The sequence below is a fragment of the Mustela nigripes genome, chromosome 1 (genome assembly GCF_022355385.1).
Source record: "Mustela nigripes isolate SB6536 chromosome 1, MUSNIG.SB6536, whole genome shotgun sequence".
NCBI lineage: Eukaryota > Metazoa > Chordata > Mammalia > Carnivora > Mustelidae > Mustela > Mustela nigripes.
In genome coordinates, this window is record NC_081557.1 from 118,535,905 (window position 1) to 118,680,083 (window position 144,179).

At 39.9% G+C, this 144,179-nt stretch overlaps 2 protein-coding genes and 1 pseudogene across 3 annotated transcripts; 2 read left to right on the forward strand and 1 right to left on the reverse strand.

Annotated features, from left to right (window-relative positions):
• Positions 1 to 10,967: 10,967 nt before the first annotated feature.
• LOC132023590 (myocilin-like) lies at positions 10,968 to 14,700 on the reverse strand (annotated as a pseudogene).
• Positions 14,692 to 99,850, forward strand: PINX1 (PIN2 (TERF1) interacting telomerase inhibitor 1). Of its 2 annotated transcripts, none has more exons than XM_059372236.1 (7): positions 14,692 to 14,907; positions 20,771 to 20,880; positions 22,830 to 22,922; positions 24,675 to 24,753; positions 37,956 to 38,048; positions 44,103 to 44,179; positions 99,127 to 99,850. In XM_059372236.1, exons 2-7 carry the CDS (start codon positions 20,848 to 20,850, stop codon positions 99,613 to 99,615), a joined length of 864 nt encoding a protein of 287 aa, XP_059228219.1. In that variant the 5' UTR covers positions 14,692 to 14,907; positions 20,771 to 20,847; the 3' UTR covers positions 99,616 to 99,850. The 2 variants fall into 2 exon arrangements, with proteins under 2 accessions (XP_059228219.1, XP_059228210.1); XM_059372227.1 differs by having other exon boundaries at positions 14,692 to 14,875.
• Positions 99,851 to 133,913: 34,063 nt separating this feature from the next.
• SOX7 (SRY-box transcription factor 7) lies at positions 133,914 to 140,666 on the forward strand. The gene is made up of 2 exons (XM_059372213.1): positions 133,914 to 134,362; positions 137,948 to 140,666. The coding sequence occupies exons 1-2, from the start codon at positions 134,125 to 134,127 to the stop codon at positions 138,868 to 138,870; spliced, it is 1,161 nt and encodes a 386-aa protein (XP_059228196.1). The 5' UTR covers positions 133,914 to 134,124; the 3' UTR covers positions 138,871 to 140,666.
• Positions 140,667 to 144,179: the final 3,513 nt, after the last annotated feature.

Genomic DNA, 144,179 nt, shown 5'->3' on the forward strand with positions numbered 1-144,179 from the left:
ACATGAAAACGTGTTCAACATCATTAGCCACCAAGGAAATGCAAATTAAAACCTCATGATATCACTAAACCACCCTGAATAGTGACAACAGCAAATGCTGGGGAAGATGCTGAGAAACTAGACGACTCATACATTATGGATGGGAAGTGAAATGGTGCAGCTACTCTGGAAAACATTTTGTCAGTTTCTTACAAATCTAAATGTGCAATTACATGATGACTCAGTAATTGTGCTCTTGGGCATTTATCTCAAGGATAATGGATATTTAGGTTTACACGAAAACCTGTACAGGGATGTTTGTAGTGATGATCCAAAAATGAAATAGCCCAGATATGCTTCAATAGATGAATGGTTAAAACAGTGCTACACTTATACCTTGGAATCCTGCTCAGCAATTAAAAAGGTACAGACTGTTTATACATGCAACATCTTGGATGAGCCTAAAAACCAAGGCCATAGATGGCTGGTTTGCCTGCAAATACGCAGTTGTGTATTTGTATATTTAAGGGAGCTTCAAAGCCATGTTAACTTCTTCAGAGCTCCCCCTCAGATACCTGGGAATTTCCAGAGTTGTGTCATAGGCCAATGCCAGGCAGGGCTGCCCAAACGGACCTAGAAAGGTGGTCACAGTGTCTGAACATCTGGGACAGACGAGGCAATCAAGAGACGAGGGCCAGAAAACAAACAAACAAACAAACAAAAAAAGAAAGTCAAACCAGGGTCAGGAAGTGGGAACCTAGAGGCCTATAGGAGACAAATTTGGCAGTGGGAGCTGGGACATCATGAGAAACAAAGCTGTGGGAACAGGAAGTAACATGGATTGGTGGCAGGGCAGAGCTGCCTGGAAGAGACAGAGCATGTTAGGGGCAGCGGTGTCCACGTGAGCCCCCAACACCAGTCAGCTGGATGTTATTCAATGGTTCCCATTCCCATGTTTCTGCCTCAGGAAAATGCTGAATGTGTCCAGTGGTTTCCAAAACATGTACAAACTTCTGTCACCTGTGCCTATAATGGGTTCCTAGCATGCCTTGGATGGAGGGGATAAGGTAGACTTAAGTTTCTAGGCAAAATACTTACATCTATTTCACATACTGGTAATACTTTTAAAAGGAGCATGCACATCCCTTTTCACATATTAATACATAGGACAAATATATTTAAATTATTCTGACATAATAAGGAAAAAATGTGTTATTACTATTTAAAAGTTCTGACAATATAAAAATATATATTGCAGAAAAGAAAAAGCTTCCTGTAATTCCTTTCCTGCTCCACTGAAGATGCCAATACTAACAGTTTGGAATACAGTCTCAAGTTTCTCCATGCATATGCTAACTGTATATGTATGTATACATAGACTATTATACATACTTCCTTATTTTTAAAAGTGGGATTTAAAAAATGGAGTGCCTATAATATTGCAAATAATATTACTTAATATCTCTTATAACAAAGCTTTTTTAAAAGATTTTGTTTATTTATTTGACAGAGAAAGAGAGAGAGCACATGCACAAAAGCAGGGGAAGCAGCAGAGAGAAAGAAGCAGACCTTTCCACTGAGTGGGGAGCCCAATGTGGCACTTGATCCCAGGACACTGGGATCATGACCTGAGCCAAAGGCAGATGTTTAACCAACTGAGCCACCCAGGCACCCTCATAACAAAGATTTTTAAAGGGACTAAATGTGAATTAACTTTGTGTAAGTCAAAAGGACTTCCAGAGATTTCCTTAGATTTCCAAGATCACAGCCTCCTCTTCATCTCTTCAATCAGCAGTGACCCCACCCAGTGGCTTAACAGGTCTAAGATTCTATGGGATTCTGGATCCAAAGACAGCTGCCACCCAGGAACCTCGTTCACCTGTTACCCACTGTAGATTGCTACTGGACAGATCAAGATGGCAGCTTTGGTGTGCAGTTAAAAAACAAAACTGTATTCACTCCAGTATAAACAGCCATTCCTTCAGTTTCCTCTCTACATCAGGTGTTGTCCTAAACTACATGAGGACTTCATTTTGGACATTCTGTTAAATGGCTCCATTTAACCAGCATCACAACCCTTTGAGGGAGGCATTGTTATTATCCTTAACACACAGGGCACAGAACATTTAGTAGCCATCCCAGGGTGAGTAACTGGTAAATGGCAGAAAAAGATGAAAGAGGGACACAGACATGAAGGAAAAGGAAGGGGCAGATTCAGCCCCAAGAACTTCCTATAATTCTCAGGGCAAACGGTAGCGGCCACTTGGGGTTACAGCTCACTAGACCTCCTGGTATGATTTCTACATTAATTCTCACAGTAACCTCCTGGGATAGCAGATGAGTCAGAGAGAGGACATAACTTGCAGATGTCAGAGCTAGATTTGAACTCTCTGACTTTGGAACTCACTCTGTTAATTACTGCACCAAAGAAAATCACCACACAGAGGGCACACTACACCAGCTGAGCTCCATAGACTGTGGACTGCTTACCTAGAAAGCAGCAGAAGCCAGAAAGAAGATTTTAGAAGTAGTCAGGGAGAGGCAAGAATGGGGCTTGGGAAACCTCCTCAGGAGATTCCAGAATCTCTACTTGTAACTGCCATTGTCCCTGCCTAACAGAATGCTTTCCCATTCTCAGGACAGGCCGAACATGGGGGTGAGGGAGTGAGGGCGTGTGCAGGTCTCAGCTAGCAGCTCAGTCCAGAAACCCTCTCAAGCACTGACTAAGTTGGCCACCACACATCCCTTTGCATCAACCCAACTCCCACCCTTTCTATCTATTCATTCCCTTAACAGGCATCTCCCTACACCCATCCCCATGGCCCAACTACCTGCAACTGTGAAAACATCTCAAGATATGAGAAACTAAATTGTCACCCCCTCAGGCAAAGCTAGAGAAGACTAATCAAAGACAATAAAGAAAAAATTATAAGACAGTGAGGAAATCCAGATTTTTTTTTTCTTTTAACATCACTGTGTGCATTTGATATTTGGCTGTGATTTTCCACTGTTGAGCTTCACAGATTTTGTGAAGGCTAAAGCTTGAAGTCCTAACATTTTGATAGGAAGTATAAACAGAGGCGGGGTCTCAGACCAGCACTGCTGCCAGGAAGCCAGAAGGCATTTCTGGACTGGGATCAATAGAGAGAGCCTTCCCTTCACACAGCTCTTGGCTCACTGACACATTCTCCTGACTCAGAAGCCACAGGCCACAAAAAGCAGGTTGCATTTAGAGCAGATTACAGGAGGAATAACATAGCAAAACAGGATTCCTCCAGCCCCTACCCCTATCCCCTTCCCCTGCCAGGGAATGGGTACATAATTCTCAGGAAAATGTCACATCAACCAATCATTTCTGGTGTCTTGGATCTTAGAGTGGGGAGGTGCTTCTCACCTTGTGTTTCTCATGTGGCCTGAGGCAGGCTAAGGCAGGACTGTGGGAGACACCCTCCTGGAAGGGGATGAGTCTTCCATTCTTTCGGTAAGAGCCACTGGATTGGCACACTCAGGGGAGTTTATATTAGATGCAGCTTCCCTGATAACTGACAAAAACAGACTCTCTGTGCTCTTTTGGTCCTCCTTAGGAGAAATATCCCCAAAGGCTGGTGGAGGAAGGGTGGAGGAGAGGCCCATGGTGACGATCTATGGCAGAATTAGCTTTAAATAAATGAGAAAACAGAGCTATTTCTGTCAGCCTGCTTCCAGGCTCCCCCACGTCAACTGCCACAATATACAGTTCTATGGAAATTCAGAATGCTCTTTGAAGTGTTCACAGTTTGGTTTTGGTGGCAGTTGTGGTAGTGGGTGGTTTTTGGTTTTTGTTCTTGTGATAGAAGTCATTTAGAGCACTTGATATCTCATTTTCTGCTTCATGCCATTTTAGGCTTATCGGTCTTCACTGATGAATAATTGATTTGAACGTAAAATCTGGTTTGTTGGCTTCAAACTTTCATTGTTCTAACTTGCTTGCTACTGTACAGGATAATTTTTTTTAAAGACTTGACTTTTGCAGGTACACATAGCTGGTATATAAATTGTAGAAAACTTGAAATATTTAGAAAGTTTTAGGAACCTCTGCTTCCAGCCATAATGGAGTAACAGGGACTGGATCTATCCCTCCATCTTGAACAACACAAAACTGGACAAAAGTTATGAAACACTGGTTTTCAGATATTGAGCAGTAGGCAGTGAAGACCTGTGCCCACCCCCTTCTCTTGAGAGATGGGACATAAAGAATGTGAGCTCTCTGTGATACAGTGACCCTGTTTCCTGCCTGGCAAGAGTTTCCAGGCTATATACGGGGAGGGAGCACCCCAACAGAACGCAGAGGTCTCACAGCGTTGAGGAGACACAGATCAAGGTAGCTAGAATCCACAGGGCTGTGTTTGGAGAAAAGATAACTATACTGAGGGCCTCATATGCCATCAGTGGGGACCCCTCCAGTTTTCCAGTAAGCACTGAGCAAGGGATCCATGTACAGAAACTACTGGGAAGGAATTACCCAAGAAAAACATGCAGAAAAATCCCCTGAGCTTACACAGAGCCAAGAACAACCTGTGTTTCCTGAGCAGGAAGAACTCCTCACACATGGAGGATTAATAGAATCCTCAGAAGAGTCTTACCTCAGTCATGGGACCAGATTACACCCAAACTAAAAGACTAGTAGTTGCCGCCTGAGAGAAATTAAGAGAAAGTCTTGAAAAGATCAAATTGTTCCCAGAAAACCTAATCTACCCCAGAACAAAATATTTAAAGGAATACAAATCCTCCAACACACAATAATATAGCACAGAATTCTTGTCATGGCATAAAAAGTCATCAGGTGTGTGAAGAAGCAGAACATATGAACCATAACCAAAAGAAAACCTTAAAAAGTATTTGGAAAATCAAAAAATAACAATAACCTTAACAAGAAATGACCTTAATGATGAAGGTATTATTGTCCTTTTGGCTTTTATTTTGTACATTAAGTTTTATTTATTTATTTGCGAGAGAGAGGCAGAGAGAATCTGAAGCAGACTTCACGCTGAGTGCAGAGCTACTGACCCACCCAAGTGCCCTTCGGCACATATTTTTTAAAATTACTGAAATTATGGGGCACCCGGGTAGCTTAGTCAGGTAAGTGTCTGCTTTCTGCTCAGGTCATGATCTGAGAGCCCCATATTGGGCTCTCTGCTCAGTGGGGAGCCTGCTTCTCCTTCTTCTTCTGCCTGCCACTCCCCCTGCTTGTGCTCTCTCTTCTCTCTCTCTCTATCAAATAAAGAAAATCTTACAAACAAACAAACAAACTTACGGGAATGACATGAACTATGGATGACCAGATGTGGGTACAGCTTGGTAAGCATTTCCCCATGTGTGCTATTTTTTTCTTTCCCTCTTCTTCTTCATCTTTTTAGTGATAAGAACCAACACTCATTTGGGTTACCTCAAATAATAGGAAATGTATTATGAGAAAACCACCAGGTAATCACAGGCTGCTCAGCTAACTTGATCAAGGGAGGAAAAAAAAAAAAAAAGACAAATAATTGGACCTTGCAGAAAGTGAAGGAATGAGAATTGCTCAGAACCAGAGTGGCTCCAGCACATCAAGAGAAGCTATGAATATTCCGAATGATGCCCCACCTTAACAAGCCTCACCCCTCACAATCTCCATATTCTTCCTCTTTGTGCATCATCTTGCTGCTTCTGTTGTACAGAATGGTTTCTGGCATGGATCATTCAAGTCACCTGACTTTCTACCAAACTGAGAACACTTTACATTAAGGGTTTGAGAACAGAGATGACAATGAGATCCATTCTCTTGGTTGTGATCCCATGACAGGACCCTAGCATTGTGAGGACATCCCTCTCACTACCTCTATTCATGTGGCTATGGATGAAAGCAGAGGCAATGTGGGTGAGTCTTCTTCAGTCAAAACTTGACTGTACTGGGTCACTATCCAAGAAAAAGTCAAATGTTGGGGTATATATATGTGAGCATCATCTGAACAGAAAGGATACTACAACAACTTCCTTCATGACCACAGGCCCAACTTTTAGCTCTTGGCCATCAAGATGGGGCCATGCACGTCCAGCAAGTTTGTTCTAGAAGAAGAAGGGAATTGTTTTTAATGGGTCATTTTTCCATAAAACCCTGTAAAAGGAGTGAGGGTCTATCTACTATTGGATTTGTTTCTCTATCTTATTTAGAGGTTGGTACAATATTATCTTTGAGCCCTTGTATTTATGTAAATGAAAACATCCTGATCTTACACATTGCCAGTATTGTTTTTTGTCCCCAACATTCTATTATGAGAAATTTCCAGCATGAGGTGAAGCTGCAAGAACATCCACTGCAATTTTACTACACTTGTTGTATCACACATTCACACATTTATCCTCTCTCTATCCATTAATCCCACCTATTTTGGGGGCATTTCAGAGGAAATCACAGATATCAGAATATATTCCCCTAAATAGTTCAGCATAAATGTTGTTACTTAAGTTTCAACGTTTGCTAACAGTGTTTTCCTTGTCTACACAATAAAATGTACAAATCACAAGAGAACACCTCTCAGTCCCCCCCCAAAAGGCATTGAACTGTGTAATCCAAATGGTTATCAAAATCTATGATGCCATCATCACCCTTGTTTCCCTGTGACCCTTCCCAGTCAATATGTGCTCCACTCCCCCAGAGACAACAGGTGTTCTGATTTTTTCACACCTCGATTTGTTTTGCCCTTCTAGAATTTCATAAACGATGGAATCATAGAGTGTTTACTTCTTTCATTGAGCACCATGTTTTTGAGATTAATTCAGGGAACAGCAAATTTTCTTTTAATATTTTTAGGTGGTAAATATTTTAGCCTCTGGGACCTATCTCTTGAAATTATCTAACTCTGCTGATGTAGCCAGAAAACAGCCCAACAAAAGATAAACGAGTGGGCCTGACTGTTCCAGTAAAACTTTGTTTACAAACACAAGTAGCCAGGCTGTAGGCCATGGTTTGCCAAGCCCATTAAATGTCACTGTGTGAGCTTTTCCTCCAAGATCAGGAACAGGGCAGGGAAATCCACTATCACCACTGCTATTTAACATAGTACTAGAAGTCCTAGCCTCAGCCACCAGACAACAAAAGGAAATTAAAGGTATCCAAATCAGCAAAGAAGAAGTCAAACTATCACCCTTTGCAGATGATATGTTACTTTATGTGGAAAACCCAAAAGACTCCATTCCAAATCTCTTAGAATTTGTATGAGCATTCAGTAAAAATCAATGCACAGAAATCAGCTGCATTTCTCTACACCAATTATTATTAAGGACTCAATCCCATTTACAATTGCACCCAAAACCATGAGATACCTAGGATTAAACCTAACCAAAGAGGCAAAGAATCTGTACCTAGAAAACTATAAAGTATTCATGAAAGAAATTGAGGAAGACACAAAGAAATGGAAAAATATTCTATGCTCATGGATTGGAAGAACAAATATTGTTAAAATGTCTATGCTACCTAAAGCAATCTACATGTTTAATGCAATCCTTATCAAAATACAATTCTTTTTTTTTCCAAAGAAATGGAACAAATAATCCTAAAATCTATATGGAACCAGGAAAGACCTCAAATAGCCAGAGGAATGTTGAAAAAGAAAGCCAAAGTTGGTGGCATCACAATTCCAGACTTCAAGCTCTATTACAAAGTTGTAATCATCAAGACAGTATGGTACTGGCAAAAAAGCCCAGACATATAGATCAATGGAACAGAATAGAGAACCCAGAAATATACCCTCAATTCTATGGTCACCTAATCTTCGACAAGGCAGGAAAGAATGTCCAATGGAACAAAGACAGTCTCTTCAACAAATGATGTTGGGAAAATTGGACAACCACATACAGAAAAATGAAATTGTACCATTTCTTTACACCACACACAAGAACAGACTCAAAATGGATGAAAGACCTCAATGTGCGAAAGGAATCCCTCAAAATCCTTGAGGAGAACACAGGCAGCAACCTCTTCGACCTCAACTGCAGCAACTTCTTCCTAGGAACATCGCCAAAGGCAAGGGAAGCAAGGGCAAAAATGAACTACTGGGACTTCATCAAGATCAAAAGCTTTTGCACAGCAAAGGAAACAGTTAACAAAACCAAAAGACGAATGACAGAATGGGAGAAGATATTTGCAAACCACATATTAGATAAAGGGCTAGTGTCCAAAATCTATAAAGAGCTTATCAAACTTAACACCCAAAGAACAAATAATCCAATCAAGAAATGGGCAGAGGACATGAACAGACATTTCTGCAAAGAAGACATCCAGATGGCCAACAGACACATGAAAAAGTGCTCCACATCACTGGGCATCAGGGAAATACAAATCAAAACCACAATGAGATACCACCTCACATAAGTTAGAATGGCTAAAATTAACAAGTCAGGAAATGACAGATGCTGTCGAGGATGTGGAGAAAGGGGAACCCTCCTACACTGTTGGTGGGAATGCAAGCTGGTGCAGCCACTCAGGAAAACAGCTTGGATGTTCCACAAAAATTTGAAAATAGAGTTACCCTATGACCCAACAATTTCACTACTGGGTATTTACCCTAAAGGTACAAATGTACTGATCTGAAGGGGCATGTGTACCCAAATGTTTATAGAAGCAATGTCCACAGTGACTGAACTATGGAAAGAACCTAGGTGTCCAACAACAGATGAATGGATAAAGAAGAATTGGTATATATATACAATGGAATACTATGCATCCATCAAAAGAAATGAATCTCGCCATTTGCAACGATGTGGATGGAACTAGAGGGTATTATGCTGAGTGAAATAAGTCAATCAGAGAAAGACAATTATCATATAATCTCCTTGATATGAAGAATTTGAAAGGCAATGTGGGGGGCTTGGGGGATGGGAAAAGAAAAAATGAAAAAAGATGGGATTGGGAGGGAGATAAACCATGAGACTCTTAATCTCACAAAAAAAACTGAGGGTTGCTGGGGGTAGGGGGGTAGGGAAATAGTGGTTGGGTTTATGGACATTGGGGAGGGTATGTGCTATGGTGAGTGCTGTGAAGTGTGTAAACCTGGCAATTCACAGACCTGTACCCCTGGGGCTAATAATACATTATATGTTAACAAAAAATTTAAAAGAATTTTTAAATGTCATTGTGTTTCTATGGTTTGTTTGTCCTCACTACTTAGTATTCTGTTGTAGGAATGTGCCAATTTAATTATCCATTTTCCAGGTGCTGATCACTAATAATAATAATAATTATTATTATTAATTATAATTAATAGTTAATAGATAATAATTAACTATTATGAATAAAGTCTCAATGAACATTCTTGTACAAGTGTTTTTGTGAAAATATGCTTTCATTTCTTTTCATTTCATTTCTCTTGAGTAAATACAAAGGGGTGGAAATGCTGGGTCATAGGGTAGGTTTATTTTACTTCTATTCTAAATGCTTAGAAAATAAACAATAAAAAGAACAGCTGCCAGGAGTCAGTGTGACTTTTACTTCTCTTTCACCAGGGAGAGATAATTATAAGCATGTTCTGTAGAAATTTCTTCTTTCATTGAAACATCTCTCCCTCTACTACCCTTTCTTTCCTTTCAAAGTGGAATCATCACAAACTATAAAACAAAGTTTAACAAAGTTAAAATTTAAAAAATGTACTTTATACACCTATCTCTACTACCTTGCTGCTTCTTTCTACTTCCTAGCTCAAACTGCCAAGAGGAAGACTGACCAGTTCAGCTGGTCACCATCATCCTCTAAATGCCACTATTTCAGTTATAGAAATTTTGAGATCATTCTTGACAAATTTCTCTCTCTCAACTCCAAAATATCCAGGTTATAGTCAATTCTCATCAACCTTACCTTCTAAAAAGTCTTTTGAATCCAACAACTCATCATCACTTTGACAACCCCCTTCATTTTTCACCTTAACTACAATTGCCTGATAATTGAACTCTCTATAAACAAACACCTTTCTCCCTTCAGTTTGTTCTGTCCCTACAATAGCTCTAGGGACCTTTTAGAGACTACAGTGTGTGTTACTCCCCTACTTAAAAATTCTTAAATGGTTTCCCATAGCTCTTAAGACAAAGACCCAAATCCTTATTATGACCTACAAGGTCTTCTAAGAACTGGCCTTTACTCAATTCTTGGGCCTTTCCCTTGCTCTGCATTCAGCCATATCAAGTCCTGGAAGAGGCTATGTTTTAATTTACTTCTCACTTCCTTTTTTCCAAAGAGGATGGTATATAAGATCACTTTATTTAACAGGGCAAAGTTTATGTAATAGACCCTGGACATACATGACACATTAGAAGCCAACTAGACATATGTTCATTATCAGCCAGAGAGTTGATCCTCTTCTAGAAGTGCTGTTTTTCATTGTGGGTTATGGTAACCAGGCAACATGCAGGGGATGGCCCTGGATGCCACATGGGACAAGCTGTTTTGCCCAAACTCTTATCCCCCAAACATACCCTCTTTACCAGTGAGGGCCTTTTATAAAAAGCCTTGTGGTTTTCATGAAGAGACTCCTGTGCATTATAGATTTGCCCAGCAACACCGCAAAATTTGAACTATTTTGGGTGGCTCAGTTGGTTAGGTGACTGCCTTCAGCTCGGGTCATGGTTCCAGGGTCCTGGGATCAGGCCCCATGTTGGGTTCCCTGCTCCTCGGGGGGGCCTGCTTTTCCCTCTCCCTTTGCCTGCCACTCCTCCTGCTTGTGCGCTCTCTCTCAATCTGTCAAACAAACAAACAAACAAAAAGTTGAAAGAAGAAAAGAATATCTATGGTAAAACTCTCTAAATCCCCCAAACAGCTATTTCCACACAGTCAGATATGGTGATAACAGACATCGATTGTTCTGGATTAATAATGAAAGTTTAAAAAGCAGACGAAAGCAGTATGGGCTCTGGCTGGCTGGCTCTCCCCTCAGGAGCCCTAAGCATTACCTGCTGTTGCCCTTCCAGATATGGTAGGCTTTTCACATCTTGGAATGCTTGATGTCATAGGTGACCATGTTGAAGTTGTCCCAAGCGAAGAGCTTCTTCTCCAGTGGCTTGTAGTCAATGAGGCTGCTGTATGGTTCATCAGTAAGATGGGGAGAGCCTTGCTGTGCCTCATGCCTATGCCAAAGGCAAAGCTGGCGTCAGGTGATGAGTAGCTGCTGACGGTGTACATGTGGTCACAGATGATGAAGACATTGGCCACTGACTGCTTACAGATGTTAGTCTCCAGGTTTGTTCAAGTTCCAGACTCTCTGGGTTCAGTTTGGAGAGGACAGTGGAGACTTTGGCCTCCTGTGTGCTGTACAATTCTCACTTCCATAAGGAAGCTTTCTTGAATTTTCCTAAGTTAAATCCCCTCTTATATTGTCCTAGCCTCATGTCTCTCTCTCTCTCCAGCATTTATCTCAGATCTCATTTTATATTTATGTATGTGGTTATTTGATTAATGTCTGTCTTCTGTGCAAATTCAATGAGGATAGGGGTCATGCTGTTTTGTTCCCCTTTGTAACTCCAGCAGTGGACACAATGTCTGAAACAATAAGTATCTATTGCAGTAACCATTCTAACCTCTATTTCCTTTAGAATTATAACAGCACTTTATTGAGTACTGTATTGAGTGCTTTCTATGTGCCACAAGCCATTTTAAGTACTTGACATATATCATCTCATTGTTCCTCTTCATAAAGAGGAAGGAGACAGTAAAGTAATCTGACCAAAATACACAGTAGATTACCAAAGCTAGTAAGTGACAGAGTTAAGATTTGAACCTAGGAAGTCTGGCTTCAAAATCTCAGCTCCTTAATGTTATATTTTATATTTTATTCCTATTAATGCTCATATCACTTATCTTTTTCAGATTAATTTTATGTCTTTCAGACCTGGAAATAATCTCAGTGATCATTCTTTTTTCATGATTGGACCAGTGATATCAAAAGAGGTGAATGACTTGCCCAAGATCACACTGCAAGCTGGTAGCAGAATTTAGACTCCCCCCTCCTTGCTTCCCCCCTCCCTGCACTGTACTAGCCTGGTGCCTGTTAGGAATGAGCTAAGTTTAACCAGCAAGATTCAGTTCTATATCTTTTATAGATAAAAATTTTAGTGATGGGGCACCAGGGTGGCTCAGTGGGTTAGGCCTCTGCCTTTGGCTCAGGTCATGATCTCAGGGTCCTGGGATAGAGCCCCCATTGGGCTTTTTGCTCAGCGGGAAGCCTGCTTCCCCCCTCCCCCTCTGCCTGCTTCCCTGCCTACTTGTGATCTCTCTCTCTCTCTTTCTCTGTCAAATAAATAAAATAAAATAAAAACTTTAAAAAATATTTAAAAATTTTTAGTGATATATCTGACATATAGGGTAAAGATGTAGTACAACGTATGAGAATTCTTTTTTGCATTTGTAGAGAATGTGTAATGAGCTTTTCTAATTGTGTGTGTGCAGTGGCGGGGCCAGGGGAGGAGGACTGATTGTGATTTGCCAGAGCTAAAGAAAAGAAGTAGCAATCATCTGTCTCTGATCTTGGTCTTTGCTTGACTGAAGGCAGGGAACTAAGTCAAAACCAAGTACCTCTTAGGTTCAGGTCTTTAGAGTATACTGAAAGCATTTGTCAGCCTTACCTAAAGGTGTTCTTTATAAAGGACTTTTCTTGAACAGAAGAAAAAAGTGTATTTTAACCACAGTGTACTTTACTTTTGGTTGTTTGATGGCCTGCTGCACAAAGTCAAGTCTGTGGATCATCAGCACCCACATCCTTGGAAGCTTATTAGAAATGCAGAATTACTGGTCCCATCCTAGACCTGATGAACCCGAAACTACATCTTAGTAAAATCTTAAGATGATTCACATGCACATTAAAGGTTGAGAAGCACTGCTCTGAGAGGGTCTGCCAAGAAAGAGACTGAAGAATAAAACTGAATGTCTTACATTGAATCACCTTATTTTTAAAAGAACAATATTCATTCCCAGCTGACAACTTAAAACATATAAATAGGATTCTATGTATTTTCCTAAAACCCAACACCTGACAGTAGCTTTTTTTTTTTCAATAGATAATCCTCACAGTTTTTTTTCGTAGGCACAAGAAATGCTGGAGTTGGAACAAACCTAGGACATCATTAGTCTATCCTGCACTCACCCAAATGCAGAATACCTTCTCTAGGATTATTTTGCAGCCTCTAACTGAACATTTCCAGGAAAGGGAGCTCACCAAATCATAAAGCACAACCAATCCTTGCCATTCACTGCCGCACTTGACAATCTTAGTTTAGTTTTGACCGTTTATCACCTGGAACATGGCAACAGTGTTACAAACTTGTCTCAATCTTTCTGACCATCCAAAAGACAAAATGGTCTTCCTACAATCACATACCAACAAATGTGGTGCTTGAAAATTTTTACTTTCTTTTCAATTCACTATTTTCCACACTCATGTAACTATCTTTTATTTTCTCTGGCCTCATCAAACAGATCAACTAATTATCCAAAGATCTGGATGACCCTGCCTTTCTAAGTCCAACTTAGAGTCCAACTCCCTACCTTCATCTTGTTTTCTGTGGCACAACTTATGGGCTCCCTGACTTAGGTATAAATATTCCATTAATTTTTCCTCTCCTCAATTCCCCCAGCTCCTGGGTATTCACCAATAGCAGTAACTACTGCTTTTGTTTCAACAAGCAGTAACAATTTCTTTTGTTTCTTTTTTTCTGATTTTTTATGAAACTAGAGAAGTTAACTTTGCTTGCCTGACTCCTTATTAAAGGGCAAATTCATGTAGAACAGGAATCTAGTCCTTCATACAGCTTTTTGTGGTACCTGGCTGCTCTCTTTATGTTCTACTTATGAGGGGAAAGACTTCTATCTATACTATCACCTGAAGTTTGCTGGAGAGTCACATGTACAAGAAGATGTCCTTTCTAAGATTCTCATCACCAGAATTTAATTAGAACTCCCCTGGAGACTGAGACACTTCCGTTAAAATTCACAAATGGCTATAGAGCCCCTGCCATACTCAAATTATTTTGCTAGGTGTTGGTATGGATAGAGAGATGATTACGACAAAGGCAAAGTTCCAGAATGCACGATATAAGAGAAGAAACAAAACAACTTAGTCTTGTTGAAGACATCATGTTAGAGACAAAATTTTTGCCACATTTTGTTATCTTCTTAACTTGGGATCCCACAGATAGATAGGTAGATATATAGCTACTTGACCTATTTGTCTCTCTCACAGGGCAGAGGTAGGACATTAAGAAAGGTAGGACACCACAGTGCAAGGTCTTCCCCTCCAGGAGAGTTTGTCAAACTCCTCATACACACCGTTTTAAAACGCTGACAGCCCTAAAGGCTGTTGTTTACATATCTCTTTCCCGGAGACTGTGAGCTAACAGAGGGTAGAGTTCCTGTTTTATTTCCCGAAACCATGCTTGACATTTAGTAATCAATACTGAGACTGATACAGGTAACCCCACTGAGCGCTTGCCCTGTGGCACCCACTCTCAGAAAGGGTTTAAGTATGGCCAATCATTTAGTACAGGAACTTGCTCAAGCGAATGAACCCATACCCTTCTGTCCACCGGCTTTAGATTTGGAGACCTCCGACCTCTTCCCCACGGCGTCCGCGCTCCCTCCCTTCCCAGAACTCCTTCGCCCCGCCCCTAGAACGTTCGCGTCCCGCCCACTCGCCCCCACGTGGTCCAGAGCCGGTCGCACGTCATTGACGTCACCAGCACGCGCCCTGGCCGCTCCTGTCCACCTGGTTTGCGAGTCCGGTGGTTTTAACTTTGCCGGGAGCTGGCAGCTCGGTAGCCGCTGGCAGGTCGATAGCCGCCACCGCTCAGGTCCGGACGCTCGAGGCGCCCCAGGTTCTCGACATGTCGATGCTGGCTGAGCGTGAGTGGAGGGCGCGAGGGTGAAGGTTCCAGGTGACCCGCCCGGCGGGACCGAGTGGCGCGGGGTGCGGGTCGCCGGCGCGTCGCGGAGGGGGGGCCGCGGGGGATGCCGGGGAACGGGGAAGCCGCGTTAGGCTCGCCCTGCCTGCCGCGGAGATACCCAGCCCAGCCTTTCCCGGAAGTTAGCTACCCGTTTACTAGTGAAAGAGGCTGCGAGTGTCCACGTGGGACTCTTGTCCTTACGCTCAGATCTGGGCCCGCGCGCGGTGGTTCGAGTGGGAGCCAGGACGCGGACCGGGCAAACCCTGAGCTGTCCCTTCAACTTCGTCGGGCTTTGGCCTCTTCTGGTTAAAAAGAGGCGGTTGGGCCACAGAATCTCCTCAGGCAGTGAAATTCCGTTCTCGAAGATGTATTGAACCCGGAGAAAGAAAAGCAAGGGGTTTAGAAGCATCAAACACAAGAAATTAGCCTTTGTTAGGGGATGCAGGACTAATGAGTGATTCTAAGTAAGACGGGCGGTTTGGACTTAGTTGGCATTGTTAACATTCTTGCATGACAGATGTGTTGGCTGCAGCGCCGCATCCTACTTCAGTTTGCCTTTGACTTTTATCTTCACTTTGTGAAGCTCCTTCATTCCCTCTCTTCAGAGGCAGACTTCTGAGCGGTATCTGTAGCTAAGGGTGCCTGCCACCAGATGGCAGTCGTGCTTTGGGCATGAAAAGTGTGTAGTGTGCAATGAACAGGAGCAGCTGGCTTTAACAGACCGACAGCAGCCACACGAGTATTCTGTGAAATAAATGCTGTCCGCATCCTCTTATCTAAGCAGGTGGGAGAATGGGAGCACACAACGTAAGGGAGAAGGCACCGTTCCAATTTTACAGGGCTAAAATCCAGGTTTAGAGGAAAATAATTTGCCCTGAGTGGTTGAGCTAGAAAGTGACAAATTCAATGTAGTTATCTCTGTGTCTTTACCTTTTTGTCACTGAGCCAGCAGTTTCCTATTGTTTTTGAAGAATATGTTTTAGACTGACTGGGCTCTGTTTCTTCATTTGTGGAACTTGGGCTGCTAGGATCTCTTCTGATTTATTTTCTGTGATATATGCTTAATTCAGCATGCACATTAGCCCTGGCTCTGCTATTCATTTATGTCTCTTTCCATGATCAGTTTCTGCAGAGCTATTAAAAAACTTATTTTATTATCTTCATTACTAGGTTGTCTTAAAAAAATCAATGAGATGGCAAACATGAAAACATTTCAGAGTATGAAATGCTTGTTATACAGATGTGAAATGCTGTTTGTAGACATCAGTAATTCAAATTGCAAGATTTCAAGGAATATTTCAGTTCTCTCCCCACCGTGACTCCAAATTTTCAAATCTTTGCCATAATAATATATTTTGTTATCTTTTAAAATAACATGCTAAGTTTATGCCTTTGGCATCCCTTGTGATGGATTTTTAGGACTGGTGTTCTTATTTTATTTTTTAAATAGATTTGTTTATTTATTTTAGGGAGGAGAGAGGGAGAGAACCTCAAGCATACTACCTACTGAGTGCAGAGCACTTGGGACCCTGAGATCATGACCTGAGCCAGAACCAAGAGTCAGATGCTGAACCAACTAAGCTTCCCAGGCACCCCAGAACTGGTGTTCTTATTTTAGAAGTAAGAAAATAGGGGCACCTGGGTGACTCAGTGGGTTAAATCTCTGCCTTCTGCTCAGGTCATGATCTTAGGTCCTGGGATGGAGTCCCGCATCGGGCTTTCTGCTCCGCAGGGAGCCTGCTTTTTCCTCCTCTCTCTCTCTCTCTCTCTCTGCCTGCCTCTCTGCCTACTTGTGATCTCTGTCAAATAAATAAATAAAATATTTTTTTAAAAAGAAGTAAGAAAATAGGAGTAAAGAAAAGACCTAGTCTCATATTTTCAATCCCTTGCAATTATTTTTTTCTGATAGTTTATAAAATTGGAGTGATTCTTTAGGTATAGTTTTGTTTTCTCCCTCACTTAACATTAGTGAAAATTTTCAATTCATTAGGCATGCTGTTTCCTCTGTTTTCCATTGCCATATGGACTATACTTTGTTTTCTTTTCTTTTTGCCATAGGCACTTATCCTGTTTTTAAAATCTAGAAGTTTTTTTTTGTTTCTCAGAAATATTTTTATTTAATGTTTTTGTAATTATCAAGTGTTATTTTCTTGGGTCTCCCTTATGCAAGACAAGAAATCTAGATTACATAAACCTCCCCTGTGTAAGACAAGAATTTAATTTGTTGATCTCACTTCCCAGGCGTTACATCATCTGGAGTTTCAGACCTGGATTTTTATCAAGTTATTACTTTTTTCATAGATTCTTTCTTTCTTAAGACCAATTTTTGGTACTTCCAATCATCATATTTGTAGTCAAGTCACACTATGATTAATGGATTTTAATGTTCATGTTATTAAGATTTAATATTGCAGTTTCCTTAATTTTGAATATATTCTTGAATTTTTTTAAAAAACAATATATGGTACATGGATGGTATATTTTGAGCTCTTGAATATCTTGAAGTGTCCTTTGAAAAAGAAAAAAAAGATAAAACTTCTGTCCCATTACTCTTGGAACTCAATACACCTTTCAGAGTAAGCTGAATCCTCACATAAGCCAGGTGGTATTAGGCATGGAGTGATTGGAAAGTCAAATCTGTTACAGATGTTGTATGGAGAGTTGTTTATTGGGGCTACTGCAAGAGCATCCTGATGGAACCATCTATAGTTAGATCTTTAAATAAGAGGAGTCCTTGCTAGAGGATAGTTAAACACATCATCCCAAGTAGTGATCTGCAGATTCAGGGTATTCTACTCTTACACTACTGTTCCATATAGTGTCAGGCATCCCCAAGACCATCCCAGATTTAGTGATTTGCTCAAATTCAAGATACAGGACTCAGCAGAAAGTTGTACTCAGCCATGATGAAGATTTATTACAGTTAAAGGATACAGAATGAAATCAGCAAATGGAAAAGATATCTGGAGCTAAGTCGAAGGGAAACCAGACACAAGCTTCCAGAGTTCCCTTTCAGTGTGGTTACACAGGACATGCTTAATTGCCCCAGTACAAGTTGTGGCAGCACTTGTATAGTGTTGCAAACCAAGGAAGTTAGGGACTGGTGTCATGTTTACTGGGGGCTGGTCATGTAGGCAGGCTCTGCTTGGCATGTGCCAAATTCCAGACTCCCAGAAGGAAAGCCAGGTATTTAGTATAAGCCATATTGTTTGTATAAACAGGCATAGTGAATCCTTCCTCAATTCTGAGAATGCCAGGAACCCTCCTGAAACCCAAGTTCCCAGCCAAGATGCCAACTTTGTAAGCAAGCCTTTCAAAGGATAGCAGTGAGGCCTGCTATGTTCTGTTTTGCACACAGGGTTAGCAAAGCTGACTTCTAAGCACAGAGTAACTGTGTAATAAGAATAACAAAGCACATGTAAATCTTGATCCAGTCTGAACAGACCAGTGACAGTCTTTTTTCCTTGCCAGGATTTCCCAAACCTGGAAACTTCTACAGCACTAGAGCTAGAGAGTGTTTCAGGGAAGTAAGGTTCTGATCAAATAAATTTGGGAAACATGGCATGCCTGCTTTGCCCTGGGAGGAGCTACACATCTGCATATTAAACATTCTGGGAAAGTCTATAATATGGAACACTGTTAAATTTTGTTTCACCCATTTTTGCCCTTTTTTATTTTAATGGGACCTCCCCCCTTTAACATCCTCATTGGGGAAACCCTGTCCTACTCCATTGTTTGAGGATACCTGACATTTCTGCAAGGAAAAGAAACTGACCTTGGGGATCTTTTGTATAAGGCCTCTAGTCTGCTGTATACACATATGTAACATAAACTGTTGTAGTTCTTATTGCAAAGAGTGGCCTTATTCTTTCTCAAAAATGTCCCCTTCATATAAGCCCTATTCCGAACCCCCTGGCAAGCACTGAATAGAGGCATGAGTTATGACGCACACACCAGTAAACAGCCTCACAGAACACTGGTTAATGAAGCTCATTATCTGGCATGTTGTTTATTAGTAGAGGCAATAGTTTGCAACCTCTGAACAAGCTCTCAAGGTCCGTTGTAGGAGGATGTAGGGTAATCGAGCTTCTAAGACTCCAAACTCATCTAAAGGGGGTTGCTGCACATGGCAGTCTGCCATTCTTAAAGAAAGAAGGGATGGAGTAAGGGAAAAAGGAAGGAAGGAACAAAAAGATGGACTAAGTTACAGGCTCTTGTTGATAGTGAGATTCTGTACTTTGGTTGCTGCCATAGGTGAATAATAATGACATTTGACCTGCAAATTTCTCACTTGGCCACAATATACTCTGGGGGTTCGTGTTCTTGTTTTGTGAACTTTTGAGGTTCTCTATCTCTGCAGTAATTTTCCTTACAGTGATGGGGTGATTAAGCATCTGCCTTTGGCTCAGGTCATTATCCCGGAATGCCGCCTCTGCCCTCTCTTGTGTGCGCACAGGAGTACGCTCACTTGCTCTCTCTCGCTCTCTCAAATAAATAAATAAAATCTTAAAGAAAAGACCTACAGTGATAAATTTGAGTTCCTAACACTGTTATTGATATGCATTAAAAAATTCTTAATATGAAGAGATTCAAAGCAGTTCCCTTAATTGTATTCCTTCCTTCCTTTCTTCCTTTCCTCATTTCTTTTTTCCTTTCTTTCTTCAAATTTACTCATACATTCATTCACATGTTTCCTGAACACTTGCTATGGGTGCAGTGTTTTCTACTTCTTGCAATGAAACATAAAAAAGAATCACACAAATATGAGCCATAAGGAAATGATGGTCTAATAGAAAACATCAGGAAAAAAAAAAAGAAAAAAGATAACATCAGAGATGGATGTAAATGGCTGCAATACAGAAGAATGTAAGTTAAATGCCAGAAAAGCAGATAACTTATACTGGAAGTTCAGAGAAGGGGTCATGTGGCTTTAGGGTATTTGAATGACAAAGGATCTATAGTATTATGTAGTATATATGATATACTGTATACAATATTTATATAGTATAGGATCTAAGAGTATCTATAGATCATGTGTGTGAAGGGTACAGTTGACCTCCCCAAGATCATTATGACTGTGGATTAAGAGTATAAGCTTTGGGGACACCTGGGTGGCTCAGTGGGTTAAAGCCTCTGCCTTCGGCTCAGGTCATGATCCCAGGGTTCTGGGATTGAGCCCCTCGTTGGGCTCTCTGCTCTGTGGGGGAGCCTGCTTCCTCCTCTCTCTGCCTGCCTCTCTGCCTACTTGTGATCTGCCAAATAAATAAATAAAAATCTTAAAAACAATAAAAGTATAAGCTTTGACATCAGTTGAACCTTGGTTTGTATAGAGGCTCTGAATTTTGCTTGGGGCCATTAGGCACATTTCTTTCTCTAAGCTTCAGATTTCCTCATCTGAAAAATGGAGATCAGAATACCCATCCTCACTGGGTTACTGTGCAAATGAAGTATAATGCATGGAGAGCATTTGGTCCGTGCTGTACACCAAGGAAAGCTGGAGTGGTGGCTGCTCCTGGTGTCAATGCCCATGAAGACAGGTGCTTTCAGCTGCTGCCTTTATCTGAGTCTGGGAGGCCAGGTGATGGCATATCATGTATTTCTGTTTGTCATGTATGGAGGGAATATTGTTATTCTTAGGCCAGTTTGTATATTGAGAATATACAGTTATTGGGAAAACCAGGGTAAGTGGTCTAATCTGATATTTCATCTGCTGAATCCAATATCTGTATCTAATAAAACATATCATTTGTCACATTTTTTGCAAGCATGTGTGTATGTAATAGGTTTTGTGAGTATTTGTGTTGTATTTTCCAGTTGTGAAAGGTAAACTGATGAGATACTTTGCCATTTCCAGGTCGGCGGAAGCAGAAGTGGTCTGTGGATCCAAGAAACACTGCATGGAGCAATGATGATTCTAAGTTTGGCCAGAGGATGCTAGAGAAGATGGGGTGGTCTAAAGGAAAGGTACAGTGGAAAAGAACAAAACAAACTGGAGCCATGCAAAAAGGCCAATCAGGAGGATGCATCTTTCTTTGAAGACTGGGAGAAATTTATGTTTTAGATGAATAACTGATTTTGGAGAAATAACTAAATTGTAATGATAAAGTTAGAATTGAACACAGATGTCAGTTTTCTTTATCGCTTAAACTGCCGTGTTAGCATCTTTCAGAAATTGCACCTTTTAATTAGCTGCACTTAGAATCATACTTAAATCCATCAGGATTTTATATTGCTTAGAGTAATACTTTATTTCCCTTTATAGCTTAGAATACACATTTTTTCATTTTCCTTACACTCCATTTATTCCCAACTGTAATAGGTTTCTACTGATATCTTTGTTTTTAAATGGTTCTCGCAGAGGTCTTTAATGACCTTTAATGACAAATCCAGTGGGTCCTTTTTTGTTCTCACATTATTTAGTCCCTTAGCAGCATTTGGCTGTTGACTATTGTAATTGTATAGTAATACAATTCTATATTGTATTGTATAGTAATTGACTATTCTTGAAATACTTTTGTCTTGGCTTCCACATACTACCCTCCTCTCTCTTTTTTCCTTCTCCCTCACTGGCCACTCCTAAATGTGTTGCTGCTCTTCCTCTTCCAGGCTTTGGAGCTTTGGAGCTCCTCAAGGTTCAGCCCCAGGCTTTTTCTGTACTCTGCTCAGGTGAGCTCTTTCATTCCAGAACATGCTTGGGAGTTGTCTAAATTCTGAATGCTTTTCTACGTCTGGTCCAGAAATGTCCTCTGAACTTCACATTTGTAAATTTACCAGCCTGCTTGACATTTCCACTTGAGTGTCTCAAGTTCATCTTTTTTTGATAAAATTCTTGATCCACCCCACCGCCCTGCTCGCCCTAGTCTTCTCCTTCTCAGGTCTTCTCCATTTTTGCAAATGGGCATGCTTAGTTCCTCTACCTCTTTCATTTCTCACCTCCCTAGTCATTACTCTTCTCACCCTGGGACTCTGTCCTAAGCCACAGACCGTGGTCATCTCTTTCCCTGATCACTGTGGCAGCCTCATAGCTGCTTCCCTCCCCTCCCTCTTTTCTACCTCTGGGCCATTTGCCAAACAACAACCACAATACCTTCTAAAGTACAGAAATTAGATTGTGGCATTCCCTTGCATAGAAGTTCAGTGGTTTCCCATTGTTTTAAAAATTAAATCCAAATTCCTAGCATAATTTCCAAGGTCCTGTGAGGTTTATCTTCTTCTATTATCTTACTTTCTCTTAATCCACTTACCTGGAATGGTGCTGGTTACCTTTTAGTTTCTTAGTATACCAACTTCTCTGGGACCTTAGATGAGTGTTAATTAATGCAGGGGACTTGGTATCTCCTCTTCCTACTTTCTCAGTGTTGTTTTATAAAATTATTTAATGGAGAGAACCATAGATTTGCAGTATCTCTAATGGGCTTCCTTTGGTTTGGTGGTAGTACTCTGATTTTGAGCATCATGAAAAGACCTATTCTTCGTAGTGGTGGAGTGGGTGTCAGTTTGAAGGAGTATTCATTATTGTGAATGTATTGGTATTACAGACATACTTTGTAAGAATCCATTAGACTATGTCCTTTTTGAGGGTAAGGATATTGCCTCACTCCTGGATATTTATTAATCAAATGGGTGATAAAGGAGGAAAGATGCGATTTGTCTTGATACTTGATAAGAATGCTAACATTCGGGCGCCTGGGTGGCTCAGTGGGTTAAGCCGCTGCCTTCGGCTCAGGTCATGATCTCAGGGTCCTGGGATCGAGTCCCGCATCGGGCTCTCTGCTCAGCAGGGAGCCTGCTTCCTCCTCTCTCCCTCTCTGCCTGCCTCTCTGCCTACTTGTGATCTCTCTCTGTCAAATAAATAAATAAAATCTTTAAAAAAAAAAAAAAGAATGCTAACATTCTTCTGTTGATCTCCACAGGGTTTAGGGGCTCAGGAGCAAGGAGCTACAGATCATATTAAAGTTCAAGTTAAAAATAACCACCTGGGACTTGGAGCTACAATCAATAATGAAGTGAGCAACAGTGTATCTACTGGGGGTTTTCCTTGCATGATTTGCTTTTTTTAAATAAATATAAACATTTTAATCCAATCAAATTGTTCAGTGTTCAACTATTCAAGTGTGTATCTTTCATGCTGTGGTTAACTAAAGAGCCCATAACTAAGCTGTCTCTTCATCATGTCAGTGCCTTCACCTTGGCCTTACTGTCCTTATGGGATTCTTTACTTGCTTATGTATAAGAGATCCAAATTAGCTTTATTGTTAAACTTTAAAAAAAATGTACTTTTTTTAGAATATTTATAATTCTGTACGCATTTTAGTATAGAAGAGCATTTTCAGCTTTACCTTTGTTCCGACATTTGCTTACATTATTAAAAGGCAGTGGTGTTTGGTTTCAGAAAGAAGCTAAAAGTTTTCTCGGCAAGAAAGTGGTGACCTTTTTATGTCCAGTTGTTGATTTCTGACTGCTGGTATTCAGTGGCTGAATTTATTCACATTTCCCCTTAAATACCAGTAGCTTTGGAAAAAATAACACCATAATTAAAAATTAATGGCCCATCATGTTTTTCATTTTCAGTATTACTGTTTACCTTAGAAAGTGTCTAAGCTGAAAGCTTTGTTCTTAAATTTTTACGGCTAACAGAATCTGATAGAAAATCAGGAGAACTGCTTTAGGTAAACCAAATTATTTTTATTCAATATACTGAGTAATAGACCCGAGGTAGTAATCTTGTTGAGTGATAGACTAGAGTAGCTAACATTTTCTGGACTAATAGCTAAAATTGTAAACCACTAAACAAAGAGTTTATATGAGGTTGGTTTTTGAAGGTAATTTTTGAGAGATAGATGTATGGATAGACTTAATTTTTTAGGAATTTGCCAAGTAAACTTAATTTATTATGCCTTAACCCTTAGCATTCTTAAAAAGTATGTGTGAGGCAATTCTTAAACTGATGCCTTGCTTCCCATTGGTTCAGATTGTTTTGAAGAGGCCCATTCTCTTTTAAAGTCCAGTTGTTTTTGTTAGCATGAACGTATTAGCACCACCTTACGAGGTGCTGACTGATCCAGGGAACTTGAGAGTCTTTCCTACTCCTTTCCTCAGGGTTGTTTTGTAAAATTGGGTTTGATGCGAGCAAATAGAATTGGGCAAGATATTTTAAGTGCAGATGATCCAAGAAGAGAGCCCTGAAGTCTGTCACTGCTTTTTTCCTTTGACCTATGCCCATAGTGAGAGAAAAATAAACATTTTATTTTGCTTTATTTTAATGCTTAGCACAGAGGTTGCCTGTTGATAATTTGATTATAAGTGGGCTGTTGATTAGCTATCCATATTTGAAATCAGGAGTTAAGCTTCCAAGAAGCCCATTTTTTTAAAAAGATTTTGAATTTTGAATTTTTTAAAATATTTATTTGAGAGAGAGGGAGAGAAAAAGTCTCAAGCAGACTCCCCACTGAGTGGGGAGCACTTCATGGGGCTCAGTTTCACAACCCTGAATCATACATGATCTGAGCTGAAATCAAGAGTTGGATTCTTAACCAGCTGAGCCACCCGGATGCCCCAAAGTCTGTTTTTCATATTAATATAACTAAATTACATTTCAAATTTATATTGTTTCTTCATTCAAATTTATAACATAATATTTTGATGAAACTTTTAAATTTCACATTAACAACCAGATTTCCTTGATTCCAAAATATATTTTTATCTCAACTGGTATATGTAAACTACAGTCTTGCCTTTGATTTTTCGGATATTTTCAGGATAACTGGATTGCTCATCAGGATGATTTTAACCAGCTTCTGGCTGAGCTGAACACTTGCCATGGGCAGGAAATAACAGGTAGGAAAAATCTTTGCTTTGTTATCCATTCGATCTATGGAAAACATAATGTCTTAATTTAAAACATTTTTATTAACTTTTTTTACTGTAAGCATAATATATCTGAAAATTAATTGAAGCTATTATAAATAGTTATTTCTGTATGCATTTTAATGGTGCTTTCACCATTTTTTTCCCCGTAGAAGTTTGAGAATGACAAGATAAATCCATTCAGTTTACAGTCAAGTGATCTTTCCAGGGATCCTTGTGTGTGACTAAAAACTTATTTTGTTGTTGTTGTTGTTATTGTTGTTTTTCATTTGTTTTATTTTCTTTTTATTTTCTTTATTTATCTATTTTTTCACCATAGCACATACCCTCCCCAATGTCCATTACCAGCCACCCCATCCCTCCTACCCACCTCCACTCTAGCAACCAAAAACTTGTTTTTAAAATACAAAACAAGAAAAAAAAAAATACAAAGCAATAAACACCAAGTGGGACCACAAACCAGCAGCTGGCAAAGGCTTAATAGAAAAACCTCTTTTGAATTGAGTCTACCTCGTGAAATTTATTGTATTTTGAATATATGTCAGAAATTCAAAATGCTCAGGTATATAGTAAAATTTGTTACAATGGCTCAGTACTAGAAATTGTATATCCAAGGCCTGGGAACTGGAAATGAAACAATTGAATATTGGACATTCCATATTAAATTAACAGAAAGAAAATGCTGTTGAGGGGAAGGGCATAGATGGTATAGTCCTCAAACTTATAGGCCTTTGGTCGAATTTTAGAGTTTAAGGGACTGTTTTCGTCACATGGCTCTTTGGAAGGCAAGGATGTAACTTCAGTTAATTGTGCTGGATATTCATTGAAGAAATCTAGACTGTTAGCTCTTCTGCAAGCAGATTTTTAAAAATAGTGGTAAAATATACATAACATAAAATTAACTATCTTGACCATTTTTTAAGTGCACAGATCAGTAACATTAAGTACATTACACTGTTGTGCAACCACCACACCATCCATCCATAAAACCCTTCATCTTATATGAAACTTTCCCCCATTGAATGCTAACTCCCTTTTCTTCTGTCTCAAGCCATTGAGAGACTTTTGGTCTCTTGGTTTGACTACTCTTTGTACCTCATATAAGTGGAATCACAGAGTATCTGTACTTTTATGTCTGGATTATTTTCCTTAATATAATGTTGTCAAGGTTCATCCATGTTTAAGGCTCAGTAGTGTTTCATTGTATGTATAGACTACATTTGATTATCATTCATCCTTCAGTGGACACTTAGGTTGTACTTCTTGAGCATTGTGAATAATGCTGCTATGAACATGAATGTATGAATGTCTCTTCAAGTCCCTGCTTTCAGTTCTTTTGGGTGTATATCTAGAAGTGGGACTGCTGAATCTCATGGTAGTGAGATTCTATGTTTAAGTTTTTGAGGAACTGCCATAGTATTTTCTGTAATGGCTACACCATTTTAACATTCACAGCAACAGTGCACAAGGCTTCCAGTTTTTCCATATTCTTGCCAGCACTTGTTTTTCTGGGTTTTTGATTTCGTGTGGTTTGCTTTTGTTTTGTTTTTTTGTTTTGTTTTGTTTTGTTTTTTGATAGCAGACATCCTGATGGGTGTGAGGCGATACCTCATTATGCTTTTGATTTGCATTTCCCTAGTGACTAGTTATGTTCAACATCCTTTCATATACTTGATTGCTGTTTCTATGTCTTTGGAAAGATGTCTTCAATTCCTTTGCCCCTTTTTGAATTGGGTTTTTTGTTGTTGTTGTTGTTGAGTTGTATTCTGCAAACATTTTTATAAGGAATTTCTTTCTGTTCCCTATGCATAATATTTGGCTTGTAGTAAACTGTCAAAAGATATTTGTTAATTGAAGGAGGAAGAACTTTGTGGAATAAAATTAAAAATTAGCCAAGTTCAGCAAACTTTGTTGAGCTGTGTTCTGGATCCTAAGTTAGACATGAGGATATGTAACTATGTGGGACAATCCCTGCTTAGGGGGTAGCTAGCAGGATATGCTGATAATTGGTAAAATTATAGTGTGATTCCAACTCTGCAAAGATTTATTGCAATGCTGCTTGTGTGACCTTGAGTAAACTACTGAACATCTCTGTCTCTTCATTCTTGGTGGAGGGGAAATAATACTACCATCCTCAGAAGGTGATTGTAAGAATTAAATATATTGCTATAACTAAAGTACTTTGAACACTGCCTAACGTATGGTAGGTACTTAATGAGTATTAGCTGCTATAATCTTTATTATTGTTGTTATTTGTAGAGCTAGAACTCCAAACTAGAATATTTCCTCTGATTATTTATAGTAATTAGAATATAGTGTCACCAAGAAAGAATGATACTTATAGGTGGATGGATTTGGGCTTGATACTTAGGCTATTTCTAGTTGTCATTAATGAAATCAAAGGCAATAGTGTGGTTTCTCCCTAGGTAAAAAAAATAGAACGCTCTTAAGATAATAAACATTATAAATAGCTGTACTTGTTGGCAGTAAGATAAAAATAAAACTTGAGATCCTTATACAACTGATGGATCATCTTCAGTTATTATAAAGTAAAAAAAAGGAAGATGAAAAACCATATGTGTGGCATGCCTTTGTAGAAAAATATAGAGAGGAAATGCATGTGTGTGGGTTGGGTATATATCAGTGGCTTTCATCTGGGGGTGATTTTGGCAATGTCTGGAGTCATTTTTGGTTGTCACAAAAAACAAAAAATGAGGGGCAGGGTGCTTCTGGCATCTAGTATAGATAGAGGCCAGCAACGCTGTTTAATATTCTATAGTGCACAGGGATGGCCCCCGATGACAAAGATTTATTTGGCCCCAAATATCAGTGGTGCTGAAGTTGATATGCATAGAATATCTCCCAAATATCAATTTTATATACATAAAATATCTGCAGAAAAATACCGAAGAAACTGGTAAGAGTAGTTCCCTCTAGGGAGGGAGCTGAATGACTGGGGAAGAGAAGATGTCAGGAAGGCTTCGCTTTTATTGTAGTTCTTTTGTACCTTCATGACTGTACTGCATGTGTTATGTCCTACTAAAAAATTGTTTAAAACTAATTTTAAAACGGTTTCTGGAGCCCATTTACTTCCCTTACCGCCACTTCCTGATGCTTCTGCTCTCCTTTGCCACAAAACTCTGATTTTCTATACAATTGATTTCAGTTCTCCTAGTCTCTCTTTTTAAAATCTTATAACATGCTTGAGCAAGTCTCAGATTGTCTGCTTAGTTGCTCTGCTTCTCTTTTGCCTCTTCTAGAGTTGCTGCTTCACAGGGGTGGGGGGCGGGGGGGGCCCAAACATCAGACTCACTTCTCTGGATTTCCTTGTCCTTAATTGGTACTATAATTGTCCACTTTGCTCTACTGTAATGTCTTTGAGCCATCCCCCCGCCCACCCAATATTTTGTTGTAGTTTTCTTGGTAAGAGAGATTGTTGAAATGAGCCACTTCACCATTACTAGAAGAAGCAGTCTGCCTAGAATATTAAAATAAACTTCATTGAAGTATAATTTATATATAATACAATGTACCCATTTTTGAGGGTGCAGTTCCATGAGTTTTGACCAATGTATATACCTTTGTAATTGTAATAACCTTGTAAAGAAATGTTCTTCATTACAAAGAATTATCTTGGGTCCCTTCCCAGTCAGCACCCTGCTCCTCCCCACACCCCACCCTCCCACTTCATTCTCTGGCCACAGACAATGGCTGATCTCTCCATAGAGATTAGGCTTGTTTTTCTCAGCACGATTCTGAGATTTATTCATGTTGCGTTTATCAGTAAGTAGTTCATTTCATTCCTGGATAGTATGCCATTGTATGAGTATGCTGTAATTTGTTTATGCATTCACCTAGTGATAGATACTTGGGTTTCCAGTTTTTGCTTACTGTACCAAAGGTTCCTATGAACATTTGTGTATACATCTTTGTGTGGCCATATGTTTTCATTTTAGTAAGACCCCCACGTGCTGGGTGAGCTCCCCTCCCCACCTTATGACATGTCCAGTAATTGCCTCTTGATAGAAAGCTGGGGCAGCCCTAGAGCTCACATCTTTTGTTGCCTATCTGTCAAGGATGACATTCCTGTGCTGCCTGTTGTCCAGTGTATGATGAATTGTTGCATATCTTTTGTTTTCCCATTGTTCATAGTAGAGGGGCATGACCCATAGCACTTACCCTTTCGTGGGCAGAAGACAGTGAATCTTCCTCCTGTCTCTTCTAAACCCACTTTAGTCAGACTTTGCCTTTCTGCTCCACAGAAACTGCCTTGCCAAAGTCACCAGTGATTTCCATGTTCCTAAATCCAGTGGGCATTTTTAAATCCTCATCTTACTTCATGTGTGGCACAGATGTTCACTCCTCCTTGAATCACTTGTTTCCTGTGGCTTCCCAGACTCCATCATCTCCTGGTTTTCTTCCCACTTCACTGGCCACTCCTCTTTAATCTTTATTGGGATTCTCTTATCCCAGCTTTATCATGTCTGGTGTCCTGCGGCCTCTCTCATCTTTTAGCTACACCAATTCCTTATTACATCATGGCTGGATATAACAAACGATGGCTGGGATGCTGGTTACAATTGCCAGATTTCTCACCTCTCTCCTAAACTCCAGACTTACAATGAACCCCCAACTCAGTATTTTCATTTGGGGTGTCATCAACTATCAATTTCTCAAACTTAACATACTCAAACTCAAGTTCTGACTGCTTCCCCACCTGTCAAACCATTTACCCACTGTCTTCGCCATTTCAGTTGATGTCAGTTCTTTCCTTGTAGCTGTTGAAGCCAAATACTTGTGTCCACTAGGAAATGTTGGTTCTACCTTCAGAATATATCCGGACCCTTTCTGCTTCATGTCACCTGTGCTGTGACTAGTATGGCCTCAGCAACTATTATTTCTTGTTTAGATTATTTGTAACAGCCTCTAAAGCTGGTTTTCTCAGCCATAGCACTACTGATGTTTTGGGCTAGGTAATTATTTGCTGTGAGGCATGTCTGATACATTTTAGAATGATAGCAGCATTCCTGACCTCTACCTGCTAAATGCCCCTAGAACCTTCTGTTATCCCCCCTCCCCATTTATGGCAACCAGAAGTACCTGCAGACGTTGCCAGATGTCCCCTTAGCAAAATGCCCTTGGTGGGGAGGTACTGCCCTCAATTGCTCTTTCTCCTTCAGCATAACAGACAGACTGATTCTTTCAAAGTGTAAGTCTGTGCTGCTCATGCTCAGACCACAACCACCACCAGCACCTCCTTGCCCTTCTGGCCTCCTTTTCATTCAGAATAAAAGCCAAAGTCCTTTCAGTGGTCTTGTACCCTTATGTTATGGACCTTTTTCCCTTTCTGATCTCATCTCTTGCTACTCCCCTTCTTACCCATTCATCTTAGCCACTGACTCCTGTGCTGGCTTATAAATATATCAAGCATCCTCCTGCCTTAGGATTTTGCACTAGTTTCTCCGTCTCTAGAACACTGTTCCCCCAGTTAGCATTTATGCATTTTCTCAGCCAGGTTCATATTTCCTGCCAGTTGAAAATTACATCCTGTTTCTCAGTGCCATTTTTGGAAGTCAGCAGGAAATTGGTAAGGTATAGCAGTATAAAGGTATTATTTAGAAATATGAAAGAAATAAAACCCAAAAGAACCAGCTAAGGTTCTAAGGAGGGAACTGGGGCAAGGACTTGATGTGTGTGTAAGTGTGTGTGTTTTAACAGCTTTGTTGAGATATAATTCACACGCCATATAATTTACCCATTTATCATGTACAATTCAATGACTTTTAGTATATTCACAGGATTTTCACCAGAACCAGTTTTAAAACATTTCATCACCTCTGAAAGAAACTCTACCTAGTGGCAGTCATCCCCATGAACCCTGCAACCACTGTAGACAACTGCTGATTTAATTTCTGTCTCTCAAGATTGCCTATTCTGGATATCTCATATAAATGGAATTCCACAACATATGGTCTTTTGTTCTCATTTCCTTAACTTAGCATGTTTTCAGGGTTCATCCTTGTGGTAGCACATGTCAGTACTCCATTCCTTTTTTTGCCAAATGATACTCCATTTTATAAATATACCATGATTTATCCATTCATTAGTTGAATGCCATTCATGAGCATTTGGGTTGTTTCCACTTTTTTGTCTGTTATAAATAATGCAGCTATGAACACTGTCAATGTTAGTGTGGACTGTGGCCTTTATTTTCATTTCTCTGGGGTATATTTGTAGAGTGGATTTGTTGGGTGAGTTGGTTACTGCATGTTTAACTTGGGGAGAGAGAGAAGCAGGCTCCCTGCTCAGGGAGCCTGATGTGGGGCTTGATCCTAGGACCCTGAGATCATGACCTGAGCTGAGGGCATACACTCAACCAACTGAGCAGCCACCTAGGCGCCCCTCCATGTTTTACTTTTTGAGTAACTGCCACACTGCTTTCCAAAGCAGCTACACCCTTTTACATTCCCACCAGCAGTGTATGAGGATTTTAATTTCTCTTCATCTTTGTCAACACTTGTTATTGTCTGTCTGTCTTATTTTAGCCATGCTAGCAGCTACAAAGTAATGTCTATGTGTGCTTTTGACTAGCATTTCCAGTCAGCTGAAGATGTTGGCCATTTTGTTGCATGTTTTTTGGTCATTTGTATGTCTTCTTAAGAGAAATAGCTATTCAGATCCTTCCTTTGTTCAATGTTTAATTGGGTTATGTGTTTTTAATGTTGTTAATTAAAATTTTTTTTATATATTCAAGTACCAGTTTCTTATCAGATATATGATTTGCAAATATTTTCTCCAATTGTGTGGGTTGTCTTTTCACTATCTCGATGTTGTTGTTTGAAGACTGAGGTTATAGAAATAGGTAAAAAGACATATTCCTTTCTCTGAAGAAACTTAAAATCTAGTGCAAAAGAAATGAGACAATTACCAAAATAAGTTGATCCCCCAACTTTTTCAGTTCCCAAATAATTGAGAAAGAGTAGCAAAGGCTTTGGGTGGTAAGGATTTTCTTTGAAAATTTATCTAAATCTCTTTGTTTCCTAAGCTTTTTCTTTCCTATCACATATTGCTAAGTTTGTATTATTGATGACTGTGGCTGGTTTCTAGCACACATAAGCTTGGATACTAAGTGTGCTATTGGGTCTAATAACAAAGTTAACACAGTTCAACAAAGTCTATAAAAAAGACTAGAAGACTGTAGAAGACTGTTATCCAGAATGTAGCTATGGAAGAGGAAAAGATGGGACATCAGAAACAGAAGTTTAGATGGAAGATAAACGAAGTTCGACACAAAGAAGAGAGAGAATGGGAAACAGGCAGTATCTAAGAGGATAAGGGCTGAAGACTGTCTAGAACTAGTGATAAAACAAGTCCACAGATTCAAGAAACCATAACATTGTAGCAGAACATCACATACACAGAGGCATGCACACAAAAGACAGAAGATTGTTAATGCAGCCAGAGAAAATATACTGATTATCTTCAAAGAAACAATAGTTATAAATGAAAGCAGAGTTCTTAACAGTGGAAACCAAAAGACATTAGGGTAATATATTAAGGGAAGTATAACTGTCAACCTAGAATTTTACACTCAGCAAATATGTTTTTCAAGAAAGTGGATAAGTTTTCAGACAAAGTTTTCAGAAAGTAAGTTTTCAGACAAAGCTTTACCACAAAGCTTTACCACAAGTAGACCTTCTATAAAGGAAATACTAAAGGATGCACTTCAGTCAGAAGGAAAGAATACTTACCAACTTCAGTATCCCCAACTTGAATTAACCCAAATATCTTTAAACAGTAGAATGGATAAGTGGAATGCTGTGTTTGTAAATGCAGAGAAATGAAGTATAGTTACATGCAAGAGTCCAAAGCAGGAGTTAGCAAACTTTTTCTGTAAAGAGCCAGAAAGAAATATTTTGTAGACCATAAGGGTCTCTCTCACAACTACTCAACTTGACTCTTGGAGTGTGAAGTCAACAATATATAATACATAAATAAATAGACATGGTTGTGTTCTTGTGGAATGTTATTTACAAAAACAAGTGGCAGGTCGGATTTGGCCCATAGGCTATTGGTTCTTCCGTGGTGTAGAGGGATCTCATTAATTTAATGTTGACTGAAAGAAGTGAAACATGAAGATAACATCCAGTATGATTCCACTTGCATAGAAGTTCAGAAGGCAGGCAAAAATCTTAGGTACCATACTGGGGTGGTCAAATTATTTTAAAACTCAAGGAAGTGATTACTATGAAAGTCACAATAGTGATTACCTTTGGGGAGAGGAAAGAGGTTGGGATTAAGAAGGGGCCCGTATGTAGCACACTTCTGGGGTGATATTAGGGTTCTGTTGCTGTTTTGTTTTTTTCTGGTTGGCAATTATATAAGTTATTTGTGAACATTATATTTTATGTACTTTCTGTGGCTCCCACCTCCCCAGAGTAAATGGTTAAACCAAATCAAGGGTGATTGTCACAAAAGTCAGGATCATAGTTGCCATTAGGACAATGGTTCTCATGCGGGGGCTATTTTGCCCCTCATGGGACATTTGGCAATGTCTGGAGACATTTTTGATTGTCAGAGCTGGGGAGATGTTACTTTTGTCTAGTGGAGACCAGAAATGCAGCAAACATCCTATAGTACACAGGAAAGCTATGCTCCTCCATCCCCCCAAAAATAATTATTCATCCTCAAATGTCAGTAGTTTGACATTTATCAACAGGGTTGAGAAACCCTGTTCTAGGCGGGAGGGACATAGATGCTGGATGCTTCTCGATACAGGCAGTGTTCTATTTTCTAATCCAGGAAGTGGTGGGTGGGGGCAGGGGGAGAGGTTGCTTTATAACTAACTATATAAACTTCAGATATTCCATATATATATGATATTTTTCTCAATAAAAGAAATCTAAAAATTACATGGGTCCCTCTCTGGTAGATTTAATTAAGTAATTTATAGCATATTAAACCTGTAGTGAAGGTTAACTAAAAAGTAATCTGAAGCAATTTGAATATCAGGGATCAACTTCTAACTTAATTAATATCTGGTGGTATATAAATGGCAATAATTTTTTCCTACACAGGTTCAATGACACAATTAGGGTGTCAGACAATCTTAAGCTGGCTTTGCATGATCATAGTCGTGGAGGCAGAAGCTTTTTAGTTAAGACTTTCTTTCTTAGAGGCATCCACAGTTCATTCTTAATGAGGGAAAATGAGTTGACTTCACACCTTGTTTGGTATCATAATTTTCTCTTTGATGTATTGGATTAGAGAAAACTCTGTAACTTCTTAGGTGATAGGGTCATCAAGAAATTATCAGCTTCAAGATTCCATATAGAAAGGAGCCATGAGATTCATTTGTGTAGGTACTAAAAAGAAAGCAGATTTTTGAGCAGTTTGCTTTTGAGATTTGACAGTGATAGCTAGAAAATTACTTTTTCTCTTTGACGGTATTACAATTACTCTTCTCTGAGAAATGTCAGCTGACCACAGTCGGTATAGTCAGGTCTTCATGATGTATTCCCGGAAGTACAGTCAGTGAAATGTTTAAGGTGTCCCCAGGGAACCCTGTATTATTTGTCAGGAAGGTAGTGAGTGCATAACAGCGTCCAAGTGGTAGTTCCTTGTCCTCATGATGCCCCCGCCTCAGGTTCATCCTTGCAGGCTGACTCTTGTGCATAAGACAAGTACAAGACCCCTGGAGAGTCACTGACCTGTAGATTAAGTTTACCTCGAGACCACTAGAGGGTGCTCATATCCTTGCAACAGGGATGGAGCAGCTCATCAAAACCAGACCTTGCTGTCACTCCCAATACGAAAAGCCTTTAGAATATTCCTTTAAGGGAAAACCTGACCAGGAAATGGACCTGGAGAACTAGTAGATTATTTTTCTGCCACGTCATCCTTGGTAAATACATTATGTCTTCATCCAAGTGTATTTTTGGTTGTATTACTTGTGTTAAAGCTGAAAAGCAGATGGCACAATAACCTAGTAACATATTTTTTCCAACATTATATTTTTAGCTCCTTAAGACTTTACAAATCTACACAGTATGCCTCTTAACTAAGCCGTTATTCCATACTGTCCTTTTCTTAGAATATCACAAAGATTCTAGAAATAATCCTCATTTTTTTTAATGGGATATAAAACTTAGTATATTTTTTAAAGTTTTCATTTTTAGGAATTATTTGACTAACTAGTCCTACCAGACTCAACTTTGCTTTTTGGTGGTTGTAGGAAATGTTTGTTACTTCCATCAGATATTTTGCCCTTTTTGATTTTAAAGATTTCTGAAAATAAATTGGGATGCCGATCTCCTTTTTAGGACAGGTATCTTCAAGGGTTTTTTGGTATATATTTTGAAAACCAGTATACCCTCTCACATTTTTTAGAGCGACATCTGTAAGATTTTTTAATCATAGCTTTAAGTAGTTGCAAAGGATATAATTTCTGGTGTATTGGGAATATTGTTATATTTCTAAATATGGGACAACGGATATCAAATTGCTCTGGTATTTAATAGTTAGAACTATTATATTTTGTAGTTCCCTTTCTTCTGAAACAGATACTGCATAGCATTTATACCCCATAGCATTTTATGTTAACATGTCCTTTTTTGCTTAAACTTTTTAGAATTCATCATCCTATCCTATTTCTCTGCCCCCAAACAAATACATATTAAATTTTTGGTTTATTTCTAGTAACCCCAAGGTTTTAGGTGTAAATATTTTTCCTGTGGATTGCGTTGTCATTCTATCAGTAGATTACAGTTAGTAAAACTGGGAAACGTGTTATAAATTTTGGTTACTATTATTACGCTAAAAGTTTTTTGGAAGTATACCTCTGGATGAGACATTGGTGTGGCGTGGAGCTGGTTTTGCTGCTTTGATTAAAGGGCGCTTCTTAGTACCTTGGCTTGTGCCTTATTTATCTCTGGTAAGAGAAGAGTTGTGCCTCTCTCATAAAGTGAGGGAAGGACACCTGGGAGAAATGGAGAAGGAGAGCCAGATTACTGCATCCACTCAGAACCAGAGCAGTTTTTGGAAAGAATGCATAGGGACTAGTAGATAAAGACTGATTTCCCCTTAGATTTGTTTATGCTCCACGTACTGTGGGAAGTCTGTGTCATCAGCAGATGGGAAAGCTCCCCTGGAGATGTATAACATCCTCTGAAGTGCAAGAGCAGCTCTGTTGGGGACACAGTAGTAGGTAAGAATGTGGACTATCACTCATATCCACCTGGCTTTGGATCCCTTCATAGTCACCTCCTAGATGTGCCTTATTTAATCCCTCTGTACTTCAGGGTCCATTTGTGAAGTAAGTTTAATCATCATGGCAGCTACTTTGTAGGGTGATTGTAAAATGAAATACAAGACTCCATAGAAAGCTCTTAGTTTAGTGCTTCCTGTTTAATAAGTCTTCAGTTGATAATAGCTATTATCTAAGCTATTATCTAAGCACTTTGTAAGTGATTTGTGTTTGGAACATCAAAACTGAGAATATTATGTACCTTGAGAAGTGTTTGACCTCCAAAAGATGAGAAAAATTTACTTGGGGGATATCTGAAAAAAAAAAACCAGGCACTTCTTGAGAAGTGCAGAAGAGAAGTTTTCAGGTTGATGATATAATTAACTCTCAATGTAGAGATTGTCTGAAACCTTGAAACATCTGTCTTTATATCCTTTGGAGCCTTACTTTATAATCCATACTTTATTTTTAAAATTGCTAATTTACGAAAAGGATTACAGCTAACTAACATAACATGTTTATTGGACATGTGTTCGCTTTGCTCTGGTATCAGGTGAAAATTTCCTTTCCCTTCTCTAACTTCATATCTGTAGTTTTTTATAACATAAATATAGGAAAATTCAGGCTCTTTTTCCCAATGATGTTCTGTTTCCATGATATTCTGCTGCCTGACCTCCTCACATAGATAAGATGAGAGAATATGGACAGCTAGTGACTATCCTATAATGACTCTAACCCCAGATTTACTCTGATATTTTAGGCAAGGGACTATTTTAGGCAAGGGACTACTTTAGGCAAGGCTCACATTTTTCTCTTTTATCAAAGGAATAAACAGCTTATTCCTCGATGATTTATTTTTGTTATTTTTGTCCTTGAGGTGAGTCTCCTCGGGAAATCTGCTGTTTGAGGTGATGGCTCAGTGCCAGCTCTGCTTCTTCACACTACCTGATTATCATTTCTGCTCTGTTTTTTGATTATCACTTAACCTTCCTATATTGGCTTTTTAAAAGAACTTTTTATTTTGAGACAATTATAGATGTAAAGGAAATTGAAAAAATAGTACTACAAAGAGTCCTAAGTACCATTCACCCACTTTTCCCCGGTGGTGACATCTAATATAGCTATAAAATAACATCAAAACCAGGACACTTGTGTAGACTGTTGATTCAGAACACAGACCTTATTAACGTTTCACCATTTTTTTCAGCCGCCTTGCATGTGTGTGTGTGTGTGTGTGTGTGTGTGTGTGTGTGTGTATGTTTGTAGTTCAATGGAATTTTATCACGTGTATAAAATCATGTAATTACCATCGCACTTAAGATACAGGATTGTTTCATTACTACAGAAGAGCTGCCTCTTGCTGCCTCTTCATACTCACGCTCCGCTTTCAACACTTCCCTTTCATCCCTGTCCCCTGGAAACCGTTAATGTTTTCTCTAACTGTATAGTTTTGTCACTTTTGAGGATGTTATATAATTGGAGCATATCTTGTGCAGATTGACCTTTATCACTAAGTACAATGCCCTCGAGAACCATCCAAGTTATTCTTTTTTATTGTGGAGTAGTGTTTCAGTATAAGGATATACCAGACTTTGCTTAGCCATTCACCCATTGAAGGAATTCCAGGTTATTTCCAGTATTTTACTATAATAAATAAGGCCACTATTACATTCATATGTAGGTTTTGTGTGAACACAAATTTTTGGTTCTCTTCCTCGAGGATTTTACAAATTCTGTGTGAATGGTCTTGCCTGATTCATAGTACACAGTTTAAGAAGAATATATCTAATCATTTGATTTGGGTTCAATAATAAATGATAGGGCTCCTAAAGATTTCATTTAAATCAGACCTTGTATTTGTAAGAGAATAAATGAGGATGGATTACAGAGAGAGAGTTTAATGTATGCTTTTTATTCTATTTTTAAGACTCCTCAGACAACAAAGAAAAGAAGACTTTCAGCCTTGAAGAAAAGTCTAAAATCTCCAAAAACCGTGTTCACTATATGAAATTCACAAAAGGTAAAATTAAGCATTTCTTTATTTGTTGCTGAAATCCCTATGTTCACACTAGGTTTCTTAAAGGATTTTTAGCTTTCAGCAACATTATTTCTTGTTTTATATGCAAAATGGACAAGTATGGATGGCCTGACTGGTTTGACCTAAAGCAGTGCTCAAGTTTCAACATTTATTGTGAATCACCTAGAGATCTGTTTAAAGTGCAGATTCATTAGCTCTGAGTTAGGACCTCACATTCGACTTTAGACTATGTGCAAGTCCTTTGACAAAGCTGGAAGTGGGAGTCAGTCTGCTGTGTAGAGGAGAAAAGAGACTTTATGTGGCTAGGTCAGAAAATAATTTTAATTTGTTGCTCAACATTTTTGGTTACATTTCTTGTTTTTGAGAAAAGTCTTACTTACAAGTCTTACTCCCAAACTGAGTTGCATTATTCCAAACCATTTTGGCATTGAATGGAGTGTTAACATAGGCATTCCATGGTCATTACAAAGTGGCTTTAGAAAATGTATCTGAGAACTGGGTAGTGAGTGTGTCCTAATGTCCTCCATCATCTCCTCCCCCTCCCTTCCCAGTACTGCCGCAAATTGCAAGTGCAGTTGTACAGTGTAACCACGAGGTGGCAGTCTTGTATTGGTAAGAAACAATTTAACTAGCCTTCAACTCCCCCAAGTATTTTCCCGTAGAACAATATTGTGCATTAAGTACACTTTCCAGATACAAAAGCCTATTTATTATCTACTGTACTTAAGGTATAAATGTGAATGTAATACTGTTGTGCTAGTCTAGTTACCATATGATGGCTCTTCCTATGGGAGATTGGATGTACCTTTCTACCTGCTGGGAAACACAAATCCCTTTGCTTTAGTCTAGTAGGCATGATTGGGAATTCCCTGACTCCTAGAAGTTGAATAGCAGTGGGAGCTAGAATTTCCACTACTCTAGCTATTAATGGTGGTTCTCATTTGGGGGTAGAACCCAGAAAGGTGGATCTGGCTTTGATTTAAGTGGGAGCCTGTGGCAGAGCTAAATGGAGTCAGTAGCTGAATACCTTCAGGAATGTGTACAAGGAGAGACGGATGCTTCCTGCTTCTTTCTCCCAGCTGGTGTGGTTTTTCTGTGGCTCTTCGTGTTATGCCCTCTTTTCTCAAGCTAGAACCTTCTTTGTTGTTTTCCTATATGGTCTCTAATCAGGATTTGTCTCCACTCCTGACCTGCTGCAGAACAGAAGATAGTCCCTCCTGGCTCCTCAGTCATTCTGAGGGGAGGCTAAATTGCCACTTTATAACCAGTCTTTTTTCATTAAAACCTAAAGGAACAAATTGATGACATTAAAAAATGGCTTTTAGATGGTAGGGCAGCCTTTGAAACTTTCAAGTTAGCAAATCTAGTTTTTCTTTAGTGCCTAACTACACGCATGATTTCACCTAAACCATTTCCTGCGGCCGGGATAAACCTCTGTAATCTACTTTAATCTGATGGATGGCTGGGAGTATCTGCTTTCTATTTCTAGTTAAGCCACTCCTCTGCCAGGTGATCCTATCAACCTGCTTGGTATGTTGTGCCTTCAATTTCTTGGAATGAGGTTTGCTGATTTCTTAGTATTAGCCTTGCTTGTGGAGAAGGGGGCTTTGGTATACAGGGAAGAGGGCTCAAGATATATTGTCAGGAAGGAAGCAGAGGAGATTGAGTGGGAAAATAGAGGAAATGCAGGTTGGGAATGAGTAGAAAAGGTGGGAAAAAGAGGCAGAAATCCAGGTAACGAAGAAAGTCATTATTTACTATCCATCTTAACAAGCCATGATGAACGCATATCTTAAAGTTCTTTCATTTAATAAAAGAAGTCTTTCCATGTAGAGCATTCACATCCCTGGATGTGAATGATAAACTCTGAGTCATCTCTAAGGTGGAGGATCTTAGATCACAGGGATCCTGGGTGCTGCATTACCATCTCGCACAGATCACTTTAGCACTGACCTTCTTCCAGATTCCTCTTCCACTGTTAAACATGAGGATAGATTTTTAAGTCATTATTGAGTTCTAAAGTAGGTTGCATTTTATGACTTTTCAGAAATGACCCATTTTATGGAACTTTTGATTGTTCAGCATAATGTTTGATAAGCTCTTTAGCCCTCGGTAGGCTCTTAGTGAACATAACTAATTCACTTATTCAATGAGGATGATTCATGCTTTAACTCCTGCCTGTGATCCAGAGACTAAAACATGGGAAGATGACATTTTACATAGCTTGGTGGGAAGAGTGAGGACAAAAATTTGACTTTAAAAGTGTGAGATTCCGGTAGCAAATAGCATTATATAAAAATTTGCTACTGCCTAAATGTTGGCTATATCATTTTCATTGAGATACATACTTACTCCTTTCTAGAGTCCCAAACTTGTGATTTGAATTTGAAATAACTTATTTTCTAATTCAAAAGTTTGTATCATCCATGTTTATTTAAAAGCCTAACTTCCATGCAGTTTCTTGCAATTCAAAAACTGTTTTTTGAGGCGCATCTGTGGAGAGGAAAAAATCAAACTCTACAAAAACATTTTTAAAGTTTTTCACCTACACAGTGCAGAGTTATCATAAGAGTATTGCTTTCTTCCGCCCCTCAGTTAGGCAGTGGGTGGAAGAAATAAGGGGGTACGAACTGTGGTTGTGCAGCTTCATCCTAGTGATTTTACTCAGGCTTCTTACTCCCATGACCGTTGGCTTTTTTTTTTTTTTTAATATTTATTTATTTATTTGACAGGCAGAGATCACAAGTAGGCAGAGAGGCAGGCAGAGAGAGAGAGGAGGAAGCAGGCTCCCTGCTAAGCAGAGAACCCGATGCGGGACTCCATCCCAGGACTCCGAGATCATGACCCGAGCGGAAGGCAGCGGCTTAACCCACTGAGCCACCCAGGTGCCCCGGCAGTATTTGCTTCTTAAACGAGGAAACTGCCTGGACAGCACATGTCCTGGTGGCTGGCTCCCTAGGCTGGATGCACAGACTGTATTACTTTTAGTACATTCCCCCATAAACCCTGCCCCCCCATGGCAAGAGACTCTGCTAGTGATGGGTGTCTAGTTTCCTCTTTGGATTCTTTTGCCGTTTAAATCTAAATTAGCACCAGTGCAGGCTGTGAAAAAATTCTGGCTGTCTTATTGGTTGTGAGGGTCTCACTTATTTTAAACCCCACTGTAAGTCCTGCAGCTTGCCTGGTGCTCTGACATCACCTTTCATTGCCACCACCATAATCTTCTGTTCCCAGCTTATTATTGGTCCCATGTATTTTTGTTAAAAACAAAAATCAAGATACAGTATGTGTTGTATTCTTCATGACTGGTGATCTGCAAATGAATTTTCCAAGTAAATGAGGCTAACTACATACACCTGAAGTGGGTTGTGGTGTTTTTTTTGTTTGTTTGTTTTGTTTTTTTAATTATAACAAAACCTATTTCACCTACCATGCATTTCCTGGCCCTTACCCCTTTACTCTGAGTAGAAAGCTCAGGGTTTTTTTTTTCAGGCTTTGTTTTAATATGGTGCTATAATACCGTATTTTCCCGAGAACTTGTTGGGTTCTATAAGACTTTTGCCCTTAAATTAAGAAGTTCCAGATCTCTGTGCTTCTTAAATTCTTATTTTTTGTAATTTTATTTGCTTCGCATGTGGACTTCTCGGCATCATGGTTATATCTGGCCACAGTGGTAACCTTCCTCCTTTCCTTTGCCACTCTGATGGACTGGATAATCATGACTGTTAGAAAAATAGCTAAAACGATCTTAAAGAACTCTTCTCTGAAAGTACCTACTTATCCTTTTATGGACATAGTTACATCAGCTTGGCTACTGGAAGCCATGTTATGGCCAATGGAAGACTGAAAGGTAGATGAACCAAACCCAGACAGATAACGTAAGTTCTTATTCTGTTGAGCTTTTGATTGTCATTTTCCCTAACATCTAAATTTTTAACCAGTATTTGCTGTCATTTGACCTTAATTTAGAACTGAAACCAGTAAGCTTTCAAACTCAGTTTTAGTATTTATATATTTTATTCAAAAGTGGCCATGATTTTATAAAATTCATAAACTATTCAACCAGGATCACTAACTAACAACTGTTTCAGTACCAATTCTATCTTCACATTTTGATCTATCTTTAAGCTCCTTTCTATTGGTCTCTGACTCTTAATTCTTCTCTGTGTTTTGTTTTCCAGATCAAATCCAGAGCAAGGCCTGTAACAATCCTGGTTTCTACACTTACTTAAGTGAACTTTGCTAAAGGATAAAAATTTCTGATATAAGAACCTATCACCAAAACTTTAGAAACACTTGCATCTTCTTTGGTACAGCTTACTGTCTCTACCAGCTTGGCAGTTTTTCCTGTAATGTTTAGATTTGTTTTCAATCTCTGCACGTTCATAGTTTGACATCTGTCCTAGAATTGCGATCTTGCATGTACCCTCCCTTCCTAAATCCCTCCAGCATTCCTTTTAATAGAGTTGCCGTAAAAGATCTTAATTTGCATTTCTTTGAGGGTATCTGTTCCATTCCAGAAGACAGGTTAGGGAAAGATGGCCGATACATATTTTGAACTAAGCATAACTCCTTTTTCTGAAATAGGAACTGCCATCCTGAATGTGCTCAGCAGTACAAAATGGGTTATGCTGATGACAAAGCTAAGAATAGATCTCTAGACCTCCTAAGGGTTTTCCCACTTCTCCCCACCATGGCCAATTTTATTCCCCACTTTTCAGGTTCATTTTCTGAGTTCCTATGTGAGATATGTTTCATTTTGTTCTTGAGGAAATTTCTTTTAGGATCTGTTGTCTGGGTCTGCTTAATAATCAGAAACAGGAAAGCTTTGTTTCTAGCTCAGGGAGAAAGGAGAGAGTAGCACAGAGCCACAGAAGACCATGTCCCTGATAGAAACAGATCATACTGATTGGACCATTGAATCTAGTACTGTTGCCTATGAAGCTGGTTATGGTGCCACACTTTGCATTAAATCTAAGAGTGTTTTGTTTTTTAATTTCATGGAGTCACTGAGTAATATCATATTTGAATGCCCCAGTGATAGTCAGTGAACTAGAACCTTCTGGGTCATGCCATTACTTTGCCAAGTAAGTTTGCTACAGGAAACTAAGAAGACAAGTGAGTCTGTAACATTGGAACTTAGGCTTCCTACTCAGAACACACATTCCTGTGTCTGACCCAGAGCCTCACTCCCCCAGAGCCTCAAGACTTTACATGTAGCAGTTACTTTTTAAAATGCATTTACCATGTGGTTGATAAATGGGAATAGATTTGGTTGATTGCTCACAGAGTATTATTGGTAGAAGTGGAAATTCCAAAGAAGTGAATTTTAAATTAGTTGGTTTGTGGGTTTGAAATTAAGTGAAAGAGTTCAGTGTTTTTAATAAGAATTGTAGATCCTTTGGATAGTGCTTTGCCAGCAGCCATTAAATTTCCTGCTCTTACTATATATCCTTTTACTTACAGATGGTAGAGCTGTAATAGTAAAAAACATTTTAGAGAGAAAAATCTGAAATCCTTTCATCCTAATATAGTTATTTGCATATATCTTAAATTTTCATTCATTCAGTTAATGAGTGTGCCCTCATTCATGTGTGTTTTGAAAGCTATGTAGCTAGCAGTGTTTTTGTCTGCATTTCATAATCCTAAGTAACTCACGTCTCCTTAGAATAAATGATAATTCTTTTATAAATGGGGAACCCAGAGACCCAGATATTATACCTTGAAGTCATACTAGTAGAAGAGCTTGCTTTAAAATTATTTCCCTTTCGTGTTACATGCTCTTAGTTGCTTCTACAAATAAGAGAATGTCAGGGGTTCTGCTTCTAAAACACTTGATTTATAAGGGATTTTTTTAATTAATTTTATGTTTAATTAAGGGGTTGTAGTCTGTGAAAGGGAGACAGAAAGTCAGTAGCTTACAAAATTGTTTCTTTTCCAAAACCCATTTTGCTTTCAGGATTGTCATAGTTTATATTGATGCTCCTTATTTTAGAAAGAATGGTATTACTGAAAGACATCATGTTGTTTTTCTAGGGAAGGATCTATCGTCTCGGAGCAAAACAGATCTTGACTGCATTTTTGGGAAAAGACAGAGTAAGAAGACTCCTGAGGTATTAAGCCACATACAGTTGATATATGTTCTGTTTCAACACCACTTGATTTTTTGCGATGTGTAGAACTATTTATATCTATTACTGGTAGTACTTTTTAGATAAACCTACCAAAAAAAACTTTGAGAGGCTTTATACAAAGACTAAGTATGATCCTTTTAATAATAATAGTTGGAAGATAATATGCTTTACAAGGATTCTGAGAAAGAATATGTGTTACCTGCTTTTTCCCTTGTGTGGGACTGGAATAAACTTGGGAGGAATGCCTTTGCTGGTATACTCAAAGGGAAAAATGTCTCTCCCGTGCCAGAAGAGAGGGTAGTTGCTTGCATCGGTTTTGTTTGCTCTGCTTGGACTGTATAATTGTTTGGGCTAATGGCTTGGGGAGGAACAGTATCATGTATGTAGTCCTATTCTGGTCTGTTCCCTTTAAAAAGCATTTTGAAAGTTGCGTCATCATGGAGAATCTGTAAGGCATTTGGTTTTGTATTTCCTCCATTGTACAATGTTTATTTCAAAACTAGATAGGAGTAGGGTGACTAAACTGTACCCTAAAGGGAATGAGTCCATAATTCAGAGTCTTCATTAGGTCATTGGACTGTGTAATACAGCAAAAAGTTTTTTGTGCCATTTCCAAAGTAAGAGACAGTTCTGGGCTTGGATGTCAAAACTGAAGTTTTGAAATATGGGTTTCTGGAGATAAAGGGATAATAATTTAAAATTGATGTTGTCTCCAAAAATCTGTAATATGGTTGCTATAACTATTACTCAACTAATCCGATATGTCCTCCTTATAGTTTCTTTATTGGCTCCTAGCCAAGGCCCTTGATGACGATAGAACAAAAAAAACTTGTGTCATTTATTTCTGATATTTCTCCAGAGCTACGGGAATTTTTCCAGGGCAGTAGCTGTTTGTTACTTAATATTATTTTCAAAGGCTATACTTATTAGAGATTGTGCTTGGTGATTTCCTCTGCGGTTTGGGAGAAAATTCCATCTTTCAGCACTTTTTCTGCCCCTGCACCTTCAGTGGTAAAGACTGAGGATGCAGGCCTGGGCACCATTGGCTCACCGAGGGGTGGTGTCTGTAGGTCTCTGCTGAGTCATGTCAAAAGCAGGTGGGTCATTAGGGAGGAGGTGTTCTGACATCAGGCCACACTGGATGCTGCATTCATGGAGAGGCTGTTGGAAGAGCTGAGGATCATCAGACAACGCTACTTCTGGTTACACCTCTCCCCTTCAGTGGTTACTGCGTGACCTGGATTGGATCAGGCCCTCTGCCTTGTTCACTCTGGACTTTGCATCTGTGTTACCTGAGTGTTTCTCTTGAGTCACTCTCCTTTGATCATCCTCAGTAATTTCAGTATCCTCAAGGATGTTCTATCACCTCCACTCTGCCCTAGCTACCCTCTCCATTGGCCACATCTTGCACCTTTGCATCAGCCCCATGGTCCATACTGGATTTCTGATGATAACCTTACTGTTCCAGCTCTCTCACTCTTGCATTCCCACTGTGCTGGCATTTCCAAATCCTTGCATTCTTGGGTTACTTGACCCTTTTTTTTCTCCCTTCTGCCAGCCCCTACTGCCTGCGACCCTGGTCTTTTCTAGTACTCTCTTTGAAATTTTACAGTTGAACAGATGAGGGAAGGAAGTATTATTTATGGGCTTTTGGTAGAACTTTAAAAGAACTTAAGTGGGGCACCTGGGTGGCTCAGTGGGTTAAGCCTCTGCCTTCGGCTCAGGTCATGATCTCAGTGTCCTGGGATCGAGCCCCACATCGGGCATTCTGCTCGGCGGGGAGCCTGATTCCCCCCCTCTCTCTGCCTGCCTCTCTGCCTGCCTCTCTGCCTACTTGTGCTCTCTCTGTGTGTCAAATAAATTAAAAAAAAAAAAAAAAGAACTTAAGTGGTAAGCACAGGAAAGCTTTTTGTTTCAGGAGATTAGAGGTTTCTAATCTTCTGACAGATGTCTGTCAGTAAGTCCTGATGTTAGGTGCCATGAAACTTTTCAACACTATCCAGCACCTCTTGGCTTTTTGGTGGTGTAGTCATTCATGACCATGTTGCTGTGAGCCTGTACTTGAGGAGCTTTGGAAATAATTCCCTGGTACTAGCCCAGGGAAAGTCTATTTCAGTGTAGTTGGTGTGGAGAAGACCAGCCTTAATATAATACTGTGTTTTGTTGTTTAAGATATATATCCAGGCACTTCTTAATCTCTCACTCTAGCTTAAGGTTTTCCTCTTGTAGATGCATTTGAAATCCTGATTGTTTGGTGAGGCAGTGTTAGATCAGGGTGCAGTGTGTGGTCTGTAGCAGTGGTTCTCAGCAGCACTTCCACTCAGTCACTTAAGGAGCTTTAAGAAAAATGCTAATGCCAGGGTGCCAGCCCAGCTCAGTTAAATCCAAATTTGGATTCAGGGTCCAGTAATAGGTATTAAGAAGAGAAGAATAAAAATACTTTTAATTTAAAATAAAACTTACCCAGATGACTTGGGTGACTATTAGGAGTGAGGATTGAGAGCTACTAGTGGAACCCCTGTTATGTAACATTTGGGAGAGCTTCTGGCTTTAGGGTTACGAATACTGCCTAGGACAGAGCTCTGAAATCTTAATACGTACTCAGATCATCTGGAAATTGTGTTAAACTGCAGATTCCAGTTCTGGAGGTTAGGGTAGGGCTTAAGAGCCTATGTTTCTGAGAAGCTCTCAGGTGTTGCTAATGCTGCTGGTCACATTGCTGCATGCCCTGCATAAGTCGACAGGGCCTCTGTGGTATTTTACATCTAATACATAGCTACACGTATATATAAGATGGGAGGGTATTAAAACCTAATCACATTTTTAAGACACCAAGGGAAAAAATATTACTGTAAAGCAGAGTCACTTTTTTTTTTTTAGTTTTTATTTTAATTCCAGTTAGTATACAGTGTCCTAGCAGTTTCAGGTGTACAATATAGTGATTTAACACTTCCATACAATACCTGGTGCTTATCATAAAGGCAGTCCTTGATCCCCATCACCTGTTTCACCCATCTACCCCCACACCCCTGTCCTGGTGCTCATCAGTTTGTTCTCTGTAGTTGAGAGGCTGTTTCTTAGTTTATTTCTCTCTGTAAAGCAGAGTCACTTTTAAATTTGTTTTTAGATGTGTGTCGATTTTCACATAGAGAGTTAGCTCTTAGAGGCACACCTGTACCTTCCCTGAATAAATTGTTGCTCTGAAACCTTATCGTGTTAGTTACAACAGTCCTTATAGCCAAGGGCAGGAGGCCTTTGATCAGATTTGTTTGAAAATACAACCTCTTTTGGCTCCTGGTTGCAGTTGGAAGGAGTATCACTTTGTTTTTACTCCCTTGACCCCCATAGCAACATTGGCCTGAATTTGTATTTGGCATTGCCAAGGTAAAGGTGCTGCTGGAGGTCAGATACCTGAAAAATCTTAGACATCATGGTAGTATTGAATGTTAGCATAGTAATTCTCTGTGGGTGCTCTGGATAAGGTGCTGATATTGATCTTGTCTTTGCATCGAGATTTCAAGAACCTTGGACATTGACCACATCTAGTTTGGCTGATATCCTACCTCTCAAGTTAAAGCTGAACTTAACTAATTTCTACAACCCCTGACTGTTGTAATGACAGAAAAGAAACTACAACCTTATAAAGCATCTGTGTGCCAGACACGGTGCTGGCCACTTCAGATAGTATTTCATTTGTCCCCAACAGTCCTGTGAAGGAGGCATTATCACCTTTTTAGCAGTGAGGGAACCAGTGCTCAGAAGGATTTGTTACAGAGGTCCAAGGTGGCACAAATGGGATTTAAATCCAGGTCCCTCTGACTCCAGAGTCATTGTCCTTTCCCCTGTACCATAGGTCAACTTTCTTGCAAATAAATAAATAAATTTCTACATTTAAATGATTTTAGTTATGCCTTAGAAGTTTTCTTTGAGATTTTGTCAAAGGCATAAGTAGTTAATATTTTATCATCACTTTGTGGGAAACTGGTTGACTTTTATATTTCATTTTGCTGAAAATAGTGGTTCAGCTTTCAAAATCACTACCTTGCCTTCAGGCAGAACTGAACTCTGATAGGTTCAGGAAGCAGATTACAAATGCCTGGGCCAGCTTTGGGAACAATTTTATTTTGCTGTTAGAACTGAATTAAGAAAGACTTAGCTTGAGTTTCTGAAGCATAGATGATGTGTTAACGTGTGCATTTTCTAGTCTCATATGATTTGAAGAATCTGAATACGTTTATACCCAATAGCTGCAGCCCTTGATTAATAACAGATTTTTTTGACCTTTTTTTGCTTTAAATCTTTTTATTTTGATGTAATTACAGATGTATAGGAAGTTGCAAAAATAGTTCAGAGAGGTTGCTTGTACCCTTCACCCAGTTATCCCAGTAGTTACAACTGACATAACTATCACACAAGATGAAAGCCAAGAAATTGACACTGGTAGCAATCCTGTGTAGTTCTGTGCCACTTTATGACATTTGTGGATTCTATAACCACAGTCTTAGTTAATTACAGAACTGTATCTTCAACACAAGCATTTCCCTCATACTACCTCAGTTATAGTCACCCCCTCCCCCACACCGTCCCTGACCTCAGCAGATGCTGCTATCAGAATTGTCTAATTCAAAATTGAATATTATATGTATGAACCACTTGATCTCGCATAGTTAAATGCTGAGTCAGCTCACATCAGTAATGATCAATACCAAGGTTTTAAGGCCTGATCATAGTTTCCATGATCTACCTTGGGCACTTAATGCCTGCTAGATTTTATGTCTTCTGCTGGGTTTTATGTCTTTTATCTTACAGATCTTTAGAAAATGCCTTGTAAAAATCAGACTGTTTGATGTTTTTCAAGTCCAGATACAACGATTAAGTCATTTACTTTAGAAATTTCAGAAGTATATGAAACTGTAAAGTGATGTGTATGTATAAAGTGATGTAATTACCATGTGTCAGTATAGGAGAGCTCCTTGGGCAGTATGTCAGGGTACATTCATTATAGTGAGTTAGTAAACTCCTCTAAATTGCATGCAGAATTTGTGGGTATATGTATATGTAGATATGGATATATAAGTCCAACACTTGTATCAGATTTTCCAGAGAGTTCTTCTGAAAATAATCATTAAAATCTAGGACTGTGCTAAGTAAATAAAAAAACAAAAATATAAATATAAACATGAATATAAAAAAATAAGGGTCACCTGGATGGCCTAGTCATTAAGCTTCTGCCTTCTGCTCAGGTTATGATCCCAGAGTCCTGGGATGGAGCCCCATGTTAGGCTCCCAGCTCAGTGGAGGAGCCTGCTTCTCCCTCTCCCATTTCCCCTACTTATGTTCCCTCTCTAGCTGTCTCTCTGTGAAATAAATAAATAAATCTTAAAAAATATTAATAAAAATAAAAATAAATCTCTTCCTTAAAAAATCACTTAAAATGGAAATTTTCTTTGTGAGGGTAGTAGGAGGGAACTTTGTATTTTGGAGAGGAACAGAGCCTTCCTGTCTCTAGGAACTATTCTCTGACTTTCTTGGTGCTCAGTATTTTCTCCAGCTACAGAGACTATCTGGAGGCACTGGTGCTATCTGAATCTGGCTATCTGAATCTGGCTATTCAGAACTAAATAGTGCTTAAATAGTGAAAGATAATCACAAACTACCAATTACTCAGAAAACTTTTAACACACTGCTCTGTATGGGAATGGTTGGTTGTACATTTTTAATTTCCAAGTCCTTCATTTCCTTTCCCCATCATCTTTGTACTAAGAAGACAATAACTCTGGATTGGAGTTCACCTAAATTGGAGATGTATGCACTTTCTGTGGAGACAAAGAAATGATCGAACATATTGAACTGAAATTACTAGGGCCCCCGAGACCTGCAGCAGGTACTTGTGCTGGCCAGTGCCTGTCAGGAGTTATAGATACGCTAGTGTATGTATGTGTATCTTTTCTCACTTGGTGTGCAAGTTGGAATTGGAGACACTGAAAAACAAATTCCATTAGTTCCTATCTTACTGAACTTCCTGATACTCCTTTTTTTTTTTCCTTCTTTCATTTTTTTCCCTCCCCCCACTTTTGCAGTTTCCTTCCTCTATCCAGCTTGTTTCCTGATTCAGCCTTATCACTAGAGAAAATACTCCTAAACCATATCAAGGACTGAGACTGTTACCAGCATTCCTACTTTGTTTCTCTCAAGAGCAGGTTTCTGACATAGGCTCTTGGCAAAATAATTGTCAATTTCTTCACCTCTGTAACATGATTGAATTAGAAACTTTGTATTTCTTATATGCTCTTAAATACCCCAGTTAATGATTACTTTGCTTGAATAACCTGAGGGCTTTTGCTTTTTGAACCAAAACATGATTTATGTTCCTTTCTTGTCAGTTACCATGAATCTCCTTTCTTTTCCATTTCTGACTGATTGTCAAATCTGAACCTACACTTCCAAGCAGATCCTTCTCTTTTGGCTAGTTGAGTTCATGGGATATTTTGACCATTGTTTTAGCTCTATAAACTGCCCTTATTTTTTTTTTTAAAGTTATAACTTTTTTTTTTTTTTAAGATTTTATTTATTTATTTGACAGAGATCACAAGCAGGCAGAGAGGCAGGCAGAGAGAGAGGAGGAAGCAGGCTCCCTGCTGAGCAGAGAGCCTGATGTGGGGCTCGATCCCAGGACCCTGGGATTATGACCTGAGCCGAAGGCAGCGGCTTAACCCACTGAGCCACCCAGGCGCCCCCAGTTATAACTTTATTAATGGTATCAAAAATATACACTCTATAGAACTAAATGTATTTTCTGAAATGCCAAATAGAATATCATTACATAAAATATGGTTTTATTAGTACAGTGAAGTATTATATAACTTTTAAAATCTAAACTGCCCTTATTACCTCATAAGGGAAGATCACTGGGAAAAGAAGAGTCCTTTTTTAAAATTTTTGCTTGAAATGCCCTTGAATTAAAGCTACTCCTCCTTTGTTCCAAATGTTCATGTTAATAACCTATATTCATGAATTAGGTTGAGTTTTGTAAATGGTTTACCGGATGTGAACTCTTAAATTTAAACCTCTGCCCCTTCCTACAGCCTCTGTCACTCTGCCTCCCCTTTCTTACCTCAGATCTGGACATCAGGATTCAAAAGCTATGCAGCTTTGCATACCAGCCTAGTATTTGCTAAAGCAGTCTTCTAATGAAGAACCATTTAGTTAGAGATAAATTTAAACTAAGCCCACAAACAAGCCAAATAATATATTGAATTAGGACTAAAGTTTGGGGGTTTTTTTGCCAGCTCTGATGACTTCCATAATTCTCATCATCATTTTGACCACTGATAACAGGATCAAGATTCAAAATAATCTCCCTAAGCTGGAAAACGCTTTATTTAACCAAAACTAAATAGATGAAATTTTATGAAGATGGTAAAGTCTCATTTAATCCTGGAAAGATCTCATTTGATAGCAGTTAGATGAGAATTAATTTAGAGGCAAGGATTTGTAACCTGACCTCAGCTTTATATAAGCCAGAGTATCTAAGTATGGCAGCTATCCTACATACAGGCCTGGGATGTATCAGAACGCTTGTGCCTGCATGCTGAAGGCAACAGGTGTTTTGCTCATTTTCTGCAGCGGTGACTGTATTTGAACTATTCTTTGAGGCCTGGGTACCGTATTTTAAGAGTGTGTTCAGAGATGGGCACTGGGAATGAAAGTTATCTGGAGGTGCAGGTTATATATAAGAACTAGCAGATTGGCAATTCACTGGGTGTTGTACACAAACAATGAATTTGGGAACACTGCATCAAAACCTAATGATGTATTATATGGTGACTAAAATAATACAATCAGAAGAAGAAGAAAAAAAAAAAAAAAACCCTGCCTTGCCTAAAGAGAAATCCTGACTTTGAATGTCCAGATGGTTTTACCAATATTCTTTAAAAAAAAAAGAACAGATTTGTTTGTTATGGTTTGTAAGAAATAACTAGTACTGATGGATGAAATATGTGGAAAGGTTCCCAAGCCTGTGAAGAGAAAGAGGTCCAGGCCAACCCATTGCTATGCCAGCTCTAATCACTTTTTGATCACAGCCACATTAGGGAAACCTGGGGCCAGAGCCCCACGCTGCCATGCTCTTTCTTAAATTGCTGACCCACAGAAGTAGTGTGTGATAATGGAAGGATTGTTGTTTTAGGCTGCTAAGTTTTGCAGTGGTTTGTTACCTAGATAGCTGAAATGGCCCTCTAAGGAGCTGTCATTCTGTGGCTCTGTGATTGTGCATTGGTGAACTTGGTAGATGTCTTAACCAGTGGAATGAGAAAATCATGTCATCTAATGAATTGTTCTATTTCTCTCGCTTCTTCTAATGAGAAGCTCATTCACTGGAGTATGGCACTGAGAGCAGGCACTGTAAGAATTTGATGAGCCTGTTTTTGAGCCCATGGGTTGTGTGAAGACTGATTTGGGGCAAGTTACTTAACCTCTCAGAGCCTTAGCTTCTTCAGTCATAAAATGGGGCTAATAAATTATCTAACAAGAATTAAGCCAAGCCTTAGCAAGTCTCTAGCATGCAGTAAGTGCCCAACATACCTTAGTTGCTGCTGCTAAGATTGCTGTCATCATTATAATTGTTAACACACTCAAATTTAAGCTGGTGAATAATAAACTTAACATAGTAATGAGAAAATTTTAATCCATGTGTGCATAGTCACATGCTGAGCAGTATTTGTTAATATAAATGTACTGTGTAAACTTACTCATTGCCAATAATTCCTTTCCTTTTTTTTTTTTTTCTTTTTTTAAGAGTGTGTCCTGGGTGGGAGTGGGGCAGAGAGAGACTCCTAAGCAGGCTTCACGCCCAGTATAGAGCCCAGTGCAGGTCTCAGTCTTAGCGACCCTGAGATTATGACCTGTGTCAGACACTTAACTGACTGAGTCACCTAGGTGCCCTAAATCCTCCCTTTTATAGTCTTCCAGCAAGGAAGCTTTTTGTTGCCATTTTCCCACTACAGTAATTATAGTGGATTTCTTAGCATATCAATTTTTAAGAATTAGTATTTATTATGAGTAATAACTAAAGCAGTTATCTTCCTTCTAATGTGATGTCCTACACAATTTGAGGTAGATGTATTGGCATTTATTCAGTGTGTAAAGAATTCATTGCTTTAAAATAAATGAATGAAAACTGAGATAAAAACCTCTTTATCATCATCAACATGTATTGAGTATTCATGGAGATGATGGTACTGAATTTAATAAGTTTCATAATGTATTTGATGCTATCCCTCTTCCCCAAAGATTTACAGTGTTTTAGTACTGTTAGAGTCTGTTTATGGAAAGGTAATAGGATCTCAAGGACAAATAGACTCTTCAGATCATCTAGTTTATGCCATTGCATAAAGCAGGACTATTTTTGTCATCACAATGGAAATTAGCCTGATTCCATTAACAGTAGCAAGGCAAAACAGATTTTTAATGTGAGTTTCAGAGACTTAGATATAAAAAATGTTCCTCAGACAGGGAGTCGACAGTTCAAATACTTAGGTCATAGAAAATTTAACGCTTGGGGAGATTTACAAGTGGAATTAAATGCCATCTAAGAAACTTGAAGGACAGTCCATTTAGGAAGGACCAGGAGACCATTACCCTTCCCTTTTCTTTCACTGAAGTTCATCTGAGCAACATAAAATCCTTGGAGGTATGAAAGGACAAAATAGTGAATAGTTTACCAAGGATATTGAATTTGAACCAAAGTGATATTTTGTACCTAGTACAATCTTTACTTCTGTTAATACTTTTGAAGCCAGACACAAAAGATATTCTTTTACAGGTTATGTAAAGTCCTGATTTCTTCTCTTGCACAGTAAACATAGTTTGTTGGCATTTATTTAATAATGGAAAAGCTAGAGAAACTTAAAAGGTTATAAAAATTTATGTGGTGTGTCCTGATGATTGCTCTGATTTCTAAAGCTGCAAAGACAGTAGGACTTGGCCCCCTTCTTGGAATTCATGGTCCTCTGCTAGAGGACACAGTTATAGAAATATCTTGAATGAAATGTAACAGATTCTTTAGGAGAGTGTAAGAGTCTTTTCTACAGTGTATTTCTCTATAGCAGCTTGAGTGATCTTTGGAAAATGTAATTGAGATCATGTCACTACTGTCTTCAAAACCTTGCAAAGTATAAAAAGTAAATGTTTACAATGGCCTAGAATTCTGTATGTCATACCCACCCACCCCTACCCTATCTCTTTCTCTTTCTCACTCTTTCTCATATATACATAAACACATACTCACTACTGCCCTACCTCATCTTCTGGGTATTTGGTAACTGCTCTGCCCTCATCACACTGGCTTCCTTGCTGTTCCTCTAGTATTTCAGGACTGCTCCCACCCCAAGTTTAAGTACTTGGTGGCTCTTCTGTGTGGAATGGCCTACCTCTACCTCTTTCACACTTTTGTACAAATGTTACCCTATGTATAATCGAAGACACAAACAATAACAACAAAACCCTTGAAACTCTTATACCCTTTCCTTTGCTTTATTCTTCTCCATAGCAGTTACTGCCACCTGATACATTGAATTGTTTGTTTACCGTCTTTCCTCAGTGGTTTGGAAGCCCCATCAGGGCAGGAATTTTTGTACTCTATATAGCATCTAGAACCATGCCTTGCATGAAGTAGGCTCTCAGTAAAGTTTTTACTGAATTGAACTCAGTTACTGAAGTATGTTTTAAACATTGTGGAAACAGACTAGAGAACCATTAATTTTTACCATGGTGCCAGAAAAATCTACGGAGAACTGATGATTGATCTTGGTACAAAGGGCAAGAGTCTCTGAATGGACAAGGTATTGTTAAGAAGATGTAACTTGTTACATAACTTGGTACATCTTCTCTTTTATGCCTTTTTTTTCTATTTGCCAGCTTATCCTGGGTCTCAAATGTCCATGGAGTCCAGGTATCTGACTGTAAACGTGTATGTAAGTAGTCTAATTTTAAGATGACAGGGAATCAGGAAAATTGATATCCTGCCCGAAAGTTCCCAAGATTTATAAAATAATGATGATGTTGAAATCAGTGGTGGTGGTAGATCTTGTTCCAGACAAGTAAAACATGTTTGTGATCTCATTTGACACAACTGCTAATTTGTAATCTTTGGCCTAGTTGGAGGTGAGAAAGCCAGTTAGTTTTATGTACATAAGTGTGGAATTGGGTAGCAAGGAGTAGCTGCTTAGAATAATGTTGCTAAACGGGCTAGGCAGTATAATATACATATTTGAGAAGTGCTTCCTGTTTCCTGGGTATGTGAATATTCACATCTCTCTTCTTTAGGAACTTGTATTCCTCTGATATTTGAACTTCTACAAAGATCTTTGTGCTTTGATGCCTATCACAGGCATAGGGATGGATGAGAAGCTTGGAGAACTTGCACCACAATGGGCAACTGCCTGGCTGGAGTGTGATCCATAGTGTGAAGAGTACCCAAGATCAGGTTACTCTTGGCCTCTTCTAATTCAGCGGTGAAATCATTCCAAGTGAGTAAGAAGCATTGCCGAACTAGATTTTCTATTGAGCACAGCTTTTGAAAAAAGGAAGAAGAGCTAGATATTGACTTTTTAGTGCCTATTCTATCAGTGGTCTGTTAATCAACAGAGGATAAATTATTGCTCCTCAGACACAGGAAAGGATCCCCTTGGCTTGAAGGCGTTTCTACCTTTCTTTTCTTTTTTTTTTTTTCTTTTATTGGTAGAGGATCTTTCCTCCAGCCATTTGCTCCTTGGGGGTTTTGTTAAGGACTGAAGGAAAACTGAAGGGAGCTCTTTTGATTTATCTTCTATCCCTTTCTTTTGGTCACTCCACAGGGCTAAAATAGCCGAGTTGGCTTTAATATGTCGCCATTAGAGACCAAACATTAGCTGGAATAAACCATCATGCCTCACAATGAAAAATGTTCCCTGATTGGCTAATTAATCAGTCAAAGGGGAATGACATGGCTCTCGGCTTGAGGGACTCTGGTAGAGAGAAACAGGCTGTTGATAAATGGTTTTCCAACAAATTCATATATCAAGGAAACTTAGTCATTTTTTAACTATACTTTGTGTGACTGCAATTTTTTCCAACTTTTTCTTTTCTGCTGCTCTTGCTGTTTGGGCTACGTTTTTTTATTGTTGATAGAAAAATATAGGATTTTAGATATGAGAAAAGAAATGCTTTCCACTTACTCATGTCTGTTAGTCTGATTGGTTATGACTGTCTGCGCTTATTGATAGGCGAAAATCTGCTTTTTCCAAAATAATTTATGGAATTATATTTTCTTGGCTTCTTCAGAAGTTAATAAGATCTCCAGATTCTGGCCCACACTGCCTAAATTTGAATCCTGGCTCCATCAAGTTGCTAGCATTGAGCTCCTGGGCCAATGACCCAACCCCTATCTGCATTAATTTCCTCATCTTTAAAATGGGATAATAATAGTATTACCTAAAAGAATTGTTAGATTGGAGATTAAACGAGGTCACCTATAAAGCATTTGAAATAGTCCCTGGCATGTAGTGATAGTGAGTACTCACTGAATGTTTGTTATTATTTTTTAATCAAAGTAATAGATGCATACTGATTTTAAAAATTAAGTTGCCCTCATCGGCTTCTAATGAAAAGCAACATTCTTCCATCACATCCCACGCTATTTCACCTCCCAAGTGCTCCAGTTCTTTTAAAATTATCTGGTACTTATTTTCATATTTTAAAATATCTTACATTGACACTCTTGATGTGTTACTTTTTTTTTTTTTTTTTTTTTTTACATCATCTGAACTTCTGTTTTGGTAGGTTAGGCCTTTTTACCACTCAAAGTACTGACATAATTATTAATTTGGTATTTGGTATCTGCATTTTCATGACTATGTAAATATTGTTCCTTGCTAAGCCAAATAGTATATTCTAATTTCTTTTATAAGTGTACATTGCCTTTTATAATTTTGCATTGTTTTCTGGTGGGGAACAAAGGGCGTGTCCGTGTAATTTTTTCTGTACCCCGTAGTAACCTTTTAATATCCAGCTTTCTGCCATGTTGAGCACACCAGCTAATCAGTGCAGTTTTCTCCCCAGGGATTGCCCTCCTAGGACCCCCTTCTTCCTCATCCCTCTGACTGGCTGTTTGGTTTGCTCTGTCGCTGGCATCCCAGACTTTCCCGTACACTCTGCTCCCATTACCTCTTCTGTCCCCCTTCATCTTTTGCCAGCTTTCTGAGAAGGGGTACAGTTCTCAAAATCTCTATCCTAATACCATGGCAGATTGGGTGGGTTAAAGCATTCTCAGCTGAAAACCATTTTCTTTGCAGGATTTTGAAGGTATGACTAGTCCCTTCTGATTTCCATTCCTGCTGTTTTTATTTCAGTCCTTTACATAGATCTGTTTTCTTTGTCTTGTCTTCAGTAGTTTTTAGGATCTTTTTATCTTTGGATTTCTAAATTCTCATGGAAGTGTAATTGGTTGGGTATTTTTATTCACTAGGTACTTGACACATCTTCCAGTGCGAAGATCCATTTCCTTCTACCAGTTCTGGAAATTTAACCTTTTTATTCATTCTTTGGTAGTTTTTCCCTCTGTTTTCTTTAGAGGTCACTAGTTTCACAGTGAGCATCTTGAATTATTCATGGGATTTTTTTCATCTTTTGTCTTCTATTTTTCTATATCTTTATATCTTTAACTTCTGGAGATATTTTCTTGATATTTTTTCTTCCAATCTTTCTACTAAAAATTTTTGTATTTTTTTCCTTATTAAAATTTTAAGTTTTGCCCTCATATTTTTAATTTCCAAGAGCTATTTCTCATGATCCAATTGTTCCTTTTTGTTTATTTTTCAGTATCCCCCTATTCTTGTTTCATGGATACATTGATCTCTGAGCACAGTATTTTATGAGAGCTCCTGGTGGTTTTTCTCTTCTTCTGAGCTCATTTTTCCTTTTGGTTTTGGTTTCTTTCATGTTGGAGATTTTCCCCATAGTCTGAGGTCCCTTTGCTGTCTGACTTTACTTGAGTCAGCTGGTAGACCACCATTTGGAAGCTCTTGCAAGGCACCACTGCTTTCCTTCAGTGAGGCTCAGTTTCTCTAGAAAGGCACTGTTGCTTGGGGAACAGGGCCTGGGTTCTGGTGATGGATGAGGTGAGGAGGCCATTACATACATACTCTGGCTGCCTTGCCCTCCAGCTGCAACTTGGTTCTACCTGGCAGAACTTCTCAAGGTTGGTCTTCCCAGAGACTAAACCCTTTGTTTTCTTAGACATTTTTATTTTAGAGAGAAAAATAGCCCTTGTTTTCCATTCTATAAGTGGATAGGGCCTAACACAGGGATATTGGCCAAATCATTACTAAAGAAGAGGTCAGAAACATTAAGATGAAACCCTTTCACCTCAGAAGAAAAATTGTTTGGAAATTTAACAACCCTTTCTTTCACCCATTAATTTCAAATGTAAACTATTTTATCTCAAAAGACTTGGGCCAGGGGTGGGGTAGGGGTGGGGATTGTTTTCAACTCCTGGCCCTAGCATTATTTGTGTTTTAAAACAACAAACAAACAAAAAAAACTTATTTACTCCTCAAGATTTACTTCCTTATAAGGTACATTTAGATAAGATTGGCCTGGAAATATTCTAAATTTTACATTATCCCTGGTCTCTTATGTAGACTTTCTCTTCCACTTCACTCTTTCTCCTCCGGGTCATGACTATCTCCTATTACAGCCTTCAGAATATATGCCTGAGGAAGACTGAAGAAGCCCCCCTTTTGAAGTGAAGAAAGTGGCATATTTTTCTTCACTCTTTCAGCTCTAGTGTTGGTTCTTACTGGTTAAGCATGGGTAATTTGCTGAGTTTCTCAGTTTACTTTAGACAACTATATATCATGGAAATATATAATTCCTAATTTATTGTATACGAATGTGTGAGTGGATTGCAGAAAGTACCCTGTGCCTCCAGATATACATGTTGTTAACACCCTGACATGGAAGCCTTTTGGGTGTTATTCCTGTAGCCAGCAAGCTGGATCTATTTTATATTTTCTCCACACATTGTAGGAAGGCGTAGGTTAGACATCTTGCTCCTGACTCCCATTTTCATCTCCCACCAAAAGAATGCAAGGTGTTCTGCCAGGAGAGACAGGCCTCCCCTTCTAACAGGTTTGCCTTTCTTAGGAATTATAATTGTACTATTGAGAAAGATTAATGGAAACTAACTATGATGTCAGAATGGAAAGAGTAATGGACTGAGGGACAGGAGAAGATCTCCATTTAGGTCTTTAGATCTGTTGGTAATTGCTTTTGTGACTTTGAGCCAAGCCTTACCTTTCCCTGGTCCTGAGTTTTAGATTGAAGCACTGGTGGGATCACTTCCTGTGAGAATGATGACGAGTAGATTAAATGTACCCAGTGTTGTCGGGTAAAAAAAAGTAAACACGCTAATACCTTTTCCATCACTGTATGTTGTATTTGCCCAGCACAGTTGGATAATGAACTTGAGTATGATCTTTGATTTCTTTCTCTCCTTTGACCTTCATGTCCAGTCAGATCATCAACAACTCTTGTTGATTTTATTTATATTTTTAATACCTATGGCATCTATCCTGCTTTTCCATTTTTACCAAAATCATGGCCATTATTACTACCAATTGTTATTGCCATTGAATTACTTTCCTAACTGGTCTGCCTGACCCTAGTTTTTCCTATTTTCAGGGTATTCTCTGACCTGTATTCATGAACTCTCTCTTGTGTAACATCACTGCCCTGCTCCGATCATTCCTGTGTCTAACAAATGCACTGTCCCTTAGCCTTGTATACTAGGCCCTCTACCAGCTGGCATGGTCTGTGTCTAGGAGCTAATGCCTGCTGATTCAAAATCAGATCCCCAGGACTGTTTCAGTGAGCTCCAGACATCCTTTGTCTTCTCACATCTTTGTTTCCCTACACCATGGGCTCCGCTTTCACTGCCCTTGGCTTGTCCACTCTGCCTGAGTCTTCCAGTGCAGCTCAGGTCTAGCCTCCCACCACTGAAGTAGGGAGAGAAGGAATGCACAGTTGTTTAGTCAAACAAGCATTGGTATTTTAAGTCCTGGCTCATTCATGTATTCAGATTGTTATTAAATGCCTCTGTACCGGGCACATTTCTAGACACTGGTAATGTAGCAGTAAGCAAAACAGACAAGTATCACTGTCCTCAAGGGAGTAACATCTTCATGAAAGGGTTTCCTACGATGGTCTTTCCCTTCACTGAACTCTGCATTTGTCTGAGTTTGCTGTCACTCTGTGTGCTTAGCTTATAATCTCTTTTATTATCCTTTTAATAGAATATGTCTTGCTATTCTACCTGAGGCAGAGGCCATGACTGTCACTTCATCAGCACTAGCTCAGTGTCTTTAGTAGTTGCTCATTAGGAAACTAGGTAACTGAGTTGGTTGGTATAATTCAGTGGATCGATAGATAGAACTTTTATAATAATCATGAGAATCAAGTTTATTGTTTTAGTTGCAGGTTAACTTTCCTGCTTCTTAGTTGATGACTTTATATAAGGACTGTTAATTTTCTGGTTACTAATAACAACCTTACTCATTATCTCCTTTACTAAGAGTTACTTAAAATTCACTTCCATGGTAATCTATGGAAGTCTGTTTCAACACCAAAAATTATTTTCCAGAGCTAAAAAAGAACTTACTATCACTGATCAATCTTAGTAATGCTAAAAGTAGAACAATCAGAACTTGTGTGCACCTGACATATGCATATGAATCTAGGAAGTATTCTTGGCTTTAAAGTAAAATCTTTTCAGGTCTCTAGAAGTAACTTTCACTCAAAAAATACAGTGTTTGGTGGTGCAAGCTTAATGACCTTCTGAGGAAACAAATAAAAATCCATAATGTGAAAAATTGTTTAAGACAACTGACCCAATTTCTGCAGTAAGTCAGTGGTATGAAAAAAACAAATGGGATTGTCAGGTGGAAAGAGACTGTAGATAGAAAGACTCTAAGGGATAGAAGTCACTAGACTTAATATGTAAGCCTGGTGTGGGACCTGATTTGAACCATAAGACGGTTCACATGAGACAGTTGAGGAATCTGATTGTGGATTGTGTATTAGATGATGTCAAAGGATTATTGTCAGTTTGGGTAGATGTGCTAATGACATTGTGATTATGTAAGAAAATTTCCTTATTTTTTAGACATCTAGAAAGAAGGAAGAGTGAAATGACTCATCCAGAATTTGCTTAGAAGTACATACACGAAGATTAAAGAAATGATGTAGCAATGTGGCAAAACCTTGTTAATTGTTGATAATAATATTGGTGGTCCACTGATTGTGTATATAATTAAAAGTTTTCACAACCTAAAATTTGGTAAAGTATCTCCTGATTATAATATTATTTAACATTTATTTAGCTTCGCTTAAAGAGTGGTGTAATTATTTTGTATAGTAGGTTCAGAGTGTCAGGGTCATCCTTCAAGTGCAAAGTTGTTAGTGCCCAGTTTATTTTTGTCCTATGTTTTGTTTTGTCCTAGTTTACTTTTTCCTCAAATCCTTTCAATAAGTCTTCTTGTCATCTATATTAATATTAATAGAAATCAGGGATGGAAGCCAGCGGAGAGCAGAATAAAAGTGGATGAAAGATAATGGTTAGTTTGAGTCTTTCACAGAATATAAGTTCCTTGTTCTTTGAGCACTTCATCTTCCCACACCTACAGGTCTGCCATATTCCTTATGTATGGTTATGTATGGTTCATCATCCCAATTGCATGGGACAGAGAATGAGGTGTGGAGACAGAGTAATTGATTTCTCCTGGGTCCACTATCATCTGTCTACTCGTGAGTGCTTGGGAAATTTAGATCTGGAAGGAAGATTTAATAATACAGGGTCACTAATAGGTTTACATCATCATTTGGGTTCTGGCAAGAGAGAGTAGTCCCAGAATGGGATCAGGTTCAAAAAGTGGTTGTTTTATGGAATGAAGGAGTGGAATGCAAAGCTATTCCAGATCTGGAATATCCAAATTTAATCAGTTTTCCATGGTTGAAAGTTGTTTTCATAGAGTAGAGTTTATCCTTTTGTGTGGAGTGAGGAGTTTGTGTGTGTGTGTGTGTGTGTGTGTGTGTGTGTGTAATGAGGAGTTCTAAGGGAATTGTCTTTAGTGTGTGAGTAACTCACTTTGTGTAAGTCACAGAGGTTTGTCTCATCAGCCGGTTGTCAACTCCATGAGCTTATTCCTGAAATCATTCTGTTTGTTCTGGAGAATCAGGATGCTCAGAGCATCATTGTTAAGGGATTTATGACTTGTTCCAAGGAAGTTTCTTGATTACTCTAAATCTTGTTTCTTCCCTCCTCTATCTCCTAAGCTGCCTTTTTATTTGTTCATTACTTGGAAGTCTTTGGGCTCTTTTATCTCCCATGTACGTTTTTCAGTTTATTGGTAGGAGACAGTTGTGACTTGTAAGGCATATAGAATATCTTCTCCTTCCCTTTCACATTGGAGGAACAGCACCATAAACTGGCCACATTTCAGTGGCTTTGGTACATGATACGATGTTTTCTTTACCACTTTTAGTCTGTGACCATCAGAGTCTCTCATGAGAATATGATGGTATCTATGCTAAGTGATAGATGTGCCTTATCTTTTAGTCAAACTTATTGGTCAAGCTGTTGGGATTCTTGAGATACTGATTCCAAGCACAAAGCATCCAGACTGGAGGTTACAATAATAACAGACATTCTGTTTCATTAGAACTGGTTTAGCATAGTTCAGTGAGTATTCATTGTTTTAAAACCACAGTCCCAGTAAAAGTCCCAGTTCTGTCACTTCATCCTCAGTGTGACTTTGAACAAGTGGAAAAGTTTAGAACTGAAAGAGACCACCTGGTTCTCCTCCTTTTGACTTTAAGAAAAGGATACTAAGGTCCATGGAGTCTGAGCTTGACCAGCAAAGGGCTGGGCTGAGAGAATTCCAGCCTTAACTTCTGGATAAAGGCATCACACCATTTACCTGGCCACTCACCTGCCCTGGACTTCTGCTTCTTCACCTAGAAATGATGGGTAAAATAACTTGGATGAAAGCACTGTGAGACTCATTAAGTCATAAAGCAAATGTAAAGAGTTCAGTTGTCTTTGAAAGGGTAGGAAGTAAGTCCAAGCAAATACCGGGATCCTGCTCATTTTCCCCTACTCTACTATATGAAAGATAGAGTTTAAGGGGCAATTCTGTAAGCTACCAATGGAAACCCATTACGTTTCTTTATTTCCTCTCACCATTCTTTGCTCTCGGCAGAATGAGGCATGATTCATCTGTGAATTCTCTTATGTGTTGATATGTTCCAGGATTCCCTTTTTTAGTGGGACTACATACATGACATGTATTTATATGTATCTCACTGAGCTTGACACAATAAAATGTAGAGCTGAAAAGATGTACGCCAGGGATCCAACAAGGAGCTGGCTGGCTGTCTTTACAAACCTAGGGTTTGCCTGTGCAGAAAGGAGAGTTGGGCTAGAGTCGCTGTCCACTTACTCAGATACATGGGTCCTGTATGCCAGCACTTTGGCCGGGTGCTGTGGTTGGAGGTGATGGGAAAGCACAGAGAAAAGAGTAGTGTCCTTCTCTTTTAAGACTGGTGTCACACTAGGAATTTGTACTTTATTCCCAACCAGATCATGTAGATAAACTCCACTTTGTTGTTTTAGTTAACCATGGCCAAGAAAAATCCAGTTTATTCAGAACAGCACTCTCAATAAAAGAATCACTAAGTAATTACTATGAACATTGGCTAAAACCCTGCAGTAATATCTGATTGCGTCAGTACAGTTGAGCATCAAGTCACTCTTAAATTGGACAGGTGCGTTTATACATATGGAGTGTTAAAGCTTTTGTTAAACCCTAAGAAAGATCCATATAATGTTCTGTATATCAGACTCTTATTAGGTAATGTTCCTGCATCTAGGGTCTCACTTTGTGTAAGTGACAATGTCAATAGAAAAATGTAATTTAAATCCAAACCAAAAAGGACAAAAATCTTAAAGAACAGAAGTAACAAATGGAAAAACAGTGTAGGATGGTGGGAAGAGTACAGGCTCTATGCATACTTGGGTCTCAGTCTTGCCTAGGCTCTTGTGACTCATGTGGCCTTAGGCAGGAATTTAATCTCTCTGAACCTCAGGAGGCAGCTAGTGACAATTAGCCCAGCAAGGAGTAACCTTGACCCTAATTCAAAGTTCCCTGTTCAGCTTCATCCAAAGTCATTCTAACTTGGATAAAAACCTACTTTGCCCAGGAAAGTTTCTAAGATCCATGTTCAAATCCATAGTCTTTAAATGTTGTTCTCTTATCTCCTGCCAGCTGACTCTTCTCATGGCCCATGGCTGCTTGCTCAAATGCCATGCATCCCCACTCAGGTGCCTGCAGACCATCATGTTTTGTGTCCACTGCACCCTAGCGAGTAGGATTAGCTCTTGGTGTTGCTACCCACCCAGCTTTGGCCTGAGCGGCTGGGTCGTTCCCTGCATGCTTGCTCCAGGTTAGGCTCATCACCTGTGCATTTCAGACCTTATCAAACATGGGCTCTCATGAGCCAGACAGATTTGGTTGGGAAAAGAACTGAAATCTTTTTTGGCAGCTATTGAAGGCAGAATAAGGTGAATGAGCCAGAGCCAGGCTGGAGAAAAATGAAACAGGAGCAGACATGTCTGTTCATCATCTCCCCAGCAACTGCCAGGCCTTTGGAGCCTAAAGGGGACTGGTTGTCTTGTAATGTAAAAGCAGCAACATCAAAACACTTCAAGGAATGAACATAACTTTTTTTTTTTTTAAGATTGTATTTATTCACTTGAGAGAGAGAGAGCATACTAGCGAAGGGGCAAAGGGAGAGGCAGAAGCAGATTCCCCACTGAAAAGGGAGCCCGACGTGGGACTTGATCCCGGGTTGACCACTGGTAACTAAAGATTTGGGTGGTGATTGATTGCTGTTCTGATATGAAATACAGTAGTCCTCCCCTTTGGCTTCGCTTTCCATGGCTTCAGTTATCCGGGCTCAACTGCGGTTCCAGAGGAGATGATCCTCCTTCTGATGGATCTTCAAAGGGTCACCAGGAGCCTACTGCTGTGTTGCAGTGCTTTTGTCACACCTCCTCCCTTCATCTTATCACATAGGCATTTTAGCATCTCACATTCTCACAAGAAGGCTGAGTACAGTACAGTATGATATTTTGGAGAGCAAAGGAGAGAGGGACCACATTTACATAACTTTTATTGTAGTATATTGTTGAAATTGTTATGTTTATTCCTAATTATTGTTGTTAATCTCTTATGGTACCTAATTTATAAATAAAACTTTATCATAAGTATATGAAAAAACATATATATTCAGGGTTTGGTAATCAGGCATCCACTGGGGGGAGGGTCTTGGAAGTAGCCACAATTAAGGGAGCACTACTGTAATTGCTTCTTACACCCAATTTGGGGAAACTGGAGTATTTTCTGAAAAGCTGACACTAGGAGGAGCTACTGAGCAGTAATTTATTCACTGCCTCCAGTTCTTAAATTGTTAGGCAGAAGAATCACCTGGTGAGCTTGTCAAAAATGCTTCCTATAGGCTCTGGCTGACTGGACTCTAGAAATAGGCATTTTTAACAAGCCCCAGGTGACTGTGGGGTGCAGTTTCAAAAACACTGACTAGGTCTTTAGACTCAAAAGAATTTACTTCTAAGAAGTTAGAAAGGGTGGCTTTCCCTTTTTGAAAGACTTACAAAAGCAATTGATGGTAGTATGGAGGGATTTTAGTTTTAATCAGCTTACTGCCAAAGGACTTTTTCTAAATACCCACCAATACAGCTTTTGAATTGCCTGATTGGCTTTGGTCAATCAGGAGTCCTAGCTGCAAGCTTGATTGATAACAAAATTATATATTTTTCTCTTCTTTAATAATTTCCATTTTATATTACCTTTATATATACTGAGTGAAAGTATGCATTGACTTTTTAACCATGTGCTAGTTAAAAACTGGTAAAAGTAGTATGTAGCCACAATAATTCATTCTGAGTTGTTTTCAGTTAAAGGCAAATGGATTGGGAGGACATGAAATTCAACTTAAAGTGGTAAGTTCTTGAGGCAGGGGATTATGCTTCTCTTTGTATTTCAACAATACAGGCACACACAAGCCATACCCAGGACAGATGTACTCTAGGAGAAGTTCAGTTAATTCTTCCAAAATTTTGGCTGACTGGGTTATTCAAAGAAAGTCTGCCTGTGTCTGCAGTGATCTCAGAAGCACATCACTTGCAATGATCTCAGAAGCACTCAGAAGGACAAATCCAAAATGGATTCTGTCTCACTTGATCTATTCTTCCCTTCTAGTGTAGCTTTTATACCTGAAAAGTCAAGGTAAATACATTTTTCTCTCCCTAAAATTACTTGCTTTTATTTCTTATTAAATAAAAATAGCAGTTGTTGTTTTGACTTAATTCATCATTTAGAACTTTATACTTCATTGCATTATTAAGATGACTGACATTTTTCTGACATATTCATTACATATCCTATTAATGCATATTTTTTTCTCCATCAGAAACTGAAAGGACATTAATTGCTATTTTACCATTTCCTACTGACTAAGTGACCAAATGTTTAAAGAAATTACTATGAATTTCTTTCTATGACTGTTTTATATGCTGTTTGTTTAAATGCAAATACTGAAAAATATCAAAAGATGGTTTGGGGAGCTTTTTGTCATGATGATGAAACACTAGAAATAAAAGTGAATTCCAGGTGTCCCTTTTCCTAGGTGTCTATGCTTATATTTTTTTTCTAAATCTCTGATACAGAAGTTCTCTTTTTGTGAATAAAATAATGATTTATTAATATTCCCCAAACTGCAGTAACCTGCATGATTTAGACCATGCTTATCTTCTAAAAGCTGTTTAACAGCTATATTTTTATAACCTCCTATAAACATGTGTTCAGAACTTTAATGAAGATCAGTAGAGCTCCACTGTAGGCTGCTTCAAGCTCTGCCTGGCAGGTTTGACCTCAAACCTGAGCTAAAAGCAGAAGGACCATAGTGTGAAACTGGAGCTTTTTCATTAGACAGGAAGTGGTTCAGCAATAATCATCATTTTGGTCTAGAAAGGACAGTCTCAACATTGTTCACTATTAGGCACCAACCCTAAGAGATACACAAGACAGGTATTAAATATGAGGAAGATTCAGAAAGGTTAAGTAAAGTAACTTGTAAGTGTCAACGACTGTGTTCAAAAACCAGGTCTTTCTGAGTGTAACTTAGCAGCATTCTTGCTGTTGTTTTGCTTTACTATGTTGCAGATTAGGCAGGCCTCAGCGGGGTTAGGGAGCCTGGGACTGGATCAGCTTCAGTTCAAGTTGTGGTACTCTTTCTTCTGATGAATTCTCTCAGCATTGCTGTAGGGCAGGGTTTTCCAGAGGTGTTCCATGGAACAGGAGATGGTATTAATAGATGCTGGGGGGAAAGAAGGGAAGGGGGCTGATGGTTGTCATGTCATGTGTTCAGATACACTTGGGAAACAATAGATTGAACATATAATTATGTAACTGTTTGTTTGTTTAAACTGCATCCTTTTAGAGACTTCTATGTGGTAATGAATATGGTACATCTCCAAAGCTTCTGTTACTTATTGGACTGTGGACCCTTCTTTTCAAAAACTACCTGTTTATATCTCCTAGAACACATTTAGGAAAGCTGCTCTAGATCACTAGGAGAAGAAATTACCAATTGAAAATTTAGGTAGAATAATGAGTTTTTATAACCTATCAGAAGTCAACAAGTTACTTTTCTTGGCCTTCCTGTGTCTTAAACATTTTATGGCTTTAAGGAAAATGTCTTACCAGAACAAAACAAAACAAATAGAAAAGCAAAGTAGAGGCATGCCTAGCTAACTGAATCATCAGTATAATAGAGAATTACTATCATTCTTTTTCCCATTCTACTCTCTGAAACTTGATATGATGGCCAAGTGACAAGATACTATGATGGAGGCTGGAATACAAAGTATAAAAGATATAATGCATCAGATTGTTACAGATTATCTCCACTCTGAAGTTAACCAAATCAAAAGATCTTTAAGCTCAATTATGCCCAGGGGATACTTGTGCCCTTTGCCTGCCTGGGGTCTTTGACTTCAGAGGAGGCACTCCATGCCCTGCTACCTGGTTTTTCCCTGCAGTTCCTAAGAAGTCTTTCTCATGTGAGCAGACAAGTTACTTCCATGCATTTAGCATTTAATGGATATGCTTTTTCTCACCATCATTATCTGTAACCCTAGAAATCTTGTCTCATTCTCACTTGAACCCACTAGTTCTCCAAATTTCAGAGCTCTTTCACCACTTGGCATCTGAAGTCCTTAGCCAATTCCCATTATGACATACCTTTACTGTCTTCTATTGAGGATTTAAATACCTGAGGCAGTGAAAGCAGTTGCTGTTTTTTTCACCCATACAAATTCTGTGTTCAGTTGAAAGGGAATGACTGCTTAGGCAGCATGAAAAAGATGCAAATGATATTTGTGAATAAAGAATGGCCTTTTTGTTGATTTTTGGTGACTGTCATAATATGTGGAACTCCCTACCATAGAGTAGATTTAAAAAAGTGAGATCATGTTCATTTTAACTTTACCTGTTTAGGGTAATAAAGTAGCTTTAAGAGTCTTGGGAGTTTTTTTGGTTTTGTTTTTTTTTTCTTTGTTTTGTTTTTTTTGTTAAAAGCAGTGACTATAAAGTAAAGACTTTGTTTTTACCTGAGGTGACACTGATTACTGAAAATTTTTGTTGGCACTTTTAGAAAGGACTTTTTCTGCCTCATTGATTATAGCGGCTAAGAAAGACAGCATGGGAATGAGCCAAGTCCTTGGTCGGTGGCCAGGTTAGAGAAATTCTGTGAACTTAATTGGCTGGGGTGGAGGTTTGATAGGCCTTAGTCACACAGGTCTGGTGAATTTTCTTACTTTGATATTACCACTTTCACCCAGCCCAAGTGATTTGTGTTGTTGAGTGAATTCATCTTGGAATTTTGCACTTGTAAAATCAAGATACTTTTGAATTTTACTTTCTGATTCTCTAAATGAATGCCCACTTTCTAGACAAACATTAACATTTACCCTGTGTGAATATTCAGAAACATATGTGTTCATTTCTGCCTTCTACCTCCTTTATCACCATTTCTCTTCTTCAGTGATGTTAAATTTCCCATTCTGACATGGACAAGGAAGCTTACCCTGAATAAATACAATATATAAATGGTCTTTCTGTTCCTGGGAAGAATTCAGAGCACTCTATGTATCTGAGGTCACTAAAAGCAAATTACCTTAAAAATATTTATGCACTCAGTTTTTAGTTTTAATTCCTAAAAGTATGATCTGAAGGCATCCATTTTCTTCTCATTTAAAAGTAATAACAACCAAAAAGTGTGGTCCTTTTTACGTTGCATGGGTATACCTCAGGGATATTAAGGCTTTGGTTGAAGATAACCACAATAAATAAAATATCACTATAAACCATGTCAAATGAGATTTTTGGTTTCCCAGTGGGTATAAAAGCTATGTTTACATTATAGTGTAGTCTGTTAAGTGTACAATAGCATTGTCTAAGAAAAATGTACATACCTTAATTAAAAGAATATTTTATTACTGAAAAATGCTAACAGTCATCTGAGCTTTCGATGAGTTGTAATCACTGATTCCAGATCAACATAACAAATAATGAAAATGTTTGAAATATGGTAAGAATTACCAAAATGTGACACTCAGATACATGAAGTGAGCACATGCTTTTGGAAAAATGGCACCAATAGATTTGTTCCACAGGGTTGCCACAAACCTTTAATTTATAGAAAATACAGTACCTGTGAAGTAGGGTAAAGTGAAATACAGGGAAAGAAGGCATGGCTGTAATACTATTTCAGCCTTCAGCTAATATGTAATAAAGCTGCTTCTTGTGAGAAAACAAAAGTTGCTTTCTTCGTAGTTTAGTGGAAGTGTTTGTGAATGTTTATAGAATCTATATAATTTTTTTTTTCATTTTTTAAGAGATTATTTATTTATTTATTAGAGCCCAAACAGGGGGAGGGAGAAGCAGACTCCCTGACATGGGTTTCAATCCCAGGACCCTGAGATCACAACCCAAGCCAAAGGCAGCCACTAAACCAACTGAGCAACCCAGGCACCCCTAAGATCTATATATAATTTTTTAACAAGATCTGTATATTTTAAAATGTACTTGTAATTATGGATTTTTGTTGATGTTAAATTACCAGTGAATGGGCATTAATATTTTGGTTCTTCTGAGAGCCCATTCCTGGAAATAACCCTTCATTGCCTTCCCACAGCATTCTCATTTTTGAAGAGAAAAATTAGTAGTTATTACTAATTTACTAATTTAGTTACTATTACTAAATTAGTAATTAGTTAGTAGCTAACTTCTAAGCAATTAGCAAATTGATTTTTTAACAGTTTACACTTGTTCAAATTTAAAACCATTTGTAAATCTTTGAATGTGGTTGTCCTCTTATGTGAAAACTATTCTAGGCAGCATAGCTTTCACACACCCCAACTGAATTATTTTTGCCTCTTGTTTGAATCTGTTAATAGATACTCCTTGCAATAATATTTGTTTTACGTTTATCTTAAGTTAAATCTCTGCCAGCAATAAGGAATACACTAAAATGCTCATAAGTGACTCACGTTATCATGATTTGTTATAACAATATTAACTGTGTTCATATTGGTTTGACAGATATACCTGAGGCTAAATGACTTATAAACACACCCTACTTTTATTTTGGAAAGTGGAGTCCTTTTTGTTTTATTATTGAAATTAATAACTTTTCATAATAAAAATTAAAACAAGTGCCTCCTTTCTACTGGACACATGTATTCTTCCTTAAGCATGAGCCCATTTGAAGCTTTTTGGTGGGGACAAAAGTGTCTAGGTCAAAACATTTGAACAAAGCTCAGGAAAACAACTCTTGGCTCAGAAAAGTCTTGTGCCATAAATAACAATTTGCTTATTTTTTATAGACCAGCAAATAGAAGGATTCTCTAGATAAAATGCTACTTAAAGTAGCTTAAGGAATGCAGACACTCATAGAAGATTTAAGGGCAGGAATTACATCAAACTTAGGCTTCTAGAAGCTCCTCAAGGCTAAGATATCCATCCCTAGCAAGTACTGACACATAGTGCACACTCAATAGATGTTAACAAGGGTTGGGGAATAGTCTGCTGAGGAACAATCTAGGGAGTGTGACTTGGCAAATACATGGAAGTGGGAAGAAGATGGTGTGAAATAGAACTCGAGTGTGAATGGAGAATCTGCTTCCATATGGCAATGAGAGATGCCTGATAGGGGAAAAGGCTGAGCAATACCTAAAATGGGCTGTACGATTGGACTCTCAAATAATAAAATGGCTTATCTTGTTTAATCATGCATATTACATATTAAAGCTGTATATAGTACAACTTACAATGTTAGTAATTAATACAGTTTGTAGCTATAATACCATATATGATATACAATGTATGATATATATATATAGTTACAGATTTGAGTGTTGTTTGTTTCAATTCTGAGTTGTATATACTGTGAGCCATATATCACAACATTAAAGCAATCACGTCCCTCAACTGCTTCCTTTTTTATTCCTACTACATTCACCTGTCAATACATCTGTTAATCTGAAGGTTTCAAAAATATCATTAAACCTTACCTGAGTTCCTGTGGTCTGCATAGGGCATACCATTTGCCAGTGTCTCATGAATTCAGTCACCAAGATTATTTCTTTTTACTGTAAATCTGCTTTACCTCGTTCATGAATTCCATAGGCAGTTCTTGAGCACCTGCGGTGTGCCAGGCACTCTTCAAAACAGTGGGTTGGGAAGACAAAGCCTGTTGCAGCCTCCCATGGAGCTCACAGTGGCCTGGAAGAGAGACGTGGTTTATCATTTCAGTGCAGTTTCGTAACTTGTGCTAGAGGTGCACACGTGGGCTCCCCCTTCCTGGAGGTGGTGGTTCCCTGGTGTTGTCCTAGCTTATCCGTCAAGGACAAATGGGTTAGTAAGAGAAGAGACAAGGAAGGCTTTTCAAGCTGAAGTAGCAACATGTGCAAACACGAAGTTGAAAGAAAGCAGGGAGAGCTGTAGAATGCAGGGAGAGGGCATTAGGAGGTGAGGCACGAGCTGAGTTGTGTGGGAGATGTGCTACTCTGATTAGAAACTGGTTGTCCAGCTCTCTAAATAAGTGGACCTTTATTCAGAGACTCAGTCTCAGAGTATGATACAATATAAATAAGATTCATTACTATCTCTTGTTTATTCTGAGTGAGAGAAGGGAAGAAAGGGGAAAAGCTGGCCAGAACAGGGAGGTAGGAGTTTCTCCCTACACCAGGCAAGGTGTAAATGGCATCTCTGAGTAGAGATTGAGATTGAAAGAGTTTGTTCTGAGAGCCACAGGTCTTCCAAAACCTAGCTTCTTTCAGGTCTAGCTAGAAGAGGACTTCCACCAGGGGGCCCAAGCAGAGACTCCAACAGTATCCCAGGCCAGTACAGGTCCATCTGCCCTGGTCAGGGCTGGAGAGAGCCCATGACCAGCCTTGCTTTTCTTGTAGCTGCTAAGCCAGACTCTTACTGGAATAGGACCAACAGATTTCCTAAGCATAGCAAGAGTAACCACAAAGACAGGAGCTGGGGCTCCCCAAACAGAGATACTCCACTGATCCTTTTAAAAGAATATAGTATGTTTCCACCTTTGCACTGAAGCCTTAATTCTGATTGTAGTTTTACAAGCAATTTCACCAGCCAGCTTATTCTGAGGCCAAGTTCTGTAGTCAGTGTGCCATGAATGAATTGCAGGTGTGCCAACATACCGATCCCCTGAGCCCTTGGAGTGGGGGGTGGCACGGAGCAGGGGGCTGGAGTAGCTGCTGTCCCTGGGCTTGTCTCCCGCAGCTGCTGCCAGCAAGCAACTGCAGGCATTTACCCTCAGATGCTGTATACATATTATTGGCTATGCATGCTCCATCAAAAAGTGCTGGAAACCACTATTGAGGGACTTGGTATCAAAAGAAAAGAAAGTCTCCCTGTAAATTAGTTTTGACTTTCGGACCAGCTGTTGGAAGGTGGTTGTAAATTCCTGGTGAACCCTAGTAAGACACATGCTAGGAGCTTAGACTGTAGTCTCTGCATGCATTTGGAAATAATGGAGAGATTTGAAGCTTGGGGCTGGGGGTTGTGATTTTTTTTGCAATTTGGTAAGATCCAAAGGAAGAGCAAGTCTGTAGCAACTGATCAGTAATGAAACATTAGCAAAATGTGTGTGCCACCCTGGGCTTTCCTTGGGGTCACACATTTACTTCGTTTCCACTTACAATACGTTCTTTCCTATCATTTCATTGCCATTACTATTAACTAGTTTTTTCACACTTCATTTGATACCATGAGTTTCTTACTTGATTTTTCTCATGGACCCATCCACATCTGCCAGAACCCATTCTCCCCTTGAACCTTGTCTTTTTGTAAGCTTCCTTATTCTCATTTGGCTCCTTTCTGCTCTCACTACATGTGGCAGAAGGCTTTTTCATTTGGCCTCACTAAAGTCCCTGTAGACCCAAGCTGGTATGATTTAACAGGGGAAGGACCTTGAGAGAGGCATTAGGACAATCTAAAAGTGAAAGAGATGAGGGGAAAGAGCATGGAGCTAGTGGCATAGGGAGCTCCGAAAATGCCACCCCCTATGACTAGTTCACCTGCCTCTTGGACAGGACAACAGTCTGACCTAAATGATCATCCTGGAGGAATGCACCCTCCAGGTGCTAAACTTGTAGGTTTTTCCCTGTTTGCATTTGTTTGTTAATTTCAAATGATTTTTTATTGTGGAAGCAGTTAATATTGTCACTACAGAAAAATTATTGCCTACAGATATGCACTAAGAAGAAGGCAAAAAAACCCATGATCCAGATACCCAGAGATAACCATAATGAAAATCTTGGCATGTGGAGGCAAGTGGGTTTGGTAGTAATAGTGTCTGGCGTTTCCTGGCTATCTTAGAAGCAGGATCAATGTACATACTGGGTTATGACCTCTTAAAAATTCACACTTACCATCTCTTAAGGAGCTTGCATTGTTAGCTCTGCCACTAAGCCTTTGAAGTGTGTTGCTTATGAGCTCTCTGCTGATTGGCTGCATTCTTAAAAAACGCTCCTCTCTTGACCACTGCTCTTTCTACAGTGAAAGGGAGCTTGCCCAGCATGCCACCCATCTGGTTGGCCCATTATTCTTTTCTTTACTGAACATCTCCTTAATCCTGCTCATTCTTTGTGGAGAAGACAAGGTTTTTGATTCCCTTGTCATGTTCTGCCTCTAAGTTGCCTGGTAATCGAAGGAAAGAACTGGCTGGAAGGGCTGAGGCAGCAGGAGTTGTCCTGGGGTTGATCCCTTTAAGGCCCCTGAGAGACTTTTCCATTCCTGCCTCCACCTTCATCCTGTCGCTCTTCTCTACCCCTCATCCTGCTTTTCCCAATCTCTTCAGACCCCTGGTATTACATAATATTCCTGTTAGAATCAGTTCCTGTTTTGCTAGCTAGAGGAATTGTGACTCTTAGGGAAAAACCCTGTTCTAACATTAGTAGCGGCTGCTGGTGGCCAATCCATGATCTCATATGGGAAACACATCGCTTTGCTGGCTTCTCTGTTCCCGTCTGAGTCAGCACACAGATGGGATTACCTTGCTGCCTTGGTTTGGTTCCCCTCTGCCTTGTTTCTTCGGTGGGAGTCCACGATGATTTCTCTTAGGATAATGGAACTGCCAGCATCAATTAGGCCAGCTAGTTAGTGATCACTTTCACTTATGCACAGATGCCTTGGGTTTCTTACTGCACTCCAGGAAAAATTCTCCTTATAGACTAGCAGATGTACATGCACTTTTAAAAACATTGTATTGTGGAAAACTTAAAATGTAATAAAAGTCAAGTAATAAGAGTTCCTGCCTACCCATTCCCAGCGTAACAGTGATGAGTTCATAGCCAGTCTTGCGTCAGTCATTCTCCATCCACTCTTCTCCCCAGTTACTGAAGCAATTCCTAGACATCATATCATTTTATCTTAGTATCTTATTTTAGCATTTCATTATACATCTCTAAAAGATGAGGATTTTTTTTAAAGATAAGGACTCTTAAACACACAACCACAGCACCATTATATCTTCAAAAAATTAACCGCAGTTCCTGATGTCATCAAATTCAGTTAGCATTCACATTTCCCCAGCTGTCTTACAGTTTTTTAGTTTGCACGTGTGTGTTTGAATTAGGTTCTAACAAGACCTATATATTGTAATTGATTGATAATGTCTTTTACTCTCTTAACCTGTAAGTTCCCGTTTCCTCTTTTTTCCTTACAATTTATTATTGAAGAAACCTTGGGTTCCTTGTCTTACAGAATTTTCCATATTGTGGATGTTGTTGATTTTATCTTTATAATGTCCTTTAATACATTCACTTTTTTTTTTTAATAATACATTCACTTTTTAAAGAAATGCTACACTGGATCATTTTACAATATATTGTAAGGATAAGTAAGGGATAAATTACTATCCCTGCTGGACCCCCTTTTGTCATTAATTTTCCTTGCATGGCTTTTTACCAGGTATATGGTTCCTGCCTTATATAATTTACAATGTAAACTGATAGGCAACAGTTAGTATTGTAAGTTCTTCCAAAATAATAATGTCCAATATAAATATAATAAAATATCACATCAATTATAGGCATTTCTTTTTTTTTTTTTAAGACATTATTTATTTGAGAGTGACAGCATGAGCAGGGAGAGGGGCAGAGGGAGCCAGCAGCTTGATGTTGGCAGTGGGATCCGAGGACTTTGGGATCATGATTTTAGCTGAGGGCAGACAACTAACTGAGCTACCCAGGCACTACTAGTCATTTCTGCTGTAACAGAAGATATGTATTTGTGGAAAAATATCTCATTTTGCAAATTCCACATTAAGAACAACAAAGCTTATGGGAAAAAATCAGGTAAGAGGTAGACTGCTAAAATCTTTTCAGTTTTGTAACCAAGAACACACATGTTGCTTACCTCCCCCACCACCTCTTTTTCTCTCTTACACACACACACACACACACACATACATACACACACAGAGTAATTATTGGCTCATGAGATAATTCACTCAGACCAGGGAAACTACTTAGGGAATCTTAAAGATGTTCAAAAACAATATTGAATGAATACATTGGCTACTAAGGATGGAAGTGGAACTCTGAGCTGTGGGCTGCCATTCAGGTGAACACAGTGACATGCAGTCTGCTACCAGCAGAGAGCTCTTTGCAGAGAGAGCCCTGGATGCCAGTGTTGTTGCAGATCTGTTGGGGAAGTGGACTCTAAAAATGGATGCTAATTAGCATGTAGGAAGTATGTTGGGAGGTGTTTTCAGGACTACTACCTTGGGTGGGAGGGGGTGCAAAGAGAGAGGAAGCAGGATTGGCAAGGAGAGAAGTTGGCCTGCTATAATACAGTCACGGGTCCTCAGCTGACTCCACAGGGGCCTCTTCAAAGCCACCCTACTTATTTGGCAGAAGCTGGGTTTTATGGCCCTGCATTAACTGGTCACTGGGTCTAGCCTCCCTGTCCCCCAGGAATGGGAGTGTTACTTTAGGACCGGTGACTATTCCCAGAAAGGACTGACAGCTGAGAGTGTTCAGCTCCTTGGGGAACAGACCCTTCAGTCTGTTCAGCTGGATTAGGGGGCACAGCATAGCATTTGTTACCTGTGCTCAGTTTAACTTCCTAAAAATAAAACTGAAAGGATCCTGCGGGCACAACAGCCAAATGGAGAGGTTTGATGTTTGGGGGTTTTTCCCTTTCCTTCTGAGGATGGGATTCTGCCCAAACAGGCCTGGTTCCCCTGGCCTAGGAAAAATCACGCAGCTTCCACATTTTATTTCCCCTGTTTACCAGTGATGAATAAGCTACTTGGTGTTGAAGAAACAGATGTCACAGAACAGACTAGGTAAGAAGAGTAAGCGATGACATCAGGGATTTTTCACATTTTCATTAGCTTCAGAAAGTGTCTATCCCATTCACAGATTCAGGCCTGGCTGCTAATTACCAGATTTAACTGCCTCAAGAAAGTCACCTACAGTTTAAGGCTCTTCCCATGATGGCACATGATAAATTTTACCTAATTTATTCATCCCCTCCCACCAGGCTATCACAAACTTACATGGTTAGTTACTACAAAACAAGAAAAACTGAGAAAATATTAGATTTCTCTGGCCATCAACAAATTCAACTGTCTAATTACTTTTAATGACTATATTGACAAAAGAACAAGTGACAAAGGATTACTCTATAGCATTACGAGGCATTTTGGATGAATGAAAATGGGGAAAAAATGACTAGGATCATGAACTCCAAATAGCATTTTAACAAATGCTTAAACTTCGGTCCTGACTTCAATAACCTAGACTTGGTGGGGTTTGTGTTTCTACAAAAAAGAAAAGCTGTCCTGGGGAAGCTACTTTACTACTAAGTATAATCCGAACATCTCATTTCACTGAGATCTGTGCGCCGTCAGTGATGAAATGGACAGCCTTATCTTTCTACTTACTATGTTCTAGTCCTGCCATATTAGCCATGGAAAATCTCTTAATCTAATAGTACACATGGCCCAGAATCTTTTTAGGTAACTAATTCTACCATCTGGAATTTGATGTGCCTGGCAACTGGTCTAAATACTTGTCTAGCTAAGGAGGAAGGAAGTAGTCACGCTGCATTGTTTGTGTTCCTTTACGATAATGCATTAGTCCAGCCTTGCGTAGGGTGCATGTGAGTATAGATGGAGATACACATACACAAGCAACGAACATTCTACATTAAGTACTTGGAAATGGGTCTTTCAACACCTAGTTTGTTCAGTGTTGTGAAAAGTATTTACATTCAACATTTGCTTATATTTCTTGTTGAAATTTGGAGTTGAAGAGCTGTTGTGCCAAAAGAGGGGAAAAACTGCTTATTTGATAAGAATTAATTGTAAATTAGTACAGCAAATGTTTGCATATAAATGAGCATTACTAAATTGCTTGAAGCTACCTGAAAGCCTTTCTTTTAAGTAATTTAAGTATTTCCCTTAGCTTTGGGAATTCTTTGTAATTCAAGCTATTTTCTAATTATGTTGTTTGGATAACTTACCACTGAAATACCATCGGATGAACTAAGAATCTTTTCTTTTATAGGCTTTGGTTCTAAACTAAATGCTAAAGGAAGATTCTTATTTGTTAATTTGCTAGACCAGTCCTTCCATAGAGATAATGTGAGAGGCTTAAACCCAACCTTAAATTAGTAGGATCTCACTAATAGCTCTAAGTGTAGTTTAGCATGTTTTTTGATGCTTATCAGTCATTAAATTATAATCTTATGTAATTCCATTGGAGCTGCTTTATAACAACCAGAAAATTCTGTTTAAAACTGTCTTTAACCTAAAGGGAATTTTAACCTTTACGGGAATTTTCCAAATAATTATTTTTTTCTTCTCTAAGATTTAAATTGTAAGTTCTCTGTGTTTATTAGAAATCATAGTGCTGGTAGGTCTTTCTGATTGTCAGGGTTCTGTTAATTCTTATCTGAAGCTGACTGAACCTCTAGGAAGTTCATTCAGAGGTTTATTTCTTCGAGTGGCACTCAAGTCTCTGCAAACAACACAAGGCTGAAATGTTTGTCAGCTGTTCTTTGACAGGTTTATCTTTTCTGCATCAGAGTTGTTTAAAGCAGAGTAGTAGTAGTAATGAGAGCCAGCCTCCAATCGCTTCTGCCTCCCCCCCACCCCGATATCCAGGACTTCTGTAATTCATTCCAATTCTTAAAATCATATGGAGGTTCTCAGTTCTACTTAACTGGTCATGAAGCATTTTGTGAGCCTGGATTCCAAATCACTTTTTAATAAGTACTTACATTTATTTTATGTCTTGATTTCAATAACCTAGATTTGTTGGGGTTTCTATTTCTACAAACAAGAAAGCCCCCTGAGGAAGCTACTTAAGTAAAATCTGAACATTCATATCAATGCCCCTTCTAAAAGGAAGGTAGCTTTAAATTATAGAAAATTGCTGTGTAGACTCTGGAAATCAGTTAAGTTAGTTTTATTTCTGTGTATCAGTAAACCTTATAAATAGAGTGTGAGCTTTAGATATTTACCTAATCCTTATTCCAAAGTTGAAGTTCCAGATTGGAAATTGTGTGCCTGTGTACTGTGTGATCCTAAGAAAATCTTTTTAAATTTATGCTGTATTTTTTATTTTTTTATTATGTATGCCACCGTACAATACATCATTCATTTTTGATATAATGTTCCAAGATTCATTGTTTGTGTATAACATCCAGTGCCTGTGCAGTCCGTGCCCTGCTTAATACCCATCATTGGGCCAACCCATCCCCCCCACCCCCTCCCTTCTGAAACCCTCTGTTTTGTTTTTGTTTTTGTTTTTTCAGAGTCCATGGTCTCTCATGGTTTGTCTCCCCCTCCGATTTCCCCCCACTTCATCTTTCCTTTCCTTCTAATGTCCTCCATGCTATTCCATATGTTCCTCAAGCAAGTGAAACCACATGATAATTGACTTTCTCTGCTTGATGTAATTTGCTCATATGGTGTATTTTTTAAATATTTTTTAAATATTGACACTTCACTTAGGTAAATCAGCCATTTAATTTTGGGGTGCCTAAGTGGCTCAGTTGGTTAAGCATCCAGCTCTTGATTTGGACTCAGATCATGATCCCAGTATCTTGAGATTGAGCTCTGCATCAGGTTCCACACACAGTACAGAACCTGCTTAAGATTCTCTCCCTCTCCCCCTGCTCCTCCCTGCTTCTTGCCTCTACTCATGCATGCATGTACACTCTCTCTTTATTAAATTTTATTTTATTTTATTTAAGTTCAGTTAATTAACTTATAGTGTATTATTAACTTTAGAGGTAGAGTTCAGTGATTCATCAGTTGTATATAAAACCCAATGCTCATTATGTCACATGCCCTCCTTAATGCCTGTTACCCAGTCACCGGATTCCCCCACCTTCTACCCCTCCAGCCACCCTGTTTGTTTCCTAAAGTTAAAAGTCTCTTATGGTTTATCTCCCTCTCTGATTTCATAATTTTTTATTTTTCTCTCCCTTCCCCTATGATCTCTGTTTTGTTTCTTCAATTTCACATGAGTGAGATTGTACAATTGTCTTTCTCCAGTTGACTTATTTTGCTTAGCTTAATACCTTCCAGTTCTATCCACATTGTTGCAAATGGTAGGATTTCATTTGTCATTGATGGCTGAGTAATATTCCATTGTATATGTATACCACATCTTCTTTATCCATTCACCCGGTGCTAAGCCCTTTATCTGGTAAGACATTTACAAAAATCTTCTTCCATTCTGTAGGTTGTCTTTTGGTTTGGTTGACTATTCCTTTGCTGTGCAAAAGCTTTTTATCTTGGTGAAATCCCAGTAGTTCATTTTTGCCTTTGTTTACCTTGCCTTTGGAGACTTGTCTAGTAAGAAGTTGATGTGGCTGAGGTCAAAGAAGCTGCTGTCTGTCTGTCTCTCTCTCTTAAGAAAAAAAAAATCACTTAATTTTAGATCATCATCCTTATGCTCATCCCATCCCTTCCTCCCTTTTAAGGGAATAAATGTGTTGTTAGGGAGGTAAAAGTGTAGCATTCATATTACTTTATTTTTTAATTTTTTACTTGGAATTGGATTAATCATGATACATAGCACATTATTTGGTTTCACTTTATTTTAGACTCCTTTTCCCTTATACAGATCTAGAACTGATACCTTGGCACTTCCTTAAAGTAAATAGATAAAATTGGATGTCTTTGAGTTCCAAGTGAGCCATAGGCAGAGCCTGTTTCTGTGTATCTGTGCTTTGAAATTATAAATCAGGCTCATCCTAGAGTCTTGTTTGTGACTCCTTCAGTGTAACAATCTCTCATTATTTCATCATTTTTCTTCTAAAAGATACTATTTTAATTGTTTTCTTCCTGTGTACTTCCCCTGCTTGAGACTTTTCCAGTTCCTTCTTCTATTTAACTCGGGTATTTGCCCTTGTCGCCCAGTAGCATTGTTGCATGACCAATGATTAAATGAGTAAGACACAGTCCCTACTCAGGGTCTAGTTGGTAAATTAAGGTTTACACAATCAACTGGAGCAAAAGCATTGATTGCTGAGGACATATGTGATGTAGCGATGAATTCAGCTTGCAGAGATTAAAGAAGGTAACACATGTGTAGATTCTTAAAGGAGCCATAGTTGGCTAAGTTGAAAGGCCTTGCAAGGAGGAGAAAAGAGCCATTTCCACAAAGACACAGATCCTTGAAAAAGCAAAGGGCCTTTTAGGGGACAGCTAGCATACTGATATGGCTAGCCTGTGAAAATGGATAGAGAGAGGCAAATACCCCAGACACTTATCCTCTCTGTGTTACTTTGAAATAAATCCCTGAAATCATAACATTTTATCCATAAATACTTCAGTACTGAGCTTATATGTCTAAAGGTTAAAGGACTTTTTAAAAATGTATAATTCCAAGACCGTTATTCTATAAAAGCTGATGATAATCATTTTCAAAATGATACAGATTTTGGCTTTTTTTTTTTTTTTTTTTTTTTTGAGATTTTATGAGAGGGGTGCTTGGGTGGCTCAGTGGGTTAAGTCTCTGCCTTCGGCTTGGGTCATGATCTCAGAGTCCTGGGATCGAGCCCCGCATCGGGCTCTCTGCTCAGCATGGAGCCTGCTTCTCCTCCTTCCCCTCTGCCTGCCTCTCTACCTACTTGTGATCTTTGTCAAATAAATAAATAAAATCTTTAAAAAAAAATTTCACTTATGAGAGAGAGAAAGCGAGAGTTAGGAGGAGTGTGGAGGGGGAGGGGCAGAAGGAAAAGGAGAAGAAGACTCCCTGCTGAGCAGGGAACCCTGACTCAGGACTAGACTGTGATCCATCCTGGGCCCTGAGATCATGACCTGAGCAGAAGGCAGTTCCTTAACTAACTGAGCCACCCAGGAGCCCCAAATTTTGGCTTTAAGTTTCTTTCAGTCTGTGGATTCCCTCCATATCTTGTTCGTTTTTTTTTTTTTTCCAATTTTAGAATGAAATTTAGAATAAAAATTTCCACGTATCTGTTTACCCTGAGGTAATAAATAAATAATATTTTATTTGTTTCCTTTATTTACCAGTTTTTAAATAGAATAGATTCTCTAGCATTGTCTGAAAGTGATTAGTGAGTTTTCCTTTTTTGTATCACTCATGGAGTAAAATACATCCGTTGTGTTTCAGTGTGTTGCATTTATTTTTTTAATGATCAGATTTTCCATCTTTGCCCAGTGGAAACCTCTTCAGGTTGGGTCCTGAATTCTTTTGACATGACCCTATAATGGTATTTGATCATTCCTTCTTACTCAGGAAGAGATTTTCCAGGCTTACTATATAAGTTTGCTGCCTCAGACTTGGAGTCATCCATTTCTCTCTTGTTCCTTTTGGTGGTAAATAATGTTTGGAGACCACAGTCTGGGCAGTAGGTTTGCTCATTGCCATTAGGTTGGTCTTTGTTCCTAGCCCTTATTGCATAGATAGAACTATATATTTTTTAAAGATTTTATTTATTTGACAGAGAGAGAACATGTACACAAGCAGGGGGAACAGCAGAAGGAACGAGAGAAGAAGGATTCCCACTGAGCAGGGAGTCCTGTGTGGGGCTCGATCCCAGGATCCTGAGATCAGGACCTGAGGTGAAGGCAGATACTTAACTGACTGAGCTCCCCAGGCTCCCAAACTGTATTTTTTAAATAATAAAATAAATTGTGTGTTTATATTCATATTACTGGTTCAAATTCAGGACCATAGGACTTAACATTATTAATCTTTTATTATCTTTATTTGCCACAGTAGGAACTCTTGGAATCTATGGATTCTAGAAATAAAATCATTATACTATTATTTTATTTATTTCCCATTACATTTTCTATCCCAACTTCATGATAGTTAGAGGAAAACACTGACAACTTATCCAGAAAAAAAGAAAGAAAAAAAAAAAAGCTGAAATGTTTTTTGTTGTTTTAGCATTTCTTTTTGTCCTTAGGGTAAATCCCATTAAGGTATGTACAGTCAAATTATGGTGTTTTAAGGTCATTTGGAATTCCATTCTGTGTAGGTATTCACATGTATTTATCTCATTTTGCTTTTAGGAATTACTTTCTTTCTTTTTTTTTTTTTTAAGATTTTTACTTATTTATTTATTTGACAGAGAGAGAGATCACAAGTAGAGCAGCGGGGGGGGGGGGGGGGGAGTGGGGAAGCAGGCGCCCTGCTGAGCGGATAACCTGATGTAGGGCTCAATCCCAAGACCTTGAAATCATGACCTGAGCCAAAGACAGAGGCTTAACCCACTGAGCCGCCCAGGTACACCAGGAATTACTTTCTGAAATATGATTTTTTTAATATGTTCATTGATTCTTGATTATGTTCTCCATTTTTACCCTCTTAATTATATTAGAAATTACTAATTATTCTGTAGTTTGAACTATGCACAAACTTTTAAGTGGAATCTGGTTTTAAGATCTTTCTTCACCCAGATTATCTGATTGGTCAGAACATATAGCTCTTAATGCTTGCACATAATTCTGTAAAAAAATGATTAGAGTATAGGCAGTCTTAAAACTTGATACATACATACTTGTGTGATATAGGACATGTTATTCCTCTATCACCTTCCATTACAGGATGGAAAAGTGATATTTTTGACTAAGCCTGGGAATGGATAGTTCCATGTCAATAATGGGATATCTGGAGAATAGCTAACCTCTCTTCCCAAAGTCACCTAGCAAGCTGGTTGTTCATGACAGAATGCTTGTCTGGTCTTCTTGTCACTTCCCTTCCAGGTGTCTGCCAGTTTTGCATAAAATGTATGGTTCATTGGGAAAAGCCTGCCCCCTTAGAACAAGGGAAATCAAAGATTTAGCTCTAAGATTTAATCAGAAGAACTGCTCATCTTATCCAGACCATGGCAGTATCTGTGTAAACACACCTTCTTAAAGCAGGTTCAGCAGAACACTAATTCCATGGGGTGTCAATGAATTTTATGCCAAAAAGGGTTCCAAAGTGAAATAACTTGGTAAGTTCTGAAGTTTAACCGCTACTAGATACCTCAGATGACAGTGTGCATTATGAATCAAAGGGAGGAATAGCATAGGCTTGTTTCCCAAGCTTATTTAACCATGAACCCATCCCACTTTTTCATAAATCAACATGTTGTATTGGAGGAGTATTACATTGGAAAACAAAGCTGCCTCGAGATTTAACTTTACAGGACATCCATGAGACAGGGACATCTTAACCACAGGGATCCATCCAGCAAAATTCAGATTCTGAGAGAACTTAGTAGCACAAATGCCTTGGTTTCATCAGTAAGAAATTGAAAAAGCAAAAGAGGGAATGAGAATGAATAGCCTAAAAGACAAGAGACCTACCAACTAATCACAATATATACGTGGACCTTATTTGGAAACTGATTCAAAGGAACTATAATAAGAAATAAAAGACAATTATAAGTTGAATTGAAATTAATAAAAGAATTAAAAGACAATTAAACCAATGTGAATACAGGCTAGATATTTAGTGATGTTAAACAATTTCTGTTAATCTTATGGATTTTTTTTAGAGCTCTTACCTTGTAGACACACATACTAAAACATTTGTAGATGAAAATACATGATATCTTTGATTTGCTTTGAATTAATGGGAGTAAAGTTGGTAATGGTTTTGTGTTGATAATGGTTAAAGCTCAGTATTGGATATTGTTGGGTTCATTTTACTGTTTTCTCAGCTTTTCTATGTTTGGAAATTTCCATGGTAAAAGTTTTAAAAAGAAGACTGCTAAATATGTATCACTTCTGTATGAGTTCATTAGAAATAACTAAGGCCATAACTAATTTTAAATTTCCCTGCTTAGTCTAGATTCTTCCCCAGCAGCTGTCTTTGTTCCCCCAGCTGGAAAAAGACCAGGATTTCTAAAGCATAGAAGCCTTTTTGGATTTACAGGTGTGATTTGTTGCAGAATGAAAGAGGTTACCAGTGACATCCTTCTGTATTTGGAGGAGCCTCTCATAGCCTTGCTCCTTCCTCTGCAAGATGGAAATGGAATTGGCCACAGAAAATACCAGTTGTCTCAATGAGACACATGTGCCCTAAGAAAACATTCTCTCTGCAGCCTGTGGTTTATAGGCCCCCGTATATGCATAGACAGCAGATGGGTCTTGTGCTACGTGCCCAGAAGCCAGTAGCATACGGCAGTTAGGGGCAGGGCTCAAAGCAAGGAAAGTGGTAGTGCATTCCAACCAGAAAGGAAGTTCTTATAAAACCTTTTATCCCTGTTAATGGCAGTTTTAGCAAAAAGAGATCAAAAACAAATGTGTTTGGGGGGTGAGGGAGAAGAGCAACTTTATTTGGACCAAACCATTTTAAGATATATTGAAAACCTCATCTCTTTTCCTCATTTTATACCCCTTTCTACCTCCCCCCACCTATCTCAAGCTACACACACACACACACACACACACACACACACCCTTAGACTAGTTTAGTTTATTGCCAGCCAGTCATGGTGCTGTCTGCTCTGGAAAGTAGCAGGAAAAGCTGATAAGGTGCTGAGGACAGAAATCTCTGGCCTTATCTCTCCCTAGCACACAGTGCCGAGAGTGCATCCTTTTCCTGTCCTAGGACAAGAGACATAAACTGACCATCTCCTGGCAGCAAGGACTTCAAACAGGCTTTGGGAGCCTGCCTCTACTTTCTATAAGAGCCAGAAAGGAGAAAGTGGGTCATTGCTTTTTTGAAAGTTGTTTTAATACCAGTAAAAATTTATATTGTCTTATAGTTCACAAACCCAATTTATAATAAGACACTCATAATAAAGAAGAAGAAAAGAAAAAGAAGTGGCGGGGGGGGGGGTGTAAAGGGAAGAACTACCAAAATAACCCAAGAGTTGTTAAGTCACTGTACTGTTTTGTTTAGTTAGACTTTTGCCAGGGCGTAGGTTTGGACTGAAAGGATTAGATTTGGCTTTTTGTTTGTTGACAGATCAAGCAAATGGTTTTGAGAGCTTTTGTGATAATAAGAAATTGACATACAGATGGCTCAGTTTTGGAAGAGAAGAGTGAAATATTGGCTCGTTTTTCCTCCTAACCCTCTCTCCTGCCAGGAAAACAGAAATAACATTCTCTCCCAGATTTTCATCCTGTAATGTAACGAAAATAGGATGAACCTTTGGGTTAGAGCATGGCCGTGGCTTGTGAGAAGGCAATGCTTCGCTTCTCATGAAATAGTCTGCAGGGACACCAGTGATGTGGGTCTGGGCATCACCATCTCCCCTCTGGGTCCTCTTTGGAACCTCACCAGGTGAAGCAGGAAGCATGATGTCATTCTGAATATTCTAGATCCTCAGGACCCAGTTTGCAAGACTTTACAGTATTAAGGAGGCCAGGCTTAATGCTTTGTTACTAGTTTTGGAAGAAATTGTTCACTGGACACTTCCAACAGCCAATTGCTCAGTTTGTTTCCCAGTGTCTAGAGTCTCTCATGGTTTGTCTCCCTCTCTGATTTCTTCCCATTCAGTTTTACCTCCCTTCCCCTGTGATGCTCTGTTCTATTTTTTATGTTCCACATATGAGTGAAACCATATGATAATTGTCTTTCTCTGCTTGAGACTTAGCATAAACCCCTTCAGTTCTATCCATGTTGATGCAAATGGTGGGTGTTCATCCTTTCTGATGGCTGAGTGATAGTCCATTGTGTATATGAACCACATCTTTATCCATTCGTCTGTTGAAGGGCATCTTGGCTCCTTCCACAGTTTGACTATTGTGGTCATTGCTACTATGAACCTTGGGGTGCATGTGCTCCTTCTTTTCACTACATCTGTACCTTTGGAATAAATACCCAGTAGTGCAGTTGCTGGGTGGGAGGGTAGCTCCATTTTTAACTTTTTGAGGAACCGCCATACTGTTTTCCAGAGTGGCTGTACCAACTTGCATTCCCACCAATAGTGTAAGAGGGTTCCCCTTTCTCCACATCCTCGCCAACACTTGTTGTTTCCTGCCTTGTTAATTTTTGCCATTCTGACTGGGATAAGGTGATATCTCATTGTAGTTTTGATATGAATTTCCCTGATGGCTAATTTATTTTCTATGAACTCTTTAGAATTGTGGTCTCCCTTTAATCGATTAGGGATTTACTTATTTTTATTTTTTTTTTAAAGATTTTATTTATTTATTTGACAGAGAGATCACAAATAGGCAGAGAGGCAGGCAGAGAGAGAGAGAGGAGGAAGCAGGCTCCCCGCTAAGCAGAGAGCCCGATGTGGGACTCGATCCCAGGACCGTGAGATCATGACCTGAGCCGAAGGCAGCAGCTTAACCCACTGAGCCACCCAGGCGCCCCTCGATTAGGGATTTATTGAACTGAGTTGTTTTGCAGTTGGTTTTCTTATCATTTAGTTTCTCCCAGTGCATTTTTTAAATTTTAATTTTTGATGTGGTGGGAAAACTACTTATATGAGATCTACTCTGGTCTTATTTTTTTATTGATATTATTTTTTTACAATCTGTCTCCCTTGGGATGGGAGCTTCTTATCAAGGTCCCAACCACGGTCAGGTAAATGATAGGTGCTCAGTGGCTGTTCATGAGGGACAAAATGGCCAAATCATTGGACCTGAGCCTTTTCAAGGTCATATTTTTGTGTCATTTACTTTTATTACATTATGTGACTCCCCGAGTTCAGAATTTTATTTAATTTACTCATACTAATAACTTAAATATCCTTTAAAAATAGAATTATTTTGCCCTACCAAATCTACTCCTAAAAAGTATTTTTTTTTTCTTTAAGATTTTTATCTATTTGACAGACAGAGCACAAGCAGGCAGAGAGGCAGGCAGAGAGAGAGAGAGAGAGAGAGAAGGAGGCAGGCTCCTGAGAACCCAATGTGAGGCTCGATCCCAGGACCCTGGGATCATAACCTGAGCCGAAGGCAGAGGCTTTAACCACTGAGCCACCCAGGTGCCCCTAAAAAGTATTTTTAAATGTTTTTAATTGTTATTTTGATTTCTGGTCAATTAAAAAGAGTATAGAAGGGTTATTAACCTTATATAATATACAAGAACTGAGGGACTTTCTTTTGTTAGTGACTTCATTTACCTAATTTACCTTTCTCTTAAAAGTAATCTTGAGGGCACCTCAGTGACTCAGTCTTTAAGCATCTGCCTTCAGCTCAGGTCATAATCTCGGCGTCCTGGGATCAAGTTCCACATCAGGCTCCCTGCTCAGTGGAAGATCTGCTTTTCCCTCCCCAACTTCCCCTGCTTGTGTTCCCTCTCTCACTGTCTCTTCTCTGTCAAATAAATAAAATCTTAAAAAAAAAAAAAAAAGTAATCTTGACTATTCCAGATAACTATTCTTCCTCTAATCCTAGTTTCAAAGTACTGGGTTCTCTGAACTCTTCAAAAAATGCTGTGCTTTCTATAATAAGGAAGCTGAGTATGAGTTTTCATGACTCCTAAGCAATTATCATGTTTTTTCTGGAGTAAAGATGGAAGAATCAGATTCTCAGATAGCCTCTGCTTTTGCTCATTAAGATTCAGAGACTAGGAGCGCCTGGGTGGCTCAGTGGATTAGCCTCAGCCTTCAGCTTGGGTCATGATCTCAGGGTCATGGTATTGAACCCCGCATTGGGCTCTCTACTCGGTGGGGAGCCTGTTTCCCCCTTTCTCTCTGCCTGCCTCCTTGCCTGCTTGTGATCTCTGTGTATCTGTCAAATAAATAAAATCTTTAAAAAAAAAAGATTCAGAGACTACCCTTCAACTATGGATAAAAGCTATTTGTCCTGCCTCCAGAGAACAGCAAAGAGAACCAGTTGACCTAGAATTATAAAATATAGTCAGTTTGGATTAATTTTAGACTTCATTTAAAGAAGTTGGTATCTACGTCACATTGATCATTTCTAGCTTTGCAGGAGGTTCGTTTATCTTCTAAGGGCTAGTATGTTGTGAAATGTTGTCACATGAGTCACTGCAACTTCTGAGCCTTAGGATCTTTCAGGGAGGCAAGAAACCTGCTCCTCTTTCTTTCCCCTCTTTTTCCCCAGAGGCTGTATGACTCTTGTCAGGAGTTTTGATGTCAGTTACTTGAAAAATTATTGCCATAGAGAACCATCATTTTGAAACACGTTTATGTTGGTTCTTTTAATGGATGGCAGTTGGAACAACTGAGAAGGCAAAAGAAAAAAAAAATAGACATGAACAGTTTTGTTAGCATTGGCCTTCATATGAGGAATTTGGCATTATTTGTATTGCCCTCCTGTTGTTCAGTGCAGAGCGAGATATTTTGTCCCTTTTAGTTTTCCATTATCTTCTCTGAGGGTGTCCAGTTTATTCATCTGAGTTTGTAAATTCCAAGAAAGTTCTAATGCCTAATTATTAGAAAGATATCTCTGTAGGTTTGTAGGGTGTTGAGAATTCTCTTTGATGTCTGGATCACTTCATCAGACTTTCTCCTTGTCTACCATCCTTTGCTACTTGAAATCAGATAGCAGTTAGCAGCCTCTCTACTATTCACCAGCATTAATTCAGGAAGATAACAAGTGATGGACATTAAGAACTCCCATCAAACCCAAAGCCCCCCAGTTCCATATAAATGTGGATGTAGATGTATGTGTCTGTATGTATATGTGTGTATGTGTGTATACTTCAGAGCATCTAATACTTCCAAAAGCAGATATTTGATAATAAATTTATTTGTTCAGCAAATACTTACTTAGCATCTATTATGTTTATTTCTCTCTAGAGAGAAACAGACTTCCACAAATTCTTTACTGTTGCAATTCAAAACTTTATTTAAGGACATTGATATTTGAAATGCATATAGTTGTCACAAGTCATAAGATAGTCTTTTGATTTCCCCTAACCATTTAAAATGAAAATATATATATATATATATATATTTAGGGTGGGGGCAGAGGGAAAGAGAGGATCTCAAGCAGGGCTCAGTCTCACAACCCTGAGATCATGACCTGAGTTGAAATCAAGAGTTGGACACTTAACCAGCTGAGCCATGTAGGCACTCCTAAAATGTAAACCTGTTTTTTAACTTGTGAGATGTTTAGAGATCAGCAGCAGGCTGGATTTGGCCCATGGGCCATAGTTTGTCATCGCTGTTCCAGAGACCTCTGCTGGAGCCCCTGCAGAGTGTGCTTCTAATACATGCCATGCATCTGATGAGAAGGAAATGGTTTCATCTGGATGGGAAGAATGTATACTGCAAAATGCTGACTCTCTTCTTCCTACCCTTCCAAGCACCTTCTAGTCATTAGGCCTGCCCGGCAGGCACAGATCTCTACCAATATATACAAAACTTACGGCTCAGTGGGTGGTAGTGAGAGTATCAGCCTTGATCTGCTTGGGCTTTGTATCTTCTGTGCTTTCCTTGAGCACCTACCATGTGGTTGTTCCTCCCTGGAGAGTGTGTTCTGAATATAAATGAAATAGGAATGGTCTCTGCCCTCAAGGAACTTAACATTTCCCTGGGAAGATGCTTACACAGCAAATTATACAGAATCAGAAAATAAAAGTAGCTCATTAATTGCTAGTCACAGACAGTAAACAAGAGAGGATATGTCACAAGTGATCAGCCTTGTTGAAGGAGGCAGTTTTGCACTCCATCTTCAAGAAGCTGATGCACCTGACTATGTGGAAAGGCTCTACAAGAACATCCTAGGCCCCGCATAATGCGTGACTGCATCAGCCCATTCTGCCCCATCTGTTGGCAGAGGCTGTAGCGCGTACATATTCCAGCAGTGCCTCATCCTGTAAGTGATGAAATCACTCCATAACTTTATCTCTGTCCAAAATGAATGGGTGCAGTTTCTACATCCCAGGAGTACGTCAAGACATAATTTGTGTTTCTCAGAACTGTCCTGCTGAAAAACTTGGAAAAGATACAAAATGTTCTTTCAAAGCACTCACTCTGCAAGCTTTCTTACCTTTGCACAGACTGATCCAGCCCAAGCTGAGGACAGAGAAGAGAGGAAGTGAGCATCTGCTCACTGCAGGCACCAGCTGTCAGAGCTAATCACTTGCTAAATCCATTGCTTTCGAGCTCAGGGCCTCTGCTTTTTCTTTCAATGAGGAAAGTTGAAGGATTGCTGTTGTAGAATGTGTTTTAACATGGAAATCAAAAGGCTTCAGTCGTCTTGTCACTTAAGATGTCACGTATGTGAGAGGCCAGTGAGCTGAAAGACTTTTGCCTTTGAAATCCCATTGCTGTACTAAATCTATCATAAGTTAAGATTTTATATTTATAGTGCATTTGCCCAAAACATCTCACTGAATTCTCAACCCAAACTGCTCTGTTTTCTTGCCCTGAAAGATACTAACAACATCCTTTTGAAGGCAATAAGGAAAATCCTTTTTATTTGGGCATTTTGCTGTTAATCCACCTTAGTATACATGTTTGAAAGGCAAAGAGAACTGTGAACCCAGAGGTGTTTGAGCAGATAGCTCATTAAGCTGCAGAGCCTCTAGGAGAGATTTATGTAAGAGAAACACCCAATAAACTCAAAATTCTGTGGATACTGGAGAAAAGTTGACATGTGTAGTTTTGGGCATCTTTCAGGCACCTGAGATGATTGTGATGTATTATAATTGATGTTGTAAGGATCTCTCTTTGCAAAGTCTTGTTTCCTTTACATCCATTCTGTCCCACTGCTCCCAATTCCAATGGTAATTCAGAACTGCCAAAGATAGGTTTAGGTCCCAAGATTCTCCAGCCCTCATAATGGCGCAAGTATATATAGGCTTGACCACTGGAATCTAACTACTGCTTTTGAGAAAACGGAGACAAAGCAAGTTAACAGTAGGAGGTACTGCCCGCCTCCCCAAGTAATCGTTTTTGGTATTAGAGGTATCTGGCTGGAAGTTGTAAGACATCTGTCCATGAGGGAGTCTTACCTTAGGTGGAAGTTTGGACTCAACTTTTACTTCCTGCTTCAAAACCCTCACACTTTGCTAAGTGAATTTACATGCTAATTTGACTAATTATAAACCTCTTCAGCCTGGTTTTAGGCTATTTTTTATTTATATAAACTGCAAACTACATAAGGGTTTGTTTGTTTTTTTTGTTTTTGTTTTTGTTTTTTTCTGTTTAGAAAGTAATATCTATTTCTGGTGACATTTTTTCTACATCAAGCTTTTTGCATCAGTTACCTTCTGCCCTTGTCAAAGTTGAGCGTGGATCTTAGTCCATGGGTTATATGACCAACTGATACACATTTCCATATTAGGATGATTTCTGAAGAAAGCAGCAGCAACAAGTGAATCTGTGACATAGGCCAAAAGTTAGGATGCTATAGTGGAAAGAGAAAGGGCTTTGTTTCTGGCAGCCTTGTGGCCCCAAGACCTTCTGCAGTTAAGCGCTTTGATCTGTAAAATGGAGACAGTTCCTTTCCTTGGGCTGCTGTGAGGGTCACATGGCCTGACTTATGGTAATAAGTGACTGGCATTTTGAAGGCATCTCAGAAATGGTGGCTGCTTTCTTCAGTACATCAGGTATGGCCTTGTTGGGTCAAGTTTCCTTCTGTAACTGACTGCAGCATTCCCACAGGTACCTTCTAGCTTTAAACCATTGAGGTTCTGTGAAGTGAGGAACAGGCACTTCTGAGTTACATCCCACAAAATATTTATTGCTTGGGTAGAAATTAAGGCCCCAGCTATCATTTGGGAAAACTGATTGTCAGATTTTTTTTTTTTTTTTTTTTAGTTTAAACGTTATGAATTCTTGGGACGCCTGGGTGGCTCAGTTGGTTAAGCAGCTGCCTTCAGCTCAGGTCATGATCCCAGCGTCCTGGGATCGAGTCCCACATCGGGCTCCTTGCTCAGCGGGGAACCTGCTTCTCCCTCTGCCTCTGCCTGCCATTCTGTCTGCCTGTGCTTGTTCTCTCCCTCTCTCTCTCTCTGATAAATAAATAAAATCTTTAAAAAAAAAAAACACATTATTAATTCTTTATTTTGTATACCCAGGACCAATATTTTCTCACAGTAAAATTTTAGACACACAATAATCACCTACTTTTAAATGAACATGAAGATTAAATCCCTCATGAAAACAACCACTAATTTGCACATGCATTTCCCTCTGTTAATTGTATCTTGCTTCACATTTCAAATGAAATTCTCCAAAGTTGCATTATTTTAACTACAAATTAAAAACAGTGTGTATTTTTTTTATTAACATATATTATTTGCTTCAGTGTTCAGATCTGTGAATTATCAGTCTTGCATAATTCACAGCACTCACCATAGCATATACCGTCCCAATGTCCATCACCCAGCCACCCTCTCTCTCTCTTCCCGCCCCCCAGCAACCCTCAGTTTGTTTTGGGGTATTACGAGTCTTTTATGGTTTGTCTCCCTCCCGATCTCATCTCGTTTCATTTTTCCCTCCATACCCCCCATGATCCCCATTCTGCCTCTCAAATTCCTCATATCAGAGAGATCATATGATAATTGTCTTTCTCTGATTGACTTACTTCGCTTAGCGTAATACCCTCTAGTTCCATCCACATTGTTGCAAATGGCTGCATAGTATTCCATTATGTATATACCACATCTTTATTGGTTTATCTATTGATGGACATCTAGGTTCTTTCCACAGTTTGCTATTGTGGACATTGCTGCTATAAACATTCGAGCGCACGTGCCCCTTTGGATCCCTACATTTATATCTTTAGGGTAAATACCCAGTAGCGTGATTGCTGGGTCATGGGGTAGCTCTATTTCCAACTTTTTGAGGAACCTCCATACTGTTTTCAAGAGTGGCTGCACCAGCTTGCATTCCCACCAACAGTGTAGGGGAGGGTTCCCCTTTCTCTGTATCCTTGTCAACACCTGTCGTTTCCTGACTTGCTAATTTTAACCATTCTGACTGGTTAACATGTACATTCTCAGAGAAATGAGAAGACTGAGATTTTCTGGGAACAGACTATATTAACTCAGGAAACAGAACAACACAAGGAACTGTTGCACTTTATATTTTTAAAAGAGTAGGTTCTAAAATACATGGAAAAGATTTCAAGACTCTAAATGTACCCTTGGGTCTTTTTGAGTAATTGACAAAAAGGAAGGCAATACAGTGGACATATTACAAATTTAGGGAGAGGTTTGTTTTAAAACTGCTTTTGCTATTCCCTTATCATTTCCCCTCCTTGTTCATGGACCTCTTTCTTTGCAAAGCTTCGTCTTAGGTATCCTGCTTGGTCCTGGAAATGCACATTTACTTCGGACATGTCCCTGACCATGTGAACTGACAGGAGGCTGTAGTTAGCATAAACCCTGGGGGGATTCCACAGGCAGAGCCCAGCTCCCACACAGACGACTCTACAACCTGTATCGGTCACTGGACCAAAGTGAAAGCCTGCATTTCTCCTTGAGCATGCCATAACTAGGCAGCTATTAAAACTCTTGGCCCACTCAAGCCAGGACTTAAAGAATCTTAGGCTGTGAAGGCATAAAAGCCAAGGGAGAGGCTGCCCATCATTCATTCCAGAAGGCCACCAGTTTTAATTCCAGTTGGGTAAAATCTTTAGCATTTCCCCCACGCTCTGCCTTTGGAAAACACAAATTTAGGGTATGTGAAGGATCGATGGGGATTTTGAAGCCAAGGAGAACCTTCAAAATTGTTAAGTACAAAAAGAGAATTTATTATCATTTTTTACATGTCAGGACTGGAGGAGATTATGCTGAGTGAAATAATAAGTCAAGCAGTGAGTCGATTATTATATGGTTTAACTTACTTGTGGAGCATAAGGAATAATATGGAGGACATTAGGAGAAGGAACAGAGAAGTGAACTGAGGGAAATCAGAGGGGGAGCTAAAGCATGAGAGTCTGGACTCTGAGAAACAGGGGGCTTTGGGGTAGGGGGGCTGGGTGAGCCTGGTGGTGGGTATTAAGGAGGGTACGTATTGCATGGGACAGTGGGTGTGGTGCATAAACAATGAATCTTGGAACACTGGAAAAATAAAATTTAAAAAAATAGTAATATGTTCTTGGTTTTAAAAAAAAGCTGTATATTGGACTTTGTGAAAGACAATTTTTTTTGTTTTTCCTTTACTTTGTAAATTAATGAGACAATGAAGTTAGCTTAAACATAGCAGATTTAAGTAAAGCTTTATGGGAATTTGCTTTATGGGGAAACAAGTTTTAGATTTTTGTGACCTTTCTTAGAAGTATTTAGGATGATTTTCAGGATATAGGTATAAAACAGATTTATAGTTAATAGTCACTCCAGTTTTTTGCTTTCACTGATTTAATCCTCTATGTAGTGTCTGTTCTTTTAAACAAATTCTTAACAACTCTTCAGTACAAAATAGTATTTGGCTCTTTCAGCTATTCTGAATGGTATTACTCAATCTCTTGTTGACTGCCTGCTCTCTTACAGGTGGTGTAGAAATGTTTTTCCCATGGGTAGACTGCATGTATATTGGTGTCACTGCAGCATCTTGGCTTAACAGTTGGGGTGGTGCTTTGCTATGACCAGAGCTCATCTCTTCTGCCTGCTTATACTGCCTCACTGTACCTTCTCTGTGATATGAGCAGCACAAACGTCTCTTCAGAGATCAGTAAGTTTTAGACCTCCAAGGCACTTTGGAAGTGACCTCCTTTAACCTACTTCTTTGACTTAATAATAGGTAACAGGCTTAGAGAATCTATGGGATCCATTAAAGACCTTCATTAGTTAACAGCAAGGATTAGAATTCAAAAAAAAAAAAAAAAAAAAGGTTACCTGAATCCCTAAGCGTAAATCAAATGTTTAGTAAGAACTATACCTCTCTTGGTAGCATTTTGTATGGAAATGGAAGTTTTCAAAGTATTGGTCATTTATTTGGCTGATATTTAGAACACTGTTAGCAAATTGGTGCATTCTCAAAGTTTATGAAAAAGTAGAAGTCACTTTGTGGCATTATAGATTTTTTTTTTTTAAGGTTGTATTTTGTGATTAATGGAAATGTGGAAAGATGCAAGTTGTCTGTTTCAAATGATTAGAAGCAACTGTTGCATTTTTTCAGTCTTACTTTGAAATAAAGACCAAACATGAAAAAAGTTTTGGTTTTCTTAAAAAGGTGTATATTTTTCATATTCATGGCCAAGAATATAGAATACAGGGATGACAGTTGCTATAGTAAGAAACTAGGTTTATGATTTATAAAATCAAAATAAGAGCTTATGCTGTAGGAGTCCTAGGCACTGCCCTTACAAGAGTCAGATCTGCAACTGATTACTTCTGTTTCTGTGGCTTTTAAAACAGATACATTCCTGTGATGTGGGAGGGTGGCTGCCCCTGGCATTAAATGGCTCTCCCCGGCAAGTCATTGTTTTGCCTACACTTTCTTTGAGATAAATAGGATTTGGGTGCTGGCACCTTTTGCTTGTCTCCATGCCCTGCTAAGTTTGGTGTGCAATGGCCCGTGGTTATTAAAATCCTTATCACCATAAGGAGTTGATTATGATCATAGTTATTTTCTGGAATTAGAAAGGCCTGCTGAATTCAACAACTGACTCAAAAATAGTCTTATATTTCCTAATAATTAAAAGTGTGATTAATGCCAGCAATTAGTTCCTGTGATTTAACTGTTAAAAGCAGGAATTAAGGAGGTAATACATAGGTGAGCAAGGTGAGGAGCCATAGGATACAATTTAAATTTCAGTTCCTCAGACACCAGATGAGCTGGCCTGCATAAAATAAACTCCTTTTAATGCCATGAAACTAAATGAGACCTGCTTTACATAAACAGGACACCTTCACAGACTGTCTTCTGTCTGGGTGTGGCTTTGTACCTTAAATGGAAGGCAAGAGCATTCTTGCCCATCAAACTGGGATTAGCTGGCATCAGGACACCTTGAGAAGATTTCTCATTCTGCTATGCAGAATTTCAGCTTTTTCAACATTTAAAGAATTAAAAAGACAAGTGACCTTGTTTCACTTTCCTGGGGCAGCTGTTTTTAAATATTTTGCAAAATTACATGATGGGATTGCAGCCAGAATTGAATGCTTGATAGGTAGCATATGAAGTTGTTCCAGCACTTAGTTGGTTTATTCCATATGTTCTGCTGTTTACATTTGGAAATTTAAAAATTGACCACACAATTTTGTGTGGTTTTTTTTTAAAGATTTATTTATTTATTTGATAGACAGAGATCACAAGTAGGCAGAGAGGTAGGCAGAGAGAGAGGAGGAAGCAGGCTCCCCGCTGAGCAGAGAGCCGGATGCGGGGCTCAATCCCAGGACCCTGGGATCATGACCTGAGCTGAAGGCAGAGGCTTTAACCCACTGAGCCACCCAGGCGCCCCCACAATTTTGTGTTTTTAGCCCTGAGTAAAATAAGGTTTGTGTTAATTGGGTAAGTTGTGATACTGTTGGTATGGTATCCTTTCGTGAGAGCTCTCTGAGGCAATAGCCTCTAAAACCCAGTTGTTCATTGATGGAGTATTGATTCTGCTGGAATTTGAAAAAGGATGCTACGTTGATTCCACTGAGCTGGTTTTTGAGTTCTGTGTCAAGAACATGGCGTGGTCCATTTATATGTGTTGGTTTGTCATAAAGTTAGCTGCATAGGCAGAACTTTGCCTGACAAGTTCAAAAAAATTTGTAGAATCCTAATTTGGAAATGGATTTCTTCAGAAAGCCATTTTTCTACCCTTCCAACATGAAAGGGTCAACCAGTCTCTTCTGTGCAAGTAAGTAAAAATGAAAAGAAGCCCGGTTATTATGAAAATCCAGGTTTAGCATTATTGTCTAAGGGCTTATTTCAAAAGTTTCTGTGGGCATAGTTACTCTAAACATTGACTACATAAACCATAGTCCTTATATTCTTCATCTTGTAGGTACTTATTTTCTCGAACACATTTTCATCCTCTTCCTGTCAGCCAGCCAAAACCCATATGATGATGGTAGCATTTCATTTTTTATCCCAAGCTATCAAGTTAGGAATTTTCTCACTTCTAAAGCCTTACAGTTGAATGTATTTATTTAAAATTAAAATGTAAACCTCACTTAATGCCAGCTGTTATGAATGAGTAATTCTTCACATTTGGAAACAAGACTAACAGAGCCATGAGTATCTAATCCATGTTGGAGTAAGGATGGGGCCATCTCTCTTCCCCCCCAGCCCCAGCTGAGAAGGAATGGTTCCCCATGATAACCTACCCTTTGTGTGTGGAAGAGGGAACATATACACTTCCAGCCTTAGTGCATTCTCTTCTGGAGGGCCACCCCTGTCTGTGGAGGAGACAGGTGTTCCTGACACACCAGATTCTGGGTTGGCATTGGGCTCCTGTTACAGGAAGGGCTAGCATATATCTGTGTCATCTATGCTTCCGGGTCAATGCACAGAGACCTGTGTAATTCATAATAGAGCTGAAATAGGTGTCTGATAAAATCACAAAGCTGGAGAACGTCAGTGTCCCTGTGTTTTTAAGGGAGCTTCTGGGTACTTAGTCATCAGGCATAACATTGTTGCTAAGCAGCTATTTACTCACAATTCCCTGTAGGTGACTTGCCCAAAGTTAGCTTCTGTCTGTTTGAATACATACAGTATTCAACCAAGTGTCTGGCCATTTTGTTCTGTGCTTTACTGTTGAGCTCTACCAAAAGGGAGACAAAGAGCCAAGGTGGAAGCTGGGCACTTAGCCTGGTCTTCTACTGCTTAGGGTGAGTAGTTCCATGTGCAGTTCTTTGGGATGCTGTGAAGAGTTAACAGTTGATGCTTAATTGGTTTTAACTTTTTTCCCCACCTTAGGATGATGATTCCAGCCCCGCCACTCCAGATGGGAATGTGTCTTCCACTACAACGACCAGTGCCTTCACCATCCAGGAGTACTTTGCCAAGCGGATGGCAGAGCTAAAGAATAAGCCACAGGTCTTAGCAACAGGGCCTGACCTTGCAGAGACCCGAGTGGAAAGAAAAAGGGGAAAGAAGAGAAAAAAAGAGGCAAAAGATAAAAATGTAGAGACTTACACCGAACCGCAGGCCAAGAAGAAGAAAGACCAAGCTGAATGGCAGCTCAGAGACCCTTGTCAGGATGAGAATTCTGGTGTTTCTGCTGAGGATGGAGAGGATTGTGTGTGGCCCCCTGATGACCAGGACATTATCCCAAAGCCCAAAAAAAGAAGAGAAAAGAAAAAGCTGCAAAAGCAAGTTGAGGAAGCAGTGGAAGCTATATTACATGACATACCAATGAAGAAGACGAAGAAGAAGAAGAAGAAAAAGAAGCAAGGTTCCGAATAAATTCCTCGAGCCAGGGCCTTCTAGCCATTCAGCTGTCAGAGCCCTGTGAGCAAACACCTTTGGCCTGAAGTCATAGCAGAGTTCACCCAAGAGTGTTTGTGCACATCTTTTGACATGCCCGTGGGTTGCTGAGTCTCGTCTTCTCACCACATTTTTCCCAACACATCCCTGGAGAACTTTCTATTGTCCCAAATCATGTCTCTCATAAACAAATAAATTTCTTTTTAGACCATGAGCCCTTTAGCCTGAGTGTTTATTCATATTTATTTGAATATGCTACATTATGTGTATGGGCACGTGTGTGTGTAGGTGTGTCACAGTCTGTATTTGCTCTTGATTTCCTTCAGTAACAATGAATTGTGCTTCCTTCTCAAGGACTCAGTCTAATTAAAGGATTAAGAGGCAATAGTTTGGATTTACATAATTCTTTCTGTTCTATAGCCAACCATGCATTTTTTGCCAAGCATGTATTATGTGCTTACATTCCCAGATTGGAGTGTTGTTTGGTTTAGTTTGATTTGGTTGGGGAGATTGTTTTAATATCCTCTCTTCCACCAAGTGATGGTGGCTGTGTATTCAGAGGTCTTCTTCCCAAGATAACAAAGTGAGCTGACTCTGGGGATAGCTTAATCTTCCGGGTCTCCCAGGAGGCCTCTCAGCCAGCTGTCCCTCACGGAGTGTGGAAAGTCAGAACTGCTTCCATGTGGTGGTGCTTGGGGATAGTCCCCTGTCATGTGCTCTGCCTTATTTGTAATGAGGAGGAGGTCCTCAGGAGGTTCAAAAATACTGAGAAGCTAAGGTCATGGAAGTAATTTCCTCTGGAAATCAGCCAGTCTCGAGATTGCCTTATAAAAGTACCTAAAAGTATAAACATTGCATACATAAAAAAAGAGTATCTTTCTGTGCTGCTCAAAGCACATGGCATCACCTCATTGTGTTTATCCTGCCTGCTACCATGCCCTGGTGAGTCTCCCTGTGTGCTGGTTAATCTCTTCCTGGGGGACTTGACTTCAGACCCCCTCATGCCCTCTTTGGGACACAGTGGAAAAACAAATGCTTGCTTGAAGTTTGGAGGTCCAGCCCTACTGTTTTCCCTGCTTGTTTGCCCTCCTCTGCCTTCTTTTTGCTCCTCATCTATTCCTTCTTCATCATCCTTTTCTCCTTTTACTCCCTTTTCCCTGCTCTCTTCTTATTTTCAGCCCCCAGCTTTCTTGTACCCCTTTTTAGCTGCCTGCTTCCCATGCCACTCTTGCAGTTTGCCACTGCTTGGCCTGCTCTGCGGGACCTGTGACCGCAGGTGTAGGGGGAGGAGGGACTTCGCAGGCTGTGTGCTCTTCCCCTGATTTCAAGATTGCTGAGGGGTAGCAGGAACTAGAACACCCAGGTGATCTGATCACCTGTGGCCCTTGATTCTAACTCTCGTGATCATATATTCCATATGAACCATGGCCCTGAGATGCTTAGGATTGAGAAAATATATGAAGAATGTTTGGTTTTAATCCCTTTAAGATTCTGAAGAGTGCTTATTGTTTAAATACACACACATACACACACATCCCACAGAGAAAAAAGTCTTACGAATTCAGAGTCTGAGGTCTAGTTTCTCAGTTTTATCTTGGCTTCCAGAATTTAGAATCCCAGGCTAATAAAACACCCAAGATTTTTCAAGTCAGTTTTCTTTCAGAGGGCACATGCTCCAGTTATCTCTGCTTGTCCCAGCTTGTCGATGAAACCAGGGTTCCAGAAGGGAGTCAGAATGTATAAAACCTAAAGTGAACTCTCTTTTAAATACATACACACATATATATGTACATAATATATATGTTACACATATATGTATATATAAAAACATATGTATATAAATATATATGTTTATTATATGTAGTCTTTTTCTTTTTTGCTTTTTATTAAACTTTAACTTCTCTTACTGATAAAAATCAGTGCCAGGAGAATATACTCAACTGTATGCAGAAGGAGGAAGCAAATGGGTATTTAGGAAGAAGGTGCAGTGCTTCTAGGTCAAATGCGGTGAAGGGGCCAACTGGGAAGACCAGAGGCCAGAGGTGCTGAAGGGACGTTCTTTGGAATTCCAAGGCAATTGCACCGAAAGGGAAGTGCAGCGTCCATAGATTGAGCCTGTAGACTATGATGATGATTATATTAATGGGCTGTGGAAAGAACTTGTAAATGAGTTTAATGGCCAAATGGGTAGCCTGAGTAAAAGGCACATCTTCAACAAAGAGCAAACAGTGACCATTTGCTTTGAAGGACACAGAATCTTTATTTTCTCCAGACAGCCTTAGCTTTCATTTTTCCCAAGTCTCTTTTTCAGGACACTTAGTTTTCTGAAACTAAGGATCTAAGTGGAGGACTTAGAGGACTGCATTTTATAGGCATGTTTTTAAAATTGTTCATGTACGAATCCTATTTTTTGCCTTAAATTATCTTAAGTAAAAATACGTTAATTTTGTATTCTGCTGTGCTTTCTTCAGTTTTAAGAGGTAAAGCAGGTTCTCAGGAGATTTATCCAACAATGAGGTTCCTAAATGTTGTCTTGTAGTGCCCTTTTTTCCTTTTTTGGTTAATTTTAATAGATAATAATTACTATATGAAATCCTATGTGCCTGGCCCTATTTCAAACAGTTTAAATAAATCAACTCATGTATTAGCACCCAGTAAAATAATCATTATTGTAATTCCCTTTTACAGATAAATTCTGTTTTATAAGCAGGCCTCTTTTAATTTGTATAGCTAGAATAATGCTGCTCCTAGAGAACCAGATGATTCAGTCCCTCTCTACCCTGGTCACAAACCCATGCTCCCTTTTTTGGTCCTTGACTTGACCACATCCAGTATTACCTGTTATTAGCAAAATTTTCTGTTGCTGGTGCTCTTAACTTTGCATGTCACTGTAACTTTTATTTATGTATTCTCAATTTATTAAAAAAAAAATAGCAGTTCACCCATTTCTTACACTACCTACCACATCTTGCAAACACTGGTCTTCTATATCTGAGCTTGGTTTTGTTTTCTTTCTTTTTTGTTTACTTACGGGTTTTAGATGCCACATATAAGAGAGATCATATGGTGTTTGCCTTTCCCTGACTTGTTTCACTTAGCTAATGACCTCAAGGTCCATCCATGTAGTTGCAAGTGGCAAGATTTCATTCCTTTTTATGGCTGAACAATGTTATTTTATTTGTATTTATAAATTTCTTTATCCTTTTATCCATTGATGGACACTTGTGTTTTTTCCCTATATTAGCCATTGTAAGTAATGCTGCAATAAACATGGGGGGGTCATATGTCTTTTCAAATTAGTGTTTTTATGTTTTTAGATAAATGCCCAGAAATGGAAATGAAGGATCTTATGATAGTTACATTTTTAATTTATTAAGGAACTTCTATACTGTTTTCCATAGTGCTTCACTAGTTTACATTTCTTCCTACCAGCGGAACACAAGGGTTCCTTTTTCTCACACTTCCTCACCAACGTGTTATTTCTTGTCTTTTTGATAATAGCCATTCTAACCAGTGTGAGGTGATAATTGTGATTTTGATTTCCAATTTCCCTGATTAATGATGCCAAGCATTTTATTATTTTTTTCTTACCTGTTGGCCATTTATACGTCATCTTTAGAAAAATGCCTGTTCATATCCTCTGCCTGTTGTTTAATTAGTTTCCCCCCCCCCCGCTATTGAATTGTATGAGTTGCCATTGAGTTCTTTATATATTTGGGATATTAGCCCCTTATCAGATATATGATTTTCAATTATTTTCTCCCATTCAGTAGGTTGCCTTTTCATTTTGTTGATGGCTTCCTTTGCTGTGGAGAAGCTTTTTTAGTTTGATATAGTCCCACTTGTTTATGTTTGTTTTTGTTGTTTTAGTTTTGGTATCAGATTTAAAAAATCATTGCCAAGTTCTGTCAGGGAGCTACTGCATATGTTTTCTTCTGGAATTTTATGATTTCAGGTCTTTTGCTCAAGTCTTTAATCATTTTGAGTTAATTTTTGTGTATGGTGTAAGAGAGTAGTCCAGTTTCATTCTTTTCTGTGTGGCTATCCAGTTTCTTCAATACCAGTTATTGAGGAGACTGTCCTTTCCCCATTTCATATTCTTGGCTCCCCTGTCATATATCGATTAAACATGTATCTGTGGGCTTATTTCTAGGCTCTCTGTTCCATTGGTTTGTGTGTCTGTTTTATGTCAATATCATACAGTTTTAATTACTATAGCTTTGTTAATAGACTTTAAAATCAGGGAGTGTCTTGCCTCCAGCTTTGTTCTTCTTTCTCAAAATTGCTTGGCTATTGAGTCTTTGGTGGTTCCCTGCAAGTTTTAGAATTGTTTTTTCTATTTCTATGAATCATAGGACTTTTGATAGGGATTGCATTGAATCTGTAGATTGCTTTGGGTAGTGTAGTATGGGTATTTTAACAATATTAATTCTTCCAATCTATGAACATAGAAAATCTTTCCATTTATTTGTGTCTTCTTCGCTTTCATTAACATCTTGTAGTTTTCAATATACAAGCCTTTCACTTCGGTTAAATTTATTTCTAGGTATTTTATTCATTTGAATGCTGTTGTAAATGGGATTGTTTTGTTAATTTCTCTTTCTGATAATTTGTTATTAGTGGGGGAAAATGCAGCAGGCTTTTATGTATTGATTTTCTATCCTGCAACTTTACCAACTTTGTCTATTAGTCCTAAGAGCTTTTTTGGTGGAGTCTTTAGGGTTTTTTATATATAATATTATGACATCTGCAAATAGTGACAGTTTTCTTCTTTCCAATTTTGAGTGCTTTGTATTTTTTTTTTCCCTGCCTAATTGCTGTGGCTAGGATAAAAGTGGTGAGAGTGGGCATCCTTATCTTGTCCCTGATCTTAGAGAAAAAGCTTTCCACTTTTCACTGTTGAATCTGATGTTAGCTGTGGCCTTGTCATCCATGTCTTTTATTATGATGAGGTATGTTCCCTCTATACTTACTTTTTTGAGAGTTTTTTTAATAAAGCTGAGTTTTGGCAAGTGCTTTTCCTGCATCTATTGAGATGATCCTATGATTGTCATCCTTCGTTTTGTTAATGAAGTGTGTATCACATTGACTTATCTGCTGGTGTTGAACCATCCTCACTTTCCTGCAATAAATCTCTCTTGATCATGATGTATGATCCTGTTAATGTATTGTTAAGTTTGGTTTGCTCATGTTTTGCTGAGGATTTTGCATCTCTATTCATCAAGGATATTGACCTATAAATTATTTTTGTGTTTTTAGCATCCTCATATGGTCTTGGTATCACAGTAATGCTGGACTCATAAAATGTGCTTGGAAAAGTTTTGCCTTCTACTTTGTGGAAGAGTTTGAGAAAAATTGGTACTAATTCTTTTTTGAATATTTGGTTGAATTCACCAGTGAAGATATCTGGTCCTGAACTTTTATTTGTTTGCAGGCTCTTTGATTACTGATTCAATCTCCTAGTACTCATTGTGTTCAGATTTTCTCCTAGTAATCAATCTGTTCAGATTTCCTATTTCATGATGAATTCAACTTTGGTAAGTTGTATTTTCTAGGAATTTATCCATTTTTTTCTAGTTTGTCCCATTTATTGAGATATAATTGTTCATAGTAGTCCCTTATGATCCTTTGTATTTCTTCATTATCAATTGTAATATCTCCTTTTAATTTTATGATTTTATTTATTTGGGTCTTCCTTTTTTTCTTGGTGAGCCTAGCTAAAATGTTGTCAGTTTTATCTTTCCAAACAACGTCTTTATTTCATTGATCTATATTGATAATATATTCTCCATTTCATTGATTTCTACTCTATTTGTTATTTCCTTCCTTCAGCTAAATTTAGGATTCAGTTATCCTTCTTTTTCTAATTCCTTGAGGTGTATATTTAGGTTGTGTATTTGAGATTTTCATTTATGGAGTTAGGCATTTATCATTATGAACTTCTCTCTCTTAATTGCTTTTGGCTGCATCCTATAAATTTTGAAATGTTACATTTCCATTTTCATTTGTCTCAAGGTATTTATTTTTCTTTGGACTTCTTTGACCCATTTGGTCAGCCATATGTTGTATAATCTCCATGTATCTGAATTTTTCAGTTTTCTTCATGAAATTTGTAATTTCATACCATTGTGGTTAGAAAAGATGCTTGATAATGGTTTCATTCCTCTTAAAGAAATGAAGATTTGTTTTGTGGCCTCACATGTAATCTATCTTGGAAAATATTCCATGTGTACTTGAAAAGAATGTGTATTCTGTAGCTTTTGGACAGAATATTCTGTATAATCTGTTAAGTCCAGCTGGTCTAAAATATTATTTAAGGCCAGCATTCCTTATTGACTTTCTGTGTGGATGATCTATCCATTAAGGTAAGTGATGTATTAATGTCCCCTACTATTACATTGCTGTCTATTTCTCCCTTCAGGTCTGTTAATATTTGCTTTATACATTTAGGTGCTTCTATCTTGGGAGCACAAATATTTCCAAATTTATAGCTTCTTGTTGGATTGACCCCTTTATTGTTATGCAGTGCCCTTCTTTATCTCTTACAAGGTTTCTGTCTGATAGAAGTACAGCTACTCCAGCTTTCTTTTTGTTTCCATTTGCATGAAACATCTTTTCCCAGCCCTTCACTTTCAATCCATGTGTGTTCACCCATCTAAAATGTATCTCTTGTTATGATGAGCACTGGATGTTATGTTTAAGTGATGAATAACTAAATTCTACTTCAGAAACCAGTATTATACTATATGTTAACTAACTAAAATTTATATAATTTGAAAAAAAAGTATCTCTTGTAGGTAGCATATAGACAGATCTTGTTTTTTTTACCCAGGCATTCTCTGTCTTTTGATTGGAGAATTTAATCCATTTACATTTAAAGTAATTATTGATAAGTATGTTTATTGCCATTTTGTTCATTATTTTCTGGTTGTTTTGGTACTTCTCTGTTCCTTTCTTCTCTTGCTTTGTGGTTTGATGACTTTCTTTAGTGGTAAGCTTTCTCTTAATATTATTTTCTCTTAATCATTTGTATATTTACTTTACATTTTTGCTTTGTGGTTACCGTGAGGCTTACACATAACAACTGATATCTACAATGAGAGTATATTTGAAAGCAACTGGAAAACTGTAAAAAGTTTCACAAATAGCTTGAGTTAGTATTAATACAAACTGTAGAAAATACTTAAGGGTAGACTGCACATAAGAAATTCTCAGTGGATTTTCCTTTCCAACTTGATCAAGAGGTTGTGGGAAATTGGATAAGTCACTCAGCTTTTCAAAACCTGTTTGCCAATTAAAACAAATTTTTCTTCTAACTTACAGAAAATATTGATGCTTCTGAAAAATGAAACCAAAATAAGCATTTGTTTTAGACCACAGTGCATACCTCTGCTTCTCTCTTCTTTCACCTGTTGGCTGACAGCGGCAGAAGCAAGCTGAGACCTGTTGGACTTTTTTGTTTGTTTTGTTTTTTTGTTTTTGTTTTTGTTTTTGTTTTTGTTTTTGTTTTGAAGCAGTGTCAGAGAAATGTTTCAGCACAATTGGCCCAAGCAATTTCAGTCCCTGGACCAGCAAGCAGGAGCCGTATTTAGATTTAAGTAAGAAGTTTCCCCACTGTTACCCTGTTTATCTTGTGCATTCTGCAGCCACTGCAGTTTGAAACCTATTGTGTTGACCTATGGGGATGAGAAGGTCAGATGAGTTGCTCTGATGTGTAGTTTTATATTGCTCGGTTATTAGTGAGCAAATTAGTATCATGTCCTAATAAAGTGGATGACTAGGCTCCTTGCATAAAAGCATACTATCTAGTTAAGAAATACTGAATAGATTAAAATGACCTACACAAAGCCTATATGGGACCAGTAGGGGGAAGTGGATGAGTTGGGAGAAGCCAGAAAGAGAGAGAGAGAGCATGTGAAAAAGAGTAGGTAGGAATAGAGTTGATTTGGGTTGCCAAAATGTGGGTGGTTAGAGTGTGTGGGCTAATAACAGACATGCTCACTGAGCTGTCCCCTCAGCTGAATAGAGATTTCTTTACCTATTGGCCTTCAACTCCTGCCTCAGATGTCATCAACAATTTCTCTAGCCTTTACTCAAAAAGCTCCCAGGATCAGTCTCTCCTTTTTTTTGAATTTTCATACTGTTTTCTGACTCATCAAAGACTACCCTGTATTATGACTTTTAGATGTGTGATTTTTTTTTTCCCCCTTCAAGTCTGGGGCTTCTGAAGGTGAAGTTAAGCTTTGTATCTCTACAGCACCCAGGACAATGCCTTGCACATAGCAGGTACAGAGGACTTCAAGAAACAAATGAACAAACCACAGCTAGGCCAGAGCCCATGCTCTGAAGACCTGAGGGTGTCCTAGGATTAAGATAATCAAGAATGCACTGCTATGGCCACAGCCTCTACTTTCCTTCAAATCCTCAACACTGTAACATAGGGTATATGTAAAAACTCATCACCCAACTTGACACCTTAATGATAAGTTCTTTCCCTTTTCTTCCCTAGGCCTTCCTTGTGACTCTCATCTTGCCATGGAGATCTCAAACGACTTCCTCCTGGGGCCCAATATTCAAGCCTCCCTTCCTTGAGTGGTAGTTGTAGGATTCAATGAAAAATAGGACCTAGGGGCACCTGGGTGGCTCAGTCATTAAGTGTCTGCCTTCAGCTCAAGTCATGATCCCAGGGTCCGGGGCTTGAGGCCCATATTGGGCTCCCTGCTCAGCAGGAAGCCTGCTTCTCCCCCTCCCACTCCCTCTGTTTGTGTTCCCTTTCTCGCTGTGTCTCTCTCTGTCAAATAAATAAATAAAATCTTAAAAAGAAAAATAAAAAGAAAGGACCTAACCAAATACTTGACAGCCCTCAATACATTTTTCTCTCTTCCTCTAAGCAAAAGTGGTAAAAAAAAAAAAAAATTCTTAGAAACAGCTGAGAGCCCCATTCATAGGAAGATGACTGGTGTCCTCTCAGATGAGGAAGTTCTGTCTGGCAGCAGCAGTCCTCCTGGTGCTCTGCAGAGCTATCACAAGGGCTTCTGAATCACTTTTCAGGTGCTACAATGATTCTTTCTCATGAAAGACGAGCTCCAGGACGAAACAAGGTGTGGTCAGGTCATCCTTAAGATGTCAGAGTCCCAGGAATGCTTAGGGCTCTTCACTGGAGGAGGTAACCTGTGAGCAGCCCCTGGGGCACAGCGGGGTGTGGTCACATTGACTCAGACTTCTGAGGTGACAGGTTTCAGGATCCTGCCCTTACCTGGATCTCTAGGCAGCTCCTAGTGAAGCAAGTTGTTGCAATTTAGCTTGGAGGGTTTACAAAATCCTGCTGTAATGGGGCAAGGCACTCTCAGTCTCCAATGAACAAACATTAGCAGGGAGAATGAGTGTATTCTGGCCACATAACCTAATTGGTCTTCAAATCAGAGGATCCTTCCAAATGTTTGTCCCTGAGACAAATAATTCTGTTCCCCTCAACCCTGTAGGAGCTGTGTTATTACATTGCTCATTTAATGGATGATGAAATAGGCTTAGTTGCCAAGTGCCTTGACCAAGGTCACCAGTTCATGAAGTGGCAGATGAAACGGTTGTCTCCCCAGGCTCCAACCCCTTTTTGCTCCTGGAAAGGTTTTGGATATGATGATTTTTGTTTTTAATAACTAAATTAATTTAATGTGTGATTTAGTCCATTTGGTTATGTAAGGTGCCTTCCTAGCAGCTACAATGTAATTCACAAGAGGAGAGGTATACTAAATGATGTGGGAGAGCATCATCAGATTTGTACATATAGTCATTCCACAAACCTTAGATGATTAAGGCCCAATGCTAGGGACTAGGAATAGAGATATGACAAAGACGTGATCCCAGCTCTCAAGAAGCTTACCATTTAGGGGGTGCCTAGGTGGCTCAGTCATTATTTGTCTGCCTTTACTCAGGTCATGATCCCAGGGTCCTGGAATCGAGTCCTATACCAGGCTCCCTGCTCAGCAGGGAGTCTGCTTCTCCTTCTACCTCTGCTGCTACCCCTGCTTGTGCCCTCTACCTCTCTTTCTCTCTTTCTCTCTCTCCCCCTCCTCTCTTTCTCTCAAATAAATAAATCTTTAAAAACAAACAAGCAAACAAACTGGAGGGAACCTTTGATATTTCACCAGAAATAGGAATGAAGCTGGTGCAGCCACTGTGGAAAACAGTACAGAATATCCTCAAAAAAGTTAAAAAATAGTACTGCCCTATGATCCAGTAATTCCACTATTGGGTACTTACCCAAAGAATGCAAGAACACTAATTCAGAGGAATACATCCACCCCTATGCTTATAGCAGCATTATTTATGATAACCAAACATGGAAGCACCCCAAGTGTCCATTGATAGATAAATAGATAAAGAAGATGTGATATATATCGATAGATAGATATAGATATATATTTCAGCCATTAAAAAAAAGAAATCTTGCCATTTGTGACAACATGGATAATGCTAAGTAAAATAAGTCAGCCAGAGAAAGACAAATGCCATATGATTTCACTCAAATGTAGAACTTAAGAAACAGGGCACCTGAGTGGCTCAGCGTGTTAAGCCTCTCTGCCTTTGGCTCAGGTCATGCTCTCAGGGTCCTGGGATCCGTCCCGCATCAAGCTCTCTGCTCGGCAGGGAGCCTGCTTCCCTCTTTCTCCCTGCCTGCCTCTCTGCCTACTTGTGATCTCTCTCTCTGTGTCAAATAAATAAGTAAAATCTTTAAAAAAAAAAAGAAAAAAAGAACTTAAGAAACAAATGAGCAAAGGAAAAAAGAGTGAAACCAAGAAAGACTCTTAACTATAAAGAAGAAACATGGTTGCCAAGAAGGGAAGTGAGTGGGGGTGGGAGGAATGGGTGAAATAGGGGTTGGGGATTGAGAAGTGCACTTGTCGTGATGAGCAGTAATGTATAGAATTGTAATGTATAGAATCACTATAATGTACACCAGAAACTAATATAACACTGTATGTTATCTATAATGGAATTAAAATTAAAAATTTAATTTAAAAAAATTTTTAGCAGAAAAATACAAGTCAGCACAGCAGTTTGGTGCAGAATCACCCTGGGTAGAAGGAAAAGGACTGGATGACTTTCGGTGTCCTCTCCCAGTTCCTGGCCTAGGTCTTTCTCCCCACTGGCTTCTGAGAGGTGCTTAGGCTGCAAAGAGAACTACACCAATTGGTCATGTGTGACACTGTGAGAGTCTTGAGTTTCAGGGGCCCCAGTCCCTTCTTTACTCATTACTAGTATTTGACCAGGATTGTTGAAATTAATTTATGGTAACCAAGGAGAATGGTGGACATGTGTATCTCATTATCAGTTATTATTAAGCTAGAAGATTTGTAATTATTTTCTCATTTATTCTCAAAATGACCCATAGATAATTATGATTACCCAGATTTGGGGCATGGAAAAAAATGAGATTGTGCTTGATTGACATTTTTCTCAAGATCACACAACTAGTAAGTAGACAGACCATTAAATCTGCCTGACTCCAGAGCCCCCAGTGTTTCCTCTAGTCTACGTAGCCTCCTAGCCTCCTACCTATCCCTGAGGATCATTATATGAACATGATTGGAGAGAAATAAAATATATTCATCACTTAGTGTTTAGCTCACAGTTCCCCACTTCCCTGACCACTCCTAGTCTTAGTTACATGTCCCCTCCTGTTCCTTTTGGCACTGAGTATGTGCTTTTTCCCCCATACTTACCATGAGAGAAGCTTACCATTTAGGGGTACCTGGGTGGCTCAATCATTGTTTGTCTGCCTTCACTCAGGTCATGATCCCTACCACTGTGCCTTTCCCCAATATGTGTTTAAGAAATATTTTTGAATAAATAAATCATAGAAATGTATGAGTAAATTAAGTGATTTCCTCTTATTCCCATATTTTGCAGTATTATGGGGCAGTAGGCACTTGGCCCAAAGAAATCCATGGCTAGTGCTAAATGCTGGATTTTTAAAGTCAGACTGATTAAAATGTATTTAGAAAAAATAAATTGACCATTTTTAGTGCACAATTTGATGAGTTTTGGAAAGTGGCTTTAGTTGTGCAATCACTATAATTACTGTTTTATAGAACATTTCTATTAGCCAATAAATTTCTTTGTGCTCCTTTGTAGTCAGCCACCTCCCCCCATGCCCTGGCCCCCTGGCAACTACTGATCTACTTTCTATCATTACAACTTTATTGTTTTTAGAATTTCATATAAGTGGAATCATTTCAACTTAGCATAATGTTTTTGGGATTTAACAGTGTTATTGTATTTGTCAGTAGTTTGTTCATTTTTATTGCTAAATAAATTACATTAAAAAAAAGATTACATCTAAGGATAGGCCAGTTTATCCATCCATTAGATGACCATATGAGTTTTTTGCATTTGTATACTCTTACACACAAACCTTCTATGAACATTCAAATACAAGTCCTTATTTGGACATACACTCTTATTTCTCATGGAGAAGCACCTAGGAGTGGAATGGCCAGGTCATATGATAAATGTTTGCTTAACTTAGAAACTGTCAGTTTTCCAAAGACTACCACTTAACATCCTCACAAGCAGTTTATGAGAGTTCTGTATGTGCCACATACTCACCAACACTTGATATTCTAAATACTTTTAGTTCTAACCATTAACCAGATTGTATAATAGTATCTCGTTGTGGCTTTAATTTGTATTTCCCCCTAATATCTAATGATGTTGAGCATTTTTCATGTGCTTATTGGCCATTCTTATATTTTCCTTTGTAAAGTGTCAAATCTTTTCCCACCCTTTCATTGCATTTTCCTCGTTACACTGAGTTGTGAGATGACTGTGTATGTAGAACACCCTCAAGAAATCTGTTCTAAAATCTTCCTTGAACTGGTAAGAGTTTAACAAACTCACAGCATATGAGGACAATACACAATTATATTTTTTTATCTTTTAATGAACTATTAGAAATAGAAATTTTTAAAAATACTGTGTATAATCATTCAGAAAAATTAAATACTGGGAACATCAGCAAGGTGACAGACAAGGAAGCTCCAGACCTTAGTTCTTTAAAAAAAAAAAAAAAAATCAAATAAACAACTCTAAGCTTACTAAGATAACTTTGTAGAATCTCTAGAAATCAGCCAAAGAAACACCCAATCAAGATAAAACTACACTCAAAATGCTAGGAAATTTCATGATGTTTTTACTTCCCTTCACCCCACTCCCCCACAATGAAATCAAGAGGAAATGACCCAAGCCTGAGTTCTGTCTCTTAGGCCAGAAAGAGTAAGGGAAAATTATAACATTCTGTCCTATCTATGGGCTGACCAAGGGACCGTGTCTCTCTTGCCTGTCTGAGAGCTCAGACAGGAAATAGCAGCAAGGTTTGGATCATTAGCTGGAAGCCATGGAAGAAAGTGATAGGTACCATGGCATGTAAAACTACAGGGGGACTGCACTTGTGCAGATACCTGGGCATAAGAGATTGTGGGCAGAGGAGTATAACAGAACACCTAAGGCCCTGAGAAGATTCTGGGTTGGGATGCTTAGGGTAATTAAGACAGTTAAAAGCAGGGTAAAAAATGGGGAGGGGATGATATAGGGGGGAACATATACACAAAAGCCCAGGTAGGACACATGCTTAGAAAAGATCTTAGAAACTCTTCAGTCTTCACCCTGTGCTGATCTTCAGACTCAGGGGCATGCTTATTAGTAAAGGTATCCCACGACAATCTGGAAAGACTAGTAAGGCAGCCATTTTCTCAGTTTTCAACAAAAGATCACAAAACATGTGAAGACACAGGGAAACAGGCCCCATTTGAAGGAACAAAATAAATTTCCAGAAATAGTCTCTGAAGAAACACACAGTGAACTTATTAGAAAAAGACTTTAAAACAAGTGGCTTAAATATGCTTAAAGAGTTGGGGCGCCTGGGTGGCTCAGTCGTTAAGTGTCTGCTTTCGGCTCAGGTCATGATCTCAGGATCCTGGGATTGAGCCCTGTGTTGGACTTTTTTTCTGAGTGGGGAGTCTTCTCTCTGTCTCTTTCCTCTTCCACTCTCTCAAGTAAAAAAAATAAAATCTTAAAAAAAAAAAAAAAGTCATGGCATAGCTCTATTTTTAATTTCTTAAGGAATATCCACACTGTTTTCCAAAGTGGCTGCACCAACTTGCATTCCCACCAACAGTGTAAGAGGGTTCCTATTTCTCCACACCCTCCCTAACACTTGTTGTTTCCTGCCTTGTTAATTTTGGCCATTCTAACTGGTGTAGGGTGGTATCTCAATGTGGTTTTGATTAGAATCTCCCTAATGGCTAATGATGATGAACATTTTTTCATGTGTCTGTTAGCCATTTGTATGTCTTCTTTGGAGAAGTGTCTGTTCATGTCTTCTGCCCATTTTTTGACATGATTATCTGTTTTGTGTGTGTTGAGTTTGAGGAGTTTTTTATAGATCTTGGATATCAGCCCTTTGTATTATCATTTGCAAATATCTTCTCCCATTCCATGGGTTGCCTCTTTGTTTTGTTGACTGTTTTCCTTTGCTGTGCAGCAGCTTTTGATTTTGATGAAGTCCCAAAAGTTCATTTTCACTTTTGTTTCCTTTGCCTTTGGAGACATGTCTTGAAAGAAGTTGCTGTGACCAATCTCAAAGAGGTTATTGCCTATGTTCTCCTCTAGGATTTTGTTAGATTCCTGCCTCTGTTGAGGTCTTTTATCCATATCGAGTTTATCTTTGTGTATGGTGTAAGAGAATGGTTGAGTTTCATTCTTCTATATACATAGCTGTCCAATTTTCCCAGCACCATTTGTTGAAAAGACTGCCTTTTTTCCATTGGATATTTCTTTCCTGCTTTGTCTAAGATTAGTTGACCGTAGAGTTGCAGGTTGATATCTGGGCTCTCTACTCTGTTCCACTGGTCTATGTGTCTGTTTTTGTGCCAATTCCATGCTGTCTTGGTGATCACAACTTTGTAGTATAGCTTGGAATCAGGCAATGTGATGCCCTCAGCTTTTTCTTTTTCAACATTTCCTTAGCAATTTGGAGTCTTTTCTGGTTTCATACAAATTTCAGGATTGTTTGTTCCAGCACTTTGAAAAATGCTGGTGGAATTTTGACCAGGATGGCACTGAAAGTATAGATTTCTCTAGGTAGTATCGACAGTTTAACAATGTTTATTCTTCTGATCTATGAGCATGGGATGCTTTTCCATCTTTTTGTGTCTTCAATTTCTTTCATGAGTGTTCTGTAGCTTCTTGAATACAGATCTTTTAACTCTTTGGTTTATGCCCAGGTATTTTATGGTTCTTGGTGCTGTCCTTCAAAAATGAGGAAGAAATTAAGATATTCCCAGACACACAAAAGTAAATGGAACCTATTCTCTAATTTCCCTTTCTACATTTTCATTGTTAGTGTATAAGAAAGCAACTGATTTCTGTACATCGATTGTGTATCCTGCCACATTACTGAATTGCTGTGTGAGTTCTAGTATATTGGGGGTGGAGTCTTTTGGGTTTTCCATATAAAGTATCATGTCATCTGCAAAGAGAGAGAGAGTTTGATTTCTTCTTTGCCAATATGAATACTTTTTATTCCTTTTTTGTTGTCTGATTACTGTTGCTAGGACTTCTAGTACTATGTTGAACAACAGTGTGAGAGTGGGCATCCTTGTCGTGTTCCTGATCTCAAAGGGAAGGCTGCCAGCTTTTCCCCATTGAGAATATTATTCCCTGTGGGTTTTTAAATGATAGATTTTATGAAGTTTAGATAGGAGTTTACGAAGGAATGTTAACTCTATCCCTATACTTTGAAGTGTTTTAATCAGGAACAGATGCTGTATGTTGTCAAATGCTTTTTCTACATAAATTCAGAGGACCATGTGGTTCTTCTCTCTTCTCTTATTGATTTGTTCTATCAACAAAGATACAGACGTAGTGAACAGATCTGTACCCCAATTCATAGTAGCAATGGCCACAGTCACCAAACTGTAGAAAGAGCCAAGATGCTCTTCAATAGACAAATGGATAAGGAAGATATGGTCCATATACACAATGGAGAATTATGCCTCCATCAGAAAGGATGAATACCCAACTTTTGTATCAACATGGCTGGGACTGGAGGAGATTATGCTGAATGAAATAAGTCAAGCAGAGAGAACCAATTATCATATGGTTTCACTTACTTGTGGAGCATCAGGACTGACACAGAGGACACTGGGAGATGGAGAGAAGTGAGTTGGGGGAAACTGGAGGAGGAGACAAACCATGAGAGACTGTGGACTCTGAGAAACAAACTGAAGGTTTTTGAGGGGAGAGGGGTGAAGGGTTGGGTGAGCCTGGTGGTGGGTATTAAGGAGGGCATGTATTGCATGGAGCACTGGGTGTGGTGCATAAACAATGAATCTTGGAACACTGACAAAATGAAATAAAAATTTTTAAAAAGAGTTAAAAGAAAACATGAAGAACTAAAGGAACTCAGGAAAAGTATTTGTGGGAAAAAAATGACAATATAAACAGATAGAAACTATAAAAATGAACCAAACAAAATTCTGTGCTGAAAAATACAGTACCAAAATTTTCATTAGAGGATTTCAAGAACAGATTCATATACATAGAAGAAACAATCGATAAAATTGAAGACTGGACATTTGAAATTATTCTAGTCTGAGGAGCAGAAGGAATAAATAAGAAAAGTGAACAGAGCCTAAAAAACTTGTGAGATATGAACAAGCATAACAAATAAGCATTGTAGGAGACCTAGAAGGAGAAGAGGCAGAGAGTATTTGAAGAAATAATGGCTGAAAACTTACCAAATTTGAGGAAATATATGGATATAAATCCAAGAAGTTTAACAAAATCCAAGTAGGATAAACCCAAAGGGATTCATACCAAGACATATTATAATTAGACTGTTGAAAGCCAAAGATAAAGAGAGAATCTTGAAAGCAGCAAGAGAAAATTGACTTACCACATACAAGAGATCTTCAGGAAGACTGTCAGTGATTTCTCAGCAGAAAACAATGAGGTGATATATTTAAAATGATGAAATAAGGCAGAGAGGAGAGGCTCAGTCAATCAAGAATTCTATATCCAGCAAAACTGTCCTTCAAAAATGAGGAAGAAATTAAGATATTCTCAGACACACAAAAGCTAAAGGAGTTCACTCCCATTAGATCTGTTCTATAAGACATTCTAAAGGGAGTCTTTCAAGTTGAAATATAAGGACACCAGATAATAACTCAAAGCCATATGAAAATATAAGGTTCTCTAGTAAAGATAAACACTCAGACAAATACAATAAAACAGTATTATTGTAATTTTAATTTTATAACTCTAATTTTAATTTTCTACAGTATTTAAAAGACCAATAAATATAAATTTATGTTAGTGGTTATGCAATACACAAGGATATAATTTGTGACATCAATAAGAGAGGTTAGGGGAGCCGAGCTGTAAAGGAATAGAGTTTTTGTATGCGATTGAAATTAAGTTCGTATCAATTCATGGTAGATTGTAATCTAAAGGTGTTTTCATTTTTCAAAGACAAATAATCTCTTCCCAAGCCTGTATTTCTTTGATTGTTTCAGAAGTCTTCCTAGATGCACAGTTCTCCAAAATGTCAAAATGCTACCTTCAGAGTAGAAAATAGATTCTTCCAATCATATCTTAGACTTTAGGATGAATATCAAGTCCCCCTGATAAGAATATACAAAAAGGAAATGAGAAGAGAATCAAAATGTGTCACTACAAAAAGTCATCTGAACACAAAGGAAAGTGGTAATGGAAGAAATGGATAAAAAAAGCTATAAGCATATGGAATATTTTTTAAAATATCAAATTTAACTATAAATGGGCTGAACTCCTCAATCAAAAGACATAGAATGGCAGAGTGGATACATACACCAAAACTGTCTATAAAAGATGCTGTCTATAAAAGCTATCTATAAAAGATGCACTTTTGGGGCACCTGGGTGGCTCAGTGGGTTAAGCCTCTGCCTTTGGCTCAGGTCATGATCCCAAGGTCCTGGGATGGAGCCCCACATTGGGTTCTCTGCTCAGCAGGGAGTCTGCTTCCTCCTCTCTCTCTGCCTGCCCCTCTGCCTACTTGTGATCTTTCTTTGTCAAATAAATAAATAAAGTCTTCAAAAAAAAAAAGATGCACTTTAGATCTAAGCATCATAGGTTGAAAGGAAAAGGATGGAAAGAATATGTCATGAAAATAGCAACTAAAAGAGAGCAGGAGAGCTATACCAATATCAGACAAAATAGACCTTAAGTCAAAAACTTACAAGAGACAAGGATATTATATATTAAAGGGTCAATTCACCAAGAAAATGTAACAATTATAATAATATACTCAAACAAATATCAGAGCTCCAAAATATATGAAACAAATATTGACAGGATTGAGAGGAGAACTAGATAGCTATACAATAATAGGGGGAGACTTCAATACTTCAATTTCAATAATGGACAGAATAGCTAGAGAGAAGATCAGTAAGGAAACACAGGACTGGAATAAAACAATAAATCAATTGGAGCTAACTGACATATACAGATCACTCCACCCAACAACAGCAGAATATGCATTTTTCTCAAATACATAAGGAACATTCTCTGGAAATGACCATATATTAAGCCACAAAACAAATCTTAATAAAGTTAATAAGACTGAAATCATACAACATATCTCTGTTAACCACAATAGAATGAAACGAAATCAACAGAAGAAAAACTAGTAAATTCACAAATATGTGGAAATTAAAGAACACATTCTTAAGCAATCAATCAATGAACTCATAAGGCAAATTAGGATATATATCTTGAGACAAACAGAAGTGAAGACACAACATGCAAAATCTTACCAGATACAGTGAAAGAAAACAGTACTAAGCAGGAAAATTATAGCTGTAAATGTTTACATTATAAAAGAAAAAAGTCTCAAATCAAGAATCTAATTCTATACCTTACGAAACTAGAAAAAGAAGAACAAACTAAACCCAAAGCTAGCAGAAGGAAGGAAATAGTAAAGACTGGAGCAGAGATAACTAAAACAAAGAATAGAAAAACAATAGAGAGCACCAACAAAACCAAGAATTGGTTTTCATTAAAGATGAACAAAATTGGCATGCCTTTAACTAGGTTGACTAATAGAGAGCACACATTCATGAGAGGATTCAGGTAACTAAAATCAGAAATGAAAGAGGGGACACTACTACCAACTTTAGAGAAACAAAAGGGATTACATATAAATATTCTCTTATAAAAAAGTACTGTGAAAAACTGTATGTCAACAAACTGGATAACCTAGATGAAATGAACAAATTCCTAGGAACATACAAGCTACCAAGATGGAAGCATGAAGAAATAGAAAAGTCCAAATAGAGCTATAAGGGAGCTTGAATCAGTAACCAAAAATCTCCCAAGAAAATCCTGGGACTAGATGGCTTTACAGGTGAATTCTCCCAAACACATAAAAAATTAATACCATTTTTTCTCAAACTCTTCTAGAGATTAAAGAGGGTGAAATACTTCCAAATTTATTCTATGAAGCCAGCATTATTTTGATACCAAAGCCAGACAAAGACATAAGGAAAACTACAGACGGATACCCCTTTTGAATACAGGTGCAAAAATACTCAACAAAATACCAGCAAACTGAACTCAGCGGCATACTGAGAGGATTACACAGTAATCCAAGTAGGACTTATTCCTGAAAAACAAGAATGATTCAAGTACAAAATTGATCAATGTAATACACATAGTTAACAGGGAAGGGGAAAGGAAACAGGAAAGGGAAGAAAACCTATGCCATCATCTCAACTGATACAGAGAGAGAGAGAGAGAGAGAGAGAGAATTTGATACAATTAACACTCTTTCATGGTAAAAACACTCAACCAATGAAGAAGAGAAAGAAACTACCTCAACATACTGAAGGCCATATATGAAACAGCCACAACCAGCATCATGGTCAATGGAGGAAGACCTGAATGCTTTTCCTCTAATATCAGGAACAATTCAGTGATGTCCACTTTCACCATTTCTTTTTTCTTTTCATTTCTTCTTTTCGTTAAAAAATATATATATATTTAAATTTGTTAGTTAATCTATAATGTAGTATTGGTTTCAGGAGTAGAATTTAGTGATTCATCACTTATATTTAACACCCACTGCTCATCCAAACAAGTGCCCTCCTTAATACCCAACACCCACTTAACCCATCACCCCAACCACCTCCCCTCCATCAACCCTCAGGTTTGTCTCTTAGCAATCACTCTCATTATTTCTATTCAGCATAGGACTGGACATCATAGTCAGAGAAATTAGGCAAGAAAAAAGAAAATAAAAGAAAAGAAGAAAAAAGAGTATCCAAAATTCAAAGGAAAAAGTAAAACTATCTCTGTTCACAGTAATAGGATCTTACAAGTAGAAAACCATAAAGATTGTAGTATTCTTAAAAACTAAGAATAAACAAATTCATCAAAGTTACAGGATGCAAAATCAACGTACAAAAATCAGTTGGTTTCTATGCACTAACAATGAACAATCCAAGAGGAAATTAAGGGAAATTTTTCATTTAAGATAACATCAAAAAGAATAAAATACTTAGGAGTAAACTTAACCCAGGAGGCTGGGTTAAGTACACTGAAAGCTACAAAATATTGCTAAAAGAAATTAAAGAAGACAAATAAATGGAAAGACATCCCACATTTATGGATTAAAAGACAACATTTTTAAGATGTTATACTACCCAAACAATATACAGATTCATTGAAATCCAGATTAAATTTTAGTGACAGATTTGTGCAGAAATAGAAAATTCCATCCTAAAATTCATATGAAACCTCAAGGGACAAATCTTAAAAAAAAAAAAAAAGTTGGAAGTCTCACATTTCCTCCTTTCAAAACTTGCTACAAAGTTGCAGTAACTAAAATACTGTGGTACTGGCATAAAGATAGATAAATAAATCAATGGAATAGAGACCCTAGAAATAAATGCTTACATGTATGGCCAAATAATTTTTTTAAGATTTTATTTATTTATTTGAGAGAGAGAGAGGACAAGCAGGAGCCGGGGGAGAGGCAGAGGGAAAAGCAAACTCCCTGTTGAGCTGGGAATCCCACCATAGGCTTGATCCCAGGAACTCGAGATCATGTTCTAAGGTGAAGATATGCAAATAGTCAAAAAGCAAGAAAGTGGTCAACCTCACTAGGGAAGTGTGAGTTAAAACTACAAGAAACTATTTCACACCCACAAAGATGGTATTACAAAAAGGAAAACAAAAACAAAAAACAAAGTAACAAGTGTAATGAGGATGTGGAAAACTTGGACCATTTCCTCCACTCTCTTCCTGCTTGAATGATTTCTGAACAAAAGTCCAATGTATGCGGCGCCTGGGTGGCTCAATGGGTTAAAGCCTCTGCCTTCAGCTCAGGTCATGAATCCAGCGTCATGGGATTTCTCTCTGCCTGCTTCTCTGTCTACTTTGATCCCTGTCTGTCAAATAAATAAATAAAACCTTAAAAAAAAAAAAAGCCCAATGTAATTCTTATCCTTGCTTCTCTATAAGTAAAGCAAGTTTTCCTCTGGCTTCTTTCGGGAATTTTTTCTTTGTCTTTGATTTTCTGCAGTTTGAATATGATATGCTTAGGTGTAGTTTTGGGGGGCGGGGAGGAATTAATTCTTTCTGGTGTTCTCTGAGTTTCCTGAATATGTGCCTTGGGAAATTCTTGGTCATTTTGCTTCAAGTATTTCTTCTATTCCTTTTTCTCTGTTTTATTCTGCAATGTGAGGATATGTGTAATTCCCTTACACATATGCTACACCTTTTATAGTTGTCTCATAGTTCTTGAGCTTTTTGTTCCTTTCTCTCTCTCTCTGCTTTCCAGTTTGGGGAGTTTCTTTTTTTGTTTGATTTGTTTTGTTTTGTTTCAGTGTTCCAAGATTCATTGTTTATGCACCACACCCATTGCTGCATGCAATATGTGCCCTCCTTAATACCCACCACCAGGCTTACATAACCCCCCACTCTCCCTCCCCTCCAAAACCCTCTGTTTGTTTCTCAGAGTTCATAGTCTCTCATGCTTCATCTCCCCCTCCGATTTCCCCCAATTCACTCTTCCTGTGGCCATTTCTGCTATGAACATTGGGGTACACATGGCTCTTCTTTTCACTATCTTTATCTTTGGGGTAAATACCCAGTAGTGGAATTGCAGGGTCATAGGGTAGCTCTATTTTTAATTTCTTAAGGAATCTCCACATTGTTTTCCAAAATGGCTGCACCAATTTGCATTCCAACCAACAGTGTAAGAGGGTTCCTCTTTCTCCACAACCTCTCCAACACTTGTTGTTTACTGTCTTGTTAATTTTGGAGTTTTTTCTATTGACACCCTCAGACTTGCTGATTCTTTGCTTAGTCGCATCCAGTCTACTAATGAACCCATCAAAAGCATTCTTCAATTCTGTTATAGTGCTTTTACTTTGAACATTTCTTTTTTATTCTTTCTTACAATTCCCATCTCTCTGTTTGCATTACCTGTCTGTTCTTGCATATTGTCCCCTTTTTCCACTAGAGCCTGTAGCGTATTAATCATAGCTATCTTAACATGATACTTCCAACATCTCTTAATATCTGAGCTTGGTTCCAGTGCTCACTCTGTCTCTTCAAACAGTGTTCTTTGCCTTTTAGTATGCCTTGTATTTTTTTTTTTTCTTGAAAGCCAGGTATGACGTACTGAGTAAGTGGAACCTGGTACTGGTTCCTGTGGAGGTTTCTCATCATGGATTTCTGCTCTGGTAAATTGTGATTCTTTGTATCCACCTATCTGGCTCTCTAATTTTGGAGACAGCAGTTAGCCTTTTGTTTGGAAAAATTTCTTTTCTTCCTTCTCTATAGGGAGAAAAACCCAGTTCTTCCCTACTGTATGTTTCTTCCCTATGAGTCTCCTTTACTACTTCCATAAAGAACTTCACTTCTGGTTGCCAAATGTGTGGAAATTCTTCGAAACACCAAGAAATTCTCTGAAATACCTGTTGACTGTCCTATAATTTATCTCAATTCTGTCATTATCTACCTAGAGAGAACATTGGATCCCACAGGTTAAGGGCCTAGTCCCACAAGACTGCCCCCCATGTCCACGCACTTCACATGTCAGTTGCAACACCTTCTTATCACCTATGCTTCTAAACAACTGATTGTAGATCAGAAGTTCAAATAACCCCCTCCTTGGGCTCCACCAATTTACTAGAGTGCCTCAAAGATCTCAGGAAAACGCTTATATTTACCAGTTCATTAAATGATATGATAAAGAATACACATGAACAGCCCCATAGAAAGGTAGATAGGGCAAGGTGTGAGAGGGTCTTGAGCACAGGAGCATCTATCCCTGGGGAGTTGGTGTATGCCAGCTTCGTGCTGTGTCTGTGTTCATCCACCTGGAAGCTCTATGGATGTCTGGATTTGGGGACTTTATGAAGGCTTTCTCCTCTAGATATGATCAATTGTTAACTCAATTTCCAGCCCCTCTACCCCTCTTGGAGAAGTAGGGAGTGGGGCTGAAAATTCCAAATCTGATCTTTCTGGTGAACCTGCCATCTAGGAGCCATCCAAATACCCACCCAGACTCACTTCCAAAGAACTTATTAGGGAATTGCAAGGGTTTCAGGAACTCAGTCCTAGGAAGCAGGGACAGAGACCAATATGTTTTTTTATTACCTCATTTTCATGACCTTTCATGACTTCAATTCTCTGATAGATCTAGAAAGAGTTGTTGAATTTCAGTTTATCTTTTTTCTTATTGTTAGAATGGGATTGATGATTTCCAGGCTCCTTACATGCCAAACTGGAAACTAAAATTGCCATGCTTTTTAATCTATCTGTGTTTTCGTGTCTAAAGTGAATTTTTTACAGGCACCATATAGTTAGTCTGGCTTCTTTTTCAATCTGACAATCTCTTCCATTTAAATGAAGTGTTTAGGCCATAAATGCTTAATGCAGTCATCAATATGGTTGTGTTTTAATCTAATAACTTACTATATGTTTTCTTTTCTTTTTTTAATATTTTACTTATTTATTTGACAGACAGAGATCACAAGTAGGTGGAGAGGCAAGCAAAGAGAGGGGGAAGCAGACTCCCCGCCTGGGGTGAGAGCCCAATTTGGGGCTCGATCCCAGGATCCCGGGATCATGACCCAAACTGAAGGCAGAGGCTTTAACTCACTGAGCCACCCAGGCACCCCTATGTTTTCCATTTGTCCCATCTGTTTTTTCTTTTTTTTCCCTCCTTTCATGTCTTGGGTAAATTAGATTAATTAAAGTTCTTATGATGCAATTTTATCAACAGTATGTCTATTTGCTTTTTTAAAACACTGGTTGCTATAGAGTTTATAATATGTATCTTTAATTGATCAGTCTACCATTAAATAATGTAATATAACCTCACATATAGAATGAGAACATCACAACAGTATATTTTCATGTCCCTTCTTATGGCCTTGGGACTACTGTCATAACATTTTATTTCTACATATTTTTAAAGTGCCATAATATAGTGCTATTATTTTTGATTTAAAGAATCAATTATCTTTCAAGGAGGTTTTTAAAGTAAAAAAAAAATCTTATATTTACCCATATATTATCATTCCTTTAGGTGGATCCAATTTCTGTCTGGTATCATTTCCTTTTGCCAGAAGGACTTCCTTCAGAATATATATATATATATATATATATATATATAGCCAGCCTACTGAAAATGAATTCACGAAGCTTCTGCCTCTTTGAAAAGCCTTTATTTTGCTTTAATTTTAAAGGACATTTTTGCTGAATATAGAATTCTAGGTTGAGGATTTTATAATTTTTCTTGATTAGCAGTTTAAAAATGTTATTCCATTGTCTTTTGGATTGCATAGTTTCAAGCATGGAGTCTACTGTGATTCTTATATTTGTTCCTCTAGTTATGTGTCCTTTTAACTGGTTGCTTTTAAGATTTTCAGAAGTTCAACTATGATGTGTCTATTTGTGGTCTCTTTATGTTTCTTCTGGTTGAAGATTGTTGATCTTTTTGAAACAGTGGATTTGTAGTTTCCATTAACTTTGGAAAATTTTTAGCCATTATTTTCTCAAATATAGATTTTAATATCGCCTTTTCTTCTGGGACTTCAGTTGCTTTTATGGTGGGCCACTTAATATTGTCTCATAGGTTATTGCTTCTCTATTTTCATTCATCTTTCTCTCTGCTTTTCATTGTGGATAGTTTGTCTCTTGTTCACTAATATTTTATTCTGTAATATCTAATCTGATGTTAATCTTAGCTAGTTTATTTTATATTCCAAATATTGTATATTGCAATTTTATAAAATTTTGATTTGAGTCATTTTAGATCCTTTATTTATTTCCCTATCATATTTTTTCCTTATCTTCTTGAACATATGGAGTATATTTGAAATATCTCTTTTAATATCCTTATCTGCTAACTCCATTATCATTTCTCTTTCTATTTCTATTGTTGCTTGTTTTTATCCTGGCTATGAGTTGTACTTTTTTTTTATGAGGCAGTGCTCTTCTGAGGACAATACCCGATGCCTCATGTATTAAGAGCTTTACACGTTGGCCAGTGGGAACAGGAACTTTCTGGCCCCGTGTGAACTCAGATTATTCCTCCTACTTTTTTTCCAGATTTTTTTTCCCACACAGTATTAGTATTTTTTGACCTATATGTACAGATGAGTACTCAGCCAAAGATCAAGGAGACCCTTCTGCAACTCTTTGAGGCTCTTCCTCTGTGCAGACTCTTCTTATTTGCTTTGTCCTCCCTGAGCTCAGAATTTTGTCTCCTTGACACAGCAAAAACCCTGGTCTTTGTTTCAGTTTCTCTTCCCCATGCTATGGCTGGAAATTTTCTCCAGACAGTGAGCAGGGAAATTTACTGGGTTCACCTTGTTTATTTATCTTTTCCATGATTATTGTTCCACACTGTCTGTGTATAATGTCTGGAAACTTCTGTTTTATATATTTCATCTAGTTTTGTCATGATTTAAGGTGAGAAGATAAATCTAATCCCTGTTTCTCCATCATGGGCAGAAGTGGAAGTTTCTGTAACTTAAAGTTTACTTTCTTACACATTATTTATATTATTTGTTTATATACAACCAGCCTCATTTCATTTGAACACTACATCTTCTGGGGAACTGAGAGTGCATTGGGCTGAGTCATTTTACCCATTCTGCCTCTCACTAGCTATCATTTAATGTCTGTGAACCTCGGTTGCTCATCTACAAAACTAGGTATTAATAATGTGTTCTTTGCTTTCCTTGTAGGATGTTTGGAAATGAGATGGGATGTGACTTGTAAGATCACTTTCAATTTTTTAAAAAATAAACAGCTAAAAATAAATGGGTAAAATACCTGTTTATATAAGTAAACAAGACTGTTACTAGTTCTGCTTCAAAATTACATTGACTAGATTCAGTGTTGAAGTGAGAGGATGGCAAGAGTTAAAACTTGGAAACCATTTTCCCTACTTGTACTTCAATTCTTACCAAATAGCCCAAGCCCCCTTCCAATAAAACTTTACAAATTCCAGTTCCAAATGTGGATCCATAACTCATTAAGCTTTTTTCAAAATGTAATTTTGGTATCCAGACCCAGTCCCAACCTTTAAATTGTTTTATGGCCCTAATATACCTTATGCCTCAGCAGTCTCCATCTTTGAAATGAAATTACTGTTACCCTATTTCTATTATTTTCTTTGGGGAAGCTTTGAAAAGCCTTTTAAATGAATGGCATTGTATATTATATGTGGGCAGAAGACATGAAGAAGAGGGTGACATACTTCTTGGCCTTGACTTTGACCTTGGGGTAGGAAAGAGTGTTGTTATGAGTTACTTAGTTATTTGAGTTCTAAATTTATGGTGTTCTTACCACCATCATCTCACACATACACATATCTCATAGTGGTTTCAAAGGTATGCCAAAATTCTTTAGCATTTCTCATACTGAGACTTGGGATCTATGTTCCCTTCCCTTAAATCTGGTCAGGCTTGTGACTGCTTTGACAAATAGAGTATTGGTTAGAGGTGATGCCATGTGACTTCTAGGCCAAAGCAAAAAAATCCCATGTACTTTGTTTGTGGGAACCCTAATTCTTGGAGTTGCATTAGCAATTAAGAAGTCCATCTACTTAGAGGCCACCATACTAAAAGGAAGTCAATACAATATGAGAAATTCATGAATAGATACTCTGGTTACCCCAGCCTTTGAGTGACCCCAGCCCTGGTGCCAGACACATGGCTGAAAAAACTTCCAGATAGTGCCAGCTTGTGATCATTCTAGTTGCTTTCAGTTATTTGTACCTTTCCAGCTGAGACCTCAGACATCATGAAGCAAACACCCTTACTGTACATGATCCAAATTCCTGATGCACAGAGTCACCTAGAATAATGGGTGGTTAATCACACATCAGTAGAGAACTGGAGGGCATCCCTTCCTAAATCACTGTCACAGGCCAGTAGAAATGTGGGGCAAATCATTCAAGGACCAATTTAGATAGGTGGTCTGAGTGGATATGTGGAATGAGGGGTGTGTTTCCCAGTGAAGTCTTCATAAAGGGACATCTAAAACTGCTGAGACATTCAATCTTTCTGAATATAAATCCAGGAGCTGTGGAATGCAGTCTGTTCACATGAGTTGTTAGGGGCAGCTTACTTCAGTGCTTGTAGGAAGTGAGCCCTCTTGTTGCCCTACTAGCTACCCACCCACTGAACATTGTTCCCACTGCCCTTCCTCCCTCCCTCCCTTCCTCTTTCCTTCTATCTTTCCCCTTTCATTGAATGCCCTTTATGTGCAACACATTATTTTAGATTTTGGAGTGTCAAAGATAACTGTGCATTAACAGAGTCCTTGGCTATATTTTGATGGTTTGATATCAGGGGCCTTGCTGACTCTGGAGGGACCGCCCCTCCCAAGGCTAGCCAATCCCTAGAGACAGTAAACAAGTCAACTGCTAGTGCACTTTTCAAGTACAAAACCATACCCACAATCATCTCCTTCATAGCACTCTCACACTCTGGGCCACTATCCACCTGCCCAAATCACCTCAAGGCCAGGTACCAGACAAACAGGAACAGCTCTTATACTCCAGAGCCTGTTCAAATTCTTCAGACTAGCCAATCCTAAGCCTGATTCCCCTCACTCACCTGGCCTTCCTGAGGAAACCACAGTGAAGGCTTTTGCCCCCTTCCAGTGCTTCCCCATATGTCCCCAAGAGTATAGAGTACCCTCTTGGGAACTGCTTGTAACTAGCTTTCCAGTGGCAGTTGTCTTCTGACTTGTTGGCTTTGTGATACCTCAAATTTTCTATTAATATTCTATATTGTAGGGGCACCAGGGTGGCTCAGTGGTTTAGGCCTCTGCCTTCGGCTCAGGTCATGATCTCAGGGTTCTGGGATCGAGCCCCGCATCAGGCTCTCTGCTCAGCGGGGAGCCTGCTTCCCTCTCTCTCTGCCTGCCTTTCTGCCTACTTATGATCTCTCTCTGTCAAATAAATAAATTCTTAAAAAAATATATATATATTCTATTTTGTAAAACGGATGATATTCAGTCCTGCCCTAAGGAACTTACAATTTAATGGTGGTGGGATGCCTTAAAATAGCAGGACTAGTAAAATTCTGTTTCATGATCTGAGCACTACTTACGCAGGTGTGTTCACCTTATGAAATCTCAGCAGAGTCTCCATTGGCATGCTTCTCCATAGGCATGTTATTCTTTATTAAAAAGCAAAACAGAAAATAATGGTAAAAGCAAAACATAAAATAATGGCAAGCTGAAATCTATTCAAGAAGAAAATCTCATAAGCTAAACAAACAGTACGTATCCTTAGCTTCTCACACCAGGATTGTTGGTTGATGACACAGTTCTCCATGATGAGATCTCTATCAGGATCACCTCACAATGTCAGTCATGATCCTGCCACTATTTACCCAGAAATCAGACTCCTGTACAGAAAGCCCAAGAAAAGACTCATTCCCATTTCTTCCTATTTCCACTGTGTTTTATTTAAAGATGACTTCTAATCAGTTTCTCTTCTTCCTCCTAGGCATTTGGAAATGCCATATTCTTTGGAAAGAATAGGCAATAGGATAAAGACTAGAAACAGACCCCCTTGAACCAACTGTTCGTTTTTCTTGTAATCTGTTGGTTTTTCCATCTAAAGTCTGAAAGTCTAGCTTCTGACTAATTAAAGAGAGATCATTTCAGTGCAGTAATCCTACATACATACTCCCTTACAAAAGAAAAACTGGCCATTGTTCAGAGTGGAGTAGGAGAAAATTAATGTAAAAAAAGTGTGTTCTTGGCTTGGAGCTCTTCCAGCCCTCAGTGCTAGGGAGAAGCAAACACAAAACCCAGAATGTGCACTGGCTTCCCTCTGCCTTGCCCTGCAGAATGCATACAACACAGGCAAGCACTTCATCTCACTGGCTTCATGTTACTCTCCACCATGTGCACTGGTTAGGTGACTGGCTCAAACGTGTCAGCCAGCAGTAGCCGATGGGACTGGACTTAACATCTTCTGGCTTCAAGTCAGGGTTCTTCCCACCATTTGCTGGGAGACAGGATAAATCAGCAAAGAGCACTTTTGTGTGTGTGTGTGGTGGGGGGGATTCTGTTGTGTGTGTCAAGTCTGATGTGGGCCATCTTGGGAAATCTTGGGCTTCAGCACCCCAGTTCTTTTTTAGTATTAAGTCCTTCTTACAAAGGGATTTTGATATTGACAAGAAGTCTACCCTCCCCACATTCAGGAACAATGTAGTTTGGAAACCCTATTCCACTTCCCCTAGTGCCTGTAGAAAAGCAGTTAAACCTCAGAGGCAGTGAAGCTCTGTCCCGGTTTCCTTGTGCTCTGCCTACTCCAGGCCACTCGGGCAAGCCTACAGGTACATCTTAAGTCCACACAGTGTTGTTTAATCCCACCTGCACAAATGATTCTAAATTGGGGAACTTGATGAATTCCTCCTGAATGACTATGAAGAAATTGCTCTAGGTTAGAAAAGAGCAACCCTGGGTACAACTGCTTAGAGGAAAGTCAGGGTCTCTTTTTGCTGGGTCAGCCGTGAGGAGTGGGGGGAGAGGCAGCTAGCAGGCCTGGGCAGGCTTCCTGGCTCTCCAACATGCACCTCACCCATGGCCAACAGGGTTTGCTGGTTTGCTTTTCACATTTCCTTGAACTTCAAACACCCTTTGGGTGAGGAAAGCTCCCGTGGAACTTGGAGGGACCGGACTGGAAAGGGCACAAGGACAGAGGGAGACACAGCAGCTGGTTAGAAGCCCTTCTCTCTGGCCTGGGGCTCTGCTGAGGGTGGGAAGCTGGGAGTTGACCGTGGAGAGCCCTGCAACCAGGGAGCAAAAGCAGGAAGGCAAGGGATGTGTGTTCACATCTCTGCTCTGCCCCTTGGAAGCTGCAGCCTCACCTGTGTCATCAGGGAAAGGGCTTTATGATACCACTGGGGCTGTCTGCTTCCAAGAAGGTTTGTGTAGAGGCCCAGACGAGTCAGCAAATGACCTTTTACAAAGACTGCCGGTCAAGTACATAAATTAATGTGAGCAAAGATTATGGTGGTGATTATTTCAACCGAGAGATGAAATGCACCAGCAAACACATACACAAACCATTGTAGACATGAGAGCTGGCAGCTGTGGCTCCCCCAGTCCAGTGCTATGCGTGGTCCAGATGCTGAGCTCCTGTGCAGGAGCTGCCACTCAGAGCAGGGAATGTGCACCAGACTCCCCTCCTTCCCCTTCTCCCAGAGTCACCAAAATTCTTAGGTTTGGAACAGAATAAGGAAAACTCCTCAAGGGGGAAGGTTCTGAAGGCCTGACCCTATTCATTTTATGTAAAATGTCATCCATTCATTGTAACAATTCACAATTCTTTAAAGCACAGGAGATGATTTGACAACTAATGTATCAGTCATCCTGATTTTGTCCCCATTTTACAGATGAAGAAACCGGGGCTGAGATCAAGTAAATGACACTGCTAGTAAATTGTAGCAATTTACACTGGGGCTTTCAGACTTCAAGTCCTGTATTCCTGGAAACCCACGTTCAACTACAGAGCTGAGCTGAAGAAAGACATGGGAGGGAGCAGAGAAAGAGGGGGAAAGTGGGAGGGAGAAAGAAGGAGGAAGGAGGGGGGAGGGAAGGAGGGAAATAGGGAATGAGGAAAGGAAAAAGAAAAGAAAGGAAAGGAAGCAAAAGTCATTTGAGGGAGCAGAGAGTGCCGTTCTCGCAATACACACGGGGAAGGAAAGGCTTGCTCAGGTGCCTGTGCGGACGGGTCTCCTGTGTTGTTCTCGAGCGGTGCCCACTGTGTCCCTGAGGCCTCACACGCAGACCTCTGCTCAGACTCTGCTCTTCGGTGTTTGACGGAACCCTCCTCCCATCCCGCTGCGGACCCCACTCCATTGCCCCTACTGGAGACTTCTTGGTTTGATTGCTTGCGAATTCACCGTGCGAAACTCCTACGGACAACTGGCTGCCGTCCCGGGCCCAGCGCAGGCCCAAGCAAATGTAGGGGCTGTTGCGCGGTGAGAGAGATGGGGGATGGGGGATCGCCAGCCTTGGCCCTCCCTCTCAAGGCTCGGGAGCACCGGGCTTTGGGGACGCTTGGGGTCCATTCGGAGTTCCGGAGACTGAAAGTCGCAGTGACCAGAGATGCAGAAGGACACGCATCTCTTAGCACCGCTTTCAGCAGGGCACGTTCGCATAAAGTTGCCCTGGTAAATCAATGCGCGGGTGCAAATTAAGTAGTGAAGGAAAGGAGCGAACAAAAGAGCCCAGGTTCCGGTGAGCAGAGCGCTCGTACGCTGAGAGCAGCGCTCAAGCGAGCCATGTGGCCCTTAACGTCCTGGTCCTGGACGACTCAGTCTCGTGCACTTTCTCCAGACGAAATGCAAGAAATTAAACAATTGGAAACAACAATCACAGCTTGTATTTTCTCTGCGCCCGCCCCCGCTGTTTTCTCCAACTTTGCGAAAGACGTTTGGAACCCAACTTGACCGCTCCGCGCTACCCGGATCCCGCGCCTTTTTCTAACCTGGTGCCTGGGCGCAGCCCCACTGCGTTCTCTCTCTGCTCCCGAAAAACGCCGGCAGCGCGCCAGAGGTTGGGGGCTGGAGTGGGAACGTCCGCGGCCGGCAAGGGAGCTCTATCCTCTAGAGGCCTCTGGGCCCTCGAAGCACTGTCTGTGCCCTGCAGCGGCGGTGGACTTAGAAAGAGTCGCAGCCCAGTTGTTTCAGGGATCCACGTTTGCAGCGCAGTTCCCCCTCCCGAACCCTCACTCGTGGTCCCTTCTCCTTCCCTCCTTACCCCAATGAGGTGCCCTCCCGTGGCCTGGCGGGACTCTGGTGCCCCGGGGTTCCTAGATTATCCTGGCCTGGGGATTTTTCTTGAGGAGTTTCTGGTAGAGGGGTCTAACACAGGAAGTGACCTAGGCTTTCAGGGGTAGGGATGTCTGCCTAGACTGTGGACACATTCTCTCTGCACGCAGCCCCTTTTCTCCCCACTGTCCGCTTGGTCCCTGGCGCCAGCGAGGCCCTCTGCTCCACCTTGACACCCCCTTTCTTGCCAGCACCTGCTCCCTTTACTGCTCAGTTCTGGCCTGCGAGGGTAGTGTTTGGAGCACATGGGTCTAGGGTGCTGCTGCTGGATCCTTCTGGAAAAGGAGAAGATAACTAAGCAATCTATTATTTTATGAGTAAAACCCATTCTGAGATGAAAATTATCCCGGGTTCTGTAGATTAAAATTGGGATTTAAAAACAGGAGTTGCATTTCTCTACCCACTTGCCTTGGGGTCCATGGGGCCTGTCTGGGAGTGCATGTTGCATATGAGGCACTTATGAACTGCCTGCACCCTAGGGCATTGAAATTTGGTCTTAAAATTTACAGGGCTTTACATCCAGAGTTGTATTAACAGCAACCATCTTATAGAGGTTAAGCTTTCATGTGTATTATCTCACCGAGTCTTCACAACAGCCTTGTGAGATCAAGTCTTATCATTGTCCTCCTTTTAGGTTTAGGAAAAAAAGGCCTAGAGAGATACTTGACTTGCCCAGAGTCATGCATTAAGTAATCAAACACTGAAGACAGATCCTGGCTGCAGACCCCAGGGTCCTCCCAGGACAATGCTACCTCCTTTCAGGGTCACCTCTACTAAGCCCTAAAGAGGGATGGCGCTCAGTAAATATTTGTAGATTGAATTCCAGGATCTAATCAAGCCTCATGATTGTGTTTTATACAGTAGGGTGTGCCTAAGCCTTATTTACTCACTCACTTATTCTTTCATTTATTTGGCAGTTCCTGAGCGCCTACTGCGTGCCGTGCTGCCCTGAGAGCCAGAACAGCCCTACTCATATGAGTTGTCCTGGGGGCAGAGGGCTGGCATCTTGGAGAGACTACCCTGAGCTCCCAGCCCTCAGCCCTCCCAGAACCTGCCGCAATCTAACCTGGGAAGTCGGAAAGCCGCTGGAAAGCCATTGAGCAAGGGGGGAAGGGAGGGCCAGAGCAACTCCACTCCTAGAAGCAGGAGCCAGACGGAGACAAGATAAAATACAACCAGAAGGAAAATACAGAGAGAAGATGAGGGAGCTGAAGACCCCGAGGACCTCCGAGACTAGTGTGGTGTGGAGATAAGAGTGTTAGAGGAGAGACATCAGATGGCAGAGTGAATGAAGGAGAACTGAGAATGCAGTCCAGCCCTCAAGACAGCCTGGGAGTTGCAGGGGGCTCTGTGAGCACGGCACAGGGCCCCATGCAGAGGGCATCCCTCCTCCTGGCATGTCTCTGGCCGCCAAAGCTGGCTGGGAGCGAGGATGTTGGAGCCCTGTTCATTTTAGAAGAAAGGCAAGAATGTTCTCTTCAGAATAGTTCACACAGGCTGCTCTGGGGGGATTCATGGTCAGTTCCTCTCCCGCCCGGCCTGGCCTAGCGAAACCTGTTTGGCTTCAGTTCTCCACGGGATTCCAGACGCGGGAGGAGCTGGTGGAGTGTGGCTGGGAGAGGCCACGGCCAGTCGGGACAGGGCACTGGAGTCTGGCTCCCGCTCCGGGGCGACGGGACTGCGGGCGGCGCCAGCCTCCTGGCTCTGCGACACCTGCACCCAGAGCGGGCAGGACGGGAGGCGGCCAGGGGCGGATTCCCGGGAGGGACTCGGAAGGCAGAGGGGCGGGCCGGGGCGGGCGCGGGGAAGTGGCCCTCCCTCCCTTATCCCCATCCTGGCAGGTCGGAGCGGGGACGCGGTGGCCCAGGACGCAGGGAGTGGGCCCGAGCCTAGACGGAGGGAGGGGCTGCGCCGCCTTCCCGAGAGTCATTGGAGGACGCGGCCGCACGAAGCTGATAAATAAAGGGACGGGCCGCGGCTGCCAGCCAAGTTGGACGCCCGACCCGTGCGAGGGCCAGGTCAGCGCCTGCCCTGAGAGGCGAAGCGAGGGGACCCCCGTGCGGCCATGGCCTCGCTGTTGGGAGCTTATCCGTGGCCCGAGGGGCTCGAGTGCCCGGCCCTGGAAACCGAGCTGTCGGATGGGCTGTCGCCGCCGGCCGCCCCCCGCCCGCCGGGGGACAAGGGCGCAGAGAGCCGTATCCGGCGGCCCATGAACGCCTTCATGGTGTGGGCCAAGGACGAGAGGAAACGTCTGGCGGTGCAGAACCCGGACCTGCACAACGCCGAGCTCAGCAAGATGCTGGGTGAGTAAGCCAGCGGGCGGGCGGGGTTTCCCGGGAGGTCGGCGGGCCGGGGGCGCGGGCAGAGGCGGGTCCGGGGGCTCGCTTCTAGGGGCCGTGTTGCGGTCCTGAGAGCGCGGGGTGCCTGGGTAGGACCCGGCTTGTGGGTATGCTCGGGGAGTGCTCGCGCTCGCTGTGCCCGCGAGGTTGGGCATCTGTGCGAGCGTGGGTAAGCTCACAGTAACCGGGATTCAGAGCCGGGATACCTCGACGACGCCCGAAGTGAAACCGCGCGGCCTGCTGGGGTGGGCCAGGAAGCCCACTCGAGGGAACCCAAGGGACAGGCGGGGCCATCAGCTGCCAGGCCCCCGTCGCCCGGCGACCGGGACCTACGCGCACACAAGGTCCGGACGGAAACCCGGAGGCTGGGTGGAACCGGTGTTTGCTAGGAATATCAAAGCGGGAAACCCACTATTCCCTGAATTTACCACTGGCACAATCACAGAAGGAGGTTGTTAACTATTATTAACTAATATTCGTCAAGAGAGACCTTGCAGGAACGCATCCTTTCTTTAACTTAATTATTAAACCTACAGCAAAAAAATGCGCACATAGACTCGATCCGATAATGTATTTCTCAATCGCAGGAGGTAGATACAGCGATTGGGACGCTCAGGGCGGTCAGTGAGGTCTGTCCTGAAGCCTGCCACTTTCTGAGGGCTGCTGAGCCGGGGCAGCGGGCCTGGGGACAAGGACAAGCCAGACCAGAGGAGCCCAGAGAAAGGAGTTAGGGCAGGTCTGAAAATTTAGAGTTCCAGTAGGGCTTTTGTGAAGGTTTCTTCTTTCCCAGGTCTGGAGCTGAGTACTTTCAACTGCTCTACTCCTTTTTGCCCTTCCACGGAGGTTTTATTCATTTTAACTTGTGAAAACATTTCAAAGCATTTTGTAGGCACAGTGGGACAAGGGGAAGTATGTGGTCACCTGAGACTGGACTGACCCTCCCCAACCACACCCCTCCCCCCCAGAACTGAGCTTTTTTTCTTTTCTCTCCAGAGCTCCAAACCTTGGGGTGAGGGCTGTCACCCACCCTTCTTTGGCTAAACCTACAGGCCCCCAAAAGGGGTCCTTCCTGCAGTGTAGATGCCCTTTCAAAGCTGCTGGTTTCCAAAAGTCTCCTACGGATGCATAGCCCAGTCCCCTGGCTAGATAAGCCCAGGACACAATGGTGGGTCAGTGTCAAAGCGAGCCCCTTTGTCCATAAAAATATTAAAAATTATATTTCATACTGTATGGGCATAAAGACAAATATATTAATATATACAACAGTAAAGTATTTACCTAAAAGTTGATTTTTTTTTCTTCAGGTTTTTAAAGAAATGAAAATACTTTTTTTTTTTGGTGGGTCCTTCAACATTTTTTTTCATGGGCCCAGGCACTGCGCCTTTTGATAAAGTGCAGCTCCTGTGACCAGGACAGAGTGAGTTTTCTGTTGCAGGCCCAGGTCAGAGGTGGGAGAGGAGCTCAGGCTAGGGAGACTTTCGGGACTGAGGCTGCCTGCAGCCCAGGGAATGGGAAGGCGAAAGGACCTACCTGACAAATGCCTCCTGTGAGCTGATCCCTGTTGACAAGTCTCACTTAAGCTTCCAGAGGTTATAATTCATTTTGCAGGAAAGACACTGATTCCTTCCTGCCTAACTGCACAAGGGGCAAGGGGCTTTTAAAAATATGGACTTCCTACACCTGTTACTTCCACCATGATCTTGCCCAGGACTTTCTTTTCTGACCTAGGAAAGTGTCCCCAGCTTTTTTGCCTCTAAGCTTTCCAGTCTATAACATCACAATTTCACCTAGTAGCACTACTATTTTTAGGATACTATAAATAAAAAGGCACATAAAAACAGTTAATATATTTAATGAAATTTAAAATGACTATTTTATTAATATTATGATATCTATGTACACTTAGAAACTAGAGTGACATTTTAAATTCAGTCCACAGACAAGGTGTGGGGTGTGCCTCTATTTTGGGCCTCTTGCAACAACTTTGCAGTCTCAGCCACAGGCTGGGAACTGCTGACCAGCCCTAAACCCAGAGTTCCTGACACTTTTGGAGTTGCTCTTTTAAGTGACACGTAATTATATTAATTGATGGGTCTGTCACAATAGTTATAAACTTTCATCCCAATGGTAGAGTGCCTTTAATAATTGCCCTCCTCCAGTGCTCTATGAGGGCCAGGCATGCAGAGTCAGGGTCAGTGCAGGGTACTGAGGTGACAGGACATGGAGCTCTATATGGGGCCCTATGCCAAGGGTTCTGGGTGGGACATGTGGCTTCTTTCCTTACCAGGAGTGGGGATGGGGGTACTTACCTCCAAGCTAGTAGGTCTCAAACTTCAGGATACATTAGAGTTGGGTTGGGGGGAAGGGGCTTCCAAAGGTGCAGAACCCCCTGGGTCCGCCTGGGAGGTAAGGGTCCAGAGATGACCTTCAGAAAAGCAGCAGCCAGAGGGATGTGCAATGCATGTACTGACAGATGAGAGAGAGAGAGAGAGAGAGAGAGAGAGATAGATATGCTAAAGCAATTTATAAAACTATACAGAAGGGAGTAAGGATGAATAGAAAGTCCAAGTGAAACCAGCACTTTAGCACCAATCGGTTACAAGCGTGAGATGCTTCTTAAAGAGAGAGTTTTGAATTGGACAATATCACAATACGTTTTATAGTGAGGAAAATAAAGACCCAGGGAAGTCAAAGAACTTGCTTCTGTGAGAAGAGTCAGTGACTGAGCAACTGACCCCTGCCACAGTCATAGGCTACTAATTAAGTGGAGAGCAGGAAGCCTTATCACGAGTGCGTGTGTGCATGCTTTTGCACCTGTGTGCGTGTGCACGCATGTGTGTGCACGCATGTGTGTGCATGTTGCAGGCAGATGCTAGCAGGCTGGCAATGGGCTTCATATGGCAGGGTCCTAACTGACCGTCAGATGTGGGGCATAACTGTCTGTTCCCCTAAGTGAGATCCTGTAATTTACTTACATCTGTAAAACGATGGACAGAGCCCAGAGTTCCCTCACAAGACGGCCTGTGGATTTATGCCATAAATAAATATAGCATCACTTACTGAGAGGCAGCGATAATCAGCAAAGGCAAAGAGTTTTCATTAAAATGCACAAATGAGTAGACTTGGTCCACTTAGGGTAAAAAAGAACCCAAATTGGTCGTTATATATTTTTATCGGGCATCTGACATTGGGTCTGGTGGGCTTTTCACTATGAATCCCGCATTGTTTATAGGTTTGCGTGATTCGTGACTTTAGGCTTTAATAGGAGAGGTGAAGCCACCCTGTGCATAGTTGGCCTTAGTGGTTTTGCAGGCTGCAAGCGGAAGAGATTTTTTGGCCCCACAGTGCCAGGATCTGGGATGGGAGCGGGATGCGAGGGGTGCAGTGTCCTTTAAGTCCTTTGTGGGGTGGGGACGGGTGGGATGGGGATGGAGGCTGACTGGCGAGTGCAGTGTGGACGCAGGGAGGCAGGAGCGTCTGACACAGGTGAACCTGCCTCTCCAAGCCGCGCAGATGCTGAAAGGGGCCTTCTCTGACTTGTGTGAGCAGGAAAGTCGTGGAAGGCGCTGACGCTGTCCCAGAAGAGGCCCTACGTGGACGAGGCGGAGCGGCTGCGCCTGCAGCACATGCAGGACTACCCCAACTACAAGTACCGCCCTCGCAGGAAGAAGCAGGCCAAGCGCCTCTGCAAGCGCGTGGACCCGGGCTTCCTCCTGAGCTCCCTCTCCCGAGACCAGAACGCTCTGCCTGAGAAGCGGAGCGGCGGCCGCGGGGCGCTGGGGGAGAAGGAGGACAGGGGTGAGTACTCCCCCGGCTCCGCCCTGCCCAGCCTGCGGGGCTGCTATCACGAGGGTCCAACCGGTGGAGGCGGCACCCCCGGCAGCATGGACACTTACCCATACGGGCTACCCACGCCCCCGGAAATGTCGCCCCTGGACGTACTGGAGTCGGAGCAGACTTTCTTCTCCTCCCCTTGCCAGGAGGAGCATGCGCACTCCCGCCACATCCCTCACCTGCCTGGGCCCACTTACTCACCGGAGTTCGCCCCCAGCCCCCTCCACTGCGGCCACCCCCTGGGCTCCCTAGCCCTCGGCCAGTCCCCGGGCGTCTCTATGATGTCCACTGTACCTGCCTGTCCCCCGTCTCCTGCCTATTATTCCCCTGCCACCTACCACCCACTCCACTCCAACATCCATGCCCACCTGGGCCAGCTCTCCCCACCTCCGGAACACCCCGGCTTTGATGCCCTGGATCAGCTGAGCCAGGTGGAACTCCTGGGGGACATGGATCGGAATGAGTTCGACCAGTATTTGAACACTCCTGGCCACCCAGACTCTGCCGCAGGGGCTGTGGCCCTCAGTGGGCATGTCCCCGTCTCCCAGGTGACATCAACAGGCCCCACAGAGACTAGCCTTATCTCCGTGCTGGCTGATGCCACGGCCACGTATTACAACAGCTACAGCGTATCATAGAGTACAGCGTATCAAAGAGGCCGAGGCAGCCAGCCTGGCCCTGCCTCGTGCAGCCTCTACTTCCCCAGCGCTGAGCAGAGGTAACCGCGCAGTGTTACCAACGTCCTCCGACAGCCCGGGGTGTGCATGTTTGAACTGTCAGCGGGACAGAACCGGGCTCTGCCGGTCTGAGTGCCCCTTTGCTCCCTGCCACCTACATTTTGAGTATATTCCTTCAGATGGGTTTTCCACTGGCTACAACCTGGGAATAAGGCAAGGTAGTTGCCAAAAGAAAGATGGTTAACTGGTAGATTTTCATTTACTTCTCTGGGTCCCCATCGCGGAAACCAATGTGTGAAAATCTCAGCGGCGTTCACACCTCTCCAGCTTCTGACCCAGATGCTGGTGGGACCCCCACTTGGTTCTTTTCCCCTTGCAGCCCCTCCCCCAGTCTGTAAAGTTGGGGACAGACTTGACATCTAAGGCACCTTCTACTCCAGGGTTTTCTGATCTAGGATTCTTTCAAGGCTAATTAAAAGGAAAACGAAGTTTGTCTTAGTAAATTCATTAATGTCCAGCCTGGTGGTAATTCGTGTGTGCAGCCCAAGAACACACAGCTTTCTGCACTCGCACGAACTTCTAAAATGATCGTGGTCTTTCAAAAGGACAGTACTCCTCTTGATTTGGGAAATTAACCACTAGAATTGACTGTGCTGCTGAAAACGAGATTGAATTCAAACCACTGGTTTTTAAACCTTTTTAAAAGATGAATTATTTTTTATCACACATTTCAAGAGAATATACACAGCCTGAACATATACAGTGTTTGTGGGACATGCACAACACACACACCTTCATGCACACCCTTAAATGCATGTCTGTGCAGCCTAGATCAGATACTCTTGTTGATGTTGGCAATTTCTTGTTAACTGTCATTCTGTTCCGAATGACCCAAAGAGCAGGGAACCTAAAAAGAATTTCTACACAAAAACATCACTTACCTCCAATCTGAATGTGTTCATTTCTTGAGCAAAATTTTAACACACTCTCCCCTCTGCAGGTGCAAAAGGAGCTTCCTTCTCACTGTAGCTTACTTCCCTTCATCCTTTCCTGGGATTTCTTTTTCTCTTTTTCACTGTTCTTCCTCCACCCTTGAGTTGCCCAGAAATTCAAAGATCCCCTGGCTTAAAAATCCTAAACATCATTCCTATGGCTGAGATGGGAATTCAGTCTCCTCACCAGACAGCTGGTTTTGGGGAACATTGTTGGCTAACACTTCAAAACAACTTACCTTTGCTATACTGACTTCCCAAAGAACAGAACTGCACTGTGATTCAGAAAATATTTCTGAGCCCTGACCCCACCCCCCAAAACATTTCCATCCTTCTCTCAAACCTCCTTTGAAGGAACATACCTAGCAATGAGGGAAAAGACAGTTGTCTTTTAATTCCAGCCTATTATTGCCTGTATGAAATATGTAAGTGTTTTATATATTATCCTATTTTTAGCTTATATTTTATATTGTTGAGAGATCGTTTTTTTCTTCCAAGACGTCCTACTATTAAATTACTTATAAGATATAATTAATCTTAATGCTATTGCTGTATACGACATTTGGTAATAAATAGTGAATCATTCACGACACTATGATTGACTGGTGCAGTCCAGAATGTATATTAATAATCTTGTAAAACATCACAGATGTTAAGCTAAACTGTTCCATATTTTTTTTTTGTAAGAACTACACATGCTTTGGAACGGTTGTAGATATTGATCTGTCTAAAATATTTAATTTAAATAAATGTTTTTGTACCATGGCCATTCTATCTTTTGAAATGTAGTTTTGCAAACAGAAAATGTTGTCCAGAGAGCCGTAGATATTATGCCCAGTTCCCCTTCATAGTACTGGTCAAAATACTTAATCAATTTTTTTATCTTAAAAAATTATCTTGTAGGTTGGTTTATTTTATTTTATGAATTACGATAAAGAGATAAAGCCTAATTTGACATGTTAGAAACAGTGTTTTTATCATGAATATTGAAAAAAAAGACGAGTTCATAACCTACCTGCAGAACAATTTTCTCCGGATGACTTCATACTTGCAACGTGGAATGAGGTGATTATCAGGCACTCTCAAGATAGGATGTAAGTTCTGCCCAATTGCTTCCTTAAGGCTGCCACATTTTCTCCTCCTTTGAAATAATCTAGAAAAATATCTAGCTTTCTCCCGTTAATATGCATTTATTGATGTGGTATAACAAGACATCACTGGCTTTCAAAACCCAGTGGAATGTTGTGGAGAAGGCAGAGAAGTGCCTGAATTGGTAATTAAAAGATGTAACATCTTGTGAGGTTTAGGATTAAAATCCCAGCCAAAAAATGCCTGGAAAAAGCTGATGATTACTCAGTCCCCTTGCGGGTCGCCGTGCCTGGCTTCTCTCCATGGGGAAGCAGCTGTAACTTGTTCTCCTCCCAGACTCTCTGGGCCAAGGAGTGGGTTCTGGGAGGGCCCAAATGGGCTTATGTTTATCCTTCAATTCTGATCATAATCTATAGTCATTACTTTCATAGCACTTTATAGATGTAGGGAAATTTACGGCAAGTTTTATGGGCTAATCCTCACCCACGATCCCAGGTGGGGCCCTGTCATCCATCCACCCGCTGTGCAGCCGGGACATTGAGGCCCTGGGTGGGAGGTGGTGCAGTTTAGCTCACCCCACTCAGCTGGTGGAGGCTGGTGTTCCCCCACTTCATCAGATACATTTGTTGGCAACATCAGTCAAAGAGTCTAGAGGCTTCATGCCTCTTTTAGCACTTCACCATGGCATGGGACCACATGCAGTCCAATTCCTACCTCTCACAGCCCTGGGGAAAGAAAGAATGGCACAGAGGAAATTACAGGGTCAGAGTCAGATGAAACCCAAAGTCATGGTCATCCAGGCCCACTGCCGTGGCTGGCTGGCAGACTTCAGGGCCATCAGCTGTCTGGAGGATGCGTCGTGCAGTGTCTGCACAGGACTTGGGCCCTCGGCACTGCCAACTGGGCATTTTTCATTCCCTGCCTCTGGGAGGGCAGGAAACAGGCAGGCGATGGGGCTGCTCTTTTACTTCTGCTCAGCCATAGGTGAAACAGTTGTGCCCAGAAGCCAAGAGTACTTAGGGGCTTTAACTGCCCATTCTGAGAACCCACCTGTCCCCAGCAACAAGAGCACCTTTTGCTTTAGCTGATGAAGATTGATGGGGTATGCACAGTTGTCCTTTTTTTCTCCAACATAGGTGTAGATATTTCATTCTTCCTTAAGATCCTTCAGTATTTGCTCATAGTGCACAGTAGCCAGGGTGAGCACAGAAGTGGGATCACATGAATGCAATGAAGTTCCTGCTTCTGTGCTTCTCACTCATCAGCTCCGGTAATATATGCATATGCCAGCTCCCCACCCCCGGCTTCCCAACTGTATGAGCTTCAGGACTCACAACACCTTGCTTAGCCCCACGTGAGTACCCCATGGTTGTTAACCTTCTTCCTCTTTCCAGAAGCCATTGGATACCTACTGCACAAAAAGCCTATTGTTCTCTCAGATGTTTTCCTTTCCCATACTTCTGTGTTTAACCCAGTGCTCTTACCTACAGGGAAAATCCTCGCTCCCATCACCTGTCTGATGACATCCCACAAACCATCCAAGTCCACCTTACTTGTCCCCAACCCTGCCTGGCAGAGGGGCCCGTCACTGGTGTCCCTGAGCTCCCATGGGTCTTGAGCAGACCTTGGTAACAGCCCTTACTGCTTGGCAGTGGAATCATCAATGCATATGCATCTTCCCCAGGAAGACAGACACATAGTAGTTGCTCAACAGAAATATGAGGCAATAAATAAATAAATGTCTGAGGTATTCCTGTTCATCTTGGTGATAAAGACCTAAAACCTCCTGGGTCCCTATTTCCCTGCTATACTGGACACTAGTATATCCCTGCTATACTGGACACTGTCCCTCTGGACACTAACACCCTAGAGCTTTCGTGCAGGGCTCAGGCTGGATGTGATGCATCCATGGCTATTCAGTCCCACCTGCTAGACTGTAGCTTGTAGTAAACAGGTCAGGAATGGGCTCAAGGTACAGCAGGAAAATCCCCTCTCCCATCCCATCCTAGGGCAGCTGAATAGACCTGAGGCTTGTAACATTTGTAACTGCCTGCTTTGCTTTTGAAAATTATGCTCTTGATTTCCTCCCAGTGAAAAGGATTTGGAAGGAAGGGAGGGAGGAGGGAAGGAGAGAGGGAGGAAGGGAGAAAAGAGATCTATCTATCATCTTTTTAATCTATCCTTCTATCTGTCCATCCATCCAGTTATCCGTCTACATGATCCATCCATCCATCCATCCATCCATCCATCCATATCTGTCTATCATCTATCTTCCACTGATATTTAAAATTCTACCAAGAGACAGTCTTTGTAGAAAGTTTAGAGAAAAATATATCATCTATTATCCACATCTTCAAGACATTGCTTATAGTTTTTTTACATAGGTCATCCAGTCTTTAAAATTTTGTTTGCATCTAGCTTTATGTACACATATGTTTCTTATAATACACATTTTTATTCATTGGTATTAAGTAAACATTTTCCTGTGCTACTGAACTTAATTTTTCTGTAAAAGGTGTTTTCTTGTCAGTTGAAACAGCAATTTGAAAAAAAGAAAAATCAGCCACCCCATGACTTTGATGTAACTATTTTCAATATGCTCATTTTGGCATCCTGAACTTGCCAGGCTTGTATTTGTGTGTTCAAAATTATACCTGGTGTGATCATAGCGTAGATATGGATACTGCTGGCATTTGGCTTTAATTTTCTCAAGAATCATAGAAAACATAGAAGTTTTTGCCATATTGATATTTATCTTCATAATATTATTTCCAATGATGGCTCAGTATTTCAGAACATTAATGTAGCTTAATTCACTTGACCACCCTCTTGCTATTCAATCTCCCACTTTTATTTTTTTCCATTACAAATAACACTGCAGTGAACATTTCCTTGTTTATGTCTTTGACTTGACTTCCAGCAGGGAATCACGAGAACTAGATAAATGAACAAGTTTACAGCTTTTGCTTCAAACTGCTTATTTGTTGGGTTCCCAAAGAGTCTCGAGTGATAGCGAAGGCACAAAAAGTCTCCATTCAATTTCCAGGATGAACTAACTCTCAACAGGAAGAATTAAAACCCCTGAATACTACTTATGACTGACTTAAATCTGACCATGCTCACTTGGCTTCACTTGTCATGGTGACTTTTTTTTTCCCGAAGACCTATTAATGGGCTCACTGCTGGTTT

Coding starts and splice junctions, on each gene's coding strand:
- PINX1 (XM_059372227.1), top strand. Junction 22,923..24,674: donor GAGCTACAATCAATAATGAA/GTGAGCAACAGT, acceptor GGATATTTTCAG/GATAACTGGATTGCTCATCA. Junction 44,180..99,126: donor AGAGTAAGAAGACTCCTGAG/GTATTAAGCCAC, acceptor TCCCCACCTTAG/GATGATGATTCCAGCCCCGC.
- SOX7 (XM_059372213.1), top strand. CDS start 134,125: ATGGCCTCGCTGTTGGGAGCTTATCCGTGGCCCGAGGGGCTCGAGTGC. Junction 134,363..137,947: donor CGAGCTCAGCAAGATGCTGG/GTGAGTAAGCCA, acceptor TTGTGTGAGCAG/GAAAGTCGTGGAAGGCGCTG.